This window comes from Perissodus microlepis, chromosome 20 (genome assembly GCF_051167445.1).
Source record: "Perissodus microlepis isolate ML-2025 ecotype Zambia chromosome 20, ASM5116744v1, whole genome shotgun sequence".
In the NCBI taxonomy this organism is placed as follows: Eukaryota; Metazoa; Chordata; class Actinopteri; order Cichliformes; family Cichlidae; genus Perissodus; species Perissodus microlepis.
The window spans coordinates 11,267,883-11,412,061 of NC_140480.1; the positions used below are offsets into that span (position 1 = coordinate 11,267,883).

General features: G+C 40.6%; 3 protein-coding genes across 9 annotated transcripts in view; 2 read left to right on the forward strand and 1 right to left on the reverse strand.

The window, feature by feature from the left end:
• Positions 1-25,816: 25,816 nt before the first annotated feature.
• mtor (mechanistic target of rapamycin kinase) lies at positions 25,817-102,412 on the reverse strand. 2 transcript variants are annotated; one of them, XM_084918356.1, is made up of 58 exons: positions 102,273-102,412; positions 101,683-101,825; positions 101,291-101,399; positions 100,944-101,176; positions 99,241-99,441; positions 98,995-99,129; positions 98,645-98,920; positions 97,986-98,094; positions 97,540-97,723; positions 97,200-97,328; positions 96,843-97,087; positions 95,482-95,691; positions 95,127-95,332; positions 94,601-94,723; positions 94,314-94,397; positions 93,512-93,604; positions 93,288-93,422; positions 92,630-92,759; positions 89,155-89,405; positions 88,948-89,034; positions 87,166-87,333; positions 82,508-82,620; positions 82,010-82,172; positions 81,496-81,588; positions 81,010-81,156; positions 80,412-80,554; positions 79,919-80,081; positions 77,284-77,429; positions 58,466-58,541; positions 55,752-55,891; positions 52,819-52,919; positions 51,977-52,092; positions 49,370-49,447; positions 48,784-48,891; positions 45,631-45,756; positions 44,878-45,009; positions 42,763-42,878; positions 40,529-40,646; positions 39,826-40,023; positions 39,178-39,278; positions 38,916-39,012; positions 38,685-38,783; positions 38,443-38,565; positions 37,588-37,770; positions 36,951-37,085; positions 35,319-35,493; positions 32,482-32,617; positions 32,210-32,357; positions 31,015-31,137; positions 30,389-30,471; positions 30,206-30,278; positions 30,040-30,114; positions 28,599-28,734; positions 27,694-27,759; positions 27,509-27,589; positions 27,161-27,241; positions 26,639-26,744; positions 25,817-26,414 (listed from the first exon to the last, which is right to left on the reverse strand). In XM_084918356.1, the coding sequence occupies exons 2-58, from the start codon at positions 101,809-101,811 to the stop codon at positions 26,399-26,401; spliced, it is 7,551 nt and encodes a 2,516-aa protein (XP_084774482.1). In that variant the 5' UTR covers positions 101,812-101,825; positions 102,273-102,412; the 3' UTR covers positions 25,817-26,398. The 2 variants fall into 2 exon arrangements, with proteins under 2 accessions (XP_084774482.1, XP_084774481.1); XM_084918355.1 differs by having other exon boundaries at positions 102,243-102,412.
• Positions 70,021-73,309, forward strand: angptl7 (angiopoietin-like 7). Its single transcript, XM_084918357.1, has 5 exons — positions 70,021-70,592; positions 71,597-71,697; positions 71,841-72,035; positions 72,255-72,450; positions 72,549-73,309. Exons 1-5 carry the CDS (start codon positions 70,232-70,234, stop codon positions 72,722-72,724), a joined length of 1,029 nt encoding a protein of 342 aa, XP_084774483.1. The 5' UTR covers positions 70,021-70,231; the 3' UTR covers positions 72,725-73,309.
• A 12,742-nt stretch (positions 102,413-115,154) lies between the features above and the next one.
• The window catches only part of agrn (agrin), a 259,295-nt gene continuing 230,270 nt past the window's right edge, over positions 115,155-144,179 (forward strand). For 4 of the 6 annotated variants that reach the window (XM_084918149.1, XM_084918152.1, XM_084918151.1 and 1 more), the window contains exons 1-2: positions 115,155-115,773; positions 117,074-117,335. In XM_084918149.1, coding sequence (XP_084774275.1) covers positions 115,573-115,773; positions 117,074-117,335 — 463 coding nt within the window. In that variant the 5' untranslated portion in view covers positions 115,155-115,572. The remainder of the gene's footprint in view (positions 115,774-117,073; positions 117,336-144,179) is intronic. The other 2 variants (XM_084918153.1, XM_084918156.1) reach the window with 1 other exon arrangement.

Sequence of the window (144,179 nt, forward strand, 5' to 3'; positions counted from 1 at the left end):
AAGACATGTGTGACAGGGCTTACTGTCACAGCCGAGAAAAGCATCAGGGACAATAAAGAGTGCAACATTACAGTAACAAAGTATCTCAGGCTTGTTTTTTCCCCCGCTCTCTCTCTCGGTTCTGTCTATCTTTCAGCTCCTTTGATGCGTTTCCATGAGAACAGCGAGACAGAGCAGGTAGGTGTTGTTGCCCCTGGTGTATGGACAACCAGATTGAACAGAGAGGAAGCAATGCTAAAAGATTTTTGCTATCTGAGCCTCTCCAGCCCAAGCACCGCAAGGCAATTCAACACACGGTATAAACTGTAGTATTGCACATGTACATGTACTGACAGATAAATCAGCATGATGCAAATCTGTTGCTCTTAATTATCATATCCTTCTCTGAAAGATTTTAAAAGTCTGGAGTGTGCATGCAAACGTGGGCTCGCATTTCCTGCATTTTGTTGAAGCAACAGTACCCACAAGAGACTTTATATCTCTTGAGAGTATTTGCAGCAGGCAACTTTAAAATTCAGCCTGTTTTGTACATACAAGGTTACACAGGGCTGCAGAGATCCCATTTGTGAGAGCCTGAGAGTCTCTCAATGCCATTTAGAGCCTTCTTGGACACCATGACAAAGTAGAGGGGTGCAGCAACATTCATCTTCCAGCTGTGGCCAGGAGCCTCTGACATCCCAGTAGACAGAGGGAAATGAAAAGAGGGTGCAGCAGCCAATGGCACCATACTTTATCTGCTGAGAGACTTGGCTTATCCTCCAGCTGTGTGGGCACTGCCTTTGAATGCAAACAATATGGCTGCAGAATGTAGGGCAGAAGAGAAAAGAGGCTTGCATAGTTAAGTTGTGGCTCCAGTGATAGGTTTTGCAAACAAACTTTCTTTGCTGAGGATTTAGAAGTTGGGACATCTTAATTTGGTAGTTTTTGCTCAACAGCAAACTTGTGTTGGAATGAAAGTATTGGAATGCTACAGAGTAAATCTGGTTCTTTACATCTTGACAGGTTTTGGCTGTTATTCCCATGGACTACATAGTATGTTTGTTTAACATTTACTACTAATGCACCAGTTATACTAAGGAAAACACTAGAGATTGTGACATGACCAAAATTATTGGAACCATCTGCAACGAACTTGCAGTCTCATTGTGTTTGAAACAGTTGCTTCAAAGACTCCAAGATCCAAGTTTCGTTGTTGGCAAAGTGAACTAAAGTGCCAACAGTTGCATTTCCTTCAGTACCACAAACATGCCTGGTCCATGTTAACATGTAAATATATTTACAGCCTAGTTCAAGAAACATCTAGCTACTCATAATTCAAATCATGAGTAGTGGCATGACCACTTGTTGGAAGCAAACACTGGTGGCTATACTTTGGATGCTAGCTATAGCTAGAACGAGAGGCGTCTACTGTACTCATAGTGCTCATGCTTTGTTGACCCTTTGTAATACATTTATCCAACATATAGTGCGGTTTATATGATAGATAACTGTACTTGTCACGGGGTGGAAATGGACAAGTTAACTAGGTTTTTATCTTGCATGAGTTGCTGTGTTTTATTATTATTAATATTTTACTATTGTATAGTGTTTTATTCTTGTTTTATTGTATGCTTTTAATGCATTTATTGTTGACTTGTCCTGGAGAGACTCCGCCCCTCACTGATTACTAACTTGGCACACCTGGGAGGTCACAGAGGCCCAATAAGCGGGCCTGGCCGGTTAGGAGAAGCAGAGCGTCGTAGATGGTGGCAGGAGGCAGCGGCGTTGGCGCGGTTTGGTGTAGCAGTACGTGGCGCGGCAGAGGGAGCTGTGCTGTTGCTGGGATAGCTTGAGGCCAGAGGACGCTACGGTGGGGGATTAGTTGGCAGCGGGACAGCGGCCTACCTCCTACGGCCAGACCATAGTGCTGGCGTGACACAAAAAAGCGGCGGGCAGAGTTAGGAGCTCTGCCCATCCGGGGTAAGTCCCGCGACATATCGTGCTGCAATAACCCGAGCCACCGGAAAGAACAGTGACTGTCGCTTCCCCTCTCTTTTCCAGTACTCCGGAGCGGAGACACTGACAGGACGGCCGGGGACGCCGCCGGGCTTTCGTTGCCCGCTCCGATTTTGCCAGTGTTCTGGGAATCCATCCTACCTCAAAAAACATCCTACCCAATGTTTCTAATGCCCAATGCACAACACCAAACCCAAATTAACTTATTTTTCTCTCACCCATCTGGAATACTTCTTAAGGTTAGAGGTAGGGTTATGGTTAGGTTTAGTCACAAGTCACCGTCAAATTATAATACGGGTAGGACGACTTGTCAGAGTAGGATGGTTTCTCAGAACACTGGATTTTAACGCTGTGGCTGACGGCACTGGACTTTTAGTGTGTTTATGTTTTATTGGTTTTTATTGTGCGTTCTCCCTGGCCAGGGTTGTTTTAATTGCTTTTAAACTTTTAACTTTTTGTATAATAAATTATATTTTTGTCATAGTTTTATTATCGTTTTATTCCCTTGGCTGCGCCACTGCTCCGTCCGTTTTTGGTTTTTTTTTTGGAGGGTTTCCCTCCTGGTAATCCACTTTACATACTAATAACTCATAGAAAATATTCATGCTTGAGTTTTTGGTGAAGGAAATTCTAGTGTTCTGTACGGTCTACAGATGCTCCTTGCAAACCAAGCTAGGTAGCATTATCTAATAAATTAGCATTCCACACTCTCCATGCAAATTTGGTCACTTCGGGCTTCAAAGTATGAAGATGGCAAAGGCTACAAACACGAGACTCGAGGTCTCAGAATGGTAGTGTACAAACCAGATATCATCGTGCTCAAGGCCAGCTTTGTAAATACCTTACATGTGGCAAGAACAGCAGAACCACTAATTTAAACTAAACTGTGAGCAGTGTTTACAATCAAATAACTTTGCACTTTTTTTTTAAATTTATTTTTGTTTGTTCAAAGTAACTTTGAACAAAACTTAACACTGAAGAGGCAACATGCCAAAAAACAGTATTTTCCTTTAAGATGGCTGCATGGTACGAAAAAGTCACCACCATATTGCATGTCATCACTGTTCCACAAGTCACTCAGCAAGTCGCCTCTGTCACACCAAAATTTATTTTAAATGTCCCTGAGCCAAGACCATATTTCCTCCACAGTGGGAGTAGCCAGTAGGTAAGCGCTCATTGCTACAGACTTGATATAACAAGTCAAATTTACTGGCTACACTAAATTATCTCTTCAGTAAAAGCATAAATTACAAGGAATGCTTTTTGATGATCTTTCAGATTCTCTTCAGCAAGTTAAAAGCTGTCTGTCCATGTAAGAGCTGCTGGAACGATAGGGAATAATTTAATCTGTGATACTGAAATTGCACTTCGAGAGCAACAGAAAAAGAAGCATACCACAGTGTCTCATGGGTAATACTTTTGGGTTCACACGCCCTAAATTAAAGCTGTCTTATAATGTACTCATATACTCATATTCATCTTATAATGTAAAGAAATGTAGGAACCAGTGCAGTGCTGTTCAACACCTCACAGCACTGAAAGCAATACCTCAGACAACAGTGAAAAGTGGCTGAAAAAAAAACATGGTATAAACTATTTTATCTGTTATATGGCTTGTAAAGTACAGGGTGGGCCATTTATATAGATACACCGTAATAACATGGGAATGGTTGGTGATATTAAAGTCCTGTTTGTGGCACATTAGTATATGTGAGGGGGCAAACCCCTCAAGATGGGTGGTGACCATGGTGGCCATTTAGAAGTCGGCCATCTTGGATACAACTTTTGTTTTTTCAATAGGAAGAGGGCCATGTGACACATCAAACTTATTGGTAATGTCACAAGAAAAACAATGGTGTGCTTGGTTTAAGCGTAACTTTATTCTTTCATGAGTTATTTACAAGTTTCTGACCACTTATAAAATGTGTTCAATGTGCTGCCCATTGTGTTGGATTATCAATGCAACCCTCTTCTCCCACTCTTCACACACTGATAGCAAGAGTTAATGCATGAATTCAACCCACTTATAACATCAATTCAATTTAATTCAATTACATTTTATTTGTATAGTACCAACAACCAAATGACCTCCAAGCACTTGGCAACAGCGGGGGGGGAGAACTCCCTTTTAACAGGAAGAAACCTCCAGTAGAACTAGGCAAGGGCAGCCATCTGCCACAAACATTTGGGTGGTAAGTTAAGGGGGTAATGCACTACCTATTTCACTTTGTCTTTCCATGGCTGATAAGTTACCAGAATTCCCAAGTTTTGTTAACATATCAGCTGCATACTGAAGCCACTGTATACTACCCTTCATCAAGGGTGGTATACAGTGGCTTCAGGGGTTCAAAGCAGAACTCAGCCTACATATCAGATCAGATGAAACCATTTTAAACTACTATGTCAAAGCAAGGAAAGCGCCTTGTCTTTACAGCCAGATGAACAGTTATAGCCATGGCCAAAGGAAAACAATGTCATATTAACAGCTAGAGCCTGTCGTCATCAGCCTCTGCAGCAGTCAGTAAGAGATTAAGGTAAGTTACTTAAACGACAAACAGTAGCTAAAACTTTTTAAGCATCCCCACTGTACTGGTGTGGAGGCAGACATTTCAGAAGCATCACCTCAAACTTGAGCATCTCAAATTATATTAATTGGTTATAAACTGTAAGAGCAAAATATATGTAGTGTCATACAGAGAATGTAAGGAGGGTTATGTTATTAAAACACACATCTTGCTTTAGACGTGCCCAATGTAATTACTTTGTTTATTTTGAGGCACAGACTTAAACTGTAATGTGGCAGCCAGCCAGGCACACAGCCACAGCAGGAAGTTTGTGTTTGCTTGTCAAGCAGTCGGAGGCAAAGTGACTCAACGGTCCTGAAACAGCAGTCTTGTCTCTGCAGCTTCCCCTCATGTTGTCTTGCTTTCAGCGGTGCACATTAACATTTTATGGAGAAGCAGTCAATGCATCTACCCAAAAAAAAGCCCTAATTGGAATTTGTGGTGGAAAATTTCACCACCCTGACATTTGCCGTTCATGTTCATTTCACCTCCCGCAGGAGCTCGTGCTCTATTGTTACTGGAAACACAGCGCTGTCCGCTTAAATGTCGAACGGCTGCTTCTTTTACTTTGCATAGTGATTATAATGACTCATCCTCTTACAGAAGAGCTAATCTTAGCATCCATTTAGCAAAGAAGTGTTCCACCATTATGACAAGTGACCCCTATTTCTTTTCATGGATACGACTGCTTCCTGCCTGAATCAGAGAATGGCCGGCAGGCACATAATTCAAATACTGTCCAGAAAAGTGCTGTGGCTGCAGATTACAAAGGAGGCCTTGAACTGCATGAAATATTAAAGCATTAGGACCAGATGAGGAAGTAAGCTACAAGATCTCACCAGTATCTAGATGAGAGGATGAAAACAGGTGACAATGTGAGAAATGCCTGACCTTCCCCACCTGCCGCCACTCAGAAGCAATAAATAAACTCCAGAAAGTATATATATTCCATTCAGATATTTGGAAGCTTATGGCAGGGCACCCTGCATCCTGCACTCTGCACAAATGTAGGGAGGAGTGTTCGTGACTAAGACATAATATTGCCAGTTATTTCAGTCTCAATAATCTGTCACGTTTGAACGGGAGTATTTTTAAGATAGAAAATGAGAACAGCTTATAACACGGTGATACAAATACACAGAGACAAATGAGCAAACACTTGAGCTAGAAGAAGAGGAAAAGACCAAATGAAAGGAGGCACAAAGTGCAGCAATGAAATAGAACAAGCAAAATCTCAGATTAAGGATAATCAAGCGTGAGGCAGTTGTGCAAAATTTACAGCTGTAATTTGGAATCCCACAATCCTGGCATCTGGATGAAGAGGGAACAGATTCTCATTTGCAGGAAACGCTCCATGGTTGGTGGGCATTTCTGTCACTGCTTCCCTCTCGCTCATCCTTTTTCTGTCTCTGAAGTACTTCTTTGTCCTGCACAGTGTTCAAATGAAACCTGCGTCACATAACAGGCACAATATCACCACTATACCTGAGCAGTCAGCCTTGAAGACAACGCCATGAGGGATCATTTCAATTGTGGAGGGTAAAAAGGAAAATGTGAATTGATAGACTCGGCAGACAGAAGACACCTTTTTCTAGGGCATGTTGAGTCGTTTCCAAACGTCTGTGCTATTTGGGTTTTCTTTAAAGTTGTGATTCACATCTTTATATCTAACACATAAATATCCTCCAGGGAATGTTTTTCCACATTTTCAGGGGCCCTACATGAGGTAGGGTTTGCCAGGAATTATGGATATGCACTATTTCAGGGCCCCAAGAGAGCGGTTTCCATGGGGCTCAGTCTTCCTTGAGACTGAGCCTCCCTTGAGGGAGACACCACAAAGCAGAGAAAGGCAGAGACCACAGAGCTAATTTATTCCTCTGTTTAATTTCCCAAGGTGTTGCAGAACCCAGAAGAGATAAAGCCCACTTACTATACACAAATTTAGAAATTTCACTGGCTAATAAACTCAGAGCCCTGTAACAGGCAGGTGACCTGGCCAGGGGGTATCCTGCTTCTTGCCCCATGGTATCTGGGATAGGCTCCAGCTCCCCCACTACCCTGAAATGGATGGATATTCACATAAGTCAGAAGTTCCTTAGGGATACCCTGAAGAGTTTCCAGATCAGAGGGGACGCAGATTCCTTCAGCAAGATCTGTTTGTGCTAGGACTTACCTCAAAGGTGGACATTCCTACAATGCCTTCAGTGAGAGGTAACCCAGGAAGCAACCTTTAAATGTTTAAAAGTTATGCTGGAAACAAATAGTTCTTTTGCAGCTTTGTTGGTTACCAAGATCTGTGGCCACACATAAAAGTCATGCATCATAAAAAAAAGAACACATTCTAATCATAACTGTGACACTGTGACATAAAAATTGAAATTTCTATTTTGAAATGTCACAGAGAATGGCGATCACAAGTCCCCCAAGGATATAAAAAAATGTGTTTGTGTTCTTTTTGGCATAAAGGAAAAGCTTTTGTTTCATTTCCTCTAATAAGTGTGTAGCACTATGTTAGCCATTTCACGATTACCTGTGTTCAGCACAATAAATAGTCATAACAGTTCCTAACTTTTATTTCCTGTTGAAAATCAAGTTTTGGCTCATTGGCTGGGGCTGGCACTTCTGAAACAGTAATTGTTCATCTATAATACATATTACATAATACAATATTTTATTAGTAAATGCAATGTGAGTACATTGCAGGTCATATTTTAAGAAATTGTACACAACACAATATTTGAGATTACGTGCATTTCTGTTTTTGTCTTTTTGTTTGTTTGGGGCTTTTTGTGTGTGTGTGTGTGTGTGTGTGTGTGTGTGTGTGTGTGTGTGTGTGTGTGTGTGTGTGTGTAGGGGTGAATGATGTCACAATTTTTCAGCTCATCACTGTAGATCTTTTTTTCCTTCAAATTCACATCAACCGATTCTGAAGTCCAAGCACTGTTCACAGATAGAGCATAAGAGAACACACAAGTGTTGACATCGGCAGTCTTGTCGTTTAACCCTGCAGTTGTTGCCGTTCCCCTCATGGACTCTTCTAAAGATTCTAGGAAGGCCTTGGTTCGAGTAAAAGCCGTCACCTTGGGAAAAAAAATGTCTCTGGAGTGAAAGGTGCTGACCTGTTCACAACCTGATGAGACCAGAAAAATTCCACCATCAGCAGAAACCACAGATTAAATCCAAGGGTCAAAAATCTGGATTCTTTCCAATTCCTGTGAAATTCTGTTTGCACACTTCAACTATATTGATGGACCAGTGGACTAGATGACACCGTGTACATGCAATGCAACTGACCCTGTAATATCAAAAGATACAAAGCAAATATTCAGTTCAAATTAAAAATAAAAAAAATAAAAATATGCAACAGATTTTTACATTTCAGTCAAGAAAAATCAGTCACCGTTCCTTTTTTTTTTTTACAGCTGCAATAAGCAAATGACATGAAAAGACAATGCGCTGCACAACAATAAAAGTTATATGCCAACAAAGTTTCTCTTGCATCTCACAACACCGTGTCTCACTGAGCGAATTTTTGGAATGGACAATGCAGCAATCTCCTAATGCTTTTACTTCAAATTGTCTGAGCACTTGATCATGGCTCATTACTTTAAAGGTACTTTTTGTACTTCATGAATATAAGAGCTAGACAATTAGTGAAATACAACAATCTACAACGATCTAAAATCCTCTGTCGATAATCTTTTTTTCAAAAATAAAAAAAATGGATGCATATTTTACCACCACATCAGTGTTATTCATTTGTATTAATGGCCAAGTCCTGCATATTCACTTCACAGCTTTCAAACGCTGGTTACACAGAAAGAACAGCCTGCGGTTTAATTAGAAAGATCTTGGCTCCATTGGGAGGAAGGGGAGGGTGGAAAGGGACGAAGGAGGAGGAGGCGGTAGTAGTCACTGATTGAGCACTCTGTCTTCAAGCCCATTTACTAGACGAGAGCTCGGGAAAAATCCAGAGGAGTAGGTTAAAGAAAGGCGTAGGATGGGAAGGTGAGAAAGTAGGGGATGGTGTGATTGCATCAGAATCCTAATAAGGGGATAAGGCGAGAAGCCTTCTGAAGCAAGATTTAGCAAAGTGTCATCCAGCCAGGTGATTTCACATATTTACTCACCTGGCCTTAGTTCTCAGTCTTCAGGTGAATTCAAAAGATACAACTCTGCACCAGTTCTCCTTTGTGCAGGCTGGCCTAAGAGCACGATGTCCCGGTTTGATCACAGCTTCCTAAACAAACTAAATGCACTGACAGTTCAGTATGTGAATGTGTAGCCCAGTGGATAACAAGCCTGCCAATGGCACCGGTGCCAGCACCGACCTGACTGGACCTGCAGAGGTATCGAGTAAATGCCATAATGCTCCCATGATGTCTTCCTATGGAGGGTGTGGACCACCACTGCTTGCTCGCCTGTGGTTTTGCTGTGTAATGAAATATGTCTCCCTTGATGTATGGCTGCAGGAGAAGCCCAAATCGAAAATTGAATCACACTAACTTAATTTGTGGTTGGGGCAATCAAATTACTTGTTTTGGCTGCAGTGCTGACGATGAATTCATCTTTGTGACAAAGCTGTCACAGCAGCGTAAAGGGGGCAGAGGAGACAGAGTGTATATGTGTGTGTATGTACTGTATTGGGTAATAGTAAAAAGAGGTTAGCAGCAGAATTTGTCATTGCTGTTGTTGCATACTTTATTGTGGGGAACATTCTGTCAGTAAAAAGCGTGAAGTTCTCAGGAGTTTTATAATACCAACAATAACATTTTTTTTCTTTTATAGGAGCCAATAAACAGCTACAAATGTAAGCAGCTTACACAGGCTTGAGTTGCCCTCTGGAGCACTTTGTTGTGTGTCTGCATCTTCAGGAGATCCTCATTTCTACTGCAGCTGAACAGCTTGTATTAAGAGCCTTAAGAGCTAAAGTTTTAGATTGCAAAGGTAGACCTGAATTGTTCATTGGAGGATCAGATCATGCGAAAGGTTTCTGGCCCATAGACAGTACAGATGCTGTATAAAAACATTGCAGCTTTCCAAATATGTAAAATAGAATGAAACAGGAGTGACACTTGATTGGAGAACACAGCTAAAGCATAAATAATTAGCTTCAGACCACTACAGCAATGTGATCAGAATGATAGATAATGACAATATTATTTTAATATATAAGTATTTCATGAGAGAAGCTGATACTTTTCTGAATGGATTACAAGAGATTTTGGAACTAGCACCCTTGGGACCTTCAGTGGTATTATCTTTTAAGGTGCACCGGCTTCATTTTAAAGCTATAGGTGGTTATTTACCAATATTTGAACTTTAATGCTTCCCTTGTAATACCCTTGAATGCCTACCAGGGGTAACCCTTGTTTCTCTTTTCTGGAGTGAGCAGTTTCTGTCATATTTCAGGCCTGCTTCCAGAACAAAATGACTGGGTGTGCTTTAGATGTTAATGAGGGTGAGTATACAGTTTACTAGGGCTACCCTTAGAAAAACCCGGAACCTCAGTATGTATCAATAAAGACACCAAACCACATCACTTTATTGATGAACCCCCATTTTAATTCCTTAAAGGTTCCTGGCCCTTAAAGCTACAGATAGGCATATTTAAATACCAGCAATGCTGAGGTGCTTACAGCGAAAACATCAACATAGCTATGTTTTGCAGGAAGCTATAATTTGTTTACCATAGACAGCTTAGCATTGCATTAGCATATTAGTTAACATAAAAATTGAGCAGAGACTAATGAGAATGTTAACAATTTACCAAAGTCTTGCAGAGTTTGACATTATGATCTGTAAGAACACCACCCACATTCTTAGATAATGGCTGGAAAAGATTCAATAAATGTTCCAGTACACTGGAATCCATGTAGCTGTTGAGATAAAAGTCAGAGGGAGAAAACCCATTCTCTGTTAGTCACGAATGCCTTTTACTTTCTGTGTTACCCAAATAACTGATGAGATGTTTCAGCTCTGATGAAAGTAGCAATTCTTAAAGCATCACTGCTAGCATGCATGCATACAGTTGTTTTGCAGGGAAAAGTTGTTTAAATGTGTAAATGCTGACTGTGAGTGGGGTAAGTGATAAATGTGTTCTTATATAAACAGTATTTGATAAATTAAAATAAAAACAGAGGGGAAAAAACTAGATGTCACAGTAATGGTGATGTAATTGTACCTTTAGCAGGTCATTTTATGTGCCTCTTTGGAGGAGGAAGGGTGACAGGGTCAAATTCGACGGTGGATGTCCATGAAGTGAGGCTGATAAAAGGAGACAGACAGGGTAGGGGCAGCGTTTGTGTGTCACTCCTTCTTCTTTCCATTTACTTCACACATTGTGATAACCGATGCCCCGGGCATGGAATAGTTATGTGCTAAATAACTCCCATAAAAGCAGAAATAACAGAGTTTTTATTCAGCGAGGTGAACATGCCAAGCAGAGTTAACAAGTTACAAGATTTGTTCCTTGTTCAACCAATTTCACCAATTGGGAATAAGTGTGTGATGGGCCATCGCAAATAAAGCCTGCCCATGCATACATGTATACTTTTCACATCCACTGATGTCTCCCACTAACTGATGCAACACAAATAAAGAACATTTAAAAGGGGGAATAGACTTTTTTAACTCTAGTGATGGAACTGCAGCCGAGCAGAAACTCACAGTTTGATCTAGACAGTTTTAGTAGCTCAAACATACACACCAACAAAACACATTTGCTACACGGTGCATTACTGTGATGGGGTTGTATAGCAAGGTCAACAGATATTTTTAAAAGGGTGCACATTGCTTTTGTTTTAAATTCCAGTGTTACTTAGTATGTCACTTGTAAACAACTACGACAAAATTAGAATTTATCTGGTTTTCCTGCTGCCTAATGACTGGAGGGCGAGCACAATGTTAAGCTAGCTGTTTAAGGTTTAGATGGAAGGTTTCTCGATAGCTAAGTACAATGACTGCTTTCTTTTAGCTGTGATCTTTACCAGTGGCGTGCGGTGACTTTCCACACAGACTGCAGATGGGAAACAGTGAAACCCGAGTTGGTTGTGTTTCATCAATTTCCATCAACAAACAGATGTTTATCCTGCTGGCCTCTCACTTTGACAAGCTCAAGCCATTGTTAACAGGGTATGTACAACCCATGAAAACTCTGGCACTATACTGAGTCCAGTGGGTCCCAATTCAAGCAGAGTTAAGCCTACTTCCAGAGACATTACTTAGGGGCCGCCACAAGATGGCAGCATTTCACAGGCTGTATGGAAATAGTCAAGAAGCTTAAGAACAGAAGCAGGGAGAGAGATCACTTTCACTTTGGTAGATTTTAATTGATGTCTATTTTTAGATTTTACTGGACAAGCACTGCTTGCCTTGCTTGCCCTGAAGGTACGCCATCGGTCTGCATCTAATCTTTAAATCTACTTAAGTTGCAGATCCTCTGTTATGTACGCCAGCTAGTCAGCTGTTTAGTACAGAGCCTGAACCTTAATACTACTTCTAGAGATGGGATATTTTAATAAGCAAAATTCCCTTTATGTACACCACTGAGCGTGAGTGTAATTTAATATACTCAAAATGTTTTTTTGATTGCCTAGGATAAGTGATTTTTAGTATTCATTAGCTTAATAGCCGAATGTCAATGGTTATCATGTTTCTTCCGTTGGTGGTCTTAGCACCTGACATTTACACATAATGAAAATGGTTTCCAGACTCTGTCCCATGGCTCTTAAACAACCCCAGCATAACAACTCTGGCTCTTCGATATCTTGATTTTATAAGCACACTGCTTTTGGCTTAAGGACAGGCCACAGCAGCCTAAAAATAGTCCCTGTTTACTCTCCTGTGTTTTGTTGGGCCTGTGTCCTGCTGTGACTCTGTGCCAGCTCACTGTTTTTGCATTGCCGGTGTCACCTTCGACCGCCTTAAGAAGAGAGTGAGCCCAAGAGGTGTAGCTGGAGGAAAAATGTGGACAAAAAACAAAGACTTGAGGTGGGTTATATATTCAAAGCTAGAAAGATATTTTGAAAAGGTGAAGACTAGAGGTATGGAGAGGAAGCTGTGACAGAGTCCAAGATGAAAGAAATGAATTTTGGAGGGGCGAGGGGAGGACTTTGGAGCTTTAGAAAGAGACAGCTTTTAAGAAAGTGAGGGGGATGGAGGAAGAGACCGAGAAGGAAAAAAGCTCCGGGGAGAGGACAGAGATGGAGTTTGAAAAAAAAAAAAGAAGGCAGAAAGAGAGAGACTAGGCATGAAAACAGCTGGAGAGAGAGGAGCACAGATACGGGGGGATAAAAAGTGTGTCAAAGAAAGCAAGTGCTCTTTTGAGAGCTCTCTTCATGTCGTGGCGGGGCACCACTCTCCTGTCAGGTCCACCTTTACCGGACAAGAACTGCTTGTCACACTAATGGCCTGGAAGGAAAACCATGTCACTTTATCACCTCGCCACGACGCCAACATGGTCGTGGCTTTTGTCTCCTCAGCTCCCTCTCCGCTCCACAACTCCCTGGAAGTGACTAATTGATCCTAGGAGACGTGCTTTTGTTGTGTCTCGGGGGCTGATGAACAATGTAAGAAAAAGCAGCTGATAAAGGGAGAGGGAGGGGAAAGAGAGCAGGATGTGCGCCCAGCCCGGGATAATGTAGCCTACTGTCTACTGCAGTGCTATCTCATTTCCCCACACAAAAGTAACATCGCCACTTTGTAAATGAAAGTCAGTCAGGCGAAAGATGCCCCCTCACGCTCTAGCAGCCCCTTCTTGAGATAATGGGCGCATGCACATTATTTCTGTAGACACAAGATTGACTAAAAAAAAAAGCAGTGTGTGGGTAGTAAATGAAATTCAGTCAAGTGTGTGTGTATGTGTGTGTGTGTGGCTCCTGTTACCAACACTCCTACCATTCATAAGTATTCACCCAGGAATGCAGAGAACAAATGGTGGGCTTATATCTGTAACATTCATCCAATTCCTAGCTTTACTCATCTCTGCAGGATTCGAGTCCTTCTTAACTGAAGCTACTGGAGGACCTATTGTTTACTCATCTCCCTGTTGATGCTAAACACGCCGGGACGCAAACAACGGGGGTAAAAAGAAACGGTTTAGCAAACAGTATTAAGACCCCCAAAAAATCAGCTACGTTTCAAGAAGGACGAGAAGGAGGTGGTTTGGGCCACAGAGTACCCTTGGAAATCAGCCAGGAGAACAGAAGGGTGGAAAGCTATCAAAAGGAGGCGATATTCCCCTCCACACCAGCCCACACACCCCTACACCCCTCTCCTTCAATAGCTCTGGCCTTGTCAGATATGGTTATGCTTATTGTAGACACAGGCGAGGGGGGTCACTGCACCAGCATGCCTCAGAACATCACCGCGCCGGGGCTATGATAAGAATAGTCCACTGAATCATGGCTTACCGTGCAGTTATGTGTATGGATGATGCATGGTGAATGAATTGAAGATAAGGCCAGGAAGCTAGATGGAGTGGACACAGCTACACTTCTGTTGCAAACGCAGGGTGTGGGAGTGTGTGCGCATGTGTGTTCGTCTTGTGAATCATAATTTTCCAGGCTCAAAGATCCTTGAAAGGCTGAATTATACATAACAGTGCTTTAAGTTTTCTTTCTTTGCCTCCACTCCTCAGTTCTTCTGTTTGAGGTGCAGTGTCTTCTGGTGAGTCAAACCTTTCTGGGCTAAGGGAGGCAAACAGATGCTAACTCTACAAATGTGTCAGAAAAAATCCTATTACTTATTTTCTATGCCTATGGCTGTTTCCTTGACACTCATGTAAAGACATTGAGATCAGACTTTACGATGAAGTTAGGATTTTAATCAATTTACAAACGGCTGAGGCAAAGGAGATTGAAAGCACCTGCTAACTATCTTCCTCGCAAACTTTTCCTGATATCTGGCCATCCCCAAGAAGCATTTTGGTTATCAAAACTCATTTCTTAATGTACCAGCTGATGGATCATTTTTAAGCTCTAACCACTAGACTTACCCTGGTGAGGGAACGTTTCTTTGTATCTAGATTCTAGAACAACCAACAAGAGCCACAAACACTGCACAGATCACAGAAGAGAGTGCCGACACTTTAAAGAAACATTTTATCTAATAAATAAGGTTAATAAAACCCTAGCTATCATTTTATGGACCCCAGTGAGACAACTTGAAATTCCTCGCACTCTGCATTAAAGTCAAAATACCCAAAGCATTCAAGTTAGAATTCAATTTATTATACAATATAAGTTTAGTCATTTTGGGGTTGGTGCTAGCAGACGGACATAACAAGTAGGGCACCTTCATACACAGTGGAGAGCCCTTTGTGAGCATGAATTAATTGTGTTCTGTCTGCGTGCACACAGTGTCATAAAACTATTCGCAGTGCAAAGAAAGAAGTGTCCATGTCAACAATTGACGAAAACAGTGTCAAAAAATTTCAATTATACGCTTTCTATAAGGTTAATTATGAGGTTAATTATAATGTACAGTACTGTGTGGAAAAGTGAGTGAGTAAATGAAGGAAGGGATTACAGATGGTGGAAAACGAACGTGTTTGTCTGTCTCAATACATTCCAGGGTCTGTATATCAAACAAAAACTCTTAAATTCATAACTGATACTTTAAACAGGCCTGAACTAAGCTTTTGTCGGGAACTACGTTTGGCCACCCATGAATACACATTTGTCGTACATGTATTTAAAATAACCGTATGTGTCTGCAAAAGGTGCTTGTGTTGTTGATAATGAAGGAGAATTTCATTCAGTGGAAACCTATTGTATTTTTAATGCTTTTTGTAAAACAGAGCTGCAAGGCGCAAAAGAGCTAAAAGATTGACAGGCTTGGTTCATTGCTGGTTCTTACTCTTTTCGAGGAGAACTGGACAGGAATATCAGACTGCTACAATAACGGCTGCACCAGATTTTCAGTCAATCAACAAGCAGTATAAATATTTCTTGTTGAATACCCTACAGCCTGGCATTCTCCTTTACCATGGCAGGAAAATTATAAGTGGAACTGGATGCTTCCAGTAAGTTATGACAGTGAGGCATTGCGTACTAAACCAGGGTCCTAGAAATGGAGCACCTCGCCGGACTGCGGCTTTTGTTATGGTTGTTAATTACACCAGTGCTCTTCCTGCTAGAACATAAAAATGTCCGCAGTGAAAAAGGTTTATTCGTCGACTTCGATCTTTGTTACTGAATGCTTTAGTTCGCATTTCAAGCTGAGCTGGAAGTTCTGCCCTTTGCTGTTTGGGACAGGTGCAGAAACCCCTCAGAGCAAGGCCGAGAATGATTGAAGCTTTAAGAACAAAACAAAACAAAAAACAATCAACAGTTGAAAACATTAGCTTCCTCTCCATTTTCTTACAGCGTCCCCAGCCCATCTCATCCCGTCATCCCCATTCCACCTTCACTCCCTTTTTTCACACCCTAATCGTTGAGACTTACAGAAAAATCAATTTCCACTACCCAGCGGAGAGGCCCAATGTTTCACCACTGTGTCTGATTGATGACGTGCAGACGCCATCTCACACACCGCTGCTTTTTATAGCACCTCAGAGTTGGTCGCCATTCAGCGCATTTTTATGGCAAATAATAACAGGAGATGTAATAGCTATTCCCTGTGGAGAGTAAATCTGAGCAGGGAGACAAGAGGATGGCCCGCCCAGACAGCTGGAGGACAGTCCCACGTCAACAAGTTACTTAGGCTGAATGATTGGGTACACAGCTGCGAAGGGCTCGGGGCAATTCAACAATCAGACATGAAGGCTGTTTCTAAGATCACTGGCATCCAGTCTGGGCTTTTAGTTCTTTAGGTGACAACTATGCCTGCTCCTTTAATGCTGCACAGTGGCTAATCTAAAGTGGCTCAGGGCCCACTTTATCAGGTGCTTCCACAAAGGCAATCACATGACTTAAAGCTCGATACATACCAGACAGCATGCAGGTGCTTTCTGTGTCAGTGAAGTGCATTCACCCGGGCAATACGAGAGAGTCACGCTACCCTCCTGAGATTTTCACACATCCTTAAAAAATAGTGTGGAAACAAAAGCATCCCTATGCTGGCAGCTCTGAATGACCAGACAACAGACAGGCCAAATTACATACCAGCACGGCGGTGGGATGCAGTGGGGTATCTAACCAGCTAAAGTGAACGAAATGATGAGAGTACAGTGGATTCACGATGAACAAAGTGCTGAACATCACTTTGTTTTAAGTGGAAACAATCTGATCGATAGATTCTCTTTCTAAGGCTCAGTAAATTTATATCGAGTTCAACATCTGATGTGAATTTGTACCACGGATCTGTTGCGAGCTGCCACAAAAGCGCTGACCTCAGCTCAGTGCTGACCTAAACTCAATTTAAAATGATTCTACTTGTATTTTATCATCTTGTCTCGTACATTCATTCTCTGCTGAATGGGAAGTAATAGTAATCACCACAGGATCAACAGAACTAGGTTCAGTCCCACATGCAGGAAATGCAGGAAAATTAGATAACACTGCACTATATTATAATACAGGTCGCAGCTAAGCTTGTAATTTCTCTGTAATTAAATTTAATTTGACTGTATTTTATTTGAAATTACAGTGTGTTTGTATTTACCTGCAAATACTTAAAGAGATGTACACTAGAATAAATAATATTTACAGGAAACAAAGAAATAATTATCCTGTAAAGGAACTATATTTCCCCATATTACATAATAAATACACTGCACTTTTTGGGGTGAGGCCTGTATTATGTGGTGGTTTCATCTTGCCTTTTATTTTATCAGTATAAGTCTGCATGTTTTTTCATCTTTATTTAATGTGTGATTTCTATATTTCATTTAATGCATTATGTTAATGTTTATAATGGATGTTCTATTTTTCAATTGTTCTTTTATTTTACTAATATAAAGATGATACAGATTGATTTACCAACTTACAAGAAAAAATAACACACTGACCTGTGTGACCTTATGATGATGGATCCAAGTGTAACTATTTTATTTTTTTCTTTCACAGTCACTATTCAAACATAACTTTCAAAAAGAGTATCCCCTTCCTGTAAAATACACAAAAGTTAGGCAAGGTTAAGCCACTTCATAATTAAAAAAAAATAGCATGTATTTACACTTGACTCATGCAGTATTGTTTGTCTCTTTCCTGCAAAATATCTGAAGTTATGCAACACTTAAAATTAATCATGCATTAATTAAAATGACTTACAGCATAAAAATTTCCTTGTTTCCTGTAAAAACCAACTTCTTACCTTTTCATTCTAGTGTACCTAAATTCCATTTAATTACAGGGACATTGCCCCCTTTGTCACAGGCTGTATTATAAAGTGTTTCTGAAAACATCAAGGAGATTTCCAATACTGAAGAGGACGAGAGGAGACAAAGAATTTTGTGATTTAAATTTTCGTTGAAGCCCAGAGCTTCAATGAACTCACAAAGACATTACCCTGCAGAGATGGATGTGAGAATGCAGAGTTATGACTCAGTCATCTGAAAGTGTTTAACCTGCCACTCTCCTCATATAAACTCTTAGTAATGTCTCATTGCACCCATGTGAGAAGGTACTGGTCCATGAGAATTCACAGGGAGTGAGTGGTTGTCATGCATCCTGCACTCCCAGGCAGCTCCCTCATCTAAAGATCAGAGAATCTTCTGGTGTTTACTAACTGGCAGAAAGGGCAACTACAGTATAGACAATTTCGGCGAGTCAACAGACAAAAATAATAGAGCACGATGGAAACTTTCTTCCTATTAAAAATCCCCTTTTACACATTTTTCCACAATGTGGTAATAGGTAAGTGGCAACAGAGTGAATAATTAGCACCACTGTTTATCTCAGTTTGGCAAAATGTTAACACAGCAATGGTAGAAACTGGCATTCAGGTGCATTTTCTATTTGCCAGTGTTCTGGAAATGTAGTAAAAATTTGCTTTTAAATTCAGATGGAAACTTGTCTGTTGGCAGTATTGAAAACAGGGCCTTGTTACATGGTGTTACCACTGTGTTTTGTGGTTCTTTCACAGACTTGGGAACTATGTTGTGATGGAGTAAGCATTTGTGCTGCTGCATTTTCATGGATACAGTCGCTTTTTCTGAGCACACAAATGAATCATTGTTAAGATGACAAAAGTTTCATCTCCTAATATCAGGTGCTGCAGATGTCTTTGAATATGAAACGCAAGCCTGGGGAAGCAGTTTTGTCATCTCAGAATGAAAGTCTCATTTTGCCACAAACTAATCTTGCCGCAGTCAAAGGACACTGTCCCACTCACAAGCAGTTACATCACCACCGAGCATATAACTCCACCTGTTTGGCAGGGATGGGCATTGAGGTGCTTCGGGTTTATTACGTTTAAGGAGTGCGATAAATTTGCACTTGGAGTGTGGAAAAGCAGCGTTTGCTTGTTCTTCCTTAAATCTACTCAAATGCCAATGAGCAAGGCACTTAATCTGAGGTGCTGCTGCTTCTCCATGGGGGGGAAAATAGTCTTGGCCTCAGTTAAACTGTAATTTAAAACTGGAAGAGGAAAAAGGCGAAGGTTTGGCTTGGCCCACCAGAGTTAAAAGCATGCTGCAGCAAGCTGGTGGCTCAGTATCAGAGATACAAGCTGGTAGACAGAGTGTAATGGCGAGGGCAGTGATTCCTTGGCACACATTATGGCCATTAATAGCATCACTGGGATGCCAGCGAGTGGCTGAGCCACGCTGCTGCTCAGGTGCAGCCACTTCTGTCCAACAATCCTCTCTTTCTGAAATGAACCTTTGCAGCAGATTAAAAAACATCAGGAAGCACTTTTGATCACAGCGTTCCTCTAGAGGTGAGACAGCAACTCCACCTACATGCACAGTCTCCTAATATGAATTCTTGTGATGACATGAAATAAGACAACTCTGCAAGCTCTCACAAGGCCGGCCCTCAGATGTTAAGCGTAAATGAAAAATAAAACGATTGGAATCTTGCCAAATTTTCACAGACATTAAGAATTAAAATATATATATATATGAATATATAGCATTATATTAAAATCAATAATCATTTAAGGTTTAAATGTGCAGTGACAGCATGTGTAAATGCAGCTTCCATTGTGAGAGCTTTTCGATGCACTCCGAGTCTCAGCTGCTGACTTTTACTTTTCACACTGCATGTGAAAATGTGTTTGAAAAGTGCAAGTTGAGACATCTCTCCGCTATCTCTTTCTGCAATCCAATAAACCTGAAACGCAATTGAAATGTCAAATTGAATAGCGTCAGTGGCTGCGACTGGTGCCCGCAACTGCATCTACAGTAAGTACTGAGACAAACAACACTCTAACAATCTTTATTTATCTTGGGAAGGATTTTGCTGAGTGCGCAGCTTCTCTGAACACATTCATACAGCCCTGTGCTCTCACACCTGGGAGCTGTCACACACATCTGCAGACGGCCGCTCGCACTGTGCTGCAATCTGTCGAGCGGCTCGGCAAGTACAATGTTAAGGTCACTTTTGGTCAGACAGTCCAATAACTGCATCAAGATTGGAATAATATTATCAGCCTCCACAGCGCTGTCCTTTAGCTTCTGAACAATAACACAGCCTGCTGCTTGTGCCTCTCTGTCTTACACTGTGTTGGACAGAGGCTTGCAGGCTAATGAAGCCTTTTAAACCGCTGGGGAGATTTGCCTTTATTTCAACCTCCAAATTAGCACTGTGGCCCATTTGAGTCTGTGAATACTTTAGATGCTGTTGGACTCTAGGAACAACTCTGTGTATTCAGATCTCAGCAGTAGTGTCATGATAAATGAGACAAATAATGTCCAACACTCAGAGATCTGACTTTTTGAGTCGGGTTGCTGCAAGATGCTGGATTCAAAGACATCTCTGCTTCCATGGGAGCCATTCAAAAAGTGCCAGCTATTCACTACAACAAAGAAACAACATAGAATCTAAGAGTAGGTCCTTGTTTGTAACGTTCATATGCACAAGAATGCACATGCATGCACACAGGGACAATGAGCTGCCCACTCCTGCAGCTGCTTCAATGCCAGTCAGATGATTTACACTGCATCAAGAAATGGGCCGATGTTCCTGCAAATTCTGAGCAAGAGCCGGCGCATGATTTGTTAGCTGGACCTCACGAACAAAGATGTTCAGGGGCACTTTTTTTATTTAGGAGAAAATTGCAAAAAAGCCAGGCTGTGCTCGCTGAAACCTCATTCACCTCTGAACCAACATCCAAGGTGAAAGATGAGCACTGTGGCATATCGGTGATGCACATCATGACAGAAGGATCAGAACATAACTACTGAAGGTTAGGGAACACAAGATGGAGAAGTTTGACCATGTGACTATAGGTCAAGACCATCAGCACAGCTAATGGACCGAGCTGATCTAGTCTGTATGTAGATTTTCAAGCTTTTATTACATCACCAACACTACGCTGGAGATATTTTAGGGTTATCCGCTGATCTGTCTGTCTGTCCACTTCTCATGAATCTCAGTCACATTCTTGAGATTTATCTTAGACGGGTATTTTGACCATTAATCCAGAATTCATTCATCATTACGATCAAATGTAATCTTAATTTTTGAATTGAGGTCTTTTTCAGTCCCATTGCCAGAGGTGTAGGAAAACAAGCCATGCATGTATCTTCACAAAGGTTTGTGAAACAGTGAGTCAGAGTAGAGCTCACTGACTTCTTTAATCCTAGATATTCTCTGATAAACTGTAAATTGCATTATTAAAGCATTTAAGAACTGCAGCTTTAGAGCTAGAGAGAGTATTTGCAAAAGTCTTTTTTTCTGTAAGTATTGATTAAATGCTTTGATAACTGAATAAGTGTGTTCCAAGTCTCCTGTGGCACAAAAACTGTACGCCGGGAGCTTCATGGGATAGGTTTCTACAGCTCAGCAGCTCCTGTAGGTGTAACATGTAGGTGGCCTAATTCTTTTGTCCATATAATGCATCTCCAAAAGGTTAAAGGTCAACTTCACTGTGATATTTATAGTTTCCTGCAATAATACTCCCTGCACCTTATATAATAATCATAACTTAGCCGATTTTAGAAGGACATTGTGAGCCTGTTTCATATTATATAAACTAACCTTGGATCCGATGCTTGTGGTAATTGTGTCGCTATCTGAAAGCACTTGTGTTTTAAAAACTGTGGCTGCTGTCTAGTAACATCCATAGGTAAAGCATCCTCCTCTGTCGCGGCCAGAGTGCTGTGTCCTATCAGAATCAACATTGTTGCCAAATAGAAATAATAATACTTTTTATTAAATTCCTTTAAAGTCTTCACTACATGTGCAGGATTAATCTGGACACATGTGGTTGCATCCTTGACTGGCTTGGAGACGCGTGCAGACAACAGTAACGGAAAATAAATCTAATGCTGAATTTATAAACTCGATCCCCCAAAGACAAACCTCAACAGTTGTCGTTGCAGATATTTTCAAGCAAAAAAAAAGATCAACGGTGAAAAGAATCAACGGTAAGGTCTCTGTAAGAAATCAGGCTTTGTTTATGGAATGAGATGTTGCATATCTCCATCTCAGCATGTACCCAAAATCAACTTCATATGTAGAAAAATGACAAAGAAACACGATTTAAAGCTGTACTACCATCATTTTGTGCGCATGAATTCACTATTATTTCAGCAAAGGTAATTTCTACCTGTAATAAAAGCAGGTAGAGCAGTGTGTAGTCTTATAATTCTGGTGTCATGTTTGCCTTGTTCTGATGTAAGTGGTTAAAGGAGGAGGACGGGGAAGGTGTACTCACCAGTTAGAAGTGTTCCCCTCCATCCTTTGTTAAAAAGCATCACAGTCCAGCAGAGTCGGTCGACACAAAAATGAGCATACTGTGTGCCATTTGCTGATGTCGCTGTGCATTACACTTGTAATTTTTCAAATAGTTAACTACTGCACTGTGCCATTTGGAGCCGCCGACATGCAAAATGCGCAGTGCAGGCTTAAAAAGCCCAACTGGCCCAATTTTTCATCTTGCCTCTCCTTGGCCTGCTTTCTATATTTGTGTTTACAGTAACAACAACAAATGTATCTTTTTCCACGCCTAACTTTCTTTCAGTAATTCATCCCAATAAGCCACAGATGCTGGATTTGTGGACCACTTCAGCGCCGTTTGAATCGCCCTACTCTTTGCTGCTACTAATCGACAAACAGATGATTAGAGAAACAGAAAATTTTTAAGGTCCCTGCTCTGAGGAACATGAATGGGCAGGGTAAAGTAGGCTAAAGATGGCAGGAGAATGTGTCTGAAGTGTCCTTAGAGAGCAGCAGATCTCAGGCGGGCTAAACTGCTGTCAAGTTCATCGATACTGGCTTTACACCACAGCGCACAAAGACAGCCAGAGTCCTAGCTCCAGGCTCCCACTTTAAACAACTCCAGAGCCTGCTATCGAACTGCTCTGGTCGGCCGTCAATATCGCTTCTGTCTCCATCTCTCTCTTCACAGCTTTTATCCATGGCAGTGTGTTTGAGTTCAGGGGGCTTGCGTGGTATGAGTGAGAAAGCATTCTCATGACTGCAGAGAGGCACAGGAGTGTGTCGTTCCTTTGTGGTACAGTCAGAAAGGGTATCCAGCCAGCTCCCTTGTGCTGGACTCTAACTGGATTTAGGTCCTGAAAGTTTCTCCTCCAGCTCTACTCTTTCACACCTGATTGACACACCTTTAAAAAAGGGCTGTACATTTTCGTGACACCTTAATTAGATCTGGCGTGAAGCAAAAACCTGCACTTCGACCCACATCACCTGCCATCCCTGAAGAGAAAATGAATCACGTCTCACATTCAGCCAGTTGACTTCACAGCTCTCACTTAATTCATTTGTTGGGGTTTTCTAAAGCCCTCCGTCTTACAAGTGAATGTTAAGATCAGCTCATATGTGTGGTTTCACAACAAACTTCTTAGACTAGAGCACATTTTTAATTTTAGGACTCTACAGGACTAAACTTTGTATGATTCACAGATTAAAATAATACTTACTTATCTTACACTAGGGCTTGGAGCAGTACCTCAAGTTGTACCACCTTTCTTCTGCATGGCTGACCTTTGCAAACATGCTTGGACATCAGGTGTGTAGGGCTTCTGCAAGTCGGAGATGACCATATTAGGGATATCCCTTCTCTCTGACATCACAGAGAGCCACGAGTTAAAAAAAAAAAAAAAAAAAAAACTGTCCTAAATTGTGTGTTTGTGTGTGAAGTTTGAGCTTTTGGCTCAGAGTTTACGCACAGACACTGACCTCGTTATTTTTGCAGATGAGCATCGACCATTTTAACAAGACTCACTGAGGCTTACAATTCACTACAAGTAGAGTTACACACATTTGTAAAATTAAGGTTGCATAAGCATTCATACTTCTTTGTTTTTGCTCCTTCCTCTCTTCAAACTTAAATCTCACTCATAGAAAATGATGCTAACTGCTGAAAACAGAAATATAGAATTTAAAAAGAGAAACAATACTGGAGTACGGTGATGTTCCAGCTTAGATTTTTAGTTACTCATGTCATTGCAGATACAGAACAAGGTTTTACAGTTGGGCTTGTAATGCGTTTTATTCATGAGCTGTTACACACATATTAGCAAATTAAAGCAAATTAGAAGCTTTCACTGAGAAACGAGAAACACCCATGCTCTATCCTGTGAGCATGCTTGGGTGTATGTGACTACACTCCAGCCACAGCAAGAGTTGTGAAGAGCACTTATGAAATCTCTAAGGGTCATGAGATGCTAAAGAGGATGCATGGATGTGGAATAAACCTGCAGGGGAGCTCTTGCGGGGAAATACATGCTCAAGGATGGGGGAACAGGCTCGAGTCCCAGAGGGGGAGCGAATGTATTGCTACATTTCCCATCACTCCTAATGTGTCAGGCCTGTTTCGGCTTCATGTGACAGCCTTAAAGGCTGATGGAGCGTGGCCTCCAGCATCAGCAGCTTCTACCGCCAAGCCTCTCACCTTCCCTCATTTAGGGGCATTGTCTCTCGATGAGTATCATTTGTCACCATTGACTTGCAGACACCTGTGCCGGGTGTCTTTTTTTTTTCCCGCAGCCCTAGCCCATTTCCACAGTTGGTAAACAGCTAAATCCCTCTCCCAATCAATGCAGCCTATTTAACTTGAGCTATTGACTCGGCTGCCTCTCAACAGACTTGAGAGGCTGAAAAAAATACAAACAAATTAGACGGGTGAGAAAGAACAACAGAAATGGTGGCACAGACTATGAAAAGTCACATTTTCAATAATGAGCTTTTGGCAGCAGGAGGGAACAAAGTGACAGAGTGGAGGCGAAGGAAGCGAAGGAGAGTAAGAAGCGAGGAAAAACAGAGGCGGAATCGATCGATACGAACAGATAATCACCAGGCTTTTGTCCCAATGTGTAAAGAGTGTGACATTGCAGTGGTGGGCACGGCAGGGAAGAGATCAATGGGCTGCTTTCTGTTGATCCGTAATCCTTAACTATCTATAAGTAATTAACCTTCAGAGGAGAATGCAGGGAAGAAATAAATGGAGAAATTAGAGGGGGAATAGCAATGAGCAGAAGTAAAAAACAGAAGCTACCTTGCACTCACCAGATAACAGCACAGGAAACCAAATTAATAGTTGTCTCCAGTGCTGCCTCTGCAGTTTGCAGCATCTGATTCGGTTTTGTTTTTGTCAGACTGCATTGGCTGCAAGTGACTGCGTCTCCCTGTGGTCTTCAGACAATGATAGAAAAAAACAATGGCTGCTTTTAGAAAAGGGGAATCTAATCTCGATTTGAAAGCACATGCTTGAAATCTAGTATTTTTTTCCTGTTTTGTTCTGGTTTTAGGGAAGGATCTAGTGTGGTCTTATCCTCTCCGGCCTGATGAGTGAATCCTCTGCCAAAGCCTGTCTCCTAAAGAAGATGGAGGGGAGTGATCCTATTAGGAGTCAGAGTGCCCTCTGTCGGTGCTAGAAAAACAAAGACAGTGGCACCTCTTCTGAAATAAATAAATAAATATCTACGACACATTTTCATTTGGAGACAGAACATACTATTTTCCCATCATTTCTGCTCTACTTGATAGCAGGAAATGGGAAAGGCATGCAGCAAAGTGTCTGGAAGGCTGGATTCAAACCCCAGACTCTGCAATACGTCTCAGCGCTGATACATGGCACGCTCTCTACCGGGACGCCCTTACCCCTAGCTATTTTTAAACTGCTGTAGGTGTGACAATCTCAGTTTCATGAGCAATCGGTACAGTTCAATGAACACAGCACAGTCACAGTGGTATCTATACAGGGTTTAATGGCACACGAATGCCCACTCAGTACATCGCAGTCCACTCAAATCAAATGAAATCAAATTCTTACTGATCTCTGCTCATCAGAAACCCATTAAGAATGTTTAAGTTAGTAAAAGGCATATCATGTTGCTGAAATTTGTCACATTCATACACAATGATACAACAGACTGGTGGCTTTATGAGAAGAAAGCAGTATGTGGAGTAATAGATGTCATTAGTGATTACAATATGGCCACTGTAGAAAGCTTTTAGCGAGTAAATATAATGGTAAAAATTACAAATTACAAGGTCATTATAAGCAATGACTGCAAAATGGTAAATTATGATAATCAGGTAAAAACAAAGCACTAAAGGTACTTTCTAATAAACGTAAATGGCAATCCATACAATTATACAACAACAAAGAAATCAAAACAGAAAAAAAAGAGGAAAAACTTTGTTTAGGCTCTGCAGTGTGGCTTGAGGACACATTCCAGTGGATACCAATCTGAGCTGAGAGCTCCTACTTCATCTATCAGTGTGCGAGAGAGTCAAGGGTAAATCCTGGCTGGAGGAAATGCTTCTTCACCAAAAGGGACACCTGAACATTTGGAGGAGAAAAGAAAATGTCAAATTAAAAGAAGAGAAAGAAAAAGAGATCAACCTGTGGCACAGTAATTGCATTTAAAACTGCCCAAGATAACTTTTCTGCAACAATCTTCACACATTCAAAGTCATGACTTCAGTTTGATTTAAGGTGGATTCCTGCAGCCAGGCAACACTGCTCTGACTAACCCTGAAGCTGAAAATGTAAGGCATACTGACCATCCGATGTAGCACTGGCACAGATTTTCATGTGAGGTGGCTTGTTTGATGAGGAGCTCTACTTGTGTCGGCACATCCAGCGTCTCTTCGTTAGAGAAGTCACGACCTATAGGGAACAAACTCTTTTCACAGATCTGCTCCGGCAAAATCAATCTGCAAACACGGCTCGACTTTGTTCAGACAACACAAAGGTGCTTTTAGGATAGTGCAAGATCTGAAAAGACCTCTCGTCTCTGTTATGTTCCCTTTTGTTATTAAAGCTCTGCTGAGCTCATTTTTGATCAGACATTAAATTGGAAATGTATGCGAGGGACTTGGGACTGGTTTGGTTTCAGGAGGATGCTGATGGACTGCAAGTCCCTGCTTATCCAAGAAATTTAACTTTAAGTATGTTTTGTACTTCCAGTACAATGTGTTTAAATTAAAAATATTATTCATAAATCTTTATCATTTACTTATTTAAAAAAAGAGGGTACTTTATAGACGGGAGAGTGAAATGTGCAGTAAAAATGTTCCACTTACCCGTAAGTTTGTCTCGCACTCTGTTAATAATCTGAATAGCCTTCTTGTTGAGTGCCTCAGGTTGTACCAAGCCATCTCCAACTAAAAACACACACACACAAAAATACTAGCATCAACAACTATTGGCAGCTTTAAAAAACAAATGATGCTGTGTCTATACCGAACCTTTTCGCAGCTAAAGGAAATCAAAGCAGATTTGTGTCCTGCCTTACCATAGCGCAGTGACTTGCAGCCATCATTATGACAGCGAGTGCTCAGTATTTTGATGGCAAAATAAGCAGAGCAGACCTAAAAAGCTGTAATACAACAAAATAAAATCACTTAAGTCTGAATAAGCAGGTAACTCACTGAAGGAGTGAATCGACTCGGGCACAGTGGTCCCTGCTTTCTTGTGCGTGGTCTCTCCGAGGTCAATTCCCTCAAGAGCCTCTGTAGATGACGCCACATAGTCAGAGATTAAAAAAAACCTATTTTTCCTTTATTAAATAGAAAATGAAACATAGTTATGGTTACAGCTTGTGTTGGAAACTGACCCACTGACTGCCCGGCGGTGTACGAGTCGGTCCTGGTGCGGGAGCGTTTGGTTCCTTTTGTGTTTGCTGTGGGCGACCCGGGAAAAGTGTGCATTTAAAAACATACACAAACTCCTCTGGAGCATATTTCATTTACCTCATTTACCAGGAAGGATCACCACCTCTCTGACTGCTTTAAAGACAGAAACTCGGGTTTCTTCCACAGTTATGTGCACTATTCATTAAAAGTGGTCAGATTATAGGAAAGGCCTCTCTCTTTATGTTGTCCCCCAGATTTATTCTACCCATCTGTGACCTGAAAGTCGTGTTTCCTGCTCCTTTGCATTAAATGGGTCCGGTTTGCGCTGGTGGCTATTCAGTAAATGGCTATAGTAACACACACTGTAGAGAATACACTAATGAGCGTTTAACTAATGCAGCTGTAAGTCCCTGTAAGGAGAAAGTGGTTTTATGCACAGATCCCTGGCTGCTTCTTATTTCTTAAACATACTAACCCCAAAATGCTGAACTCCTTTATAATCAAAGTGACATATTCCACTTTTTTTGATTAAATGTCTTACTAAAGGCAACCATAACAGTATTAGTAGAGAAGGTGCCACAGAGATTTATTCACTGTGTACACTTGAGTTTAACCAGCGACCTTTAGATGTCTGAAGCACTTCATTAACCGTTTCTCTCGAAAACACAAGCTAAGCAGAAGTCCAGTGCAGCTTGATGCGAGTAGATTTAACGCTCCCCACTCTTCACCGCCACAAAAAGAAGTCTTTCAGCTTGAACAAGTGTAATCTGCTCTGACTTTAACCAAACTGTTACCGGTCTGAGCTGGTATGCTGCTGTGGTTATGTGAGGCTGTAATATGTTGATCTAACATCTGTACTCAATTTAAACAGCTGGCATTTCCTTACTGTCCATAAGCCTCCAGTTGAGCAGGGGGTCGTAGACGAAGGCCTCCAGCACAGCCATGACGCTGTCCCGGTGCTCCCTGAGCACCTCCATCACTGTGTGGCACGTGATCCTGTAGTTACCATCCAAGCCCGTCACCTGACGCACATGACATTTGGGAATTAGGTTTCCATTCTGCGTGTGCACGTTACAGAAATATCAGTATACTTATAAACAATGATCCAATAACATGTTCTGAGTTTAGTAGTAGAACAGCCTCTCTGTTTGTATTTAGAAGGCTGAAAATATGTTTTAAGAAGATTTCATATGTCTAAAAAAAAAAAAAAAAAAAAAAAACGTCCAAAAAACTTAAAACTTAAAAGGCAAAACTTAAACCTCTTACAATGCAGAATTTTATTTCTTGATGCTTTCATTTTTAATTCCTTTTCTTCCTTTGCTCATTAAATTCAAGGCACAGTGAGTCACAGCTTCTGATAAAACTCTGCACAGTCACAGAAGACTAATTATTATTTGGAATGAAATAAAGAAGACAAAGAAGAAGCAGCTCAGGCAGGATTCACTTCAGTAGAGGAATACTTGTCGTGTTTAAGGGTGGGGGCCTTTGACACCAGAATAAAATGAATGTACTAGAAAGACTTTTCTGTTGCAGAGTCTCCGACTGTCTAACCTAATTAAACGGGACTATAACTGCTTTAAGCTAGGCCATAGGGAGGAGTGAAAGAGGCATTTAGCAGGTGGGGAAACCCTAAGATCTGCCATAGCGGTGCAGCAGAGAAAAATGACTTGCCTTAAAATAACTCTGACATTGATTTGAACTGTGAGCTCCGGCAGATTTTTCTTTGTGCCCACAAAAGCTTTGATCAGCTGACCAAAGCCAATTCTCTTGGCTCTCAGGCTTAAGTCTTTGTGTTTAAGTCAACTACATGATTTTGCATCACGACTGTTTTCAAACCCCTGGCCACAATGAAGCTAGTATAAAGGTGGATGTTGCTAAGTGAAACGAACGAGCATCATCATCCTAAATTCAAACTGAGAATGTAATCAATGACCTAACCTAACTGTGATAATGGACAAAACAGCAGCACCAGGCCAACACGGTCTGTGGCTAAAATTTACCACAAATACAGAATTACATTTTTTGTGGTCGTTCCTCCGCGAGCAGGAAAGATACTTAACCAGCTTTATTAATATCTGCCTGTGCGAACAAATGACAAGGAAAAGGTAAGAGCACGGGTGACGCTGCTCTACACTGTTGAGCAAATATCTCCATGACACCAGGCACAAGAAATGCCAATCTGTAGTACCTGGAAAATGAACTTTCTTCATAATATTAAGTATTGAACTACCTATCAGATTGAATGACTCATGACCACACATGGTGTTACCGTGAGCACACTTTACCACACTTCATAGAGTTTGTCACACGCCAGCATAGTCGTATACCTCCATAGCATTGGTTAGCATCCTAGTCAATCGGAAGGGAATCTTTTCAGGGAACTTTTCTCTGGTCATGGCCACCTGTTAGAAATGTATACGAGGGTAAGTTTAAAAAAAATATATATATATATCATAAAAGTTTGTAGTATATTTAATACAAATCTCCTCCCACCTCAAAACAGTCTCCAAAGTCGATGTGTAGGATCTTGCCGCTTAACCGGTCTAACATCAAATTGGATGGATGCCTGGAGAACAGAAACATCATCTCCTCAATAATTTTTTACCATTTTTTTTGTGGCCATTCTAACACTTTACATTAATATAGGGTTTTTAGTGTTTTGTTTGAGAAGCTCACCTGTCACCCAGTCCGAGGATGTAGCCCACCATGGACATCACAGCCAGGGATCGAGTGTAGTTCGTCCTCCTGTCGAACCACACCTGAAGGAGAAATAACATTTGTGTTCTGAGTGCTCCTCTAGGTCATAATCAAAAAATATTGTGGGAAATGAAACAGAAATCTCTGGCAGGCTGCTGAACACATCTTTCCAGACACTTAAACACATGGAGCATCAGGTACACGGGGTACTAAAACTGATTCAATTTGATGGTCTCTTAGTGAAATCCTGCAGAGTCAGTGCTTTAAAAGTAGGACAGATAACCCAGAAAACCCATTCTTTAGGGGAAACAACAATTTTATTTCACTACACCTGTATCCCCGCAGTAATCAGAAAAATGAGAAACTACAAAGACCTACTTTGATCGGTCTGCATCCAATGAAAGCCTTTCCCAAAGGAAGACCAGTTTTGAGGTGATGTGGTATTTTATTGAGGAAGAGATGTTAATTCAAGAAGTTATTGGATCTATAAATTAGACTCTCTTGACATTTTATCCAAGGACCACTGAATACATAAAGATAGACAGTGAAAAGATCAAGTCCCCTGCTCTGCACTGCTGACAAAGTATAGAAGTGAAGCACTTTACCTCAGAGCTGGGGCTCTTGAGCCACAAGAGCTTGGCCAGGTCGTCTCCGGCTGTGTTATTGACAGCATGTTCAAACACCTCCACCTTCTCCATCAGCGTCAGGTGGTCATAGTCTGGAGCCATCTGGAGTGAGAGTTGAAAGTCTTTAAAGTCTTTTGCTATTCAGTATTTACAAATTCAAACAATTAGCAAGAAGCACAGGTGATCAACAGAACATAGACATTCATAAAACTTGAGTTTTCACCCCCATGGTGTTCGATTGTGTTCAAAATGTAACTGCTCACCAGTATAAGAAAAGACATTTACAAATGTTAATCAAATACTTTTGGAAATAAACTGCTGTTCTTCAATATCTGATATTTGGTTTCTTTCTGTTTTTATTCAGACCACCGACAGACTGGGGGCCTGCAAGAGGCAGCAAGGATAGGCTATTAATATGTTTAAAAGGGAAAAAAAAGTCAGATTAATCTGATTGAAAATCATAAACTGGATACAAATTGTGCAAATCTTTTTCTGGTTTTAAGGCCTTGTAAACGTCACACTATAAGCCACATTCACCCATTTGCTGTTTCTATCACAGCTGAAGTGAAGTGTTTGTCCTTCATGATTTTTCCCCAACGACATTTTGGCATGAAGACTGAAGGAGCCAGGCATCAAACCACTGACTTTCCCCCCTGATCCTGGTATTGGGTCAAGAGCTTTTACTTTCTGCAGTGATGTTTTAGCAAAGAAAATTATGTATTTTGTTGTTCTCCTTTGACTAATTAGGAATTCCGGGGAGGATATGCAGTTAATTTGTGACAATTAAAAATCTGTAAATGTGTTTTCACAAAGAGTGATTGGTATTCATCAATATAATCACTGGAAACAGATGCTTCCTCAGCTCTGATGAATCTATTTAGTGTGTAGTTTTATATGAAAATGACAATTTTATAAACGAATGGGACCAGCTTGTTGGCACGAAACATAAACAACATGTGAGTACGTTCAGCCAATAACACATTAAAATGTATTTAGTAAGACAGGAAGTTAATTCATCATGTGAATGTGTTTTTTGTGACATGCTGAAGTTCCAAAGGAAGCTAACTGGCTGAAAAAGTAACTAATGGGATCAAACAATGTAAATAAGCACATAGACAACATCCTGAAACTGTTGTCACTTATTCAGACAGTGGAAATAGAAGCAGTTCCTCACCCGGAGCATGATGCGATGTTCAATGTTGAGCAAAATCTTTTTCTTCTCTCTGTAGTCTCTGATGAGGGCATGCAGGGTGTCACAGTGGGGCACCCAGCCAATCAGGCCCGAGTTGGTGGACAGGGGGATCACTGCGTAGCGCTGAATGCTGATGAACACAACACACAGCCGGGATGAGCACAAACAACTTTGTCAGGTATGTGCGAGGTGAGTAAAACACAACTGTCTCTTGGAATTTGTGCGTGTGTGGTGACGCCAGAGTGTGTGTCTACCTGAGGTTCTTGCGCAAGGACGCAGGGTCGTTTGCCAGAAGCGTGTTAACCAGACCGAACAGCTGCATGACTCTCTCATCCTGCCTCAAGTCCTCATGGCCCTTCAACAGGAACATGAACTCGTGGCCATTACTACCTGCAGATGGGGCAATAAAATACAACAATGATGGACTGCTTGAACAATGGAAAGAAATGCATAAATAAACTCTTAATGGTTGGAAATGGCAGTGCTCGGTATTTTTGCCAGGGTCAACTCATACTCCTCTGAGTATGAGAACAAATGAGAACAAAATGATCAGCTCACCCCCCATAACATTTGAAGCTAAATTCCCCAAGTGCTTTTCAACAGAGCGAGAAATTTTCAACACAGGATTTCTAAATATACTAGTTTTCTATACTGACCTTTACCCTGAGCCATAGCACAAAGTACTGCTGTGCAATTAGGTGTTTTAACTTTGCAATGCTAAAAGTTTGTAAAATTAAGCTTAAACTGAGGTTTATCTTCCAATTTACACACAGTATAAAAACTTCGGCGAGTGTTTGAGCTGTCACTTCAGAAATCATCATGCCACGAACTAAAGAAATCTGTTTAGGCTTGAGAAAAAGATTTGTTGATGCTCACAAAGCAGGAGATGGATACACAAAGTTATCAAAGTGTTTCCAAAGTGTCAAGAACTGGAGTGAGAAGTATCGTCAAGAATTTTAAAGTGAGCCTAACAGTACAGAACAAGCCTGGCAGAGGTTTGAAGTTATGGAGAGAAATTTACCTCAAAAGGGTTCCAAATGCCTACGATAACATCCACAGGCCTTTCCTAACATGCAAAATGATTTGTGTGTAACTTTTGAGGACTCACGCGGTCATACTTGTTTTAAAACCACGATCTAAAACATACGTTGCTCGTGGTGAAGAACTACCTCCGGGATATCAGAGTGACTGTTACTGTCTGGCCTGCACAAAGCCCTGACTTGAATCCCTTTGAAAATCTGTGGAGTGAACTAAAGACCAAGGTCCATGCAAGAAGACCATCAAATCAGCAGACGTGTGAGGGACTTGTTGAAAACCACAACAAATTCCAGCAAAAAGGATTCGCAACTGACTATTAGCATCAGGACGCGAATAATTTTGACCAAATAAACAGCAGATATGCAATAAAGGATTAAAAAAACTCTACATAAATAAAGCCTATGATGCTTATGAAGTACCACGATACTGCTGGATGAACTATGATATTGACTCAGTCCTCTTGAGCAGAATGAAGTTTTCAGCATGACAGACAGGAAAACATATTTCACTTATCTGAATTACAGACGATGACACTTATCTAATTGCTCCACTATTTCACCAACACTGTACTACCTTTAATGGAGTAAACTGAAGCTTCCAGTGGAAAATAATGCCCCTGTTCTATCCCGAGTCTGCTTCTAATGACAACCCCAGTAAGTACATTGTACCAGAAAAAGGAGCATCGAAAGTAAATCTAGGTTGCCTGCAGTGGCTGACAGGTCTTAATCTGAAGTCTTGCTCCAGAGGTCAGTTGATTTATTAGCCATCATCTTTTACAGAGTGTGTTATATAACACTGATGGAATACATCAGAACAAAGCACAGTATTGTCCAGAGAAGTTCTGCAGTTGTAACCTCTCCCCAGCAGTAAAGCTGCAGCTGTCTGTGCAGACTTTGAAGGAATTAAACTTGGTCAATAACGCTGATTCTGAAGAAACACAAAGTCCTGTGATGACGGTTCAAACAGGGATATTGCCCTGCGCTACAAATTCTAAATCATGTATGCTTCACACACACTATCAGCCCTGCAGCACAAAAAAAAAATCTATCACTGTAGTTTCAAGGTGGAAACCGCACCTCAGTGTCACCAATTCAATATCCGACTACACGTGAAATATGGTCACAATCTCCCCTTGTGCTTCTGAGGTATGGTGTTGAATAACGGCCAGAAAAGTTTCTTTTGCAGAAAATTATGTCGTCACACTGAAGTCAAACTTTGACCTTTTGCCTACATTATCTCATCAATTTAGCATTTTTGACTTATTAGGCACGTATTATTATTAATATTATATCTTATATTATAGCTTATTAATTCAGTCCACTGAGACCTAGTGGATGTTTGTGGCAAAATGTCCCTGAAGGGCAATGAATCCCTAAGATATCGTGAGAATCAGATTTACCGACAGTGGGGTAGGACAACGAAAAAACATATTGCCTCCGGTCACGGCTGGCGCTGGTACAGGGGCATAAAATGTGTGAAGCAGAGTGAACAGTTTATGATTGATAATGTGTGGATTTGGCTTCAAGACGATGTGATATTACAGTGCTTTGCCATTTTAGAAGCACTTCGCTGTCATATTTCATATCACACAACGGAGCAGAGGGAAGCATGTCAAAGTTATTTATTTCAGTATTCAATTTAATAACAAAGAACAGTGTTGGGAGGGTTTGCGACAAACCGTGGTGTGCCCCCGTATGTTCAATCGGAAGAGACTGGGAAAAAAGCAAGACTCTTTTGGTAGAAAGTTAAATAACCATCGAGTCTGGTCCACGTGTGGTGAGTGGAATTCATATTTGCTTATCACTTGTTTGATCTTGCTTCTGGTGGTATGAACGTTTTCTACGGTCATATTCTAGCCACACCACATGCCATGACCGATGAATTCAAAATAAACTGTGCCCTGTTTATTGTTGGATTCGATTAATATTGAATTTTCTCTAATGTCACGGCCCATGCCTGCTGAAGGCATATGACTAGAAATATTCTTTAATCCATTTTCCTAATATAATGGGTTCAGAGCCACAAGGGCTGTGCAATTTTCTCCTAATCTTACCCATGATGGTGAGTTTGCGTGGGCGCTGCTTGGAGGTGATGACCTGCAGGGAGGGGGCGATGGACTGGATGCGAATGATAGGCTGGTTGGGGTCATAAGTGCCGGGTACAGCAAGCTCCAGGTCTCGACACATCAGCAGCTTCGGAGAAACATATTGCAGCTCCAGGGAGGTCAGCTGTGAGGAAAGTTGATGAGGTGGGGGTGTAGCACAGGAAGAGACAATTAGTTTTAAGTCTTGTGTACAAAAACTTCACTGACAAAGCAGCGCCTGCCAAGCCAACAGTGCCTAAAGCAATATGCATATTGTAGCAGACACTGGCTCATATCCAAGTTAAAAGGCTTTATCCAGAGAAACTTGTTTATACGCAGCTTTTTATAAATCATCTGGAACATTTCACTTTCTTAATGCATTTGCTGCTTGTCTGCAACCATCAGTCATTTACACTGCATCAAATCTGAATGTGGCACACTATTTAAAGGCCTTGATGGTTCATTTCTGAATGCTGATGTATGGTTACTGTCCCGCCCTGCGCTGGAACTGCCGTTTGGATGCATTCTGGGAAGGGTTTATCTCTATGTTAATGCCCTGTGGGGGAATATTTGCACTGCTCCCAGCATGTCGTAATGCTGCAGTGTATTTCATGCTGCGTACTGTAATGTCACAGCAGGGTGCATCCTTGAGAGCAGGGCCATGCTACAGTGTCAAATAGCATCGCCATCTTCATTTTTTTATGTGCAGTACAAGCTGCTGACAGAACTATTTTTAATGTCACTCTTCAACAATGTGATGATAGCTGCTAGGAATGGCATCTATCAATTCAATTTCATCTCTTCTCCTATAGCAACAAGCCCTGCTTTCTATTGAAGCATCTACCCATTATGTTGTACCAAAGTGGCTACAACAATCTGACAGATGCTGATAGTTAAAACCAAACAATTGACCACAGAAAATAAACTACCTGCAACTTGTAAAATATATCTCGAAAAATATTCTGCCTCTTGTGAAATTTTACATTAGGATATTATGCCATAATTTAATAGACAGAGTGGCGCCTGAGGGCGTGACAATAAAATGAGCAATGCTATCCACTGATGCTGTGCCATTCCTCTTCCTACATCATCACTCTCATCACCATCCTGCCATCTTTCAACATCTTGCAACATTAGTTTTTTTCTTCCTGCTCAATGACTTTAAACAGAGATGGGGGAATGAAAGAAGTCGCTATCATTAGCTCCCATTCAGTGTTGTTTCTAATGTTGGTATGCTGGCAAAAAACACACAGTAGCCATTAGTCTTTTATGTCATATTACACGACTAAGAGACATTTACCATCTTAAGATCAAAGAATGAGTCGGGGCATGAAATGCAAAATCTATAATCTGATGAAACGCTGGAATGAACACAGACGTGGTGAGATGTCAGCTCAGATTTTTCCAGGAGGCACAAAAGACGTACTCTGACGTACCATATGACACAGTACGTGCACAAAAATGCTAATACTGTACATACACTGCATATACTGTTGAATATTACTACATGAGGCACACTGCAGTGATCATTAGGATGGTGATTTATATATTATTAACAAAAAAAGTAGTGTAACTGACTGTAGGCTTCATATTTTCAATCACCTGTGGCAGCTGCTTGGAGATGCGTCTGAACACGTGGTAGTAGAGGTCCCAGGCCTGAGTCAGGTCTTTAACATTTCCAGAGCGCATGTACTTCCTGCACCAGTCTTGTGCCTCCATCAGGTCCCTCCCATAAGCCTGTAGCATGAAGTAAGAGAAACACAAGTGCTTTCTTTTTATGTCCAATTTCTTTTCTCTCCTGAAAGCTATTCAATTTTTAATTTGGCTTATGATAAATTTATATTGTGCGGGATGGTATACATTTTAGATTTGTGGAAGCTTGGAAATATTTCTACCACTGCTGTTGCTGATGAGGATCCAAATAAAAAGTATATATATAATATGCACAGGCCACCAAGGCCCCTCTATAAGGTAGAATGATTTAACATCAATTTTCTATCTTCCAGCCTCCATATCAGAACACATTTTGTTTTCAACAGTTTAGATGAAGCATGGATAGAATGTTTAATCATTAATCTTTAAGCCTTTTTTGACAGAAATGTAATAAAATAATGTGAAAGTCATCATTTACATTTAGGAATAGAATCAGAAGCTAGTGCACACATGCTTGAGTACAGTTTCCAGTCCATGTCATCATTGCTTGCACCGTGACAACAAATCAAACCGAGAAGATTCAAACCTGATTGAAAGAGGTCTCTTTGAGGGTCTGTGGTCCCCTCTCCATCATGGCATGTAGGGGTTCCAGTACAGCAAACATGCCCTTGACGTTGCGCTCACCGAAGTACAGACGTGATGCCTCTTCAAGGCCCTCGTGCCACATCTCATGCCACAAGATGGCCACTCGGATGAGCTCCTCACTCACCTGGATGAAGGAAAACAAAAGGAAAAGGTCAGTCTGTAGCGTAATGATGACCTGTTTTCACAGGTAAAATCTGGACAATTTAAAATTGTTTTATACAGAAAATATAAATTGCAAATATTTTAAAGAAAAAAGGAAATGCAAAGTTCACCTTCATCAAGCTTTTTCCTTTTACAGGATGATGTACATTACAATTCAATTACGATTAGAAATGTTCACAATCACAACAAAAAAGGCTGAATTTCCTCCTCTGCTGCTAATTAGCCTTTCCCATTTAATTTTAAATGATACAACAAGTCATAACAAGAACCAGAAAACCATATCTACATTTCTATAACTCATGTTTGGAAATTAAATATTTTGTTAATTATATATATAAAGAAGAAGCTACTGTCAGCTCTGCTCCCTCATTAATATGGAATTGCCACAGCAGTTAGCTCTATTTGACTTGGCAGGTTTAGTCTTAATTCATTTATTGCTGGATGTCCTTACGCAACCCCATAAAAACCATGTGTCTTCTCCCGGGTTCAAACCAGGGATCATCCACTTGTTAGCCAAATGTTTAGACCACTAGACTATAAAGTTCACATTTAACCCAATGGAACAAACCCACAACTTTTTACTATGCCATTTATAGAGATGTTTTAATTCAGTAGTGCAACAGAGATGTTTTACCATCATAGCTTGCTGAACTAAGGTGTTGCAGTGTTCACACATGTTCTTCAGGATCTTGTTGGCAGCATTGTGGCGGGCGGTAGTGGTGGACTTTGAAGCCACAGTCAGTGGGTAGATCAAAGCCTGCATGTGAACACAGAACAACCGCTGATCACTGAGGGTACAGCTTTTAACTTTTCATAAAAGAAATGTGGCTGTTCTGTGTTCTAAAATATAGCCTCCAGTAGAATAAGCAGACTTACCTGGGGATGATATCGTCCAATGTCAGTTAGCAGCTGGTGGATCAGACGGCCCACCAGGGCTCGAGGGGTGTCGATTCGAGCTATAAGCTGCGGGATGACCTGCAAATATAAAAACATTGCACTATAAGTATGCACTCAAATCAGCCTTTTCTCCCACCCAAAAAAATATTTTTCATATGATTTTATTTCTAGGCTAAAGCCTCTTTAAATTTGTATCTCTACATATATTACCTGCAGCCAGGTGTCTATTTGAATGGTCTTGATGCCTTCCACCAGAGCTTCATTCACTTCGGGCCAATGACCATAATCAAACCACAGAGTCAAAACCCTGAGCAGTAGAAAACAAAATAAAACTAGACTCTCTCTTTCTTTTTGACCATTGTGAATCAATCACAGTCAGCCACTAGAGGGCCTCCTGTACTCACGTAGCACGTATGGGTGCTCTTTGGGCTACTTGTCCAGTGTGTGTGTGTTACAGTCGGACACAACTCACCTAAGTGTGTCCTGTAAGTTATTTCCTCTGGACAGGGAAATGGAGCGGAAAAAACCTTGCACAGCAGGAACTGTGTACAGGAGCAACGTCTTTGAGAGGTCCTAAAGCGAGAGAGTATAAAAAAATATGCTTTTCATGATTAAAAAACAAACAGTCAGATGACAACCTGAACAAGTCAAGCTGCAGTTTTCAGCCATGTCAGTCTTGACTTTTGACCATTTTGTTGTAAAATATTGCAGTTTTAGATTTATGTGGTGTGTTTTAGATGACAGTGAGACATTAAAAGATTCTATGTAAGCACATACTGAACTATAGATGATGCCTCTTTGTAGTCATGCTAAGATATGGAGAGCCACTGCAGTTGAGAGTTTAGAAAAAGCTCTGTATAAACAGAGTGCAATAAGAAGATCATTTTAGGTTTTTGAGATGATTTTGGATAGGAAACAAAAATGCCCAAAAAACATGCTTTTTGAGCAAGTATGTGCAGAGGGATCTCTGACTGATGAGCAGTTTTGAACATTTGGCGAAAATATGTGTATAATGGCTTACACACCAAGTCAGGTATGTTAAGTATCATAAAGCACTAGCTGAATTTAGAGCGCTTGGACAAGAGGACACCGAATGCTCAGTGTCATTTCTGTAACTCACCTCATTGACCTTCTTCTGACCTGGTGAGGGCACAGGACTGGGATCAGTGCTGTCAACCTCACTGTCGCTGTTGCTGGCTTCACTATTAGCACTGGCACCACTGGCGTGCCGCAGCTTCTTCTTTTCATCTCGCCCTTGGTTTTGGTGTTTGTAGTGCAGCACTGCCTCAAAATTCATCACAGCCCAGGCGTGCCAAGCCTGCCGAAAGATGGTTCAAACTGAGTGAAACTGGTGTTCAGAGCTATTTACTGGAAATAACTTCCACGTTTGTTCATGATGTCATTTTCCAGTTTGCTATGGGACAGATATCTCCCAGGGCGCTGTAATTTCTCTCATACAAACATATGAGTTTGATGTTTGCACTGTTATGCAACCTGCTATTAAAGGTTGAAGCTGAAGCGAGTTGGTGAAGATGGATGGGAAGAGAGTCTGTAGAGACATCTCTGTAGCCTGCAGCACAGGCAGAAAAAGCAGAGATGCTTTCAGCTCTTCCATCACCACATATCTTTGATGTGATGGAGCGCAGAAAACAATTGGAGAGTATCTACTGAGCAAAATAATAAGCGGGCAGGAATGGAGGTCTAAGGTTTTCGTAGTGGCATAACAGGGCTGAGACGTTTACTTACTGACACAGCTGGGATTTTATTGCAGCCAGAGAGAGAAGTTAAATGTTAAAGGTCAGAGTTAAAAGAGAGGAGCTGACCTTGTACCAGTTGCGGTCATGCTCAGTTGAATTGCTGTAATACTGCAGAACTTTGGGGATGGTGCTCTCATTGATGCCCTGCAGACTGAGCTGCCACTCCCCCAGCTTCAAGAAACATCTAAATGGAGAAAGAGAGAAGAGGGAAATTCACTCTAACATTAGTACTTAAATCACATGTAAATATACCATTTTGACTGGCAGAAAGAAGTTATTTGGTGCACCATATATTATAAGTCAGATTTAAGACCTTGATATTTCTGGCATTAAGAATAAAAACCTCTTTTAGACCACGAGAAGGTAATAAAGATCAGCACCATTAAGAGAAGCTCTGCAGAAGAAGATAATTCAGTGACTACATTAGTGACAAGGAAACAAATGTAGTCCAGGGACAAGCCAAAAAGAAATATCTTCATGAGTTTATAAGCATGCTTATGTTGTCATTGCTTATAAAGACTTGGCAGTCACATTCAGGAAATCCAAGGGCAGTTTATATAAAAAGGTCCGATAATGATGCACAGCTTGGAAGTCTCATAGGCATATATCAAAAGTAGTAATACGTGAGGCAACAGTTCATTTATCTACTGAAAGGCTGGAGATTTTCAATTATGCAAACCAATTTTCCCCTAATTTAACCCAACGGTGAGCTTTGTGGCATCCCAGGAGGACTTTGCTCAATCCATCATCCAAAAAAACACAGATGCTTATAGGCAAAAGTCAAACTAGTTGTGCTTGGCAGGGCCAAGACACATAATTCAGATTACACTACTCTAAACTGAGAAACTGGCAAGCACTGCTTTGTCAAACCATCTATCAGTACTGTGGATATGTCAGAGCCGCTCCAATAAATTGCCTTTTGGATTACGTAATTTCGTACGAGTGCTTTTCCATGCAGATGTACAGCTCAAGATCAGCATCTGTGCGGAACTGTGTCCGTAAACTGTTGACAGGTTCAACTTTTACTGAAGGAAGGAGTTAAGACGAGGCATCTGGTGACATTGGAACATGTTTCTTCCGGCTGCAGACCCCAGAGTTATTGATTAGTATCAGTGGAATTATACAGGATAGTTTGGGGGTGGAGGTGTCTGTATGACTGTGTATATGTGAGTGTCTGAGCAGTCCAGGTGTTCTCCATACCATGTAGTCAGGCTGTATTAAAGAAAGTGTGTCAGAATGTCTAGAGAGAACCCGTCCTTACTGACAGCGTACAGGTGTTTTTCCCTGTCATGCATTTTTTTTTTTTTTACACAACCATTCTGTGGAAGATGCAAAAGTGAGTGGAAAAAGCCCCTTCTACCCACGTTCACACTTATGTGTTGTCACGTTTGATTTATGAGATGGGAGGGTACACATGACTGCTCTGTGCACATGGCCAAATGACACTGTGTGATTTACTGTACATGGGATTATACCTGTTCCCATGCAACACCTCTTGCTTATTTTGACTTATTTGAGAGACAATGCAGCACATCCAAATTCTTTAAAAAGTAATCAGTCTCTTCTGCACAAAGAAAAGCAGCTAAACCATAAAAGAAGGAAGTCTTAGATATCTTTCTCAAATATTTTGATGAGCCCACAAGAGCGTGCATCTTTTTCAACAGTCGGAAGTCTTTCCCAGTCATTTTTGGGAACATGAAACCTTCCATTTTCTCGGCCAAAAAAGAAAAAAAAAAATCACAATCTAAAACCACACAACAGCTACTGGAATGTCGAGTTTTCAAAAGACTTTACTGCATCTTTCTTCCACTGTGAGGTGAGGTGATGATAGGGTAAAGGTGCAAACCAATGTGCCAGGACTATCAAATGAACAGCACAGCGCCTACTGGAAAAGGTGCAAACTAACAGCACTGTGGTGGTGATACCCATCAGCATGGTGCCACATTTCCTGCCAAAAGGATTTGTTTATTGAAAGCTTTGAGCCTTGGAAGAACAGAAAAAACTAAAATCACACAGGAGGAGTGGATTTGTAAAAGGTGCTATGCCAGAATGGGTCACGCTCGTGGAAATAAAACTGCACTGGACATGACCCTACGTGTTTACAGCATGAGGGAGGAAATACATGAGGTTACTTTTTCCTTGCCTCAGCATGTTGCTTTGGGTTTTCTCTGCCATGCCAGAGGCTGGCAAAGGGGAATAAATTCTCAGCTTCTTAAATGATTTCTTTAAAACTAAAGCTACAACATTGCAGTTCTGAAAGTCCACTTCTATTTTTCCATCTTTAAAGAAAAAGGTCAGACCTGGCCATCAGCTTGTAGAGCTCCTGCTTCCGCTGATGGTCCTCAGCTGCAACGGCGTGTTGAGCTTGCTGTTGCACTCCTTGCACAAAATGCTGCATGTGCTGGAAAGCATCGATCTGGAGAGATGCAAATAGCAATAGCAAATAAACTTTAGCATGACTTTAAAATATATTTGCGTACGGTTTGCATCCTAACCAAATCAGTTAAGTCAAACTACACAAACTGCACATTTATGATTAGTTTTTTATTTCTGGTTTGACAGGTTTGTGAGCGTTTTATCAACGCTGATCACTTTTTTAATTCGTGCATTCACGACAACCAACAGCAAACACTGTTTTCTGAACATATCAGTGTCGGCTTACTGTTGGTTCTACAGGGGAAAGCCTGCTACTCTGTTTTGCTAGCACACCTCTGCAGTCAAGGTTTTTGTTAATCAAGCTGGTTAAGACCTCTATGATGTGATCTTAAAGCAAAGAAAAGTGTCCTATACACTATTCATCATCCCCAGATTTGCAATGCTGACCAGTAATCTGCATCTTTTTCACCTGATCATCTGCATGAATGCATATATATGAATGACTTTAAGATCACAGTTTGAAACATGAGAAAACAGATAAAGCCATCATTTCCAAAAGCATTGCCTTTAATGCTAATTTGACTATTACTGGTAGATGCCTTACTACTGTGTGATTCAGTCATCAGTGACAGGGCTAATCTCCCTGAACATTTTAAAACCCAGAAACAGTAGGGTCCTGCCCCTGCTCTTGCTCTCTGTTTTTATATTATTTGTCAGTTGAGCAGAGCAGCTGGTCCTGGCAACAGCAGTGCTCATGCTCACACTCACACTTACCTAAGTCCCCTAATGAGAATGCAGCCTGGAGACACATATGCTATTTAACACCTAGAAATAAATCTGGACATGTTTAAGTGCGTTTGGGGGGGTGTATACTGTTTGCGAATGGGTGCAAGTGTGCTTGCGTGTGTAAAATGGCACAGGGCAGGGCAGTTCAATCCCATGCTGCTCGGGTGACACACACATTGAAACCTTGAGTCACTGCCGCCAGTAGTTGGCAGTTTGACCTGTGTTACTGTGCTGAATGCTGGAACACAGAAAGAACAAGTGTTTCTGAAGAAAGTGTTTCTGAAGAAGTACTAACATTTATTAGCACTTTTTCCATTGTTGCCATGGATATTTAAGATTAATAACAACATTCATGTAAATGTAACAGCTGGGTTGTTTTACTGATCAATTCAGAGGCTCTGCTCTTTAAAAAATATATGAGACTGAGCTCCATTAGTCACTCGCTACAGGAACTGTAATTATTAAGGCCAATCCAATCAAACTCTTTAATATTTTCCATTTTCTGAAATATTGTAATTCTGTCAAATCTGCCACTTATCACAGCACTCTGCAAAATTATATATTTCCATCCACAGTTGCTGCTGGAAGCCCAAATTAAGTAAAAACTGAATAAAACTTCATTCGCAATTGAACAATATTGCATTGCAAATATGTTAACAATGGCTTTTTTTTAATCCCCCAAAATGCTCTTCCAAATTGTATTTCAGGAAAAAAAAATCCCCTACCTCATACCTGTGATTATAATTATGGAGCCTGTTGAGGAAAGATTTACAGACGTATCTGAAGACAAGATTGCATAACAGATTTTTCCTCTGGCTGTCACTGACTGCCTGCACTGACTATTAGTGATACATGCCAATTAATGTAAGAACCAGTGCTCACTACATTGTTTAAACTTGTGGGCAGCAGACACAAGCACTAATGTCTCATCATGTTTTAATTTAAAATGGTGAGTCTTCTGTCAGAATTACATATCCAGCAATAAATAAACAAGCAATTAACATTTTTCACATTATTTATGTTATTTCTGGCTCATTTAAACCTTTCAAATGAATAAATCGTCTGTTTATGAAATTACTGTATGGTGACTAATATAAGCACTCCCTTTCTAGCCTCCACAAAACTTTGATCATTACTTCATTTATTCTCAAAACACGCATACAAGAGTGATAATTAGATCTCTAGTCATGCTGCCCTCTGCTTTTTAGGAAACATTCATTTTGAACCTACAAAAACATTGTTGATGGTCCTACCTTGCGGCTGCTCTTCCACATGTACTTCATGTAAGCATAGGTAACGTGAGGGTGGGTTGTAGGCAATGGGTGATCGAGTTGCTTGGAGGGGTCAACACCTAGGAGGAGGACCAGGGTCTTATGGGCCAGTGCCTAGAGGGAGAAAGCAGCCAAGAAAAAGTACCCGAGTCAGAAGACTCACAGTTCAAAAAGAATTTGGAAGATGAAATCACAGATACTGACTTTTAGGGACTCGCAAAAGCACAGAAACATCAACCTGTATTTGTCTTTAGTTGAAAACAGGTTTTCAGAAAAGAGGAAGACAGATTAAGACATTAAGATGGCCGTTCTCGTCTACTTTTAATGTTACAGTGAGTTATTGGAGATTCTGCTATCTTTTGTGTGCACTTAAATATAATAAGAGCAGATATGGAAAAAATAGCCAACCATCTACCATCAATTATAAAAACGTTGAGATCAAGGACAGAAAATTGCACAAATTTAATAGAGAAGATATGAACGATCAGGTTTCTAAATAGTGCTGATTGAAGGTGTGCAGCTGTTCTACTTTCATCAGTGCCAGCTAAAAACATTTCAAATAATATATCATTTTCATTTCAGGAGTTCATAGTTGCACTTTACTTTGTTAGAAATGACCTTCCTTTTTTCCTCCTGGAAAAACTGATCAGAATCAGCTCTGATTTTGTTGTGAGTGCTGTGTGACTAGAATTCTGTAGAATCCCTTCCCTTGTACAAACATGTCACTGTACTCACCAGGCGTCCGCTCTTGCCACAAAGACTGGCATATTTCAACCAGGTCCTCATGTCTTCGTGGGGGCTGATGACCAGAGATCTGACCATTAGGATCCTCTGCCAATCCTCTACAATGCGCTGACAGCCCTGAAGGAAAACACATATTGTTGTTACGTTACATCGTTCAGAGAGAGAGAGGTACCTACTAGTGAACCTTGAGAGAACAAACACACGGGAGGGAGATGTATGCTTCAATGACTTCACTATTATTTGTTTAAAATGCCCACAGTGCGTACAGGCTGACATGGCAGAAAAAGATACATATACAGGTCTCATATTTATATTTGCAAGACCACTGCCTCTATTAAACAAACATTTAACCTTTAGCAGTACAACAAATCATCTACAAAGATAATCGTATCTTGAAGGAATTCTTTAATTTAATGTTTATGTTAACTGTATTTCCTTAAATGGTAAAACTATAATGGGACCTTTCAGTAAGCTGAAATGTTAGGGTAAAGTTCAACACTACATTTTTTGAAGTAAGCTTAACATGATGGGATAAAGAGCTACGTGCAGGTCACATCTGTCTTGAACTATACTCAGTAACTATAAAAGCTAACACAGTTTAGTTTGGATTAAACCACAAAAAATCATTGGCATTGTGCTTATGAGGTATGAAGCCACATTATCCAATTCATCCACGTTGACTGAAGGGAACAAATGCACCTGAATGTGCATCATGGTGGACAGATGGTCTTAAACGACATCACTGCAGTGATGTAGCTGTCCTTCCAGACACAAGAATAAACCCATTTCATTTAATTAAACAGAATAAAAATTTCCAATATGTTTTAAAATATTATGGTTTTGATTGAAAATGAACTGTGAGCTGAAACAGCTGAAGAACGCAAGTAAACAACAAAGAGCTTTTATTAAGAGGTATCTGCCTGAATTTGCCAAAAGAATCTGTTATATAAACGAGTAGGAAAAAGGCTTAAAATATCCCCTACAAAGACTGGAGGGGTGAGCTGTTTTAAAATATGTGCACAGAAGTACAGAGAAATACACAAAAGCCCTGAAATCCTCAACCTTTTCTTAGAGGAATATTAAAATGTTTCACGACTTGCATTTGTTTGAGAAACAGAACACAAAAAAGGGGGAAAAAAGGACTGATCCTTTAACAGACACTTGGCCTTAGTCCACGATTGAAACTGGGGTTTAAATGGACAGAAGTGCAAGAAATCAATCTGATACACCGATGAACAAACATCAGGGGGCTGTGTTTTCTTGCACCTTTACCATACCTGCAAAACTTTGATGAGGGATAAGCTGTTTAAGGGAAAAAGCACTTAACAGCAGGACACTAACTCGTGGACAGATGTGTGGACTCTGTCAAATGACAAATACACAGTTTGATCCCCAACACAAGGTAAGATGACCGGGAAATATTATTTTATAAACTCGTGTGCAATGTTGAGTAGAAAAAGAGTCACAAGTGTTCTGTAATCGAGGGGGGAAATCTCCGAAACATAAAGCCAACTGGAAGTAGAGGAAACTGCCGTTACTCTACTTCCCAGTTGAGGCTGCTCCAACAGAGAGTCAATCTCCAGAGACTTCAACATTAAAATCAACACATTTAGAACATTCAGAAGCATATTCACAGCGTGGTACAAAAACAGTTTCAACCTCTGTCCAGAAACCCACTGTGAGTGGGGTCAGTTTGTTTTTTTGTTATAACCTGGATAACTGAGTTAAACGCATTGCTGTGCTAAAGACAACTGCTGTGTGTTAGGCCTCGCTTCTATTTCTTCATGTCATTAACTTGGACCTCTTCACTGTTTGTGTGTGCTGTTGGTTGCCTTTTTCAGCAACTTTAATGGATTAACTACGGTGATACAGACAAACTGGCTGTGATTCACTTGTGTCGTGAACCAATAACTAACTAACTAACTAACTAACCCCCCCATGCTAACACTGAAACTTCAAAATGCAGAGTCCAGAACCAGTGTGTGACGATAGCAGCTTTTATACTGTCTGTGGATCTGATACTTTGGTTTAACAAAAGTGCTGGGGGTGGGGGGGGTGTGGGGGGGGAGAATTACAGTTAAAAATACAACAATCCAAAAATCACATACCACCCATATTGTTCATACACTCCACATATTTCGGTTTTTGTTTTTGTTCAATCAAAGCCACTGTCCTTTGTTGTATCTCGGGACACTACTGTGACCTTCTGGAGTGGGAGGAAAGTGATCCAATTGCATTAAGTGCGCTGGCATTTCCACGTCAGACTGTCCAAAAAAACCTAAAAAAAACAACATACTAAAAAAATCTGGGCAGGGACACACGGTTCCTGGCACGTGGTAAAGGTGAAGGATGACACAGGTTTTTGCATTTCAATTCCGAAAATGTTCCAGAGCAGTGTCCGTAACATCTGAGCAGGAGAAGAGAAGCAGGAACTCCAAAAAGGGCTGATCTTAAGCCATATAATTAATGCTGTATTAGAACAACTAGACTGATATGATTTAAAGTGTCAGGAATGGTGCATCACAGATCAAAATTTTAACAGTCTTTCTCTCTGACTTAATATTCCTCCCCTCAGCATGCACATAAAAGGGCGAAACACAGTTAATTAAGATGTCATGCAAAATGGAAAAGATGTACTTGAACTTCATTATTTTACACTGGATGACATTCGTCTCAAATACCAAAGACTTGGCAGGCTGTAAATATTTCTCAACCGCTTGTGGAGTCAAGGTTGTTCCAAACATCCTTGTATTTCATTTAACAACATATACAACACTGAAATTCACAATTAATAATGATATAATCAGTCAAATGAGGAGTTTACAGTGTGGATTACATCAAACGAGCCACCCTTTTCATTCTGAAAATAAACTTTTTTTTTCATGACACTAATGGTACGCAAAGTCACTATATGATTAAAATTAATCTTCTTTTCTTTATTAGTCTGTGCACATGTTTGAGGAGGTTAATTTACTCTAAAAAAAATTTACGACTTATATCTGTGAATTGTTCCTTTAGGGCACGGGTAGGCATTTGGAACTGGAATACTACAGAGTAGGCACTGCGCTACAGTATCATATTTATTAAATAAACATCATAAAATAATATTGTTTGTGTTTGTGTCCACATATCGTGTGCTATTACCTGAAGCCTCTCCCACCATGTTTCCCTGATGATTTCCCTTCTCTCTGGCACCAGCTTATACTGGATTACCTCCTCTAGTTCTGACAACATCTGGCAAGACACCATGGCCTGAGAAAGAAAAAAACATACTCATTTATTCTTACACAGATACTGAGTATAACAGTTGATTATAGCAGTTATATTGCTAAGATGGAGCTTCTGCGAATCATTAAAAGATCATAACAGCTTTTAAAATGATCAGAAATTGCAAACAAATGCATTCATTAACCCACTGGACCCAACTGTGCAGCTTCAGTAAACATTGGTTATACCGATATCAATTGGGTTTTTTTTTCCATATCTCTACCATGTTTACTGCTGCACTATGGATCAAAATCTACTATGATCAGATTTCATATTAACAGCTGTTTTCTAGTTTCAGCTGTTAATATGTTTGGATAATACCCTTTATATACACAATGAAACAGACACAGCTGTGGCATGACATTTAGGGTTTGAAACTTGGAAGTCAAATGAAAATTCAATTTTATAGCTGTTACACAAGCTCACTTCATATGAATGCTATGAAAAAGATGGTAACATTTACCCCGTAGGCTCGACTGTAGCTCTCTCCCGCCATGGCAGTCAGCTCGGCATCCAGGAGGTCTCTTGCTTTGTCAATGCACTGCATTAAAAGCACAAAAAAAGTATAGTGTTACATTTGAAACATCCATAGTTTATCACCACACATAAATGTAAATATGCTACATCCCCCCCATCGTTTTCAAAAAACTTTCCTGAATGCTCCAACTATTAGTTAGCAAACGGGGCCTTGAATTCTCTCTGAGTACACCACTGGTACTACTGGTTGCAGAGGGCATTTCCTCAAGCTTGGCCCCTGAATGTACCATAGCACAATGTCACACTCTCCTAAAAACTCCCTGCGTCAGGACTGGCTAGGTTTGGGTAACACTAGGAAATAAAAACACTTGGTATAAAAGCACAAAGTCATGCTACAGCCTCCTGTTCAAACCTTTCTTACTTAAGAGCTGCCAACAGTGACACATTAATGCAATTAGGACTAGAATGCCTGCTTGTATAGGAAAATGATCTGATGCACTGCTGAGTGCCAAACATTTTATAAGGACAAGTAAATGAACTGTTGAGAGCAACAGTACAAAAGTTACGTAACCACGCTTAAGGCTGTCAAATGTGTCTTAAAAATAACGTCAATTTTTACACAATTACAGACACAGAGAGGGGAAATGCAGGCTGACAAAGAACTCACAATGGAAGCTCTTAGTCAAGGTTCTTGCTATGAACAGAATACAAAAATCTTTTCTTTTCCATTCACTCTCCTCCCTCCTCCACTACATTTGGAGTTTTGGAGTGTATCACACACTCAGCAAGTCTCCAACTTTCCCTGTGAGACTTCTCCAAATTCAAGGATGCTGCAAACATTCCATTACCGGTGAATGCGTACCCCGAGGGGCAGAAATACCGTAACTGAGACAAAGACCCGATCCAGAGTAGCTAAAGGGACAAACAAGGACACACGTATTCTAGCTGGAAGTCTGCTGATTTTTGAGCTTGTACAGTCAATGTTTTTGGGAACTGTTATTAGAGGGAAGGTAAAATGAGAGGATTACTGAGGAAGGACCAGGACACACAGCTGTTTCAGACCAACTCCCATCAATTATTTTTTGTGGGGAGGGAAAGGAGCAACTGCATGCCAAAACAACTCCTCAGGCACGCACAACAAGATGGTGGTGGGGATGAGGTGACAATGAGGCTGCTTCTTTATAGTCTTCACTCTGTTATGGTCCTGTTTACTCCTGAATTACCACGCTGGGGCCTCATTGGAAATGTTCAGTCCAGACGACTCCTGATAAATGCAGTGTCTGGCTCCTGGCAGCACAACCAACCATCACCCAATGATTCTGTTCTTTTATGACAAGGTTGCATTTACGGTTTAAGTTCAGTGATATTAGCTTATGATTGCAGTGTAGTATAACAGCCTGTGTATGACTGTTTAGGCCCAAATCAGCCACTGCAGAAGAAAAAACAAACAAAAACATAACTAGGCCTTGAAACAAAACTGAGATGTCAAAAAGAGGGATGTGACTTGCAAAACCCACAAGAAAATGTACAAATCAAACGCATTCAGAGAGCAGACGTATCATAAATCTTGTGCAAGGAGCATGACTAGTGTCTACACATCATCAGTTCAACAGACCAAACAGTAGGCTTTATAAAGCAAAGCAACTTGAAACCATTCACACAGATGCCGTCCAAGTCTCACGGAGCACATGTCTGGTTGTTGGGGGTATAGAGGAAAGAAAGCGTCAGCCAGCCTCTCAAGTGCGAGGATTACCAACGGCATCCGGAAAACTAGACTGAGCTCATGTCGATGTTCGAGCTTTCTCCCTCTCTCCATCTGCTTCTCATTCCTCCTCTTTCATTGTGAGTGGCTTCTTGTCAGCAAAAAGTCAAAACTTCCCTTATTCTGAAGAATCCTGTGGGCCACACCTGGACCCAATCTCTAAATTGTGTGTGGTGTGGGAGGGCTGTGAAGGGAAAGACAGGTCAGAGGAAGCAAGTCTCCAGGGCTTTTGATGGTGAGAAGGGGACACGGAGGATGAGTGGAAGGTAGCTGAAGAAGCAGGTGAGGCATGTGTGCGTGAGACGTTCCTCCATCCAGTTTGAACAAATGCATCTCCAGGGACCATGAACTCATCTACAATCCTCAAACGTGATCAGATGAGGAAAACACAACCCACCTGACCTCCACCAGACCTTGTCGACATGCAGACAGGAGGACTAATAGGCTCTTTATTTGTTTGAGGATAAATGCCGTAATGATTTCCAATTTGGGGAGTTACATAACATTTCCACACCAAGGAGGTACCACATCATAAAAGAAAAGAAAATACTCAAACCTTGTGTATTTTACTACTTTTAATGAACAGCCGCAGCTGATGGGAGGAATTTGATCCCTTTTGGAGCTGTAAAACAATTTTATGTTTCTTTACAATGTTTGGTTTTTGGTGATTTGAACATCTCATGCTTTGCTATAAAGACTAGGGAAAATTCCAGACGACATAAGACGGGGTAATTTCAAGTGAAGCATGTCTTTATGAGAGCGTATCTAAAAATACACTCTTTAGTGTATTTGTATGAGCCGGGCCCATTTGTGAATGATGACTTAACCCACCTGTTGGGCCAATGAGAAGAGGTCCTGATGAAGGGCTAGCACTGCTCTATAAAAAGCCCCATCGTGCGTGTCTCTAGGGATCATACACGTGTACTCTTCCATGCTGTCCCAGTGTCCTGGACAACAATAATGCCACAAAAAAAAAAAAAGAACAAAGACAGGAGTTACGCAAGAACTTTGTCATAATGAGTAAATATTTAAATGTGGTATCTACATATTACTGTGTGTAGTCACAGCTACTTTGATCAACGCTCCACCGCAGCGTAAATAACGATAACCTCAACATTATGTTTTTCAACATCATCTTCAGAAAGACAAGCCTGCCAGTTGGGTGTCACATCTGGTTTTACCACTTAGTTAGGAAAGTCAAAGCAACAGACCAGAAACCTCTGGGGTTGCTTTAGCAGTGTGTTCCCTGCTTTTCTCCACTATTGCACATTACGATATGTCAATGTTATGACTGGATACTATTCCCATCTGGTTATGCGAGCAGGACTTGGCAAGAGCTGGTACTGTTTTCACTGCTGCATTGTTTCACTGAGTCAGGCAGACAGTGGCTTAAGTGCCCAGCGATGGTATTTTCTGTAACCTGACTGCTATATGTATATATATATGTATATATATATATATATATGTATATGTATATATATATATATGTATATGTATATATGTATATGTATATATATATATATATATGTATATATATATATATATATATGTATATATATATGTATATATATATATATATATATATATATATATATATATATGTTCACATTTTCACCCCAATGACTATTTTGAATGAATATTTGCAGTCTCATATTAAGTATTTGAGCGATTACCTAGACCCCAGGCAGCAGCAGCAGCCATGCGCGCCATCTTGGCCTGCGTTTCTTCACTGACAAGTGTCCATTCTTCACAACACTGCTGGTGCAACTGGCCCCTGGAAAACATTAACAAAACAAATTTCTCTATACTTACAATACATAGCTTTTTGTTAAATATTGATAATTTAATAATAAGGAATCTACCCTCTGGATCTATAACTGTATCGAGTACTGTAAAATTAACATTTTTATGTATTAAAATTGCTACTCCCATTTGTCTAGAATTATAACAGGCTGCAAACACATTAGGAAACTCAGGTGTTTTAAGTTCGTTTAAACCTGTGACAGGCCTGTGAGTTTCTTGTAATAAAACAACATCTGCCTGTAGTTTTTTAAGCCGGTTAAATATCTTTAACCTTTTTTCTCTGGTGCCAGCTCCATTTACATTCCATGTGACAAACCTTAGTGTGCCCATAATTGTGTGTGTATGTCTAATGATGTACGCTGGGTGTTTCGTTTAGACGGGTGAAGAGAATGTGGAAACATCACTTGTTTGTAAATAGAAAGAGAGAAAAAATGTGTGGTGAGAGGCTCCATAAGTCTGACTATGTGTGTGTATATTCACTAATATGAACAAGCGTGGCTTGTGTGTGTGTCCTATAAGTCTGTGTGTGCTGTGAGGCTGTTGTAAATGTGCTGCCGTTGAGCGCATGTGTTTGCGTGATCGTGGTGTGTGAATATGCAGAAATAGAGGGTGTTGTTTGTAGGTGAGTGGGGAAGTAGGTGATCACAGCAGTGAAAGAAAAGAGAAAGAAAAAAACCATGAGAACGGTGAGCAACAACAAAAAAAAAGAAGAAAAGAAACGGAAACATTCCAATTAAAGAAAACAAATTTAAAGTACTGGAGTGAGATCAACCCCACAGTATGTACAGCATTGAGGGGAAAAAACTGAACTTAACATGTCTTGTTAATCAGGTAACAAATAGAACTGAATACTGGAACGTTAAATAGAGGGCCAAGATGACACTGAACTACAAAAGTCAAAGTAAGATGATGCACGGGAATGTTTTTTCATTGAACAGATACTGATTTGCATATCAGAGGTGTCTAATGGGGAAATTATGGTCCAAAAGTGGTAGCGTGATTGCTTCTGACTGCTTATCTACCTTTAGACAGTATCTGTTGTCAAAGGGAGCAGTGTGGTACAACTGGTCTGTGGGTACTCTTCCTTGTGCTGCTGCTGGTCAATCAGCCAGTGGCAGATAAGACAGAAATTACAACGTACAAACTTAGATGAAACTCAGTGTTAAAAACAGTGACAAGTGTCCACTGTAGTCACAGCCTGTATTTTCCATACTGTATATTGTTTAGTCTTTAATGGGTTTTTTCATATTTGTCTTATCTTAACAGGTTTGAGATTCAAAAACATTCAAATTAACTACGAGAAACTGTTTTAACTGGTACTTTTAAAGTATTGTAATATTATACTGGTCTTTCCTCACCACATATCAAAAGGATCTTCTCATTCTAATGACATTTCATACAAAATTACTTTCCTGCCAAGCACATCTGGACAAAATGAAAAGGAAACTGACAAAAGATAATGTTTCTGTGACATCTGCAATTATTTATACATTCATTTGTTCTTACAGATGAACATCATCAGTGTACTGTTCCATAACAATCAGATAACAGCGAGTATCCCACCAAACAGATGGAGGTTCCTGTTGGGGTCAGGTGCATCCAACCAAGACTGATTCTGCATTAACAACAATCAAAGAAATGTCCAGAAGGAAGTCAAACCAACTGCAGGTGCTTTAATGGCAGGGTGTTGGAAGAAGCTTAGATGAGAAAGAGAGGAAGGATAGGCAGAGAAAATGAGAGAGACAGGGCTGGATGGGGGTCAGTGAAATGAAGTTGTTTTCCATCTGCCTGGATATCACATAACAATGAAGGCAACAGGTACAACCTCAAGTAAACTAGCACATGTGTCTACAGCAGACAAATAGAAGTATATTTTGGCACTGTAAAATACTTTTAAAGGTGAAAGCCAAATGAAATGAAAATGTGCACATGAAAAGTATGCCTAAAATTTGATAACTGGCTTTATTAGACAGGCAGACCTCTCCAAGAGGAACACATTCAGTGCCTTATATAGCTTTAAGTTCCAATTAACAATGAAAGCCACCTTAAAGCAGAGAAACAACATGCTAAAATGACTCTATATACACAGATTATTTGCTCGTGTTGCATTCAGTCATCCTGAAATAACAGACTTTCGCAAAACTGACTAATGTCTATAGAACACAGAAGGACTCATTACTGCAGAATTATGGCAGCAAGACTTTCCTAATTCTAAAGGCTCCTTCCTTCAAACTTTCTAGACTAAACATTTGCTTAAAAGGTGTCCAACTCTCTAATAAGACTGTCAAAAGCATCAACTGCACAATCTTAAATCACTTTTTGATTAGTACTGAGACCTTCACAATGTCATTGTGTAACAAAACCTAACATTAGTCAACTGTTATATCATCTCTAAGCCCTACCCTGCCACACACAAACACAAAGCTCTATTTCAGCTGAATCATTCTCTTGTGGAAAGAATCATAGTGTGCACCATAATGAAAGCAGGTTATATAAGCTAATTAACATCTGCTTTGCTTTTTGAGCTCTGTGATGATCAACATATTTCTATCCATCTTGTGATTTTTTCCCCTAAGTATGCTCTATCAAAGTGGGCGGCTATTATGGCGCTGAGGCTTTGCTTCAATGGTGTAGCAGCACCTCTGGCTTGTCCTGGGTGACTGTTCATGTGTTTTCTCGTAAAATGTCTTTAGTCAACTCAGAGGTATCAAATGAGAGACCTAATGTCAGGTCTCATTAGGAATATGGCTTCCTATGTACGTATGTGACCCAAGATTAAAAAAAACAAAGACTAATAACATACCATTCTCCCAGAGCCTCTAAGCAGCGCATTCGCCCCAGGATGAGCTCTGGATCCTCTTTGTTCATGTCGATCTTCTTGTCATATGCTACCAAGGCATCTTCCCACTCATGTAGCTTCTCATACCAGGTGGCTTGGATTTCCTAAAAGATGAAAAAATACAGTAGGATAGCGATTACAGAAGACATATCAAACTATAACACTGTATCATAATGTTTTGGGGTTATGTGGGTTTTTTCGTGACCATTGGACAATGTAATAAAGAGTTTTGGAAGAGCAATCCTTTTTCCATCTACAGTACCTTACTGTGCTGTATGGCTGACATTTTCTACTTCAACAAGCAATCCTGGACCTGTTACATCTACCAATGACTTCCAGGACTTCTTTAGGGAGCCATGCATGAATGATTAAGCACACACTTTACTGTGAGGGTTCCTGAAGTGTATACTAATCAAGAAAACATTGCATTCTCCCACGGTAAAGCTTTCCACATGGTCAGCACATTAACAAAGGTCCAGAGTGAAACCCTTCTCACTGAGTCTTTACCAAGTTTTCACAGAGAAACAGAAAATCTGCTCTCTAAGGCAAGGAAAAGTCATTTTATATACAAATCAGGGAGGGCTGGTATCTAGTGAGTGTGTTGATTAGTTATAAAATCAGGTGTGAATTCTTACAGGAGAGAAGACATCGAAGCTGGGAGAAAGCGCAGTGAGAGGAAACGCACTCAGTGATCTCAAGTCAGAGTCTATCCCTAACCTCTGCATTAGCCTATGGTTCACCTGCTTAACCCACTGAGCTATATCGGCTGCCATTGTAATTTTAAATTTATACCAATATACATTGAAGTGACAGTTGTATGAATATAGGCTTAAAGCCCAGACTCTAAAATATTGCATTAATGACTGAGCAATGGCAATACTTATATATAGATCAAATTTGATCAGTCTTGTCTTCATGTCCAAGTTAGTTTATTTTAGCGTAATTAATTATTGAAGTTTCTATTGTTTTCTCTTGGTGTGGAGATACTCATTCCCATTTATGATTTATGATGCTGCAAATATCCAATGACCTCAAAGGAAATATGATTTTGGGGACAGCCGATGCCAAGAAACTAATGTTAAATTACTCTAATAGGAAAAAAAGGCTTATTATAAATTTTTGGTTATTTTGGAGACAGTTTCAGACTCTGTCCATGTTCACAACTGTTGCAATTAGTATAAATGAATCAGTAAATCATATCCCTCCAAAAAATAAATAAATAAATCCAAAATAAAAACAGAATAACACCACTCTACTCAACTGATTGTCATTGTACCTCAAGTGCCTGTCTGGCACATTCATTCGAGGAAAAAGGAAAAACCACAGTTAGTTAATGACGTAACTTTGGTAAAAGGGAGGGAGACCAATCCAAATAACCAAATGCTCTTTTCCTGTTATGTAACTTGTGTGGAAAATCAGTATAATCATAGCCAAAGCATGTCCACTCTGACAGTTATTTCATATGTGGATCGGGTCCATGTACGGAGAACATGAAACAACCGAGTTTCTAGTAACATTTAGGAGGTGTGGTGCTCTATGTGAACAGAAAAAAATCTGAAAAACAAAACCAATATTTTTCTACAATGGTAGAGTGAAAACAAAAGAATACAAAGCAGTTCATTTAACTTTTATAATGACTCATCCCACACAGGAAAAGCTTGTCATTAAGAGAGAAATATTGCTCCTTTTTTTTTTTTAGATGAAAAATGACATTATTTTGCATCATAAAAAGGGCCCAGTGGGCTCAAGAGTCATGTACAGCAGACAGACAAAGCAAGTAAAAATTTAAGAACATGCAAACCTCATCTTAATTAGACAAATGAGTCCATAATTCTGTCTCTTGCTGTAAACCCCTGAGAAGTATAGCAGATGGCTTTTCCATATGCAGCACATTAAGATCATGGTGTTCTGGGGATATCTGCCTCAAACAACCATCACCCCATTAAAATAAGGAAAGGAAGACGTGCAGAAAGAATTCCTAATACAATGTAACTCACTAAAGACATATTCAGTCCAAAACTGCTTGAAGAAATAAAAGGGTCTGAGTGTATGTGAATACTGGCCAGTATAATTTCAACCTGTCGCAGCAGATGGCCGCCCCTCCCTGAGCCTGGTTCTGCCGGAGGTTTCTTCCTGTTAAAAGGGAGTTTTTCCTTCCCACTGTCGCCAAAGTGTTTGCTTATAGGGGGTCATATGATTGTTGGGTTTTTCTCTGTATCTATGAAGCGCCTTGAGGCGACTTTTGTTGTGATTTGGCGCTATATAAATAAAATTGAATTGAATTGAATATGGTCTAATTGATTAGCCAAGAACTCTTTAGACTTACCAGATGTAAAGAAAGCAGTGGAGTTTATAGCAAATCAAGGCATGGGTTTACATCTCTTATTATCGGAATCATATTTTTAAATGTGTAATGTAACATTAACACCATGCTACACCTACATACTATGAGGTATTTTACTTGGACCAAATGCTCACATCTTTCTAAACCAGGAAATGCAATTTTTTTACCTAATTAAATTGAATTAAGTTGTGAACTGAGCCAAATTTAACAGATTGGATAACATTTTTACAAGGTTTGCAACAACAACAGTTGTCCAAGTGTCAATCTGAAAGAAAACCTGGGACACGTTTTTCCTTCTTTTTTTTTCTGGTTTGAAAATGGAAAAAGTACTCACCAGCTCACCAAAATGTTTCATGGCATATTCCAGAACCCCAGATGCTGCTTCTGGCTGCTGCAGTTTATTGTTGATGCTGAAAGAAATGACAAAACAATGGCAAACTGTTAGGGGAAATCTGAACACAAAACAGGGGCTTTCAGAGCTTTACTGTTAAGCATGAGGACAACGTGTAGATGCAGGTATTATCTAAAAAGAAAGACAAGGCAAAGGGACACCGTTTGGAAAACATGACATGGATGTATAAATCCCAATCACAGGAAGTGCCAGCAAAGACTTCTATGCTGCTTAATGAAGCTAATCAACACACTACCTCTCACTAAATCCCAGCTATCCTTAACAGTAAGAAAAGTGCTTCATCCATGATCCTAGAAGAAAAGCAGCTCACACAATGATGAGGTATTCTTATCCCAGCCAGCCATAAATGCATCCTTTCTCAATGCATTTTGGAAACGTTAAATAAATGTTTGACACTTTAATCAAAGTTGTTTATTGGGAAAACTAAAGGCACCTATTGACATGTGTCATGCTTGTTTGACAAAGGATGATTTCCTGTCAAGACGTCACAATTCCCGTTTGTGCGCCCACTGCTGACCCGCACTGCCATCACATCTGGAAACACTCATATGAACCACGAGTCTATTATACTTCCTCAACTGTGAAACCTGTGTGCAGTCACAGCCAATACATCTGTAAAATGTAGCTTTCAAAAAGTGCTGGTATGCAGCGAAATTCCTGAGGACAGCAAGAAAAAGCTGATGACAGGCATTATAGCATGCATGTCAGAAATCTGGTTAGACAAAGGGTAAAGGCCAGAAACTGTGATGAAACCGCACTGCGAGGGGTCATGCTAAAGCTTGAAAAGACCCGTTAGTGCAGACCTGTGTGATGATGGGTACAATTTTTAAAAAAATAAATGAATAAATGTAGTAATCTGTTGCAGAAAATTACATTGATTGGATTTTAATGCACAACATTAATAAAACATTTAACTAAAAATGTTCATAAACATACCATAAGCATGGCATTATTAGATGATAAAGACCTGGCATTTATATGAAACGTGTACAACAAGAACTGTAGTTTTAGCAAGTACTCGTCCTGTGTGATTCCACTTTATATTTTTTTTCCTGACACTTGCAGCTGGGTTTGCAGTGAAACAGTGAAGGTCTCCCTTAGCATTAGTGCCTGCGCGGCAGTGATGAAGGCTGAGAGGTAACAGTTCTCTTTTATATAGCAAGCCTGCTGTAGGTTGAAGAACTGCCACAAGACTAAAGCACGAGTTTGTCAGTCATGAGACTGCTGCTTATATCACTTCTAGGAGCTTTGTACGCTATTCACTTTGACTTTAAGGTACCAAAAAAACCACTTGGATAACCCTGCACAATGAAAAATTATGCCTATCCTGTACATTTAAATGCATCACCAAGGGCATCTTCACAAGTGTCCATATTTCAAGGAATCAAGACCACAGGATAATTTATCCATATTTGTGACAAGCCAGGAACTTTGAGCAAACATCAGTTAAATCCCCCAGTAAATGAGAACAGGCTGGATTTAGAGAGGTAGGCCTATCACGAATCAAACCAAGCAATCCCATCGATCTTGCAGAACAGTGATTATTGTTCTTTGACAGACATTAGCATTTTGGTGGTGTAATCAGATGACACAGGGAAGAAGAGTTAATGACCTCAAGAAAATCCCATTAGACTATGATTGCATAATATGAAAATAAGCTTCTTTTAAGTAAATAACCGTTTGTCTGTGACTCTCACGGAGCTTGATAGGGTGCCAGGCACTGTTGCAGTATCCCACACTCTTAATTAGGCACAACTACCACCCAGTATTCTGAAGAATCCTGACATTATCACACAGGTATGTTGTATATACTTGTTGATTTTAAACCAAAACAAAAAATTACTTCTTCTGTTGTTTGTAATTTACTCTCAAACTCAAAATGAACAAAAAACCTCAAGTCTCCATGTCCTACCTAACAGAAACAGATATGTTAAAACTGGCCAGATGTGCCTTTATCTGGGATGGCAAATCAGAAGGAGGGCTTTCACTCCTGCAGACCCTGGAGATTTCACTGTCCCTCAGTTAAAGCCATCTGGCTACCAGCTCCAAGCACATGCAGTCTAAATACATCCAGATGACAATGCTCACATAACATTCCTCTCAAGTAAAAAAAAAACAAAACTTATTATCAAGCAGAAAATGTACTGATATCACTGTCAAACCCTCTCATGTGTGCAGGGCCCCAAGTACCACTTCCTAACTTTTTACACATTGCACCTTTGGTATATAGAGAGGTCACCAAAAAGTGCATGTGCTGAGGTTTGAGACTGTAAAGCTGTCAATATTATTACATCTCACCAAGAAATTTTACCAATCTGGTGTGTAAAAATGAACAAGAAAGAAAGCTGATTGAAACTGTTGTTGTGTTGCTCTTCCACAAAAATGTACAAAGACATGCACAACTAAGAATATACACCTACATCAAAGCCAAAAAGAGGTGCAAGTAATGAAAAAGATATTTTAAAAGAATCAAAGGATTATCATACAATCACTAAACACCAAGTAGTCCCATCTTAAATCACATGAAATACAGTTTTATTTTTGTCCAATCACAGATTCACTCATTTATGTTGGTACAATAACAAACATGTAAAAACGGTGGAGCCTGGCAGTTTGCAAGATGATAATGATTCTCTTCTTTCATATATCAGGACTGAAGAAAAACAGTACCAACAGTTCTGCCATTACGCCCACATGATGATTAGGAATTTTCAAAGCCACTTGACTGTAAACAACAGCACTGTACCACCGCTAGAACTCTGGATAGCTAATATTAAAAATAAAGTGGCTCATGGTTTGGCTGATATGCTGACCAGATCTTTTCTTGGAGTTCATTTCATAAGTTAATCCAGTTATTAAAAACAATCTTTCTGATTATTAAAATTGTCCAATTATTATTGAGCCTACAGTGGCTTGCAAAAGTATTCGGCCCCCTTGAACTTTCCCACATTTTGTCACATTACAGCCACAAACATGAATCAATTTTATTGGAATTCCACGTGAAAGACCAACACAAAGTGGTGCACACGTGAGACGTGGAACGAAAATCATACATGATTCCAAACATTTTTTACAAATAAATAACTGAAAAGTGGGGTGTGTGTAATTACTCAGCCCCCTGAGTCAATACTTTGTAGAACCACCTTTTGCTGCAGTTACAGCTGCCAGTCTTTTAGGGTATGTCTCTACCAGCTTTGCACATTTAGAGACTGAAATCCTTGCCCATTCTTCTTTGCAAAACAGCTCCAGCTCAGTCAGATTAGATGGACAGCGTTTGTGAACAGCAGTTTTCAGATCTTGCCACAGATTCTCGATTGGATTTAGATCTGGACTTTGACTGGGCCATTCTAACACATGGATATGTTTTGTTTTAAACCATTCAATTGTTGCCCTGGCTTTATGTTTAGGGTTGTTGTCCTGCTGGAAGGTGAACCGCTGCCCCAGTCTCAAGTCTTTTGCAGACTCCAAGAGGTTTTCTTCCAAGACTGCCCTGTATTTGGCTCCATCCATCTTCCCATCAACTCTGACCAGCTTCCCTGTAGCTTCCCTTTTAGTATTCAAATTGTATCAATTTAAAAGTCCTAGGTGACTTCCTTCTCGAGTTATCGCATTCACAAAGCTGGCCTGTTCAGGCTGCCACCCATCCAGCAGGGTGACGACAATATCCTATCAGCCTTTTTGGCTGAGGGGTAACAAAAAAAAACAAAAATTAAACTCTAAAGTGGCCTGGCTTTTTGGTGATGATAGAGAGCATGATCCTTGAATAAATTGTAGACATTTTCCTCCTCAGAGGTTAATTTGTACGCAAACCTCGCGGAGGAAAAGAAATCAGACTTTATTACCGGACTCAATCAAATCTAATTAGGAAGCTATCCATTTAAGCCTTCCTGATTTTCATCCCTTTACTTGCCAGGTGCTCGATCTAATTCCTTCGTCTAAAAATACTGAAAACAAAGAGGACATTATTATGTAGTATTTGATTTAAAAATACTTTGTCTTTTACTTCTCTATTTAAAAAGTCTAACACATTCAGAACATTCAGCTTGGCTTGTTTGTTTGCTCATTTTCATTTTGACTACCACGTCTTCAAACAAGAGTCTTTGTCAAGAGAATAACAATTAAATAGGCCATTAAAGAGGACATAGAATTAGACCACCAACCAGTTTTGGTTGGGTTTAAAATGTTGAAGCGTATTAAATATGAATCCTTCATGTGACTGATGCTAGCCAAACCAACAACTGCTACCACGACATGCACTGATGGAAAATGACACTGACTGACGGAGACTTTTGTCTTGCCTTGCGTCCAAACAACTGTTCGTTTGTGGGGCAGCCAAAATGCAATCAATGCTCCCTGAAAGAAAGACCCTAACTATCGAGCATTATTGGTTGTGTTTTGGGGGGTTTCTCCATTGTGCAGATGAGAACACTACTTAAAAATAAACATTTCCCGTACAAAGGACATTTGAAAAATTAAATGGATATAAACAACCAAGATGAGCTAATTTCATGGGAAAATGTGTCAGACAGTAGGCGATGCTGCGTAAAGCCTAAACTGAAAACTGGAAACAAAAGTAATTTCTGTATTAAGATGTACTAAGAAAGAAAAATATGAATATAAAGCACTTGCAAATGGCACAGTAGTTAACACTTGAAACCATAAAAGTTTGGAATTCAAGCAACACCTACAATGTTTATTGTCAGATCAAATACCTGCCCTTTATAAAAGTAGAATATTTAACAGGGCCATCCTAATAGTAGAAAATACTATTAACATGGCCAAATTTTGGACCATGAACTAATTTGTTTGTTTTGTCTTTCTACAAACCAACAGTCCCATTCACAGACCAGCCACAGGAAAACATGAAATGATTGACACTGAAAGCTATTTTTACAACTCTACATTTTTTATAGCAACATGATTGAATGTCAGAACAAAACCTAACATTGTACTACTGAATCTTGACATCAGATGTTGACAAAGACAAGGGAAGAGGGTTTGTCTGAATAGCCACTTAGAAAAAGAACGACCCGTTACAAATGAAATATTCAAATAAACAGCGGGGAGGGAAAAAAGGGATTTGAAGGACTGCGTAGACATCATTAGTCTGACTTCAAAGCCAAACAATAACACTACTATTGATAATATTTTGATAGACAATATAGAAACTGAAAGTCAAACTTGTAATACATACAGAATATAAATCTTTCAGCATTGCACAATGGAAGTGATGACCAGCATGGCAAAATTAAACAAAGGTCTTCTCATTCTGTGTGTTTGTTAAGCACCAGTGGTTGAGGTAAGCAAGGACGCAAACAAAGTGATTACATCATTCACCAGTTTTGTTCCAGACTGTCCCGAGACATGTATACTTCAACTCATCCTTGACACCATCTGACTAGCCTATTGTCTCTGTTGTTTCTCCAAAAACATCAGGACAAAAGGGCGGTTGTTCCATCACCAAGCAGATGTTGCACCATAGGGAAACACTTAGTGTCCCTTGACTTTGAAACAATTTATCTGAAAAGACAAAATTCTGCTCTATCGCTGTAAAGCTGAGGAGAAAGTTCAGTGCTCTGGAATGCAGCACTTAAAAAGAGGAAAGAAATATTTAATACTGGTTATTTAACAAATGCATAACTTTAGATGACATTTGAATGTTGTTTTTCTCTCTCCCAAAGCAAGTTAGGCGTGTGAGGGGGTTACTGAGGCATCGCCCAGAGAAACCATTGCGCATATGTTTACGCCACATTATCACTACATTGGGACAATGATGCAGTATGCCTTCTCCTGGGTTTCTCACCTTCAGGTCAAAAGGCCAACAGAACGAGGCGTCTCCGGTGGCCCAAAACAGGCAAAAAAAAGCCTGACAGTTACCTCATTGCAATGCTGCTGTTGCTATGTAGACAAAGAGATTTGTAAACATTGATTTCTGCTGAACTACAAATTCAATTTTAATATATTTCCAATTAAATACGCCAGGTCTTCTTCTACTTTTTTCTGTTCTGTTCAACTGAAACCAACTCATGCTGTAATTGATTTTTGTCCTAAACAATGGAAACAAGCATCGGGGGACAGTGATCTCATTTAAAGAGAAGGATTACACAACTTCTAAACAGCTAACTATTTATATACTTCATATGTACGCAAGTATGTACACAAAATCAGTATACGTTTAAGTAAGGAATCTATTATGAATGACAGCTATGGTATTAATTATAGGCTAAATAGCAAGTGACATTTTTAGCTTTTTTTTTTACTCACTTGTATACCCAAAAGCCAAAAACACATAATAATTGGAGAAAGATGAAAGAAAGGAATCTCTATACATTGGCACAAGTGGTTTTTGTTTTCTAACCTGCGCCACAACTGTTTTACATTCCAGTGTCATGAAATGCTTCTCTGAAGCAATGCCACAAGGCCAACTGTGCATACACAAAGTACTATTCTTCCTAATCCAGCTTCGATCCCTCCAGTACTGTTTATCCTAGCTACTGGTTTTTGGGGTGGGTGAGCAGACAGCCACTGCCTGGCCTGCATCCGCTGTATGACAACAGACGCCACCTGGTAGCCATCACTGGCTTAAGGCAAAGACCTCTTGATGGTCTGCCAGGGAATGAAGTCTGCCACTCTCGGAGCTGGAGGATACCCTGGTGCATACAGTGCCGCTCATTATGGAAAATATGGAAGAGTTTATTTTACTCCTATACGTGACCGGAGTTGGAGATCATTATCCACTGCATTATTTTGAAATTCAAATCTAGCTATAGCTCAGCTGCTTGCATTAGGTGTCCAGACATACCATTCATCTCATGATTTTATAGCAGCTGCACTGTCAGAGTTGTCATTTCAATTTCTTTGCCATTTTTAGATTGTACTACTAATTAAAGTAGACTGTAAGGAAACACTAAGAAGTACTAAATATTAATAAAAGAGTGAAGAAAAAGTACTATTAAAGCAAATTGAACCTGCACTGGTGGATCTTAAAAGCTAAGATCAGAAATTATTTTTAGGGCATGTCTGATGATTGTTTTGTTAAAGACAACCTAGAGTGTGGAGCATACCCTGACTCGTATGATTTTCTCGACTCTCTGTGTTAACCTCCTAATCTATGCTTTCAGCTGTATACCAAGGCCTCAGCTATGGAGCATCAATATGAAGTCTGTTTTCAAATCTATAAATTTGGTCACAGACCCTACATTGATTAAACTTTTGTAGGGTTAAAACAAAGATATGATCCACTACAATATTTCAAAATAATAAAAAAAATAAAATAAAGTTTTTAAAAACTGATTTGCTTGAGTATCTCAAGCAAATCAAATACTTTCAAAATGGGCCAAACTCAAATCAAAATGTGGAGCTTCTGTGCTGACAGAGCTGACAAGTGGAAGGGGTTACTGTTCGTAAAGATTATGCAATTCAAGGTTTTGAGATAGACGCTCTGGAATCCACTGGCTCGTGCTTTCACCTCCTGCCTTTCCTGTAACTGAACACAGAGTGCGCTGCTGACAGCTTGGACCCTCTGGTCAACGTTTAACTGCAAACTGTTCTTCCAGTGTATGTAGGGACACAAAAAGCATCTGTGAGCATGTTATGACACCCACGTACTTCTCACTCATCAAAGTCAGATCACTGCTGCAATTAGCACAGCAGGGTGTCCAACTCTTCTTAAACACCAAAGGGAAAATATCTGCTTGACGGAATAGACGGGCTTCCCACAGTAGTTATATAAAGTGAACAGCTCTAATAGAGTAGAGGCTAAGAGGCTTGCATTTTTTACATAGACCCTAGAGAGACATGGTTAAAAGTGTTAGAAAAGGGTAAATGTTAAAAAGAAAAAGAAAAAAAGAAAGAAACAAAAGCCTCCAGCTGGATTTTCATTACTAACCCTGAATGACAGAGTCCAGGACCGAAGGAAAGTGATGCACTGCTGGAGTGAGAAATGACTCATGGAGCAGTTAGGGCAATTAGAAAATACAGGGAGGCAAATTATCCTAATTTTTCCAAAAGAGACTGATGCACATAAGTGTCTTAAGGTTAAAATTTACATGGAGGTCAAGAGGCACTATGCATAATCAAATGCCATACTAGAAAGAAAAACAGAAACAGAAACAGAGCCACAGTGTTGCATTTAAAACAAATTGAATTTAACTATATAACTACAGCACAAGTATGTGGTAGCTCAACTTAACTACAATGTTCTAATCTATAACTATGTTGACCATTTTATACTGAAAGCAATCAGTGACACAAGTGACTGATATACAAAAAATCTGGGCTGACTACAAAAATAATAGTTACAGAAAGTCGTTATTATTTATAAATGGGTGAAATTAAGAGAAAGATCATGTCTAGCATCTAATGAGTTCAGAATTTATGCAAAATTTTAAAACGTGCAGCAACTAAACATGAAGGCAGTCTAATATCTCATTACTCTTCTATAAAGTGCCTTATTGCTCCCACGTGTTCCTTAAAAATCAAAGAAAGGCAGCAAACTAAAAGCACAAATCGATATTCAACAGCAACATTGGGAGAATAGAAAAGAACAACCTAAAGAGAAAAATGCAAAGTTTTCTAAATAGCAGACAAAAAATACTGAGGTAAGAGAATGCCTGGGAAAAATAGTCAAAAAACATACATACATCACACGTGAGAGCAACAGATGATCACCTGACAATTATATCATATTTTGGAATTTGAAGAAAGGTTTTTAAAAAAATTTATTTGTGGTCCAAACCACAGTCCCACGTGATAACAAAGTTGACGATGAGCAGAACGAGCTAAACTGTTTCCTTATTTGATCGTCTGACCAAATGAGAACTGGGAAAGGACACACGCCAAACATTTGGAGGATTTCTGTGTCCCTCCTGAAGCAAGAAACGTTTTCAGTGTGGTGGTGCGAGATTATGTAATAAAACCTGAAACGCCACAAAGTGTCACTTCTCATTTTAGCTCCATGTTTGTAATATTCCATTCACTCTATCGGCACCACAATTTGCAGCTTTATGCTTCCAGACTTTACAATTTATAAAATATGAATTGGTCTTTGGTATCAAGTAAATCTTCTGCCTGTCTGCGCTCTGTTTGCAATGCTAACGTCCAGACATGGAGACGGCATTAAGTTTGGGATCCCTAAACTTTGCTTTCCCCAATATATAGGTATGTTCTTCATTTACATGAAAATTAAAATAAAATCAACAGACCATCATTCTTAAGCATCATTGAGTCAAATAGTAGCACTTCAGCATTGATTTATTGCAGCACTCTACTTAGAGGTAGATGCCCAGATAATAAAATTATAATTTCCCTTTATAATTAAATTTAAGGCAAACACAAGGGTCCTTAGATGTACAAAAATTGTACTTTAACATTGGTAAAGTATGATTATTAGCTGATGAACTTGTATGCCTTTTCCAGACAGTTCACTCCAGTCCATGTGGGGAAGGAAAAAGCCATAAAGTTCAAAGTAAGAACTCTCAGAAATGTCTCAGTTATCACAGCTCCTTCTATTTCAGCATAAAACACTTAATTTCTTTTGCCTGGTAATTATCATACATAACTATCACAGAAGGCATGCCTCATATACTATCTTAATGCCCATAAGCACGATCTGGCACCTCAAGAAACCCCACAAATACCCTTGAGGCTGCTTCCCAACACCTGTGTGTCCTGTAGGTTGGCAGGGATGGCAGCACATCAGGGAAGAAAGAGAAATTCCACAGAAACGGGACATAAAAGCACCTCCCTGAGAGGCATTATTTTCAGCCCCATCCAGTGACTGGAATGTTAGAAATTTTAAAAGACAAACCAGAAGCAGGAGTTTTGCAAACACTGTTATTAAGTCAGGCAAACACACCTCATTCAGCAGCAGGCTGTATCTAGTGGTTCAACCCGCAAAGCACGGGCAAGACTCGCTGGGTAAAGAGTTTGTACCCTCCACAAATGCACTGAAAATCCAACTCCCAACTGTAACGCTCATGTTAAGGTGTGTAATACTGTGACATCATCACAACCCAAAACTCGTTATACTCACGCATGATGCATTCAACTTGTTGTCTTCAACAACAGGTATCAAAGAAAAAAAATCAAAAGGAAAAAAAGAAATAAATCACTCTTTCCTGAAGAACTGATAACGACAAGCATAAACTGTAATCCTCCACTCATCCCTGGCAAGTCGCAACACATGGCTGCCTCTCCTTAAGCCCTGTTCTACCAGAGGTTTCTTCCTGTTAAAAGGAGGTTTTTCCCTCCCACTGTTGCCAAGTGCTTATTCTTAGAGGCTCATCTTATTGTCTGGGTTTTCTCTCTATTATTATAAAGATAAAGCACCTTGAGGCGACCATCGTAGTGATTTGGCGCTACATAAATAAAATTTAATTCAACTAAATTAATCCCTTAGGTAATTAACCCACATGCTACACTGTATGCATCTACTTGACACCAGACTTTAACTGAGCTGAAATATGCTTTTAATTATTGTTTCTAATTTAATACAGAAACCTAATCCAGACTGCATGTTTGACTGATTGTAATGTTTCCTGTACTTTCTAATGCTTGATGAGTTTCCATATCTACAAGTTGAAAACATACTTAAAGGCATGGAATTGATTAGTGAAGTGAAAACACAAGCACGCTGCCCCTTCTGCTGATAATAAAAGCCATAACAGTATGACTTCATTTTTTTGTTCTGTTGTTCTTTGATGGGTACACCATCTAAACTTATTTAAGAAATACGCTGCATATGTGATGGCAAAATGTTAAGCATTTACACATGTAGACAAAATACTCCCACTATTCCACCTGCCTTATCCTAAACATTTCTTCCAGCTTTTACTACAAACTGTATTTGATCAGATTTTATCCTGAAGGTTTTCCCCTGTATCAACACGCCTTTGAAATCTGACACTGAAACCCGCTTGGCATTAACATCTGCCATGTGCCAAAAAGGGTAGCATGAACAGAACACTTAACCTACAATTAAGAATGCTTAGTGACTTCAACCCTCAAGGATATCGTAAAAACTGTCATTAACGTAAAGTGTTTTAAATGTGGGGAAGAAATTACCTACAGATGTACTAACGTTTAAAACAAGTATTCAAATGTTTTAATCTCATTAGTGTATATAGCTGAATAAATTAAAATCAAATGTAGTTAAATCTTTTAAACAGTCTGCATTTCCAGTTAAGCGCCGCAGGTTCAGACAGTAGCGTTGTTTATTTGCCCAGGTCCTTATGTGGTTCTTCCAGGCAAAGGGAATAAAAAAAATGACTTCCCAGAAACATTTAACACCTGACAAAGCAAGTAAAAATGTGGCAAAGCTTCCCCAGTATGAGTGAAAGTAAGATGAGGGGTGAAGTAGAGGGGTGCAGGGGGGAGGAGGAACGTGAAAGGTCCTCCACCCTGAAGGTTGGAGAGGGTCAGTGGAAGGGGGGAGAGGGGGAGGACCCATACAATATTTAAGATGCTCAAGCAGAGGAGGGCTTCACTGAGGTAATAAGACAGCCTGAGTGAGCAAGTGGTCAAAGGAGAGCTCCAACTCAACTGGACAAAACTTCAGATAGCTGCAGTGAGCTTGCATCTTTTTCGTATTCCAAGAGAGAACCATCTACAGAGAGAGATTCCTTTTTAGCAGCAACCAATCAAAACAGCCAGAGGCTGCGAGAAGATCCAGAACTTTGACTTTTAAAAATGGCAAAAATCAACTTGAGTATAGTTGTTTTAGAGGTTGCACTGCTCTTGCTTGCAGAGACATGGGCTCAAAATCTCAGGAAGAGACAGGCGCTTCCAAAGCCTTCCAAGGGTCAGTGCTGCGACGAGGTACGCTCTCTCAAAGTTCAAGTGGCCAATCTCACCAGCCTCTTTGAGGAGCTGAGTCGCAAGCAGGAGACAGACATGAAGAAACTTGTGAAGCAAATACTAGATCTGGACCAGCAGAGTCGACAGCAAGACGTCCGAGTCACAGAGGCAGAGAGCAAGTACTCTGAGATCAACAACCGTGTGGAGATCATGCAGCTGCAAACTGCACAGTCTGCTCCTAAGACTTCATCAGGTGAGTATTAACACTCCATCATCTGGAGAGTTTGACCATACTGTCTCTATACCCTAAAACAGATGCTATGAAAACGCTCATTCTTGCTCTTATTTCTTGTTTCAAACACCAAATTTTAAACAGACCCATTTCACCTCTCAACATTTCCAGACGGTATAAGTTTGGTTTTGAATAGTTTAGTATCATTTTAATATATCATAAAAGCTTCTTTTTATTGGGAAGGGTGCTCATATTTAAAAGTAGACAAAACAAAGTCACTTCACTATAAACTATTCTGCACACATTATCATCATGTATTTATTTTTGCTGCAAAACACTATAATCAGCCTTTCAGGATCTGAGACACCTGCTGTGAATTAGTCGTGAGGGAAATTACAGTGCCGCACTTCTCTGAGCTGCCCCACAGTACTAAAAACCAGTCATTTAGAGCTGCACAATCCCATCTGCAGGGTTGTCAGTAATGAGCTCCATCAAAGCCACATCATATCCACCGTTCAATTCGACTTCAACACACCACTAATCAGCACTGGCTGCCGCGGAGTGGTTATCCAGGCATTACGTTGTTTATTATTTCACGTTTTACTGTGTGGTCTAAAGGGACCGCATTCATGTCATTGGCAGAGAGAACACACAGACCTTTGTAAAGTAAATCAGAAACAAGAGAACAGAACAGGAAAGGCTGCAGTGATTAGAAGTGGAAGGTTTCCATATCTTTAAGTTTTGGCTTCTTTGCTCCACCGTAATCTTAAAGGCATCACTATACTGGGACAGGAGTAAAAGGTGCAGCTATGAAAAACTCTCAGCATGCTGTGCATGTCTCATTCTTCTTTGATCTATTTTTCTTTTGGGGCATGGGGCGAAAAAGAAAAGTCTCTTTTTTTCTCTGTCCAATTCCTCAGATACCCTGAAAACTGTAATTTATAGGTATCACATGTTTTAAAAACGATGAAAGCTCATGGATCTGCATATGGTTTTAGCATAACTTGGGATATTCCTTTTTCCAGAAGCCATATATGACTGTGCATCACTCTACAGCAAGAACTACAAGATCTCTGGCGAGTACAAGCTGCCTAAAGATGAGTTTCTGGGAACACCCGAATTCACCGTAAGTTTCAGCACTCTTGCATGTGGGTTGTTTTTTCTTTTTTTTTCTTTTTTTTTTTTTTGGAGGGGGGGGGGGGGAGTTATCAGAGGCTTTTTTCAGCTTTTTGAAAAGCCAGCTAAATTACAGGCTTTGTTTTTTCCCAGCTCTTCTGTGATATGGAGACAAATGGAGGTGGCTGGACTGTGATTCAGAGGCGAAGTGTTGGCCTCACATCCTTTAACCGTGACTGGAAGCAGTACAAACAAGGATTTGGATCCATCCGTGGAGACTTCTGGCTGGGCAATGACAACATCTTCCGCCTAACAAGGCAGCCAAGTACACTTAGGATTGATATGGAGGTAAGTGTTGGGACCATCACACAGGAGAGCAAGAATACATAAACCATGTAAAAGCCACTTCATGGCTAAAAGCAAGAGGGCATAAAAATCACTTTACACCATACTTGAACTAGCAATAAATCAAACTGATTCGAAAAGACATTAGGCAGACCACAAAAGCAAATATTCTGTTTCTGTCACTGTCATTCTCTAAATCGTGTTATATGTTTTCCAATGCAGGACTGGGAAGGAGTAAAACGCTATGCCGAGTATGGCTTTTTCACAGTCAGTAATGAGCTCAACAGCTACAAGCTCTTCCTTGCCAACTACAGTGGAAATGCTGGAGACTCTCTGCGGTACCACAACAACACCAACTTCAGCACCATGAACAAAGACAATGACAAATGTTTGGACGACTGTGCAGCCCGGCGCAAAGGTAAGACATATGAGAAAATCTTACAAAACCAATCCAGTCGTCTACAGCAGATAAGAAAGGCTGTTATGTGCTGCCATTAATCCAATTCTTACTTCCAGGTGGGTACTGGTACAACTGCTGCACTGACTCAAATTTGAACGGTGTTTATTATCGCTACGGTAACCACATAAAGAACCAAGATAAGAACCAAGATGGGATAACTTGGTACAGCTGGCATGGACCCACCTACTCCCTCAAGAAGGTGGAGATGAAGGTCCGACCAGTTAATTTTTAGTCATAAGTGTTTCGGCTGTTTTTTCTGGATCGAGATCATACGCATGAATAAAGAGAGTTCTCAATAATACCCGTTTAACTGTTCTACCAAACTGTGGCTTTTCCTGGACTGCGAACGAAGTGATAAGGTTGTTTGTAATGGTTTGGCTCGATTTCAGTCAGATGAATGTGTAATGTTTTTCTCATGTTTTGATTGTAAATTGTAGTTAATTGTGTGTATTTATCAGATATAAGATATTTTATTTTTTAAAAGCTTTCCTAGATGCCTTTTCAACACTCTCCCCTGTGGGTAACTGGAATTTTATTCTTTCAGTCATTTGTCTTGAATGCACTTGGGATGTATTTTCAGTTATAACAAGCAAGGACCATTGGAAACTTCTAATTCATCTATAAATCTATAGAGACTGCCAGACTACCATTTCTTTGTGAGCTGTTGTGAGGGATCGGTCCTATCAATGATGCTCCATTTCTTTTTCTTCATTCACTTCAAACAATAAACCTTCATGAGGAAAATGTGTGATTTGTAAAATGTGTACAGTTCTGTAATTATGTTCTTTTATGTGGTAGAAAATAAAAAATATTTTTTAAACATAGAATTCCATGTCAGCCTATTCATTCCTTCACTCAGCAAACAGCATAGGTATTCTGACAAACTCGAAGAAGTCTCGGAACGAGTCAAGGTCTTATGTCCACTCGTGTCCAATAATGGCTACATATTTGCCTTGAGCCACTGACCTCTGACTTCTGACATCCCAGCCAGAGGTCCCATGCCACCTAACCCAAACAGATGAAAGAAGACTACACAACTACACAACCACACACCCACGCTCTATTTACTTAAATGCCTTTAGCTTTGTTACCATGACAACAATAACATCATTTGGTTAGGATAACAAAGATTTTTTTAGATTATACCGACTGAGAGCTAGCACGGCCTACACAGGCTCAGTCTTGTGATTACTCAGAATCATAACAATGGCATGACAGATTCCTTTAGCAAGGTGAAATATTCGTCAGGGTAAACATCTAATTAAACCTGGACATTTATCTTTTCCCTTCGAATGAAATGGCCATACCAGAATAAAGGTCGCTTAAAACAAACAAGGTCTATCTATTTTAAGGGTTAGAATGTGTTTAAGCATGTGGCTCCACCACAAAAGATGACCTTAAACGGTGGTGAACTATACCACAATAAGAGGCCAGTTACTATTGACATAAACATTGTTGCTCTTGGAGGAATTCTAATGTTTAGCACGTTCTATTTAAGAAAGTCGCTTCAATAAATAGATTTTTTTTTTCCTATTTTCCTAGGGGATTTAAACTTCAGTGACAGGTCTGCCAAAAGTGTTGTTTAATATTTAATGAAGACAGCTCCTTCAGCAAGATTTTTTTTTTTTTTTTACCTGAAATGCAGATTTTATGTTAAGGTAGAACTACAGGCATTTCATTGTGTACTTCTCAATTGAAATATAGGGATTGTGCAATAAACACTACCTTTGGAAAAGCTGTGTTTTCATCTTTTGAATGTGATGGCAGTAAAACGTCTCAAAAGTTGGGGCACAGCTATGTTTACCACTGTGTAAAATCCCTCTTCTTTTAACCAGTCAAGTTTCTGGACTCTTAGGCGAGACATGTAGTCTCACTCATGTCCGATATAGGACTCAAGCTGCTCAACGGTCCTGGATCTTCTTTGGGGGATTTTTTTTAAATATCATGACGCTCCAAACTGTTTTCAATTGGTGAAAGGTGTGGACTGCAGTCAGGCCAGTTCAGCACTTGGACTCTTCAACTATGAAGCCATATTATAGTAGGATCTCCTGTATGTGGTTCAGCATTGTCTTGCTGAAATATATAAGGTCCTCCCTGAAAAATCTGTTGTCTGGATGGGAGCATATGTTGCTCTAAATCCTGTATGCACCTCTCAGTGTTGATTTGCCTTTCCAAATGTGCAAGTTGCCAGTTTCCTAAACATTACTGCGCTCCCATATCATCAGAGATGCAGGCTTTTGAATTCTAAATGAGCTTTGACCCAGAGCAGACATAGTTTCTGGATCATGTTCACATATGGTTTCTTTTCTTCACTATTGCATCTTTAACCTGCATTTGTGGATGAGGTGAACTGTGATCACAGAGAATGATTTCTGGAAGTGTTCCTGAGCCCATACAGTGATTTCCATCACAGAATATTGATTTTCAGTTTTGTCCCTTGTGCACAGTTTTCTCCATGTTCTCTGGATCATTTCTACAGGAAATGATGAGATTGGTCTTTACAATTTCACATCAAGGAAGACAAATCTCAAATTGTTCTATAATTCGTAGAAACTGTTTGTTTTTTGCAGATTGTTAAACCTCTCCCCATCTTTAATTCTGAGGAACTTTGCCTCTCCAAGATTCATGCTACTGACCTGTTACCAATTAAACTCATTAGCTGCAAAATATTCCCCCAGCTCTTTTGCTCTAGTAACTCTTACTTTTCCAGCCTGTTGTTGCTCCCATCACAACTTTGAGACATGTTTATTAAATTAAAAACAAGCTAAGATTTTTAATCAAACAGTAAAATGTCTCAAAAGATTTGATATGTTTTCTATGTTCCATTACAAATAAAATAAGGGTTTGTGAGATTTGCAACTCACAGCATTCTGTTTTCGTGAGACTTTACGTAGCATCCCGACATTCTGGAATTGGGGTTGTGCATTATACTCCATACTTTTATTACTATCGCCTTGGTTGGACCAGAACCCAAGAGGGTGAAAGCACAGGGAGAGACAAGACAGGTAGATTAAAAGTTACCAACCTGAGATGATGACGACATCTCTTTATCCTAATCCAAGTCCATCAAAACTTCCCAGTGGAAGAAAAAAAAAAAAAACTAGACCATCTTGCAGGGGGATCAAATGCATTATCCCTGTCAATATTCCTGACTCAGGAATGTAATGCAGTACCATCTACAATATGACAATTATTTAAGAATTACTTCATTGTTACATGAGTACTTATTGCTCAAGAGTCAGCCCAAATGTATTTGTAAACTCTAACTATTATGCTGACACAATCTGTCTACAGAAATCTGGACAGACAAACATACCATATAAACACCTGTCAAAGTACTCTAAACCAGTGTCATGGTTGTACCCCCTATAAGACACACGATACGCACGCAGACTCACAAGGTAAAAACAAACCCAGCTAAGCTAAGCTACTGCAGCTGGTATTAACAAACAAAAGCCACACTGGCTGGGTAGCATAAGATGATATTTTACCCAACATCGTGCAGTCTTTTGTGCATCTCAACAACATGCTACGTTTTATTCAAGACTCAATTTCCAAGCATTTCCATGGTACCCATAACACTAAGGCTACAGAAAAATTACCAACACATGGTTTAGATGCAACAATGCCTGGCCTCTACTGTTACAACTATGACAGATCAACCACATTTATATGTATTAGCACTTATTAAGCACTTATCTCCAAGATACCTTTACGATACCCATCACACAGCTTTCTTTTACCCCATTCTCCCAAATAATGACAAATTCAATATTTTTTAATACATAATATTAACAAATCCGAACCAAAGACTATCACATGATTCACATATATTAACACTGCATGATAGACTTCTACAAATAAATGCAAATTGCTAAATTAGCAGCATTCCTCTCTTGTTAGGAATAAAGGGGAAAATGTGACAAGTTTCCTGGCTATATTCGATACTTCTGTGCCTACTAAGAACATAGTCAAACCACAAATTAATTCGGTGGATTTTCTAAAAATCCCTCACACATCATTTGTAGCGGTCACAGATGTATTACCATAAACTAACTATTTTAACTGAATATCCATATGAAAGAATGAAATGATCAGTTCCAATGTCACTTACAAACACAATGACTCAGGCACCGAAACGGCTATGACAAAACTCCTTGTCATCAAAAAGTATGCATCAGATATGAAACATATTTTTCCCCTAATACAGCCGCGACTCAGTAAAAAGAGGTTTTCGCAGTGCTTTCTGCACACTGGCGTCTAGATCTTTTATGGGAAATCCTGGAGAGGTGAGAACCAGATGGGGATATTGAAAACACCAGAGTGCCGGCTTCCATCATTCATCATGATCAAGGCTTCCGAGAAATTGAAAACAGGCCTCAGAGAAACACAAGTCCAGACACTCACAGATGAAAAGGAGGCAAGCTTCCAATTAGATGCCTGCAAAACAGATTTTTCCATGCAATGCCAAAGGCGTAGAAATAAAGAAAGATGAGAAAAGGGGATGGAAAAGTTGACAGAAGATATCAAAGGCTTGTGGGAGAGGAGGATATGCTTAATATATTTTTTCTTTATTTATTAGATTGAAAAACTGACTCCTCAGGGGTGGTGTAATGTTTGTTCTAAGCGATAACCTACACTGCAGTAACTGGGCTGAGGTCCTGTTAAATTACACAAACAAAAAAGTTAAGTGGACCACGACATGCTTTTTTAATTACCCTATTCAGGTAAGCTGTGGCTGTTATTCATAAAAATAACACATTCACTTCTGAGCTTCTTCACACCTCCTACCTGATAAGAGACTCCAGGATAAGGGGGGTTGGTCCCTTCTGAAACTCCAGCTCTTTGTAATGCAGTGCCTTGGCATAGGCACGGCATTTGGCAGCTCTCTCACCGAGCAGCACAATGCCGTTATCGTCTCTGAGGGGCAGAGGGCCCTGGAAAAGGAAATTGTATATAATAAATAACTCTAAATGACAATCATTCCACTGGCTCTGATTATCCAACTATGAAGAATACATCATTCTTCGACGGTGGGCTCGTTGCCGAGGAGCATATTGAAACTGAAATCACAGCCCAACCACAACATTCACAGTCCTTAATGTAACAGCATCATTATTATTATGCCAAGTCTAAAGTTCTTATTTTATCAAAAGGTTAACACGTTTCTGTGTTTCTGGAGTTAATCTTTTTCTTACTGTTAATATAATGCTGCATGCGACTGTGCAAATAAGTAGACGAACAAATAACAGCAAATGAGTATCATGTCTCCACATCTATATCTGCTGTAGTGCTTGTCTTTTCTGGAAGAGACATAAACTGATAAAAAGTGAATTAAATTTTGTGATGTTGATGGCAGAAATAATTAAGTGAACCGAATAAAATATCTGTATTATTTTCACAATGAAAATTAAGTTCTAAAATGCTGTGAGAAGAATATTATCTCAACATCATAAACACATGTGCAGTGGGGCTGCAAAGGCATTTATTTTTCACACTTTGTGTTGTGGATTAATTTAAAACAGATGAATTTCCAATTATACTTCTCAATTTAGACCGACATACACTGACGCTATAAACTTTTAAAATCAAATTAAGAATATGACTAATTACAGGGAGTGCAGAATTATTAGGCAAGTTGTATTTTTGAGGAATAATTTTATTATTGAACAACAACCATGTTCTCAATGAACCCACAAAACTCATTAATATCAAAGCTGAATGTTTTTGGAAGTAGTTTTTAGTTTTTTTAGTTTTAGCTATTTTAGGGGGATATCTGTGTGTGCAGGTGACTATTACTGTGCATAATTATTAGGCAACTTAACAAAAAACAAATATATACCCATTTCAATTAGTTATTTTTACCAGTGAAACCAATATAACATCTCCACATTCACAAATATACATTTCTGACATTCAAAAACAAAACAAAAACAAATCAGCGACCAATATAGCCACCTTTCTTTGCAAGGACACTCAAAAGCCTGCCATCCATGGATTCTGTCAGTGTTTTGATCTGTTCACCATCAACATTGCGTGCAGCAGTAACCACAGCCTCCCAGACACTGTTCAGAGAGGTGTACTGTTTTCCCTCCTTGTAAATCTCACATTTGATGATGGACCACAGGTTCTCAATGGGGTTCAGATCAGGTGAACAAGGAGGCCATGTCATTAGTTTTTCTTCTTTTATACCCTTTCTTGCCAGCCACGCTGTGGAGTACTTGGACGCGTGTGATGGAGCATTGTCCTGCATGAAAATCATGTTTTTCTTGAAGGATGCAGACTTCTTCCTGTACCACTGCTTGAAGAAGGTGTCTTCCAGAAACTGGCAGTAGGACTGGGAGTTGAGCTTGACTCCATCCTCAACCCGAAAAGGCCCCACAAGCTCATCTTTGATGATACCAGCCCAAACCAGTACTCCACCTCCACCTTGCTGGCGTCTGAGTCGGACTGGAGCTCTCTGCCCTTTACCAATCCAGCCACGGGCCCATCCATCTGGCCCATCAAGACTCACTCTCATTTCATCAGTCCATAAAACCTTAGAAAAATCAGTCTTGAGATATTTCTTGGCCCAGTCTTGACGTTTCAGCTTGTGTGTCTTGTTCAGTGGTGGTCGTCTTTCAGCCTTTCTTACCTTGGCCATGTCTCTGAGTATTGCACACCTTGTGCTTTTGGGCACTCCAGTGATGTTGCAGCTCTGAAATATGGCCAAACTGGTGGCAAGTGGCATCTTGGCAGCTGCACGCTTGACTTTTCTCAGTTCATGGGCAGTTATTTTGCGCCTTGGTTTTTCCACACGCTTCTTGCGACCCTGTTGGCTATTTTGAATGAAACGCTTGATTGTTCGATGATCACGCTTCAGAAGCTTTGCAATTTTGAGACTGCTGCATCCCTCTGCAAGATATCTCACTATTTTTGACTTTTCTGAGCCTGTCAAGTCCTTCTTTTGACCCATTTTGCCAAAGGAAAGGACGTTGCCTAATAATTATGCACACCTGATATAGGGTGTTGATGTCATTAGACCACACCCCTTCTCATTACAGAGATGCACATCACCTAATATGCTTAATTGGTAGTAGGCTTTCGAGTCTATACAGCTTGGAGTAAGACAACATGCATGAAGAGGATGATGTGGACAAAATACTCATTTGCCTAATAATTCTGCACTCCCTGTATTTGAGCAAGAGTTAAAAACATTAAACCTACTTTGATTTTTGAGAGACATTTTTATTACAATCTTTAACGAAGCAAAACCTGATTGATGTAGAAAAAAATACTCTGGCTAATATAAAAATTTTGAGGATTAGAATTTAATTTTGAAAATGCTGTTTGAGAGTCTGTTCACATCTGCAAGGACCCTAAAAACATGTATGTCTAAACAATAGCACAGCTATTAGTTTAATTAGGTTATCAGGTCACTGCTAACCTTATCGCTGTGCTCCATGAACTCTGCCAAGTTGAGCAAAGTCTGTGTGACCTCAGCAATGTCTTGAGATGTGAGCGCTAACTCAATGCTGCGGATCAGCTCATCCTGCTGGTCCTCACTCAGCTCAGACCAACATGAGAGGAAAGCTGCATTGAACAAGTCTCTGGGGTCAACAAAAACAACATATTGTCATTAAAACAACATTAAAATATTCAAGTATTTTGCAGTAGCAAGATCATTCTAAAAGTTGTAAAAATGATCACAGAATAAACAGGTGTTTGTGCTTTTACACGGTTTTTTTTTTTTTTTTTTTTTTTTTTTAGCATTTTAGTAACTCTGCTTTTCATACAGCTACATACAGTCACCTTTGACATTGTCAAGTTTGACCAGTTTTGCACTACTGATAGCTGAGAATCTTTTGGCAGTAGTGACTGCAAAGACAGAGCTTCAGATTTTATGTACATGCTTCATAAGGAATTATGTTTGCATTTACCTGGCAAGAGGGATGTAGGTCTGAGCCAGTGACCAGCACGAGCGCAGAGCTGGGGAGGATGACTCTTTGAGCAGGACAACACTCAAGCGCCTCAGCCACTCCAGCCAATCATCTTTGGACACCTTCCTGGCAGCTCCCCAAGCCTTTCCAGTGTCAGAAATCATCAATTTCAGAACAAATATGTGGACGCAAAGTTTTCACATTTAATGTGTATGGGATAATCTGACTATAATGTAAGCTGTGAGATTTTTTTTATTATTATCTTGATGATGGTAGTGAAGAGCGCTGTGTAATTTATCGGTCCACAGGCCAGTCTGCCACCACTCTGTAAACTATCATCAAATCAGCGGGTAATCCTTTGTTTTCTGCAGTCAAATATACACACTGATTGTGGTGTTCTGCTCATATGACGACGTTGTTCCGTTAATTTATCACCAGTTTGTTGACTCATACATCCTCACCACAATTGAACTACGGCTTTCAGCACTGCTTGCTGTACACAAATGAAACACCTGCAACACTGCCACCGATATAAACATTGGACGTGTGCATGTCTTTAATCATGGGGGGAAAAAAAATGCCAACTGTTCCTTCCAACCTTCTGGAGTGCAGTAGTGCTGACGTGGAGCTTCTTCATAGGCCCCGCCTCTACTGGTCCGCTGACCAAAGCGTCACCTTGGTTACCACGAACCTGGCGATGCTGGAAAATTAGAGGGTCTTCTTCCTCCTCTGCCAGAGTATAGCCCTGATAGGCACAAAAACAAACATAAACAAACACATGCAGGCCACACACATGCAGGCCACACACATTCAAACTGTTGAGCCGGGCCCCAAAACACGTTTTATGAAAGTGGAAGTGCATTTCCTTCCTGAGGGACTGTTGATAAACAAGACATGGTAATGACTCGCTTATGGTGCACTGAATATGAAATGTTTATTTATACTTATGTAATTTTTTGCCTGACCATGTGAGGCCACCTTGTGCCATGTGAGGTTATGAAATAAAAGACTGGCAGCTCACAGATAATCTACGAGACGTGTGAAAAATGTGTAGTAATAATCTGGATTTACTGGCGAGCCATACCTTAACAATCCGACATATGAGTATGTCGTAACGCTGGTGGTTGATCCTGTGCTTTAGCATCACTTTATTCACCATGGGGATGAAGATCTGATACTGAAAATAAGAGGAGAGAGGAAGGATAAACATAAGAGTGTATGTGTGTCTGGAGACCGCTTTCCCTTCACCATAAAGTAAATAACTGGGTGTCCTGCACTTGTTTCTAACCTCCATGAACCTCAGATCAAAAGCTTCCCCTACACATTAACGACACGGGGTTTGAGGGATAAGGGAGGGGAAGGCTTGAGAGGACAGGCAGGGGTAAATGTGACCTCATCCGCTCCTGTAAACACCACCCCATGCTGCGTAATGGTCAATGACATCAGCAGTCTGGCAGGAAGTAATAAAACTAGGGGGGGGGGGGGGGGGGGGGGGGGGGGGGGGGGTAGTGCATGTGAAGCCAACAGTAGGAAGACTGGAAAAGTACAGTTAATAGTATCTACATCTAAAAGACAGCCCGAGGGACAGCTCTGGTTACCTTCTTGCCCAACTGGAATACGAGTGAGGACAGGGTGTCCATGGAAGTGGAACGCAGCTCTGGAGTGGTGTCAAGTGTCCGAACGATCGGGTGGATAATGCGTGAAGCGTAGTCTGTGAAGTCCAGGGACTCTGTCAGTCGGTCCAGTGTCTCCAAGGCAACCCTGAGCCACAGAGGAAAAACAAAGGATGCTCAGCTTTACTGAAATGTTTGTAGGACACAGACTTAGAGACACAGCCTGCTCCGATAGCCAAGAAGTCATGTGAAAAATCTGACATCGCTGCCAGATGGATTCTTTAATAAAAAACATACACATAAAAATGTTTAGCTTTGTTCTTTTTTCCCCTCTTTTAACCACAGTGATGGTCTAATTTTAATTTCCCATTTCTGTGGTGACATCAGATAGATGCTAAATACATTTTTATTTGCAAAATTAAGTGAGAATGACTTTTATTATCACACTAGATTCCTCACTAAAACTACGGGTGTAGCGCTTACTTGCGCGCCTGCAGGGGCACATCAGGGGCATCAAAGAGCTTGACAATGGGAGGCAGCAACAAGTGGAGGTAGTCATCTAGGTTGGCACCAAACAGCTGGATGGCATTGAGTAGCTGAAAAGGACAGCACACATTCCTTAATTCCACATACTGCAGCACTTAAACATGAGCGGCTTTAATGAGCTTGTAAATGGTTTTCTTCAGGAGCTCTGAAGGGAAAGCCGAATGGCATTTTATTTCAGCAAGGTGCTGGCACACGAGCCAGCCATCCAGGAAATCTGTGTATAGCTGTTAGCGATTGAGTGAGCATGAATCTGTGCTTTCACAGGATGCAAATCATAAAGTAAAATACGAACATTACATTAGTGGGTTTTGGGGGTTTTTTTTAAACATCAATTTTACCTTCCTTAAAATTGATGTTAGTTTCATGACGTACCTCTGCTTGGGGCTTTTTGTCGATTTTAGATTATTAATCTACATATCACCAATGACTGTATATCTTCTATTATTAGTGAGTACAGCCATGTTTACTGCATACAAATTCCAACATTAACTAAATGGCATTTTTTGAGAAAGCCTCACAGTGCCTTAAGGTAACAGTAAACGTGGTGTTGTGTGGCGCATGTGCACACAGGCTTGGTGGCTACATGGTGGTCTTAAAGGATGACGTCTATTGAAAGCATCAAAATTACCCCAGCCCCCCAATACATACCATGACTGCCTCTGCTTTTTCCCCACTCTCCAACCCCATGTCTAAAGTGCACACGGCGAGACAGCAGGAAGTTGAGTTGGAGGTGTACAAGTGTGTGCATGTGTGAGCCTAGAAGGGTGGGGGTGGAGCTCAGGGGAGAAGGCTTCTTGAAATGATGGAAGTATGTTTTTCTTCACCTCTCCTGTAGACAAGCGAGAAATCTGATTCCCACTCCCCTCATTTCATGACCCCCATGCTGCGCTAAAGGGTCAGGCTCCAGACACAGACCTGAGTTACAGACAATCCAGATTGTGGGCTGCTGAAGTATACTATACTACAGACTTTGAAACTAAACAGCACCAGAGGAGAGAAGACTAGATGACTGTGCTCCGCATGATTCTGTGTTTGTGGTCTCCCCGTAAATCGTGATTTAGGGTTTGAGGGAAAACCCTGACAACTACTGGCTGCCGCTGCTGAAACAGGAGAGTGTGTTACTTATAGGTCCGTGCTGTCTTTGAACTGCTGTATTACGAGCAAGTGGCTTAGACCTCAAAAGGTCCTGATGGATATTGATGGAAGCCACAAACATAAAACACCACCCCAATAAATCAACTGAAGGTTGAGCTCCTGTACTTTCAGTATGAGTGTAGAGTGATGTGAGCTTAAATTATTAAACCTAAACTAATGCTAGCAAAATAAAGTCATCTCGTCATTCTGACACAGGCCCTTTTCAGTCTAGTTAATATAGTTTCTCCACTAGATTTATGACAAGTTTTACTTTGACTCAGTGCAACTCGCAAAGAAATCTATTACAAAACACAGATTCAGGGTCATGCTACACTGAGACATTCATAATGGAGGTTTTTTTTGTGGCCATTGCTAACTTTCATTATTCTGTCTTACAGGATCCTTATATCTTCATGTTTTCAGATCCATTTTTTTAAGGACACAGCATGTGTTGAGTACAACTTTTAACCAGGCCATCATTATACATTTTCTATGGTTTGAGCTGCTGGTAGACGTCAGCTTGAAATCTAAAAGTTAGTGTGTCGCTAAAAGGAGAGAAAACTGCAAACAGCCTGTTCAGACTGTTATTACCAAGGTATTATCTATTTCTTGTAACATTACAAGGAATGTAATGGTAAATTACTAGTTAGTGTTTCCCTGAGAGTATGAATGTGTATCAGGGCGTCTATGAAAGAAAGCTTTCTGCACTGCACTAAAATGTTATTATTAATGAAGATTTTAGGGCTTTGATAATTATGAATATACAATAAGTGAAACAACATAATTATTCTGTCTTAATATTTCTCTCGTGTTGTCTTATGCTATAAATTCTGCACAACACTTTCCTTCACTGTGGCACTCTTTTCCTATCTGATAGCAGTATAAATCACCAGAGATGCTGAAATTCATTTGGAGAAAGGTGAAGGGATCCCAAAGCCTGCTGCTGTATTTCTTCCCTGCCCCCAAGTTAAGAGAACCCTCAGCATGGAATTCCACACAGGGTTCAAATCGTGCGTGGGAGGGTGTCAGACACAAAAATGAATAGGGCCAAAGAGGGCCCTTTGTCTGTGACGGTTCTCCCTGCTGGTTTGCGTGGCTGCTCTTTAAAGCACTTGAGGGGAAGTGTGGCTGATGATAATCAGCAGCACTGGCAAAACTTTGGCCCGGTGTGCCAGTCCTCCTCCAAAAAAAAGTTTCCTGAAGATCAGTTGCTGGCGCGCTATCCTCTAGACATCCATTTTGCTTTTGGTTGGCATTTGGTTTTTATTACTGACTACATCACTCGTGCAATCACGCACTTCTCAAGTTTCTTTCTTCTGAAAGAAAATTTATTATGCGCTTTTGTTTATAACAAAAAACACCAATTATTTAGAAAATGTCATTTCTCAAGGAGTCCAAAGGGACAAGAAATACAAATACAATGTCTTTCCAACAAATGCATGATATCTCAAGAGTTTACTTAATCATTCTGTTTACTAATTACATCACAATATCTCGCATAATACCAAACTAATCATGATCAACCAGTTAGTCTTAATAAGCAGCTGGCTTTAACCACTGATTTTATTCAGTTACAGAGTTTAACTTTAAATCTTTTGACTTACTTCAGTTAAACTAAGTATGATCATACTTTTATATATTAAAACATATTTCCAGCACCCTTTTTGCTTTAATATAACTGAGATTTATTAGGGTACTTTCCTGTTCTACATAAAAAGCTCACAAAGTTTATCCTCATCTGTGCTGGGCAAGTTACCCAGAACTGCATTAGTAACTACAGCCTTCAGAAATGGCTCTTTCGGACATTACAAAAGTCACTACAGGAGAAAGTAATAATGTTACAATGATGTTACTAAAAATTGAATAATTTGTTACTGCTCAGCAGTAATCCTCAGGAATCAAAAGCCTGCTAATAACTGATACAATAATGAGCACAATGGTGAAACAGACACTTAGCAAAGTGTGGGATTAATCAACTCTGTTATATAATTAACAAGAAAAGCAGTACTTCATAAGTATGACAAACATTATATTGTGATATAAAAGACCAATAGTAGTATGTAGTGATAAAACGTTTGTTTTTTTGTTTTTTTAAGAATTTACTGTCACATTCTCAAGATGAGATCATGGTAGAGAGAAACATTCTTAAAACATAACAGCCCTAAAGGGAGTACGTGAGACTTTTCAGAATCTTTTGAGCTTCTTAAGCAGACGAGAAAATGGCAGACATTAAGGTAGGAGAAATATTCTCCAAATACTGAGTTAGAAACGCAGTGAAGCACTACAAATTAGATTTCCCAGGAGAATGTCTCTGGTTGACATCATCATATCTTCCAGTTTACACAAAAATGTTATTCCCCCTGTAAGCATCAAAAAGCTTCATTGGCATTGTAAATAAATATATGCAAATACAGCTACCAGTGTCTGCATTCTGTGAGTTGGCCTTTCAATTTCACTGTAGACTTGTTTTTCTTACATATGTATTTTTGAATAAACAATCACCAATCAGAATACATACATCCTGTTGATCATCTGGGTCACCCACAGTTTACTTTCTATTCGACGGTCAGTAGGTTCGTGAATACATTCCCACATTTGCAAACGGAAAAAAATATGTATGACAAAATACTTAATAAACTGTTACAGATTTTCTAATCACCTGTAGTTTAGAGTGTAGATGAAACTGGGATAGAATACAAAACTGCTTTCATTTAAACAAAAAAAAAAAGAAGAAAAAAAAGGAAAGCGACAGCGACAGCGCTGGAAATAAGCTCTGGACTGCCAGTTAGAGAATGCAGAGCTCCAATGGAGGGATTAACAAGTACACAAACCACCATTTCTCTGATAACGATGCCCAAGGCACCACAGCAGGCATTTTGGTCTGTTTTTATAATTAAGGGTACTCAATTTAATTTTTATTTCCCCAACAGCTCTGCACTCTGCAGAGCAAGCATTCATGGCAACATTAACATAAGAAAACAGTACATTCTCTTGCTCCAACTACTAAATCATAATCCCTCGTACCAAAATGTAATCTCAACTACAGCTCTGACATTTTAAACATCTATGGGTCACGGGCAATGCCGCGGCCTATAATTCTGGCACGGTAAGCTGCACGTGATTTCAGACACAAACCTGAAAAATGTTCTCGAAGATGCCAAGAAAAGCAAAAACAATATATTGGTTTGTGATCCAGAATCTAAACAACTTTTGCAGAATTGGAAAAGTAGTTAAAAGCTTTTTGTGAAATAAAAACACTGAAAATCTATCTCCAGCTGACTTTTTTCTCTTCTGTGTTATTAATTCCAGCTGTTGGACACTCCGCTACCCTTCAGTGTATGCACAGTAACTGTAAGCTCATAAAAATATGAGACTCAATGAACTACACAGCTTTAGTCTATTGCTGGCAAATCAGATACTGACATCGCATGTCGTCTGCAATTGCACCGCAGTGAACTCACCTTGATGGTAACACTGCGCCCGGTGCTGTTGTCGTGCATGAAGACACGTAGCATGTGTGGAATGAGCTGAGGGAGATAGAGCTTGAACTCTCCACCCAGCGCCACCACAATCTGCTCAATCAGGAGGATGATGGTGTTCTGCATGGGGTTGTTTGGTGTCCAGTATTCCTAAGGCACAGATAATGAAATGTTGGTATTCATTACATTAACTTGACACCCATTTTTGCTCATTATTATCAAAGCCAACATAAGTTAAAAGATTGTACATTCTGATAAAGCCCTAATGGAGAGTATATTCAAACACACATTATAGAATTCAAATTACTCTTAGACAATCAAATGCCAACGCTTTCTAATACTAATAGTATGTAATAACAATATAAATTAAAGAAATACTGTACTACAGTACTAAACATCCACCTAAAAGAAGTTTTGATGCTTTGTAAAATGTAAATAAAAACAAAAACACAAGTCAAATATTTTATAACTCATTTAGATGAACACAGTGCAAAGACCACTGTGTGTTTGATTTGGTTGGCTCTTTTTGCAATTTAATGACAGCAAAATATTACCAAAAAATTGGGACAGGAGGAGCAACAGTGTGGAAAAAAAGGAAAAATGCTGTATTGTAATGCTAAAGTTTTTGTGTAGGTATACAGAAGTAGGTCAAAATGTGCTTTATCAATAAGCTGAGTGGGAGACAAATGTCTGGATCAGCGTTCCCTCTGGAAATGCAAAACGTTCACGTGCTAGAGACACAAAGCGGGGGTCACAATACTGGATGGCAAGGAATGGAGACAGTTTCCTGTCAGCTGGGACTTGCATCATGCCTCTGCGTGGATTTTGACAGTGTTTTGGAAAATCTAGGTTTGACCACTGTGTACATTAAAAATATTAATAGCTGGAGTACAGAAGAACACACAATATATCAATCAGTCAATGGGCTTCAGCTGTGAGATTTGGCAAAGGCGTTTTGTCAGGGACGAGAGGTCTCAAGCAACCCCCAACTTCCTGCTCTCCCTGCCTGTGGCTGCTAACTAGAGAGGAAGTGAGAGTACGTCCTGAATGGCTATTCCAGCCCCCTCATCTGGATGCAAGAGCAGAACTGGAGCAAAAATGAATAGATTCTTTGTTTTACTTGCCATTTATTAACTCATAGGGACTGGAGGCGCAGTGCTCTACTTCTCTCAATTACTTTCCACCAGGTGGAGTTGCGGCCATTGCAAAAGTTTCGGTAACAGTGTTACCAAGATTCCGACGCAAGGACAGTCATATGATATTTTGTGACTCGTTAAATGATTATGTGCTTGACATTGTGTTTGTGCAAGTGCAGGCAGGGGCTATGGCTTTAGCAGTTGTTCCACATCATGGGATAAGTGTGAGCGTCATGAGTCATCGGCAGTTTTTCTCCTAAATATTATTTGAATAACGTGAGTGGAAACGTACATCGGAGCCACATGCAGTGCTACAGTTAGAAGGTGAACAGTGAGTGACAATAAAAGGAAGAGTAAAAAGAACATCTCTAAATATACATAACTTCTTATTTTCTCTGACTCACAGTTTCTTTAATCTTGTTAAGTACCTCACTACACACAATGCATACTGCTGTGTGACATGGGGCAAGACTTCATGCAGAGGCCTTAAACACATTACTTCTAATGAGGAAAGTAGAAAGCACAACTGAGTGCAATTAAGAGTTCTTAGCTGTCAGCCTAACTCAAAGGAAAATAAAGAAGGGCTGCATAACGAGTGTTTAGAGATTGGGTTGAAACAGTTACTCACTCTGATGAGGGTGAAGATGTCATCCATATAGGGACGGATGTGAATCTTCACAAAGCACACGACCATTCCCATCTGCTGAAAGAGGAACTGGAGGAAGACAGAAGACAGAGTCTAAGATTTGCTTTGTGAACAGCTGACAAAATAAGAGAAATGCCATAATGAATCTGTCAGGCAGTCTCTTTCCTCTTAATCCACACAACAGCTTACCTCTCGGATACTGGCATCACACACCCGGATGACATTGAGAAAAGTGGGCATGACCTGAGGCAGGAACTGGACGCACTTTAGGCCCAAAGATTTGAAGATGAAGGTGACTGCCTGGACTACCATAGTGTGGTGGTTGGAGAGTGATGGGTCTCTCAGGATGCGCATCAAAGTGACGATTGCCACAGCAGGGTAAAACTCATCCAGGGGCAGGTTACCCATGTTCACCAGCATTTCACTGGTGCTATAGTCAGCTACAAAAAGAGGAGAGTGAGGTTGGTTAGTTTGAATGATGCTGTCATATAAACTATAAAATAAAATAAAAATTATGCAAGAATCTTTCTCACGTTCTGTGCCATCTCTCCTTCAGTCATACTGATGGAGCAGTTGATAAATGTGACAGTTGTGAGTGGCCATGCTTAAACCCTAGAAATATTTAGTAATTTGCCAAATATAAATCTGATGAGGACATTCTTTCGTCGTAATCACATAATATGATTTCAGCCTGTTGTACAACTTTCAGTCAGATGCAATAAATTGCTCAAATTAACCGCAGTGACTGCATGATCTAGTTAGCGCTTTAGTCAAGGTTTTACCATTAAGGTAAAAGAAAAAGATGGAATCTCTTCAGCATTTAGTAAGTCCCCTCATTCAGCTTAATGAGATCTTAGATTTGCTGGAGACAGTAGGAAACCTAATACTTCCAAAAAATAATCAAAATTTTGTCACAACATAAAGTAACATTCAGCACCTAGGCACTGCCATCACCAGTAAAATATGTACCAGTTTCCATTCCTAATAGACCCAAGAGCACAAGGAGCTGTGTGAGGGTTGCTGAGAATAAAAGATCACGGGGTTTGGGGGTTTTATTAGTGCATTAGTTCCATTAATATTTTTGTAATAGGGAATACAAAGCAGCTCTCATCGTCCATTTATCTTTGCAGGGCTATTAAATTTTACAAGGCACCTGAGAATACAAATGTGTGGTATTCAGCCTTTTACTACAGTTTCAGCTGCTTGAATGTCTCCCCTTAGATGCCGAGGACTAAAAGTTAGTTTTTTAATATTTCAGTATTCACCAAGTCAAGATTCACGATGGTAATAAATGATAACAATCTGTATTTTAACGGCAAACAAACAGGCATTAGTGTAGCCAAGTGAAGCAAGAGTAATGTAATAATTCAGGTGAATGGGACGAATAGGAACTGTTAACTATTCCTAATAGCATGTAAAAAATATAGCAACTCCCAAGGGGACATGAAGCGTTTCATCACTTTTATGACTGTTGTGTTCTGTAATGATCTGACTGGTCTAATTTAAAGTCAGGTGAGGAGATGAAACTAGACAGTCAACTCCCAGAAACCTACAAGGAAAAAAAAAAAAAAAAAAAAAAAAGAAGTGGTCCGAGATACTAGTGTTTCAGACAGTGACCCTAACAAATCAAATTCGCCAACAGATATACGACCTCCAGTTCTGGTCACAGTCTATTTAGCTGGAGAACAAACTGGTAAAACCATTACCATACTGTCCAAGGTCATTCTGAGACACATGACTGGATCAGACGAGCGGAGATCTGCATTTTCCACACACGAGGCGTGTGACCGAAGACAGATGTGCATTATTAGAGAAATTCACAATACCCAGACCGTTTATGACGCACAACCACCAAGTCGTGTTCTGAGAGTTTTATCATACTCGGAGAAATAATCCAAGAGTTTAAAGTAAAACCCACTACAAGCAAGAAAAACATTTTTACATCTTTTGTTACTTCTAACAGATAACATAGGGTATATTAAGATCCACCCACATTGTGTTTAGCACTGTTATTCAAAAATCTGTCAACTGGGTCAAGATCAACACAGGGGGGAAAAAAACAACATACAAGCCAGATGTGAACCCTATTATAACACAGGAACCGTACTACTTTAACATATGACAACATGTCATTAATCCTGTTTTGGACATATTGTTTATTACAACAAACATATTGACCAAAAAGCCTTTTAACAGGCAATGCTGAGTTATTCAGCTGATATGGTAATACGTTTACGCAAATTCAGACTGCATCAGTAATCCGTTCAGCCCGTAAAGAAAAAGAGTGACGCATATCACTGATATTCTATTAAACAGATGCTTGAAATCTGTCTAAAGTGGGTCACATTAAATTTAATATCAGCACTTCAAAAAGTCCTACTCCAGTTGTGGTGCTTATATTTCCCTCTAAACTGGCAGACTCTTGTTCTGAAGGATTTTTAGTTGGGTTTAGATCAGACAGCAGCCAGAAATAAGATCCCAAAGAATGAAAACTCCCACAAAAGGCAAACCCAAAGCCGCTGATGCTGTTGACTTTTCAAATGCAAGGGTAAGACCTTAAAAGATTGTGTTTTGTCTTGTCGGCGTAGACATATCTCCTCCCTGCACTCCATTTTGAATGATTTGTAGATTTATTAAATGTAAAACAGCCAATGAGTAAAACATAATCTTCAATGTTTTTTCAAAAGCCACAGTTTCACTGGCTTTATGTGGGCCCCAGGGCAGCTGTGGCTACAACTGTAGCTTGCCTCCACCAGTGTGTGTATGTGAGAGTGAATGAATAGTGGAATTGTAAAGCGCTTTGAGGGTTCCCGAAAAGCGCTATATAAATGCAATCCATGATTATTATTATTATTATTATTATTATTTATGGGAGCCAGATTCGGCAATTCCTAAAACTGAAGATGAAATCGGTTCCTCACTCGAGGGATCACATTCTGACCTAAGAAAAACTGCTGCATGGCGTATTTAACTCACGGCAATTTCTGGAGCACTGACCTATAACTACATCGAGATGATGATTTTACGTGCACACATGATTGCATGGTGTCACCTCCCAGCAAGAAGGTGCCTGACTGGGGCCTTTCTGTTTTAATTCAAAGTCATCATCAACTTGGTACTGTGAGGTAAAGATCCTACAAAATTAGAAAGAAAAAGCCAACCATCAGACAATCCCATATGAGCACAGAGTTGGTGATGATGGAAAGAAAGGGGGTTGTCTAACACAACCAGCTGTGATGCAAAGGGCACAACACCAACAATGAGAGAGAGCCCACAAATAAAGATCATAATGTCTCTGCGATTAAAAGTAAATGACTAGAGCGCAATCTGGAAGAAAATACCCTAAACTCTCACTGAAGAGTCAAACAACATTATGATAAATGCAGTAAACGCAGCACAAAGCTACAATAACATCAAGTCTATATACAAACTCTTGACAACATTATTCATCAGGCTCATAATGCAGACTCACTAAAATTACAGCAACAGTCCCAAGTTCCACTGTGAGATGTGAAAAGGGGTTCGTGCTCATTTAGAGACTTTCCAGCTGTTGCACTGAAAATACTGCTGTAAGTCTGAGGAATGCAAATAAAAAGTTAATCTAATCCACACTGTGACTCTTGGTGAAAAAAACTGTCTATATTAACAGTAATCCGAGACCTACCCGAGTCCTGACTGGACTTGGACTCTGAGAGACTGACAGCAGAGGCATCTCGGGACTGGTCAATCATGCCGATATTCACCTTGTGTTTGTAGGGATCCAGGGCTCCAAGAAGCCCCAGAACACGTATAGCCTGTTGGAAAGACAGAGTTAGTGGTCCTTCACAGGAACACAAAATTGAGTATATACCTGGTCATTTTACATAATCTATGTCAAAAGTTCACCAAATTTGGTACCTTAGCTGAGTTTCAAAGATATAAGGAAGCTATAGAAAACAAAGTATTTATGGAAAATGGACACTAACAAAAAGTGCTACAGCCAAACAGTAAGAGTGGTTTGAGAAGCTTCTCACCATATAAAGTGAGGGAAGTGCATTCCCTGCACTTTTAACAATATCGTATGTAAGAAATTAAACAATGACAATTTCCACTCAAACTTTTCACATCAAAATTTCCATATATTTATGGAAAAGGTGCTTTTCTTCATGCTACATGTCCATATCATTGTAATTCACCAAATCCAATGCATCTACAGAGATCTACACATTAACTCAATGCATGCTGTAAATTGGTTTCAAGCCTTGCTGGCCTATGAGGTTCCCATTACTACGGTGGGGGAAACGTAGGGTGATCGGCCCAGATGGCACGACATTTATTCATACCTCTCTCCTGATGCCCTGGTTTTGTTCAGTCTTGAGGAAGTTAAGCAGCACCTCTAGAAGGGACGGGTACTTGCGGTAGGGCTCCACCACATAGCCTGTACTAGCTACTTGCTGGCCCAGTGTCCACAGAGCCACCTGGTGGAAAGTCAGAGACAGTCATTAACTAATCATCAACAAGAAAAGAGTATACGTCTGTATTTATTTGTAAGTTGTTCCTTGTGTACCTGTCGCTTGGCCAGTGATGATGAGTCCTGCAGCATGTCCATAATAATTGGGAAAAGCTCATCCATCCACTTCCTCATCTCTAGGCCACTCACCTGACAGGGCAGAGAAAGAATCCATCAAAACTACAGAAATTTTATAAATTAGCCATTTTCTGTAGAATCACCCAAAGCCAAAAGGGCACTGTTATAAGAACTCGTAACATTTTATAGATAAACTGAAGTGCACAAAACTCAAGGAAGCTACAGTGAAAAATAATAGAAGCTAATATTAAAGCTATTAAATAAATTATTTGTCAGAGAATCCATGTGAATTTCTCAAGTCCATGTATATTAGGAACCACCATCACTTACCAAATTTACAATTTTTTTTTTAAATGTGCTTTCAGGCTGCAGACAGATTGTTTTCAACATTTAGTTTCTGTTATCTGTACTCCCTACATTCTCATGCATCTTTGCTTTGTCTGGGTTCCCGAACAGCTGGGCTTCTGTCTCATCCTGCACTGAGTCTCCCTGAGCATCTCCCGCACTCTGTCTGAACTTCAAAGGCCCTTTAACTGTGACTCCCTGACTGCTTTCAGGGGACCATTCAAGCACCTGGTCAGGGTAGAGCAAGGCAAACATCTAAGGGTAAGAGCCTGCAATTACCTTCAACCTCAAGACAAGCTTGGATTTACATTAAAACTATCCAGATTAAAGATGTACTTTTTTTTTATATAATTAATTGTGTACAATGGACAATAAATTCTGCTAAGATTCATCTAGTTGCAGTAAACAGCCGATTTATAATTACAAACAGCCTTACCTGAGCCAACTCGCCAATGGTTGCAAGGACACTAATGACTACTCCAGGGTTAGGGTCTGGGTCTTTAAGCTTGAGGATGAGAGCCTAGAAAAATTAAAAGCAATGTGGTCATTTCCTCATATACTTTGAAATCATTACTTATTTGAAGGCCCATGGAAATGAGGATGTAATGGACCTCAGCTTTACTTATTAGCATAGGCCTACTGGGAACATGAAGCCCCTTTCAGTCTGGTTTAGATTCATACACACTTATCCACTATTACAACGGAGAATTTGCAAAGCAGTACCTTGAGGATGGGTTCCATATAAGGACGTATAAGTCGGGGCGCATTGGAGACCAGGTGACCAAGCATACGAGCACTCTGCTCTTTGTTCCTGCCGACACCGCTGTGCTCCAATTCTGTTAAGATCTGCAGAAAAATGATAATGTTAGCACAGCACATGCGCTCATCTTCATCTGGAATACATTTAATAAGCTTAAGTTGTGGAAAACACAAAGGCATTTAGACAAAAATCAATTGTGACTTTGTACTACAGGTGTGTGTGTGTTTTAAGTTTTCAGCTTAGCATAATATCATGGCCTTTGCTGCCCCCTAAAGGTATCCAACTGAAACGCAAGCAGGTAATCGTCACAAGAAAAATAATGAATGTAGAAGCCAAGCGTTTGCAAAACTGTTGAATACTTGCATGCCATCTTTGGCACATGAACCTAAGGAATCCTAATGAACAAATTTAATGGTTTAAATAAATCAAAACATGATGTCTAATGCAATAAATAAAACTCGTATTGAGCCATTACTGTGCCTCTCATACCTGGATGAGCATCTTGCGAAGGAAGGGCATAACAAAGGCAGGGTTCATGCTGCTCAGGCGCCCGATCGTGCAGATTGCCAGCTCTCTGATCTCAAACACCTCATCATTTAGAGCAACAAACAACGCCTGCAAGTTTTCAGCCTGGGCGAGGTGAGCATCAAAGCGTTCATCAAGAGACGCCAGCACGCAGTATCGGATATCTGGATCTACAGGAAATCAGGGACAAAAATCAGACTGGCTTGCCATAATGGATCACTGTAGCTGTTAACAGTTCTGAAGCCTCACACCATAAAAGCAACAAAACAAAATAAATCTGCATAGTAATGCCGTTTTCCTTTTCTGTGCATTTTGTTACCTGGATCAGTGATGCCAACAACTAGCAGCTTGCTGAGAACATCTGCAACAACCTGCACAGCGGTCTGGCTGACAACATGGCCGCTGATCAGGTGGATGGAGGGAGTAAGCAGGCGTGAGCAAGTCCGAGCTGCCTCCATTCGGATTTCTTTGTGTTCGCTGTTCAAGAAGTGATCAGCACAGTGGCGCACAAACTGGGTGAGGGAATGTCCTGGGGAAAGACGTTCATGTAGAATAATCACAATACAACTGCTTTTATTTTATTTTTTTTAGTAGCATTAATATCCTGGTAGATAATAACAGCATTTTTGTTGCTTATTTTGTGTAAAACAAACAACACTGGCTTGATTTATCCTATAATGGCGTTTCTTCTTTATTTGTCTATTTGGGATTCTAAAACTCAATACCAAGGAAGTCGGGTGGTTTGTTTCAGTGGAGACTGAATTACTTAACTAAATATCCAATGTTACCCCAGCTTTTGCACTAAAATGCAAACCCATCCAGCAGTCTGCTGAGGAATGACACCAAAGACTGATCATTTTTCTCCCCAGTTTCTCTGCTGGAGAACAAAAAACTAGTCATCTCGGTGACAGACTGAAGAGATGCTATTTATATCGACCACTGAAAGATGGGCACAGTCATCAGCACAACTGCCCCGGCCATTTCTGCAGTTCACATAATCATTTCTTTTGGTCCACATTTTTGTCACCGCTGGCGGCTCCAATGACTTACGAGTGACAGTTTAAGCCTAGTTTAAAAACATATTTCATTTTCAACTTCACTGCATGTGATATAGAGTGCATAGACAGCAAAACTGCACCACTTATTTCTTATGATCATTCAGGACAGTAATGCCACTACTCTTTAAATAATTTCTTCAGCAAGCCCAACTTATCACTGCGCCCTTGTCCATTAGAACAGTATAATAAAAAAAATGGCTAGCTACAAAATGCAAAGGATTGTTGGGTGAGGAGAGCAACAGCCATTCGGTATCGAGTTCAAATTCTTAACCTCTGTCTTTTGTTGTTGTTTTAATTTATATACCATTTCTAATTCCACTGTGTTTTCGTGTTGTTCCTTTGGATTCACCGTTTTTTACATTTTTGTGTTGCTTTAAATTCCATTGCTCTATTGTGCTTCTTCTAATTCTACCCTGGTTTTAATCCCATTGTTGTAAAGCACTTTGTAATTCTGTTATAAGTGCTAACTAAAAAACATTTGCTTGCTTGCTTGTGTATTACAATGCAACACTGTGCTGTGAAACACTGGGTGCTGGACTTTGACACATGCTACTGACCTAAAATTTTATGCAGGAAAAGAATCCATCACACAGATGTACGCTTTTTTTTTTAAGGTTCTTACCTTCAAATTCAAAGCTTCCCAGGGTTCGCAGGGCCAGGGTGATGCTGCCAACGTCACTAGCCTCTGGAATGTTAGTGAGGCTTGGTGAGGCTAGCTGGTGAGCCAGGCCTTTGGGCATGCCAGGGTGACGCAATGGCTTGTGCATCAATACCAAAGAGAGCATCTTCAGCAAACCATCCTGTATATCTTTCTTCAGCTGGGGGATTTGACGGCTCAGATCGTACAGCACTGCAGTAAGTGCAGGACTAGACCAGAACAACAGACAAACAATCCAATCAAACCCAAGCATTAATTTGAAAATTACATGATTCAGATCAGAAACTGAACTGCTAAAAAAGTTCTTTGAAGATGTCCTACCTGAGGCCCACAGCAAGCATAGGCTCAAGCAGTTCTTTGATGTCTGGCTGGATGCTGGGACCCATGGCTCTAGAAAGCATGCTAATACACGTAAACACTGTAGCATCCACCTGCATGGTCTTCTGCCTCCTGCACAGATGAAAGATCAGTTAGTGAAACTGTGCATAGACAGCAACATGTTTTTTTTTAATTCACAACACCACTGAGCAAATTCTACCCATAATATAATTTTAGACTTTTTCAGCCTTTAGGTTTAAGGGACACTGTAATGTAACGTGTAATATGTCACTATTTAATAAATGATACATTTTTTTAAAAATTGTTAGAAACAATAACTGACTTGTGTGCAAAGTCCTTGGGTGGCAGGGCAGCCTTGATGATCTCAAGGATCTTGGAGAGGTACGGCTGGATTTCTGTCCTCACAGCCACAACCAGCAGCCCCAAAGCCTGGAAAGCTGCCGTCCTCTCCTTCTCCTTCTTCAGGCAGCCCAGCAGGTAGCCCATAGTGTCTGACAAATACTGGTCTGCACAGCAAATGAACATCCACATGGCACATAATCTTTTTTTCCTATTAGCTACAACACATTCATTTGAGCAAGCGGTAGAAACCCTGGTAGTGATATTTCAAAAGGTAGCCTGAAAAGTACTAACCATGACCTACTTACATCGCAATAGTAACCATATATAGACCAAATGTGCATAGTGATTGAAAACAATACATGGTTTCAAGTTCTCACATAAAATTTGCACCAAACTGATAATCACATGTATGTTAATTAAACCCACCTGTAAAGGTATGCGGCTGGAAGGCAGCCAAGCGTGGAAGCAGGTTGAGGATGGTCATCTGGATCAGAGGATTTTTGCTGGTCCTGTATTTCAGCACCCACCGACACACCTGGATATTTACACAAAAGCTTCCTCAATTATTCAGTCAGATGACTACCACAGGTATGACTTCAACTGCCTAACCTCAAGCAAACTCACAAACACATTTTCCAACACACTATCCAAGTTAGTGCATGGAGAAAACATCAAAGACTGATACCAGCACTCTAACTGTCAAAAAAAAACGTGAAAATTTTCGTATTTTGCAAAACGCTTAACTCTTTCCCCCATAAAGACAACATTTGATGAAATCCCCTGTACCCTTAATGATGACTTTTGACATCAGTATGTATGAAGAAAGCCATGATTTGACAACAATTACAATAGTTTCCATGTTTTTTCCAAAGGGGAGCTGCATATGCAGAGGCCACCCTCACTAACATCTGATTCCAAACTCAGTCAACAGTATGCACGAAACTATATGTCTAAACACTGTTCAGTGCATTTATCATGGCAGCTAAAGTCCTTGAGTGCCAAGGATTTTAGTCCAAGGTATTTTCACATTACATTAATATACAATTACACTTTTACAATGCATTTTGTCTGTAGTTAAAACCTACCTGGTCAAATCGCTCCTCCATCAACTCACGGCAGTAGCGACTCTCCACCAGAGAGCTCTTGGCGGGTGCCGGTGTGGCCCCAAAGCTGGGGAAGCCTTGAGGTGTGCTGTAGCCCAACAAGCCCAGGAGGGCGTTGGACTGCTGCGGCTGCACCGACTGGAAGCTGGTGAAGGGTGTGATGTGGCGGGGCTTTGTTCCAAACCCCATCAGTTCCTTGCAGTACTTATCGTGGACCAGCTGCTGCTGTGTGATCTCCTCCATCTCCTCACGCATACGCTGGTTGGAAATAAGACTGTGAGCGGACTGGATTTTACCACTGATAATGTTTCCAAGCTGATATCCGACCTCACCTCTCCCTCCATGCTGCTGATCCGAACCAGCTCATTCAGGATCAGAAGAGCGCCGTGGACCCTGTCGTCGCGATTCATCCCTTTCTCTTTGGCCAAAGTCTCATCAAAGCCTTTTTCTGCCTCTTCAAAGGTTTGCTGTCACAGAAAAAAACCCCACTCATGTCACCGCTTTAAAAAACAAACAAACTCTCCAATACTTTAATTAGAATAACACATGATTTGCCGGTGTACAGTTACATGTCTTACTTTGTACCACTGTGGTTTCTGCATTTCCTTTGTCTCTCTCTGAGTGGTGAGGATGAGACAGGCTCGCAGGGCAGACACAGCACCTTCTCGGATGGCCTGCTTAGGATCCCATACTGCGTAAAAGATGTTGTCAAAGAACGGCTGGACTTGCTGGAAGAAGAAGGTGGGTGCACTCACAGCCAGCTCCCTCAACACCAAAACCTGGAAGAGATTGCAAACGAAAGTAATGCAGGCGTGCACTGCTCCACATTTTTTATTTTACCAAAATACACCTGAGAAACCTGAAATCTTCTTTTTCAACGATCTGTTCACCAAAACAAAATCCACATATGATCCTGAAATAGCTTGACATAAAATTTTGACTGTCGCTGTTTGAATTCTGAAGCAACTATGAGCTGGGAATGCCCTTATGTAGTTATGTTACATTGCTTGTTTAAATGTGTAGGTGTGCCCTGCTTTCTCTCCTTGTTTTAGGTACTGTCCCTTTCATTTGAATCCACTGCAGTGATTATGGTGCGTACCATTTGAAGCTGCAAATCGAAATTTCAGATTTCCCAAATGGTGTTTTCAACTGGAATGCCCTCTGAAGCTGGACTTCCAACTCAGCTGTAGCCAGACGGGCGGGGCTGAGATAGATTTTGGTCGCCCGACCGGAGATATCGCTAGCCCCGGGACGTCGGGCTAGCGATTTTGCGAGCCCTGGAAAGTCTGCACAGCCTCACCAACCCCGACTTCACAATCCAGGATAGCAACAGTGCATGTAAATAATAGTAAAACTGTAAATCTTGTCAGCTGTACTGCCACTGCAATGTATTTGTGACTCGTTAGATAAGCGGAGCACTGACCACGCTGTGTTGCTACTGATATATGGATGGCTCCATCTTGCTAAGGAGCTAAACAGATCCCGTTTTTCCTTACTTTTTCAATTTTACTGCTGGAACACATTCCACTTGGGAGTGAAATCACTGATCTCTTTACACAACCAATCCTATGTGTGTTCTTCTGACCATTTACTCCTGCTTAGTGCCTTTTGATCACTTAATTTTTTTAGCTTGTAGGATTTGTTGTTTTTTTCTTTCGTTTTGGCACAGCTCAACTATGAATTTTAGTTTTTTTATTGCCAATTTGGTTTTCATCTCCCCGTACTCTTTTACAGTTATTTCCCAACAACATCATGTGGACATTCTGGGGAAAGTAACAAGGCTTAATATTCTACAGCCACTAGAAATGGGAAAATGGTAATTGCATAATAAGCTAAATAAAACATAGAAAAAGGCAAGCACATTCTCTCATTTTCTAATTTTGCAGCGTTCAGGATTTTTCTGGACTATGAGTGTGATGCCCCAGCCAATAATAAAAACATAGTGACCGGGTTGCATCAACATCTTGTCAAGCTTCTCTGCTTGGAGATTTTGCTGATGCCACAGCTGGGCGGCACCCACCCACACGCACACAGAACAGAGCAAAGAGGAAATCAGAACAAGATTGATTGATACTTGGGGTATGAGAGTGCATATGAAGTAGTACTTGTACCTTCAACCCAAAACACACTAGAGGAACTTTCAACACTGCCTTCACTACAGCAATAGATAAAGTTATTACAGCTCCCAACGTGCCCACATTTCCAGCAAATGTAAACACCACCAATATGTGGTTTTATTTGAACAGCAAACACCAGTGACTGTTGTCTGCTAGTGACTTACAGCAGCATGGCGTCTCCCTTCATTTCTGTCGGCACCCAACCACTCCAGGGCTCTCTTCACTTCAAACTCCACATACTCAGCCGTAAAGGTGTCCCCCGCCATAGAAAGGTGGCCCATAGCTTTAGAGGCCATCTCCATCACAACGGGGTCGCTGGAAGGGAGCAGGTTGCGGAGGTAGTTGGCGAATCGACTGATCCTGGTGGCATTGCCTCCTTCAACTCCAATTAGACTCACTGATGAAAACAATAATCATTTTATACTGATAGAAACTAAGAGATCTTAAATAAGTCCAAAATTGACAGCACTTAAAAACATAACAATTTTAACAACGTTTTATTAATGCTTACCTATGGCAAGAATCCCTCCTTTCTTTTCATTCACATCAGAGCTGGACACCAGCTCAAATATGTGGTGGTTCAACTCATCGTAGAACGTAGTAGCTTCATCTTGGCTTAACTGTGGGACAAGACCAGTGTCAAAAAGTATGGAAAAAGGAAGGAATTGATGACATGAATTTGTACCATGATATGACAAAGAGGGGGAAAAAGGAGAGGAAAATGCTTCCTAATATTGTTTCATAAGTCACTACATAACATTTACAACTGAACTGATTTGGGGATTCATGTCTACTTGTGAAACTCTCCAACTAGTGGGCAACAATCTTGATTAAGTATCCAGTATACTAAGTGGTTTTCCAATGACAGTTTTCAATTATGCACATACAGCTTATTGCTGTTACCTCTCTGAGTTCTGTAGTCACATAGTGCTGCAGGTCTTTGGCAGATTTTGCTCGAGTGTCTTCATTTCGACTCTTCAGACCACTGACAAACTGCTGCAGCACAGTGGCTGTGCCTGATATGATCACCATTTGGACGGCCTAATCTGCATGGGGGAGGGCGACATATGTGGTTTCAATGCAACATTCTGGGTTATTAAACAACCAGCATCTAAAAACAACAACAAGGTAAACAGTACACATGGAAAGAAGGAATGCAAGCACTAAACTGATAAAACACCAGGTTAATGTTGTTAACTGACATTGGTCCCAGCTAGCTAACGTGCCTGGTTAGCTAATAAAACAAGCTGCAAGGCTTGCTAGTTATTAGGAAATATACATCAGACTTCTTTACACAACTAATACAAAACCGGAGACGCCCGAGTAGTTGCAGTGTAATAGGTGAAATCAGAGCCTCATGAGTGTTTCGTGCTTGTTTTGATTAGCTCGAGCTAGTGCTAATGTTAAGCTATTTCCCGTGACAACCCAATAGCAAGGAGACAAAGTCGCTTTGTATCACTTACATGTTTGTATTACAATGCCGAACACTTAACTGCTATTCGATTTATCCGGAATATCTCTCATTGTACGTCTACCTGGCCAACACTGCGCAAGGTTGGCTAGCTGAGGTATCTGTGATGAATTAGCTCGAGTTAGCGATATACACGGAACTTCACAAGCGTCAAGTTGCGCAGTCTGCGCTGAGCTGAGCGCAACTCACACGTCCTTGAGTGTAGTTTCCAGAGCCTGTCGTTTTTTTATGTTGATGTTTTTTTAGGCCCAGTACTCTAGTTACCTCAACATTTTTACTCCAGTATACTTTTAAAATTATGGTGGACGAATGTTACTTATAATTTTACAGTCTACACTTATAGTTTGTGCTCTTCCCCTGACTAAATGTAATTAATCTGGTGTACTACAGGCAGACATAATCTCATGGTGTAGCTACTTAATAACATTAATGATAGTCGTACGCTTTGGTTCACCATGAGTACAAAGCAGCCTTGTAAGAACATTTATGGCTCCATAACGGAGGCCTTTCATACATTTGTTCTTCATATATGAAGAACTGTGTGGCTGTTTTTTATTTTGCTGTTCAACTTACAACCTCTTGGGGGAGACATTGACCATGCATACAGACACCTTGCAGTATTTAAGAAACATCTGACTCTACGTGGTTCTACATGAGCGGTGACATTTACCATAGTGCAGCACACCAATTAAGCGAGTACCCTCTTATTTCCCACTCGTAGGAAATTGGAGCCTAAATGTCAAATGAATTTTCCTCATCAAAATGAACCACAGCTACTGTCTTTCTCCCCATGAGATCATAATAGGAGATAATTTCTCACTAGCAAACAATGTACTGTATGCCCATTGTTCCCACCCTGGGGTTTTGGGGCCCAAGAGTGTTCCTTTAGAAGTGTCAGGAGGTCCCACCATCCAACACAACCACAAATTCTTCTAACTTATCGATGAATTTTACTCCTGCAAAACAAAAAAGGACTAAGCCTGGAGTTTTTATTTTATGTATTTCATCATACACGTGTGCAGCTATTGCACACCTGGCATTAAAACATGCAAGGAGACACCTACATTTTTTCAAGTTCAGAAAAACACCAGTAGCAAGTTTGTGTAATGACAAGAAAAACACACATTTTATAAAACCCACAAATTTATAATGGATTATAACAGTAGAACTGAGAGCACTGGATAAGTAGTCAATATCACTGTGAGCCATCCTGTCATTTTGAAATGCTGAATTAATTTCAGTCATTACTGACAGTGAACCTTTCATTTAGAATTACAACTATAGTTGAAAGGTTTCTCTTTAACAGCTTTAAAAGAAAAAACTTCTGTGAGCATGCGTGCATCATGTATGTGCAAATGTGTGGTGCAAATACAAATGTGCGTGTTAATGTGTAAATGCTGTGTAAATGCAGCTATGGGTTTGTGGTTTTGCAGAGGGAGGAGAACCAGAAAGAAAGCTTTTACAGCCTTAAAGCACTTTACGTGGAGAAAATGAAGCGTATAACAACACAGGAAAGAGGAATGGATTCCTAATTTTGTACCCAAGGCCCTCCTCCTTCCCTATCTTAGGTCTAGCTGGGCCAGACATATTTCACCCATGTGACACCAACTCATTCAATCTGGAAGACTCACCTTTCTGTCAAACATGTGCTTTCACTGAAAAGTTCTTGTGCGCGAGACAGAGAAGAAAAAAAAGACTTTTGGATGGTGCTTAAATGGTATTAAAAAAAACACATACATGCAGTCACTTGACTTCAACACGCACATATAAAGCCACTTGAGCGCCGCAAATGTATGTACACTCACAGCTGCAGAGGCTCTTGTCCTAACAAGCAGCCGGCCTCCTCTGCTAAGTGACAGACAGGATATTGGGTGCACTTTCATCAGTCCAAGGCTTTGATTCGCCTGCCATCCGTCCTGTTTATTTTCTGCTTTGCCTCTTCACTCAGCCGTGCTTTTGAAATATTTCCCCCACGATGAAGCCTGTCATTCCATTTACACTGAAGGATGGAGAGAGTCAGGAGGGGAAGGGGGGGGGGAAAGCACTCGCTTTTGCACTAGCTCCTCCACCTACCTTATTCATCTGCCATCTATCCATCTGTTAATCCTTCCCACCTTCATCCTTCCCTCCCCCTGTCAAAATTCTTCATGATTTATCCCCCACCACTTCTCCATATTCTTTCCCTTTTCTTTTTGCAGTATCCACAAGTTCTCTGGTGGGGGGGGGTTGTTGCGGGCTTTTTTTTTTTTTTTTGTGGCTGGGTGGTGTAGTATGAGTCACAGATTCCTGGACAAGAATTCATGAGGTAACATCTGGTTCTAAATGCTAGAGGCAGCTCTTATCCCCTACCTGGCTGCAGCCCAACAGTGTATGCTGGTCTGAATGTGTTGGAGTCTTACCCACCTGCCTGGGCAACACATCTTTTGATACCTTCACTACCTACTATGCCTGTGTTAGAGGGAGACACCTGGGTAACCACAAAGCATTATTTCCAACATAGGGATAGGGGTTTAGCTCTTCCCATTGTGTGTAAAAGCACTGTAAAGCCCAGCAAAGCTATGATGGAGTAATATGGCAGTCAAGCAAAAACAATACAAACAGCACTCTGTGCTGATAGACTTAACTTCTTACTAGGAAAGCAAAGAATTAGAGATCTCTAAATCTTTAGATCAGTATCTTTCATGTCCTTTTGATGAATACAGGTAAGTCTAAATTTAGTCACTGCAGGAGATTTAAATGATTCTGAAGTGAATCAGCAAAGCTGATTAGATGGAAAAAAAAAAGTGCAAAGTAGCTCAGAGACAATGTAGAGGGCAATTACCTAATGAAACCTGACAGGCATTTTAGATCAAATAGAGTCTGCAGAGGAGGAATCCATGATGATGCTGCACTTTCTTGTCACAGTGCTTAGTTTGTCTTCTGGCACACTGCTCAGCTCCCTGAAGGGCAGCTACACATACACCCACAGAGTCAGTCTATTGATCAAGTTTCCTTCCCCTGGCAAGTCATATAGATCAAACACTATTGCTAATCCATGAATTACATTGCAGGGGAAACCTAAGACCAGCTTATGGAAACGAGGATCCTCTTTGACATTGAGTTCCTGTACATCAGAAAGTCCTTAATCAGGAGGTATAACAGTGTTTGCTGGTGCCGTTGGCTGAAAATAGTATTAGTGTTTACATAAAGGCATTACTCATCATATCCACTACAGGCCTGTGTCTTGTTCTTTGGTAATCATTTTATTATGGTGGGATTCAATATGTCAAACAGAGGGAAGATGGCACAGTTCTCTAATAGTGAATCCGAGTAGCCAATTTCACATCAAAATGGTGCCATTACCGATCAAGCAACTGAAGTATAGCCGACAGACACCGAATACAAAATCAGCTCTATGACAGTGACTCAATCACCGGGAGTCAGACAGGTTTTGATCTTGCCGTTCATCTTCAATGGCGTCCGCGTTCGCAGTGGACTAATTTCCTAATGGACTCTGGTGAGCGCCTGCCAAAGAGCACACTGGGAATGAATGAATGGTATCCATTAGACAAAATGGCCTTCTGTAAATTGTGGCCACTCTGCATAAATGAGCGGGATCTGGGCGGGAGCAGGAGCAGATGGATGGAGAGGTCCCGTAACAAACTAATGGAAGCAGTTTGTTACGGGACAAACTGCGATCATTCACTGCTGCCCTGCTGTCAGCATGGTCAGTGAACAGTTTACAGCTGGTTTTAAACATAATGACTTGCAGAAACTTAGACTGCCTTGCATGTCGCTTTTTCAAGTTGGCGTTTACTGACCCTACTTTGAGAGAATTTGTCAACTAAGGTCCATATCACCTTGGTACTGATGTCTATCAAGTTTGTGTGGAGACGTCACAGATAAAATCCGCCCTAAGTAGTTAATACAGTAGGTATGTGTGACATGACTTATTCGACATGAGGAAGTAGGGGGATTTTATCTGGCTGGCTATCTATGAGGTGGATAGACAGTCTACATGGTGTTCCTCACTGACACTCTTTTCTCTTGTCCCCACTTAGCCTTATCTCAGATAAGACAGATGATAATGGTGGTGGAAAACCTCAAGGAGCACAAGGTTATCATTTATATTTAAAATTAGAATTAGAATTAGCTCACGGGCACGTCACTGCAACCCCCTCTGGCTTCTGCTCCACGGCTGCTGAGTGACCCCTCGTCTGGGGCTCTCCTCAGCTCTTTCCGGGAGGGTTGCACAGTTGCCCCTCCGTTAGTCTTCTTTGGACTCTTGTGCTCTTGGGGTCTCTGGATGTCTGGAGCCTGGATCTCCTCCATACCTGCTTCATGCCATGGGGGATGGGGCTATTGCTCCCCACACCTTCTAGCAGATCGTTACACGAAGGAACCTTTTGAATACAAGCGCGCTCATGCTGACAGGTGTACACACGGGTGCTCACAGACACAAACTACACCTTTCTTGGCTGCTACCTCAAAGCAAACTGTGCGTTGTCAATCTTACGTGCTGCACAATAATATTCAATATTTAGTATTTACTGTTATATACACATAGATTATCGCGATGATGTTATTTATTATATTGCTCTTTTTTTCTCAACAGGTGATCCAGGTGATATTAATATGTATATGTATGTATATATATATGTGTGTATGTATGTATATCTATAGTGTGGTGGGGCGTGGTCAATAACGCCCGCCGTGTTAAAACACGGGGACTCAGGGGTTGGTGTGGGGTTGTGGTGGTGTGATGCAAATGTTAAATAAAGATGGCTCAAAACATGGATCTGTGGTCCCGTCATGCCTTAATTCCACCACAGATAGATAGATAGATAGATAGATAGATAGATAGATAGATAGATAGATAGATAGATAGATAGATAGATAGATAGATAGATAGATAGATAGATAGATAGACAGTCATGTCTCGCCCATATGTAACAACTGAAAATAAAATAAAAATAAATAAATAATAAAAACAAAGGTCAATCAAATGGACCAATACGGCTAGGCCGAGACGGTCCACTTGGTATAGTAAATCCGTTGGGCATCTTTCCTCGCCTTTAGACAATGATTCTGATGGCAAAAGAACCAAACGGGACAGGCAAAAAAAAAAAGAATTAGAAGATGCTTGCTTGTTTGGGTGTGCATAGGTCCACAATAATGTACCCAGATTATAGTTGACATTTCTGTGTGACTAATTTGTAGACACCAACAAAAAACACGTCACTTTTGACCAAGTAAAACCGAAAGAGCTAGAACAGGCTTCACGGGTCAATGAACTATCTGGCATTCCAGCTACATACCCAGGGATGAAACCAGGTGTGAAACCACCATTCCTGTTTTGACTTGAAGCTGCAAAGCAGAGGGCCATCTGGCAAACTGTCAGACAGAATAACAAAATGTTTTTTGCTACAGCTCTTGGAAAATTGGAAATGCTTGGGAATGGACGTAAGGTTTGCATCGTTTGCAAGCTGATAGGGTGAAAGAAATATCATTCAGAGATTAAAAGTTTGATAATTTCAGTCCTTTCGAATGATGCAGACATCAACAAACCAGCAAAGTCTAACTGCAACAATACCTAATTTACACCATAAACGGGTCTGCAGTGAAGAGGTGTAATAAACAATTTGCATTGCAGAAAACAAAGCAATTTAATGCTGTCGGCGACATGCTACACATTTTTGGGAAACCAATTATCTGTGAATGAACCTTGTACCGGATGGTGTAATGACTCAGATAGATTTAAACTGTGCAGAAATGCAAAATTGAAAAAGCAATTTTCTTATGGAAATGCAATCAGCCACTATAGGCATTTCATATATGATGGTTCAACAAGTACTCGATGAAACTGCCTCAGTTTTGAGGTCCCCTTACTAAATCTAAATGTCTACCCTAATGGCAAAAATTATATGTAAAAAAACAGATGTAAAAACTAACAATTGTCTCTTGCTGCAAAATAATTGGTATGGAAATCAACCAGTACAGACTTTGTAGCCTCTGTGTATGCACGCTATTCAAATAGAACCCTTATTGCTCCATTTCAGAAAAACTGAGCAGGGCTTCAGGCACATTTTGCATATTCATATTTTTTGTTCTTGCTCTTCTTTTTATAGAACTTCTCTCATACAAACTCTGTGCATAATGAATAACAATGGAAATGCCAGAGTGTAGTTCCACACACAGTCCTTGTAAGCCATCATAAAGGATTATCTCCTGTAGGTCTGTCAATCATGTTGTTTTACATTCAACATGATAGACAATTCAATAGTTATGCTTTTTTTTTTATCAGCATGACAATTATCATCACCACACTGAGACTCCGCCTCTCAGTTCTAATCATTTAGTTATTTCAGTGGGATTCAGTGTTCATGAGCCTTAGTTTTATTTACGCGGCATTACCTGTTGTAGCTTCGCCTCTTCACCAGTCAACCAGCCCTTTGTCTAGGTCAACCTGGCCTCCTTATGGGCACACTGTGAGAAAATTGGCTTTTTACCCCTAATCCACACAGGGTTGATGGGGTATTGTTGTCACCTTGCTGGGCAGTGAGGCAGCTTGGAACACATAAGTTTGTGAATGTGATAACTTGAGAATGAGTAAACATAGGAGTTTGAAACTGATACCATATGTGTGTCTGCTAAAAATCTCAGAGTTTGACTCCCGGTGACCTTGACCTAAAGGTCAGAGGTCAAGTTTTCTCAGAATTTTGTGAATGTGATAACTCAGGTAGCTTTTGTGACATGGTGAGTTATCCTACTGGAAGTAGCCAATAAAGGATGGGTATATAAAGGGATGGACAGGGACAGCAACAATACTCAGGTTGGCTGTGATGTTTAAACAATTCTCAGTTGGTACTAAGAGGTCCAAAGTGCAAAAAAACAGGGAATCTTTTCCTTCTTTTGTCTAATTTGAATAAATTGTATCCCCAATTTCATTATTTTAGCTTTTTAATCGCCTTCTGCTGCTGTATGCAATCTGCTAGAAGATCCAGTGTGTTGTACATCGGATGGTTGTTTGAATTACCATTGTTTTTATATCAGCTCGAAGCAGTCTGGCTAGTCTCTTCTGACCTCTGGCATCAGCTAAGCACTTTAACCCAGAGAACTGCTGCTAGCTGAATATTTTCTCTTATCAGACCATTCTCGGTCAACACTAGCGATGATTGCATTGGAAAATCCCACTATCTCAGCAGTTTCTGAAATAGTCAGACCAAATTGTCGTTTTACTGACACCAAAAATTAAAATACTATATTTTTGCATCCTTACAAAATGACAAGTCCATCCATAAGACATGAATGGTAAACACATCATTAGAGCATTTCTCTGCTTTTGACTGTTGCACCATTAGACAGCAGAAAGAGGGCAGGCTGCACTGTAGGAAACTGAACACCTTATCTGTAGTCTGAGTCAGATAGATGCCAGGAAGCTGAGCCTCGCTCCTCTGTTGTCATGCACATACCTGATAATGGCGAGTGGGCCTGTCCTCTAGAAAAACAAAAGAGCTACAGTAGCCTCATTTGATAACACTGGAATGTGTGAGTGTGTGAGATTATATGTGTGATGCATACTGGTGAATGCTAAGTGGGACTGCACCCACACATTATCTATAAAAGCAACATACAACATGACACAGTCAGCAGAGGAAACAAGTGCACAATCACTATAAAGGATGGTGAAACTGAGCACAAAGCAAATGCCGAGACATAGAGAATAACTTCAGCAGGGGTGGTGCATTATTTATGTGACACACAATATAAGATATCGCTTACACGACTAGAACACAAGCCCAAAGGTTGGATTGGTTTTCAGCGCTGCATTGCACTGTGATTGTCCGACTGACCGTGATGCAGTGATACAGCAACTCCTCAGCAAATTTCAGTCCCTGGGCTTCGCATATAATTTGGCTGCTAATGTTGCTTCTCGGGTTACACTTCTTTCTTTCCAGTGACACACGCCTGACACGGTCAACTCTTTCCAGCAGCGGCGGTTCTTCTGTGTAAGCCATCAACATAAGTACAACTTATCAAAATAGACTGTAATAAAAGCCTTCATCTGTGTCTATACTCGTCACAACTGTGAAAAAATACATATTGACGGCAATGTGTTTTTATAAAAAGGTTTAAGGCCAGGCATGCATCATTCTCAAATATGAGTCCTCTCTCGCTAAAGTCATTTTAACCGGACCCGCTAGTTTTGCAAAACTGTAAAAAAGTACTGCAAAAAAGGTGCCACTTACTGTGCCAGACTGCAAAGTAAGTGGCTTTGTGCTATAAATACTGTTTTCTGCATCTGTATAAAACTGACATATGTGGCTACGGGAAAATAACACACCAATTTTTTCCTATACAGTCTCCTCACGCCGGCTGGTAGTGCCACTCTGAGGGAATAGAGCTCGCCTTTATCTGCTGCAACTGCATCTGCCTACAATTTTATTCACAAAAGATCCTATTAAAAGTCTTCCTTCAGTAAGATGCTTGTTAAAGCTTGTTTACTTTCCAGGGCTTTTGTGTTGAAATATTTGTGGGAGGATGAAGGCTGTCAGGACGTAAGTGGAGAGGAGGGATGAAGTGGGGGATGCTCTGTTAAGTTTCACCATGAGGGATGTTGTGTTCTGTGTCCACAGACAAAGGATTAATAATCGACAGCAGCTCTGATTGTTTTTTTTCCCAGATACAGAAATTTATTAAATGCTTAAACTTTTAAAGTTTTCACAAAATACACGCTGAAGTTTAAACTGAGCATCAGGATGAAGAAGAAAGGTCATTTAAGTGACTTTGAATGTGGCAAGGTTGTTGGTGCCAGATGGGCTGGTCTGAGTATTCCAGAAACTCTTGATCTACATGCATTTTCCCTAAAATACAATTTCTGGGGTTCACAATGATATCCAAATATCCAATGAGAGACAAAATGTATTGTTTTGCCTTCCTATCGCCTTCTTCGAGGTGATAGGAAGGCTACAGAGACTCAAATAGGTGTGTGTTACAACCAAGGTACACAGAAGACAGCACAATTTGGGCCTCTTAGCACCAAATGAGCATTATTTAAATGCCACAGCCTATCTGAGTATTGTTGCTGTCCGTGTCCCTTGATGACCATGTTGTACCCATCGTTTATAGGATAATGCTCCATAACACAAAACTCAATCTGAATCTCAAGCAGGTTTCTTGAACCTGACAATGACTTCCCTTCACTACACTCAAATGGCCTCCACAGTCTCCAGATCTCATTCCAACAGAGCACCTTTGAGATGTGGTCAAACTGCAGATTCACATCTTGAATGTTTAAGTGAGAAATCTGCAGCAACTGTGTGATGTGGGCCAAAATCTCAGAGGAATGTTTCCAGCACCTTGTTAAATCTGTGCTAGAAGGAACAAGGCAGTTTTAAAGGCAGAAGGGGGTCCAGTCTAGTGCTAGCAAGGTGTACCTAATGAAGTGGCTGGCAAGTGAATATTTTGTCCATTGCCACTGCGACGCAGGAGGCCAAACTGTAAACAAACGTCTGACATAGAGTTTTTACAGTTGGAGACACATTTCTCTTTGTGTAGCATCCTGTAATCTTGAGCAGGAAATACCACTGCACAGCACTTTTAATTTACACTTATTACTGTTTACTAAAACCAGAAAACAAAGAGAGAATATTTTTGTCTCCAAATTATAGCGATGATTGCTGTCTGACACTAACTTAAAGCTACATTAGGAATAATTTATAATGCATAATAACCTGCAGAGGAGATGTTTTTGTATTTGCATAGGCTTTCTGGTTAAAACCGGTCATTAGTGCTATAAAATGAAACTCATTTCCATGTGGAAGCCAATGAAAATGTTCTTTAAGACCACAAAGTCAGTCTGCCATTTACTCTGGAGTAAGTGGAGCGGCCCTGGTATTTCTGTTCAGATGAAATTATGCATTATGTGATTTGTGGATTTTGGAAGATTATTTGCATTTTAAAATTGCTGAATCAAATTCAGCTTGGTAGATAATGTGATAATAGTGTATTGTTTCATTTCTGGTTCTTATTTTTGATTTTCTTTATTTTTATTTTGTTTACATTCGTCATTCAACAAACAGTTGTGTTTCCTTCATCTAACTGTCACATTTGAGACCTGCTTGAACAAATTTCTGCAAATATCCTCTCAAGCAACTGTGCATAACCAAGCCTGTCATTTTCCCAGGAATAGAAGGGTAGTTAAAATTACAGCTTTTGAGGAGTGGAAATTTACGCACTGTCTGTTCTGAAAAAGGACCTCTAACAAAATAGCCATATGGTTGCATTTACAGATTTAATCATGGGAAGTTTTAAGATATAAGGGGAATCTTTAATGATACATGACACGGAGTGATCCGCCTATTTTGTGGTAGGGTCCAACTTCACGTGGATGTTCAGTCACTGAGGTAGCTTTTCGGCGGGAGTTCATAATATTTATGGTTCTACAGTCTATCATTTCCATATCTTCCTAAGAGTTAACGCCTAAACGAAACACGATTACAGTTTTAAGGCTGTGGGCCAGGGTATGTCCAGTCATTCTGTACCATTTCTGTTCTCTATATAGCTTCTATCTCTTTGTTGGCATCCACCTCTTTTTAGAAAATAAATGCCTCTCTAGCTTTTAGCTGCTCTATTGTGACTGTCAGCTGGCTGCTAACATTGTCTGCTGGCCACTCAGACGTCTGACAAAGGCTACCTGTTAGACATGGGAAACAAGTGAACAGTAAAGTTATGGTCTGTCAAACCGAATAAGTGAATTAGTTGCTACAAAGTGAACTAAGAGTTTGACTTGAATTAAAACAAAACTGAATATATGTAACAATATATATAACAACACACTTACCTGCTATGTTGTTAGGTAAATAGAGATATCTGATAAGCTCATTTCATTTAAGCACATAAACATGGTAAAGATGTCCTGCTAAATGGTGAAGAAAGGTGATTTAAGTGACTCTGAAGTGTTTGTGGGTGCTTGAGTGTTTTAAAAAATCGCTGATGTACTGTGGGTTTATGGCAAATGGATTGAAAAAGATAAAATTGTCCATCAGCACCTCTGTGGGCGAAAAAGCCTTTTTGAAGTCAGCAATCAGAGAGACTGGGCAGACTGCTTTGAGATGATATGAAGGCAAAAGGAGTTCAACAAAATACAATCAAGGTTTGCAGAAGAGCATCTCTTAATGCACAGCAGCAGTAGACCATACTGTGTGCCAATCCTGCCAACTAGTAACAGCAAATTGAGACTATAATTCACATGGGCTCATCAAAATTGGTCAGTAGAAGGTTACCTTGCCTCGTCTGATGAGTCTTGATTTATGCTGTGACTTTTAGATGAACTTGGCGTAAACAAGGGTCCAGGCTAGTGTTGAGGAGTGTGGGGGATGTGGCACACTTTATGGTCCCTAAGTACCAAATGATCATCATTCAACAGCCACAGCCTACCAGTGTCCATCCATTTATAACCACAATGTATTTATCTTCTGATGGCTTCATCCAACATCTCAAACTGGCCTCATCAAGTCTCCATTTACCAAAATGAACCATGAACCAAAATTTCTTAGCAATGTTTCCAGCACCTGATTGAATTTATACCAACTATAATTAAGGCAGTTCTGAAGGCAAAAGGAGGTCGAAGGTTTGCCTAAAAGTGGCCAGTGATTGTATTATTAAAAAAAAAACAAGTATTAATTCTACAATTATTTTATATAATCACTGAATCACTGAAAGTTTAAAACCTTAAGTTTAAACCCGAGTGGGAGTTAAGGCTTAAAAATTTGACCAAAATGCTGAGTGCTGAAAACTGGGATTGGTTCAATTTTTTAACTCACCATTTAAATTCAATGGAGATTTAAAGTTGTGGTAAGGACAGCTGCTGTGACTGAGTGAATGCAGCAGACATACCACAGCAGAGCTATCTGGAAGCTCCATGTCAGCGAATTCAGGTCAGTGAACTGGACCTCGTCAATTTGTTAGGTGTTGACACTTTTTTAAAAATATAATTCTGAAAATATCTGATTAATAACGTGGCTTTACTTCTGTGTAGCTACTATAAATGAAGTCTTTGCTACAGTATGTGAGTTATTTAGCAGAAATTAGCAAGTGTCTGTGCTCAGGCTAGTGTTAGCTAATGTGCTATATTATTATTAATAGTAGTAGTAATAATAACTTTGTCTAAAAATAGTAATTTGCTTAAATGTCATTCATAACTGTTGTGTCAGTTTCATCTATACGACACATTTGTGCCATATAAATATAAGAAACTATGTTGGCCTGCCATGACGCACCCCCCCCCCCCCCAAACAAAACAAAAACAAACCAACCAATGCAAAGCAATGGGTGATGTCTAGTTTGTCTAGTTTTAAATGCAGTCTGAGTTGAACCAGATAACTTAGAAGTCACTTCTAGTGTGCTGTAAAAGTCAAATTTAACTTATTTCACTGGTAAAAATGGCTCCTAGAACCTTTGAGATAAACGAAAATCTCCTTTAGTTTCCTTACACGTCTGTGCGCCATCAAAACCAGTCACCCAGATAATCACTTTGAACAAACCAAGCCCCTCTGCGTGGAACACTATATCATACAATGACAATAAACAGGGTCATGTTATCAGTTATGGAACAAGAGAAGTTACTACTTAATTACCTATGTTATATAAATTTGACTTATTTATGGTTAGTTATGAAAATCTGCGAAACTGTAGCCTATAAGTTTCCCATTTTGCTGGTGGGGATTCAGCGTGTCATCCCTGGTTGCTCCTGCTTTGCAATGCAGGGTTTGCGGGGCTGCTGGGGGGCACCAGCGGTAGAGACACTGTCTGTCCGACTGGGGGCGGCGTTGGACAATCACTTTCTACATGCGTCCCAGCGTGCAAACCTCCTGCCACCCTTCACCACCTACTCCATCCTCACTTGTGGGATCAGCAATTCAGATTGCATGCAAATCCGGGAGCGTCACTGTGGACGTGTGTGTGTGTCTGTGTGTGTGTGTGTGTGTGTGAGTGTGAGTGAGTGAGTGAGCGAGAGAGAGAGAGAGAGAGAGGAAAAGAGAGGGGGAGAGGAGAGAAGTGTGGTTGCATTCCTGGAGAGAGATCCCTGCCCCTTCCTCCTTCTTCCTCCTAGTTCCTCTCTTCCCTCCTGGTCTCCCAGCCGGCGGCGGCAGAGAGGGATTTTGAACCCGGGCTGCAGATGCGAAGAGCAGGGCTGCATGGTTAAAGCGTAGAGAAGTTGTGGCAAAGGCGGCTGGAGCAACCTTTAGCGCACTCGAGAGAGTTTGGAGTTTGCATTTGGACGCACCGTGCGGTCAAATCCAATAAGAGAAAAGTTTACTTTTCGGGTTACATCCGTGGTCATGGGCTCCCAGCGGACACTCAGGGCCGGCCGGACGGGGCTGCTCCTGGCGGGGCTGCTCGTGGCTGTGTGGCAGCTTTGCGCCGCAAATTGCCCGGAGAAAGAGTTGGAGGACAGAGAAGAGGAAGCCAACATAGTTCTAACCGGTACCGTGGACGAGATAATTAACAAAGACCCGGTGCATAACAACTATTCCTGCAAGGTAGGACTTTTCATGTACTTTCCGAAACGACTGCGCCCGAGCGCATGTACACCTGCTGATGGGCTTTAATAATATCTAATAGGCTATCTTTACCCTTTTGTAGCTGATGGAAGCCATTACCTTCCAGTTCCAACTCTCTAAAAGGCATCATCAGCTTGCCTGAAAAACATTTTACAAACTCATTCATTCAGAAGCATTTGGCAGCGGTTACATGGACAGTGCGAGTGAATCCACATTGCTTTCAGAAATAGATGGATGGTGTTTTTTTCTCTCTCTCTCCCCTCTTGCCAATTACATAGCCATAAAGCAGGCCTAACCGACCATGTAATCATCCCAAACATGTTGTAGCAGGAAACCTGACAGGTAGCGCGTACTTGATGTCCCCTCATAAATGCTGAAAACATGCAACATGCCATTTCCAGTGGATGCAAGGAATCTTGTATTTTATAGTTTTTCTGACAATTGGCATCCTAAACTAGGGCTTTGTGACTTGTGGATAACAGGTCATATAAAAAGATCACACACACACACACACACACACACACACACACACACACACACACACACACACACAAACAAACAACTTCAAGTCACTGCTATGTATAGTTATTCAGTACATTGTCACCATTCATCAATGAGCAACCTGGAGCTGTAATATTTTCAGCAACATAGACATATGATCTACAATTAATTGCCTTTATTTAATGATTTATTTAATTTAAATTATAGCCTAAAGCACTAAAAGGAAAAATTTCAGTCACCCTTCCTCCATCTCTGACTTGTGGTAGACCACTCTATAATCTGTGAAAACTAAACAAGTTTTATTTGGTCAGCTTTCCCGCTGCGCTTTCCCTCGGCGCCCACTTGCTTCCCGTTTCCCCGTGAATGAATGGAGTAGATTAGAGGCGCACAGCTCTCCTTCTTGAAGCAGAAACCACCACCAAATTCTGAAATGAGACAAGAGAGCACACACGTAAGAAAGGAGTGAGCTTTCCCATGACGTATGAAGCAGCGTTTGCTGCACTTGATGGGCACAGTGCACACTGGTGCGTGCAGTATCGTAGGCAACTTTTCCAGCGGCTGGGCAAATTCTGCATCTGGAAGAGTTGGCTGGGTTTTATGTAAGTTGCAAGAATCTGTTTAGGATTTGAAAATTGGGGTTAGAGAAACAGGTTGACATCACAGAAGCATGCCCTTGGGTGTTTCAGGGAAACCTTGATTATGTTTGAGTTCAAAATTTCCCACATGCACCCCTGTGCGTATGCATAAATGCAAATCTCTCTTTTGTCGTTCTGTAAAGGTCAGAGTTTGGCGTTACTTGAAAGGGAAGTCCAGCGTGAACCGTGAAATTCTCCTGGATGGCGGCAACAAGGTGATGATCGGCGGCTTCGGCAACCCCGGGATCTGTGACAATCAGGTGTCCGTGGGCGACACTCGCATATTCTTCCTCAACCCTGCCCCTGACTACATGAGGCCGGAACACAGGAACGAACTTATGCTCAACTCAAGTCTGATGAGGATTACCCTGCGTAACCTGGAGGCTGTGGAGCACTGTGTGGAAGGTAAGCAGCCAGTTTGAAGGGAATAAAATCTGGACTCTACCTTATGTAGTAATTCTTATAATGATAAACACACAGGAGCTCCTGATAAGTTTATCAGTACGTATCCTTGCTGTTTTGTAAGTCAATTTGCTGTGACGGTGTTTCCATAAAGTGTGTGACATATAAGGAATTTAGTGCAGGATCTATGCTGTGGTTTGAGGGCTCACAGCAGTTGTAAATCACTTAAAGCAGGCAGGATTTCATACTCCTGTGGCTTCTGAAATTCTACAGCCCCAGGCTCAGAGTGTCGAAGTTTCCCTGAACTCCATGAAACAAGGACACCTGAGTCATTGTAGGAGCTGTGTTGCTATGGTGAGGCTCCGGTCTTTCCCAGCAAAGCCTTGAGGTGGGTGTGTCTGATAAACACCTTAAGGACAGAAGTCGAGGGATGATCCCCGACCTTTGCACCTTGAAGCTGGGCAGTTTTATTAAGTCTGAGGTGAAACTCTTGAACTCTTACATACACATAATGCATGACGTGGGAGCATTCCGGAGCAATGCACATTCCCACCGCTTAATGGCGGGAGAAGGGGAAAATGACTCTCAGCTCACACGCGTTCTCAAAAAAGTAGAAATAGGTGACGTGTTTTAAATATTGTTGTTTATTCAACTGATTTGCTTCAGCCCACAACAAGCCGATTAAAAACCGTTCCTCTTCGTCCGAGAAGTAATTTGTCAGGCTCTTATGAGATAAACTGTGCAGCCATGACTAATAAATCTCAGCATCTACCATGACTGTAAGACTGCAGCACCCTGTGTCCCCCCCCCCCCCCCCCCAACTCATGCCAGTGAGCTGTGAGCTTGCTGCTGTTTAACTTTTACTGGTGCTTGACAATGTTGGCAGCGGTTCAAAGTTTGACTGTAACACTTACACAAGCCGGGAGCAAAAGAGCGAGGAAATGAATCAGAGCACGAATCACCTTGCTGAAGGCATTCTGGGGCAATCACTAGTTCCGAGTTGCAGGGGTCTATATTCTGGGTACTTTCCTCTAAGCAGTTCTGGGTGGCAGGATGTTCCAGTGGATGGAGCTTGTTTGCAGTGTTAAGTTGCATTTGGCACTCACATAAAACTTCTTCTGTTTGTCTGTCTAGGCACGAAACACTGCACTGCTAACCTTTTTTATTCAGCCCCCTTTTCTTCTCTTCGGACTCCTGTTGTGGAAAGGGGAGTTTCTTGGCTCTGACAAACTGTCTAGAATGTGCCCTTTTTGTTACGGGGCTTTGTGTTTGAAGAGGGTTTACGTCGCATTACCTGGTTTTCTCATATCGATTTACAGCTGAAGGAATAGCAGTAAGGAAATACTAGTCATTATGAAAAAGTCGGTTTATTAAGCACTTTGCTGGGAAGCTTCTGGAGCTTCTCATGCAATGATCATCCTGTAAGTAACAGCCTGCAGGACAACTGTCAGGTGCAGCCCCGCCGTGAAATCTTTATTTTGTTTTCGGGCCCTGATAATTAGCTTGAATGCCTTCATCCAGAAGAGAATGAGCTGTGAGGCTTGTTCCAGTGAAGGGTTTTAATTAAGAGAGTCAAGTCAGATCCCATCCATTCTTATGCAGCCAGTACCCCTGGAGACTGTGGGATGTTAGCACAGCGGGACAAGACTGTACCTGCCGCAGCAACTCATTGTACCCTCCTCTGCTCTCTCCTCATTCTTGACATTTTCGATAGCTAGGATAGACTCAGGAATGCCTGGCAGAGTGCTGGGTGGGGAGGTGCATTGTCTGAGGCGGAAGAAAAAAGGCTTTGTGTGTGCTCCTTGCCACCAGAGTTTTTTTTTTCTTTTTTCTTTTTGGACACAGTCATAAAAGAAATAGGATGAGTGATGTAGAATGAAGGCAAAACAGAGGATTATTATTTTTCTTCCTTGTTGTTGTTGCACATGTGAGGACGTGGTTTGTGAGGGATGTTTTGTTTGCCGTGGCTTATTTGTTGGATCGGGGCCCCGCGAGAAGCTAGATACCCTCAGGCTTTATGTTTCACCGTTTTTCTTCGCACTGGGTGGTGCCACTTTAGTGCCGCTTAGTCCATGCATGCGCTCACTTGGCTGCAGGCTCTAATACAAGATTTAGCAAACATTTGCAATGTCAGTTATGTCTTAAAACGCTGTCCGCCACATTTAAGATGAATAAGCAAGGCCTTCTCGGTGTTCTTTTCTGCCCCGCTTTTGTATGTTGAGGTCTTATCGCCACCTACCGAAGCCCTTGCAGGCATTTCTATTACTTAAAGGAAGAAACTGAAAATCCAGCTCTTTAATACAAATGCAGCTCCTCTCCCACATAGTTGAATTTGCACCCTGTCAGGGCAGATAAGCAGAAGGCCCTGAGGACACGCAGAATGTCTTCCTCTGTTCAACCCTCTAGCTACCAGTTAAATGTTAGCCCTGTCATTTGTGCTGTGCAGAGAGTTGACAGATAATGCGTCAAGCAGGATCCAGCAGTCATTTGCTGTGTCTTTGGAAACAAATTGAGTTGTGGATTGCAAGAGCGGATAAAGAAGGCAATTTTAGGGCTCAACTGAACTCTTTCTCCAGATATTGCGAAGAGTTTAGAAGATAAAAATAAATAAATGCTTGTGCTGTATTTGCTATGTTCCCCCCCCCCCCCCCCCCACACACACACACACACACACACACACATAATGACGTAACAAAAACAGAAGGCAAACTGAAGACAAAAGTGTTTGGCGCGGGGGGGGGATGTTGGAAGAGAGGAAGCTGCTTGATGGAGAAGTGTTGAGTATGCAGGGAGATTGTATCTGTCTTGCTCTGTTTATCAGCTGCTTTTGCTTCAGCTCTTGATGACTTGATGCCAAAGTCTTTCCCTTAAGGCCCTGACAAAGACAAAGAGCTGTTTCTTCCTTCTGTCTTGATCTTTTCCTCTCTCTCCTCCCCCCTCCCGTCTTCTTTATTTTGTTTCTCTCTTTTTAGGGGAGGGGGAACGAGCCAGTCAGAACTCAGCGCATAGTCATGCAACAGCTGCATCAAAGATCATTTCTTTGCCCCTTTGTGTTGCATCTATTTCAATCCATAATGCTGACTGCAGCTAGTGTGCATGCTGTCCTTCTGGGGTGATAATGAGCAGCATTTTACCACTCGACTTCCTACTGATGCTTTATGATCTGTGTGTACAGCAATCCAGAGGCTTGCAGGTTAGCCGGGCTTGTTGAGAACATGATGGGGGTTCTGGTGTGCCAGCAGGTGGTCTTGCTTAATGATGGTCGAGCAGACAGTCTTGCGGGGTGGGTGGGATGTGGGATGACTGTGTAAGCCCCCCCCCCCCTTCTCCTCAAGGGGCTGCTTGGAGTGAATGAAGCTGGGTCTTGCGAAAAGCTTTTTTTCCCTCCACTGTTTGTGCAAGGAGGAGGTTTGGAATGGACTGGAATTCCTAACCTGGCTGCCCTCTCCCTCCTCCTTCTTTATTGATATGTGAGGAGATAATGATGAAATGGGGAGGAGTGAACATTTCAGTTTTTACCTGCAGCTCTTCATAACGCACATGCCAATCATATGGATCCCCAGACGAGTTAAAGACTTTCCAAAAAAGGACCAGTCAGTTAACCAGTTACTAAAGGCCGTGGAAAATACTCATGCTTCAGCAGCTCAGGTTTTCAGGAATTTTAGGGCATTTTATGTGAGGTTCAAGTCCTAATTATGTTAAATTTTGACACTACATGTTGTGTACACAGGATACTCTTGCATTAAATGACTTCTGTGTGTTTTCCCTGAAGGTTCATTTCACTTCAGGTGTAATAATCGCCTCTAAGCTTAGTGGAGTCTGCCTTTAGTTCTGGTAAAAAGGCCAGTCTCTGCTATTAAACACTCTGGGAAAACTTGCACCAAGTTTGCTGCCTTATAATTAAAATATTAGGCTCCGTTTCCACCTGTTCCTGTGCAAGGAACTGTATGGGTAGATTAAAACATCACAGTTGCACAGTGAAACATGACAACCTACCAGTTTCCCAGGTAGAAAAACATATGGCTTATGGGTAATTCCAAAGGGGGAGATGGAATTTATTTCGTTGTAAAGTGTGTGAGAACACTACACAGCCGCACCCAGATGACTGAACTAAAGCACCGGGGTCTTTACCCAGTCCATGTCTACACAAGCAGCCTTTTGTCTTCAGGGAGTCATGGGAAGTCAAAAAGAGTGACTTTGAGGATTGGATTTTTCTCAGGGGCCTTGAATGGATTAGGGTAAGAGTGAGACTTCATTCGTTTGCTGTAGAGTTTTTCCACAAAGGTGTACCCTTGATAAATCTGTGTACCCTGTGTGGCTTATGTCAAAGCATTTATGCAGTGAAGTGAACTGAATTGGACAAATGGAAAAGGCTAGATGGATGGCTTTGATGAAATAAGCAACAAAGGCAAGGAGGGAGTGACAAGACCAGTGGACCTGTGTGCCATCTAGCCCAGAGTCTCCGGGGTTATTGCGCATTTTACATTTTAATTAAAAATGCAGGAGTGGAGTGCCTGCTTGGCATAGCGATAAAGGGGGCTGAAAATGAAAAAGCCATGAAAGACGGGAGCGAGCAAAGGAGGAACGGACCACTTAACCGCAGTCTGCTCATCTTGGCTTGTTTCCCGGCGAGTGTATCACTCCGCTGCTGATTAGAATCACAGATGGCAGTATGTGATAGCGATAGTAAGCAAAAACACCTACATGTAGTGACATGCCTGTCACTACCTGTGAGATGTTGACATGCTCAAAGTGTACACACAGACATACTGTGTAACATCAGGGCTGTCCTGATATACTACGTTTGTGTAAAAAAGCCGTCAGAGCCTGGCTTCATGCAACAACACGCGATTGCATCTTCTCATATGTAAAGTTCGTCATCTTTCTTCAAATGTGACAAAGCGAAAGACATTTAAAAGATCTCAGCACTCGATGTAGGACTTCATTCCAGTCACGGCTCTCTTTGGCTAACTACAACATGATCAAATGATTTAGTAAGTCTTTTGATAGTAAAGATGACGGTTTTTACCATACAGCGATTGTTTTAAGGCTAATGGAACTGAAAAGGAGATGTAAAGTTAGCTCGTGTCAAAGTCCCAGTTAAGCTCTTCTTTAGTCCAGGACCAGGCAAGTGAAATTGACTCCGGAGGCTCTGAGCAGGGCCTTGGATGTACAGTGACCCGGAAACTTTTCTCTTCTGTCCTCAACATAAAGAGTTCAGAGCAGCAGTCTGCATGAGATCTGGGCTCCCTCCAAGGAACTGGATCCGTGACAAAATTCCTGCTACCAAGGCCACATTTCTGGAGCCGGGCAGCTGCTGTGGCAAGTGCTGCTACTTACTGTCATGCCAAAAACATCAGGTTTAGAGAAAAGAGTTTCGGTGAGACACGGGGAGGGAAGGGGGGATAGCAGGAGCCATAATGTGATTTGTATTTAGGTCAGGTCAGCTGTCACTCCAAAACTTCTTAGATCAAGAAAAACGGAGAAGAAAAAGGTTTTTTTAACCCTGTGAATTCTTTTTGTTTGAAGCTACAGAGGCTTTGTTTCCTAATGTTTCTTCCAGAGAAAAAGTTTGACATGGAGAGATCTCTGGGGTGAGAAATAAAGCCTTACTTCACTTGTGGCAGATGTACAGAATAAGTAGGGGTGGGGGAAAAAATCGATACTGTATAGTATCGTGATATTTTGTTTGCTAATAATGTATCGATACAGGGACAGCAGAAATCGATATTTTGTTACAAAAAAAGTTTTTGTGAACTGGAACATGCTCTGACTTCAGAGCATGTTGATCCTTTTTCTGAGCAAGAATCCTGACATTCCTTCACTGTCCAAATGTGTTTAACTTGTTTTTTGGCAGCAATAAACATGACGGTTTACTTATTTTAATTTAAGACATGTTTTATTTTAATTAAGTTTAAAACTTTTTTATTTAATGTAAAATTATATTTTGTTTTAATTTACTTTCAAATTCTTCAGTTGCTGAAGGGGCTGCATAGTTTTCATAAATTGCATAGTTCAGAATAGCTATAATTGTACCAGATGGTTGCATTCAGTTAAGTTGGACTAGACTGTAATACAAACCGTTCAGTTTGTCAACAATAAAACTGACTGAAATGAGAGAAAGACTGAGTGCGAGACTTTGATATTAGATAAAATGAATATTGATAAAGTTTACCTTTATGTACAGAATCTGAATATCGCAAAATATTTTAAAAAATTGCAATAATATCGTATCGTGCGTTAAGTATTGTGATAATATCGTATCGTGGGATGTATGGTGATTCCCACCTCTAAGAATAAGTGGGGGATTTTTCATCTGACTTACACCACGGCTGGATTAAAGCAGGAAGAAACGAGTTCAGGGTTTAATTAGATTTCGGCCCCTCTGGATGTCTGATGCAGATGCACTGACCCAGTGCTTTTAATTACAACTATCATGCTCCTTGTCGTTTCGTGGTGCACACCTGCTATATACTGTCATCCATATATCTGCCAAGTGCAGCTAGTTTTGTGTTATCTTTGTGGGCTTCTCTTTAGTGCCAAAGCAGCTTCCTGTCTTTGGGGAAACCTCCCTCAACTTTTTGAGGAAGGTTTTTGTGTCTAATCCTATGCATCTCTGAACTGAACACCGACTTCCTTAGGACGATACACTTACAGGAAGCAGGGTAGACTTGACAATATGGGGCCCACTGTTCACAAAACAAATCTTAGGATTTACACAAGCTTATCCCAGTGTTGTCTTGCTCCTCAGACAACAGTTTAGTCTGCTTTACTTCCTTTCTTCCCCTTCATCCATCTCTCTGTGGAAGGATAGTCAGGGTGAACACCTCTCTTCCCTTGTGACTTGACCTTCACAGTTTCCTTCTGTGTTTGCCATCATGTTTATTTTGCTTCCAACTTTCAGTTCGCATCTTCAATCATGTTCTCAATTCCGGATGACGACCTGTACGTGTGTCTGTCTGTCACTGTGTGTGTGCGTTTGTGCCTTTGTCATACCTTTGTGGCTGGTTTATACATTTGAGCTTGCTGACCAACCACAATTTGGATTTTATGCCTCTGCTCTTACCTTTAACACATGTTAAAGTATTTTGTTGCCTGATCTCACTCTTCTGTACTCCCACAGTCATCATCTTCCTCCTCCCAGTGTTGCCATATTACTGCACTTCCACCTGTAATTAGACTGGAATCCCATGCCCCGTAAAGCTGTCAGTCCTAACAACCTGGTGCCTCTGACCTAATTCTGTATGCTTCTCTCAGCGTGTCTCTCTGCCAGTTTACTCACAAAAAGTCAGTTAAATTATAACCCTGGACAATCAGAAATTGTTTACAGGCGTAGAAAAGTACTATTGCATACGTGTGATAAAAGTTTGCTGTGAGGCCTTCTCTCACATCTGTGAAATTGCCTCAAGCTATGACATTGGAGGCACTAATGGCTGGAACTCAATGCTGTAAACTGGAAAGAGAAAAACAGGTCTAGAGTCCGAAAGAAGTGAGCTCCCCTTTTGTGCATGCACTGGAGTAACCCACTTCTTACTGTTGATGGATGAGTTTCATCGTGCGTAATTTTAGCACCATGTTTTGACAAAAAATATCAAATAAATATCTGCTGTATCAGTGTTGATGTGTGACATATTTGAACTTGCTGCTATCAAACACATGAACAGTGTTGCTGCATGTATTGATGAAGAAACTTGATACTGGCTGTAGGTAACAATGTCATGATGGATGAGAGATTAGACTTTTCAAGTCAGTGCCATCAAAGATGCTCAAGTTTCCTTTATTTTTACTGAGTTATGGAATTTATGATATGTATTATCTTGACAAACCACTTGAGATTACTCCCCTGAGGAGTAAAACCTCTTGGGACACCCACACCTCCTCTTTCCTTTTTGCTTTGCCCTTCAGGCTTACAGATTTGTCTGGCTGGAAGGAGGCACCGGTCTGCCCCTATTGTTTCAGCCAACAATGACAAGGACGTGATGGTTTTCAGAGACATCTGGGATATATCTGGCAGAGGATGTCTCACTAGCTTAAGCTTGTATCTGTATACACACATTCACATAAACACAGACACAGACTTTACTGTCTCCAAATCTGAATGAAACATAAACATAATCCAGCGCGTTTGTGACACAGCCTGTGCACTGTGATTATTTTCAACAATTTTTCAAAGAAATGCACGACCGACTATGTCGTGACGTGGTGAGTACACACAGATAAGACGGGTCCACTTGAGTTTTAGGGTTGTTAAAGTTATATGTCTGCATATAAAGGATACTGTGACAAAGTGGAGGAGCAGTTGTCTATTTGTCCCATATGTGTTTACCTTTTTTTTTTGCACATTGTACACATTATTCTGTTTCTATGTATTTGCTATGATTTGCTATTTGTCAAGTAACATTGCTTCACTCACTATCCCGGGTTTGTTTGTGGAAGCGTTTTGTTGCCGGCAAATCAAACATTCTGCAAATTAAGACAAATACTAAGTTATGTTTCTTTATACTTTATTATGTTACAGATTAAGTCATTTGTTCATACTTACTTTGTTTGTCTTTTCAGTCATCATGAGGGTCAGGTGTGGGGAAACGCCCGCCTGGCATTTCCTCATTTTAAAGTCCTGATCATGTCACACATGACATCATCAGGTCAAACCAAGTGGAGGGGTTTCTTTTTCCAGAGAGATGCTTCCTTTTGTTTGTGTTAAGGTTTAAAGGGATTTGTTGAATGTTTTTCCTTTTGTTAATACTGCCATTTAGTTGTGTAAATGTGCATATTAGAAGTGTGTAGAGGTTTTGTGTTTTTAGATAATCTGTGTAGAGTTTTAGATCCCTCAGTTGAGTGAGTGGTACTGGCTGGGCAATTGGAGGGAAATTGATGGCCCTATTTAAAGCCAGTCTCTACCAGACCAGGAGAGAGGAGAGGTGAGCTGTGTCACCAGAGCCAATTGAATTGAATTGAATTGAATTGAATTGAATTGAATTGAATTGAATTGAATTGAATTGAATTGAATTGAATTGAATTGAATTGAATTGAATTGAATTGAATTGAATTGAATTGAATTGGGGGAAGTTTTGTTAAGTTACATTAAATTAAGTTCACTGTAAATAAATTGCTCACCTTGGAAACCTAAAATGTCTGCATAGTCTGCTTCACTACCACCTTCTTTGACGTTCGAGTCTGACTACTTCACAGATACACATATAGAAAAAAAGATTTTCAACACTGAAAAGAAAACAACACCAAAATTGACCATATAACTAAGAACATAGTACTTTAAAACTTTTGCAATCCAATAGTAAAACGTGTCTCTCGTAAATGAAACATTGAATTTCAGTGGGATTGCCTGCATAACTAAAAGTTCTGTAAAATAAAAAATAAATAAATACAGTTCATTTTATTTTTTTATGTTGTTTTATTCTATTTCCAGTCTGATCTTATTTCTGTTTTGATTTTCTTTTACATATTTCCAGTATTGCTGGCCCCATTGGTGCACTTTGGTCAGTCGTGTTTTTGAGTGTGTTTTCAGCTGTTAGTGGAAAATCAATCACAATAGCTTGTGAGCCTAAAAATGTAAAAGTATACAACACAATTAGGAGGTTGGACGCGTGAGGAGAATCTTCCCCTGGATAGAAGCAAATATTTAAATGCAAATAAGCAATTTGAAACCTGATTGCAATTGAATGAAATTCTGATTTAATGCAGTTCTTTACTACAGCAGTGTGTGTTAAAGGTGTTGTGTATGCAACAGTTCTGCACAACATGTCTACAAGAGAGAAAATGTGACTGGTAATCTAGAACAGAAAGGAAGAAGTGAAGTCCAAGATTAAAGAGCACGAGTGATGGGGAGAGACAGCAGATGGAGAAGGGCAAACAGAACAAGAATGGGAATGAAGGGAAGGGATAAAAAGAACAAATAGTACAGGGAATGCAGAAGAGAAGAAGAAAGAAACGCAAAGTCAGCTCAAAGTTAGAGCTATTGAACTGCGAAGAAAAGGATGAAGACAGACATTATTGATTAGGTTTCTCAAAGATTTAGCACATACAGCAGAATTTATGGCATTTTAGTCCAAATTTAGCCATTAGGACTATTGGCTGCTGAACACAGCCTTTAACAGATAGCTTCCCTCTGAAATCCCTTAAAACCCATCTTAAAAAATAATAATTAAGATGCTTACAATATCATCCGCATCGTCTCTTCCACTTCTACTGCTGCCACTTTGTTAGCTGTTCTTGAACCCACACAAAAAAAGAAGAAGCCTTGAAGTCATTGCCAAGAGGCAGCTTTTGGCGTTTTCCAGCAGAAGCATAGTGCCTGAGAGAGGCTTGGCCTGAGGTAACAAGTTCTATCACAGACTGCAAGTTGTTGCCAGAATATGCCTGGATCAGCCTCTCCAAATCTCTCCTTGTTGTCACTCTGAAGCCCCTTGTGCTGCATAACCCAGCCATTTTTAACGTCCCTAGATCCTCTCGTGACCATGAGAGCTAGAGAACATACAAAAAAAGTTTGTAAAGCCATCTTTCTCAGTGATGATTTTCCTACTCTGTGAGTGGGTAGAGGCATGCTCTGGAAGAGCACTTGAAACAGACATGTTCGAGAGGGCTCTTAGAGAAATATATTAGCATTGAGATGGATGGAGGCGTTGAGTGCGGCGAGTTTGGGTTTGCAGTGTTCTAGTCTTCAGCAGGCTACGTGGCCAGCTTGGACAAGTTGTCAGAAAGAGAGGATTGTCTGTAAATCACACTTTCCTTTTTAGGCTGTGCTCCACAGGACAAACATCTACCTGCCTGCAGTGTTCAGTGCAAAAATTATTAGGAGGAAGCTGGGGCGGATGGTTAGGCAGGTAAAGCACAAGATTGTCCCTAGCTAAAAGACAAAGTCTTCACCAGCTGATAACTGATAGGTCTGGTTGTATTTCAGGTTGCATTTCAGCAAATGTGTTCCATTACTTGTAGTTCACATGGACCGTTTACCTACATGGAACCAAAGTGTAGTCATGTTATATGTCATAGCTACTCAGACTACAGACACAAACCAGAAAGCCTATCTCTTGTCTAAAGATTTCAGAATGTAATGCACATGTAAAACAATAAAAATTGCTCTGCAGGAAGGGAAATGGTTGTGACCCAAATTCAAGCAACATGTAACCGAACAGCTTTCTAAAGTATAGTTGTTGTAGTTGGGATATTTACTCCCCTGCACTCACAGAGTCCTTGCTGCAGGATTCAGTTAGCTCCTGCTATAGTATAAAGATTAAAAAAAAGTGGAGCGTCTGGTTATAGTAAGGTAAATACATTTGCATAGCACCTTTCAACAACAAGACAAGTGTGCTACATGAGACATAAAAGGAATTGATTGTTGAGGGATACAGAGGAACATATAATAAAATGAGGAGAAATTGAAAATACTTTTTTTTCATCAGTGCAGCATTGCTCATCAGGAACAGGACAAGTTTGAGCCTGTCAGCTGAGTGTATTCAGCAAATGAGAAGATATAACACGCCATGTCTTTTACCGGCTGCCTTAAATCTTATGCTTTATCTTCAGTCAATATTAAATTAAGTCCTTTAATTGCTGTTTAACTGCGAAGTGCTTTATGTGCAGGTTCAGGTAATTTTGCCAACACAGTATTCTCCTTCCTCATCTGCACATCAGCGACCTTGATCTAGCACTTGATACAAAGTTCCCACTGGAATTTCCCCGAGGTCCTTTTTAACTTCCAGGGTCTTGTTTCGGCTCAGAGCGTTGTAGCCTCCACACATCCTGTTCCATTTAAACAAGGGAAGAGTTAAAGGCATCAGGTCATCCTCCAGTTAACCTTTACCTGAGGCCAAAAGGGACTTTGAATTGGTTATGGGATGAGAGGTTAAAACAGGGTCAGGCGTCTTCACAGCGCCAATGTGACACATTCCCAGGACGAGCATGAGGTTGAACTATGCATTGTTTGAACTAAGTGACTGCTGCACAGAGTTTTTTGATAAAAATGTCTTCACCTTACTTTATTTATGATGATGTGACATTGAAACTCTTACTTTTAAAGGAAATCTGATCACTTGGCTTCCTGAATGAACTAGACCCAGCTGGCTGTACAGAATGTATATTGCTCTTGCTCTAAAGACCATCCACCCCCTTCCTCTTCTTTTCAGTGCATTATTTGTTCTAAAGCAGTGCATTTGTTGCACACCACTGAAGCCGATCTCTCCCTTTGTCCCCGTATGTGTTTCTGCATGTCTGTCTGTATGTGAGTCACTCTGCTGTTCCCTATCTATGTACCTCTCTCTCTCTCTCTCTGTGTGTCTCTTGGTCTGGCTCTCTCTTCTTCGGTTGGGTCTGTGCAGATTGAATTTGCTGGTTAGGATGCTTCTGGAATCTTGATCAGCTCTAATTTACATCTAGACAATGGTACGAGTTGAGAGGCAATTTCTCTCCTCCTCTTCTTCCTCTGTGTTCCCCTCCTTGAACCTCCTATTCCTCCTTTTTGTCCTCCCTTTCGCTTCTGTGTCTTTGCCAGCGGCCCCCATCCCTCCTCCTTCATTGTGTTTTTCGGAAGATGGGAACTAAAGGACAGAGAGGGAGTCACCTCAGCAGTAGACTAAACTGAATGCTTCTGGAGTTCATCTGGGCTTCTAGAGAACACTGCTCTCCTGATAATGAACTCTACACACTTGTCAGAGCACAAACGTGCACAAACACACACACAAACCCCTTCTGTTAGCTTTAAGCAAGCTTTGAACAGCACAGTCAGCCTTATGTTGTACTGTGTGCCCTTAATATCTGAATGATATTATGCATACATGACATGACACCGCACAGTACTGTCAATTAGCGTACGCTTCATTTGGCATCAGCTCTGGTGTCATTGTCAATGATTGCAATTCAAATACTGATCCCCTTTGACAGAATTCACCATCACAAATAACAGGCCACGCTGTGCAGAAGCATAAAGCATCTCCAATTTTGACTAAGTGCTCTAAACTAAAACTGACTTGGCATAATAATTGCTGTTTAGACTAATTTTGTGTAAGCAGACAGCTAGGTGGAGAAGCCTGTCAGGTTGCACTTAGAGGGAAAACTACTCTATACTCCACGTCAGTTTAGTTTATATCTTTAAATATGATTTTGTTAAAACAAAAGTCATGGATACTCTTTTTAGTATAAGGTGTAAGGGTTGAGATTTGAAATGTAGTTGTTATCTAAAAGTTGCTGAACTTGTAGCTGTCATTTTAAAGGCCACGCACCCTATGACTCTCTTTTCTAGCTTCATTTTTTATTCTCGGACTCTACTAGAGTTGCTTTGCATTTTCAGTCTGTGTTTATATCATACTGGACTGTGGTGCAGCCCCTTTAGGTCCAATTTATTCCGAAACAAACACGTTAAGCTCCTCTCCCGAGCCAGAGCCTGGAGTTTCAAACAAAGCATTTAGAAAGTGTTTTAGCTCACAGAAATTACTTGCACGTATGCTGACCTCAGGATTTGGAGGAAAAAAATGTCCATGTTTAATATAAGCAACCACCCTATTAACAGTACATATGATTAAAAAAAAACAAAAAACAAGCAGTTCACAAAGCAGTATATTTTACAGTCATAACATCCACTTAACATCCACTTTAGCATTTTGTGATTTGTTTACTATCTCACCAGGACATGGCTACGGGCTAAATATGAGTTTTGTCTCCTGTGTACAGAGAATGGTTTTGAATGTGTTAGTTTGGCATAAGAAATGGAAGTCGCTTTAGTCTGTGCTCAGAGAGGAGCCATAGCCTAGAATCGCTCAATCTGTTTCAATGGAGCGATAGAGCTTCTGCTGAACAATTGTGTGCAGTATGTTGGGCCAAGTCACAATCTTTCAGCTGGCAATTATCAGTCCTACAACCACCTGTTCACAACGTATTTGCAAATATACACACATGCATACTAATTTACTGCAAAAATGAGTAAGAGTATTTGAGATAGATAACTTTTTTTGCACAGGTGATTTGAGGGAACTAAAGGAAGCTTTGACACAAAGGACGCCTTGCAGCTTCAAAACGCCCGAGGTGTACATGATGTACCGTGTCGTTCATGGTGTCATCTAGTTTATCTACCATGAGCTTTTTGATAGTTTGTTAACCTGGGATTGATTGTTTGGTTCCCCATCTCCGAGGCACTGGTATATAACTCTTCATTCTCGCTTACGACAGCTTAACAGAGTTGCGCTGTTTGCAAGTTAATTAGTTCATGGTGTGAATACTCAAGAATGCAGACTACTGATTTTAGCAAAGTCCCTAATGTTATGATCATCGACACTATAACATGATCGAGGGGCGTTTCTCTTCTTTACTTTTTAAGTTTTCATATCTAGGCTGTTATAAACGTAGATACCAACAGATTTGCGAATAGCTAATGTCACCCCACCGATAAATCAGTTGTGCTCTGTGTAGCAATCAAAAAGACAAAAATAAGACATAAATTAACCACCCCTCCACCGATCCACCCAAACAAACAAGAAGCACCTGTGCAGTGGCCGATCATTGATAGCTGATAAGTTCATCTCCTCACTCGACCTGTGAAGTTAGCTGTCGAGAGTCTAAAGCAATTTCCAAACAGTTCTGTCTCTACTTGTTAAATACAAATTAAAGTAACAAATGACTTCTGCTGTCACATAATATATAGAACAAAGAAAGTAGATTTTTTTTCAGTGAGTAATAAGAAAGGAGTGATTGATTACATTTTTCAGGACTCTGCTGAATGATCGAATGATTAACTATAGGTGTTATGCACAGCTTTTGGGCCTGTTGAAACTGATACAATGCTCAGGAGTCACTTAGCAAATTGCAGCTGAATTCCAAAATAAATGTCTTATGAAGGACTGTCCAGTATATTACCATTCAAACCACTAAGAAAACAGATTTGGTTTGGTATTTGCTTTATTTGGCTTCAGAATGAGACATTTCAGCTGCTCATTTTGAAATATTTGGTCCCCAGGATAGAAAGTGATCCATTAAAATTACTGCATCCACCTTACTAATGAACACCAACAGTTGTTCTACATACTTTCCCTGGTGTAGTTTTGCCTTGGGAGACTCAGGTTCATACTGATTGCACCTGAATTAACAAATGAAGCAATGGCAATGATCATTCTACTTAATTCAGCACAGTATTAGTTGTTTTGAAAGCAGGATATATTCCAAATCCTTGCTGCCTTTACCTGATCTTCTCACTGTGACATTTATAAAAGAACTGATGCATACCCAATCTTATCCCCCCTGCAGTTGAAAATCACAACAAATAGGAAGGGTGGACATGAAATCATGGGGGGGGCTGTCTGTCTGCCAAGATATGTTCCTCCAAAGGTTTAAAGTTGGTGGATTACCTGCAGTCAGTCATGGCTGCAGTGTTTTGGATTCGCTCGCTTTAGCCCTGCCATCATTCCTTTGAAGAAGCCGAAATGAGATCCCCCTCCATGCAAATCACTTGGCTGGTTTGAGATGAAGCGCCGACAGTCCTGATAAAGGGCGACGCTCCATCACCTCCACTCTCAGAAAACCGATAGCGTATGAAGTTTATTAAAAAAGTCCCTTTCCCAAGAGCACCCCCTTTCCTCCCCATTTTTAGCTTTAATAGTAGAGATTTTTTTGAGTGTGATAATGCTGAAAGTTTGGTGCACCGCATCATCCTAGTTTTATGTGCAAATGTCTTTACATTGTGCGTACATTTACATTTCTGTGTGTATTTGCATACGCGCATGGATGGAGGGGAGCGGCAGCTTTTTTCTCGATATGCAGAATATGAAACCTACTGAGAGCAAACTTTTTAATTTCATTCCTCTCCGCCGCCAGTCTGTCAAATTAAGGGGGATTGAAATGTGTTTTTTTCATCAACAGCAGACTTTAAGACCAAACTGTTATCAGCTTATTCATTTACTGAGCCCTGAAAGGGAGTTTGAGCTCAGCTAGTTAGGGGAGGGATGGGAACTTAATTATTGTGTGTGCGGGTATGGTGAGAGACCAGAGGGATACACGCTCAGCGTTGGAGCAGATTGTAAATGATCACCCTCGGGCTACCACCAGAGCTTCTCCTCTTTAGATCTGTGTTGACAAAGGCTTGGAGGCCAGCTTTTGGTAGGGTGTGGAGGCTTGGAGGGGGGGTAGCCTTTGTTGTTGACTTCTTGTCTTTTTGAACCCTCTCCTCCCAACCACCTGTCTCCCATCATGTCTGATTATCAAAGCTCTAAAGCTGAAAAGAGTGCATACTTCAGACTTTGAATATCATATTTGCCGTTCTCCCCTTGGGGAACAAAAATAAAGCTTTTTGGTGGGAGGGGTTTGGTGAAATAGCCTGAATCATGGTCATAGACCATCTTAGGGCTACAAACTCAAGTTCACAGAACGAGGAATTGTTGGAAGCAGAAGGGATTAAGGAGAAGGGTCCGTGGTTGCTCTAAAGAATCAGGGTATTGTTGCAGCCTGCTCATCAAAGCGTAAAGATTTTTGAAAGAACGAATGGGGCTTTTATGGAGATACACTGCTGACCTCCCGCTCGATCGCACGCACACAGAGAAATATCATTACATTTGAACTAAACATTTTGCTCCCCTGAACTTTTCCCCACAGTTTTTTCCACAGTTTTCTTCTGCTCTGTGTTTACATCCGACAGAACGCTTATAAATAATTAACAGATTTAATGCGTTAACTCTGAAGTAATGAACTGTAACCCTCTTATCTTTGTGACATTAGCGGTAACAATTTGGTTTCTTTGTTTTCAGAGCCAACTGTTTCGTCAATTTCTCCTGCGCTTTTCTTAGATTGTTTGCCAGTAAAGCATGATGGGCAGTGTTTCGGTCATTTGATTTGCAGCTTTTAATTCACACGCTGCGCCTGTGCTGATATAACCATTGAGATCCTAAAAAGTCATCAGCCCTGCTACGTTTGTTGAGGATACACACACACGCACGCACTCAAGCAAACTTTATCCTGCCCATTTCTGGTTAGGCGCGCAGGTTCTTATGTCTGCAGATTATTCACGGGGATTTCATTCTAAATGAGGTGAAATTATTGCTCTCTGTGAACCGGGTCTTTCAGAAGTCACTGCCAGAGCTTGAGCTACTCTTTTTTTTTTTTGTTCTGCTTCCCTTTTGTTGGTGTGCATGGCAGAGTAACCTGACCCTGGATGTGACAGGCGCTCAGCTGAAAGAAAAAGCCATTTTTAGCAGTGATTTTAAAGTGCATGTGTGTGTATGTGTGTTAATGATTGTCACAGACTTGGTTTAAGGTAGAAAATCTGCATATGTTCTTATTCTGGATTCTTTTTGCAAACACTTGGCTTCCTTATGGATGTTTCATATTGACAAAACGAGAGCCAGACTGATTCTGGATTTTAGAGGCCATTGTCGATGATTAGACTAATAAATTTCGACATTAATATATTGATTGATTGTCTTTGTGTACAACACAGTAAGGCCTATTATGGGTTAACTTTCTTTAAACTATTCCAAACAGCCACTTTTAGTCCAATACTTCCTGCAAGACATAAAAGAAAATCAGCTATTTGAATGAAGCAATCAGATGACGATCACCTCACTGCCTCTAATTTAGCAGGTGAGAGCACAAATGTAACAGGTGGTTATGCTGCTGTAAAACTAGCAACACAAGTTCCTGGATAGCTTGTTAGTTAATTTGCTGTCGCTAATTATACCCGTACCGATAGCCACATGTTAATTTACAGCAGTGTCTCTCACAGTCATAGTTTACAGTGCAGGACTCACTTTCTACAGCCTCTGAGGAAGAGTTTGCATGCTCCTGTTGTGTAACTCTGCATATTTGTGCTTTCCAGGCCTGGCTTTCTCCCTTGCTGTGAGTGTGTGAAAGTATTTTGTGTGGTCACTCAATAGTGCTGTAAATGCCTGCATGCACAAACACCAACACACTTTGATGTCTTTGACCACAAGTTTATTCAGCATTTGAAGACAGTCAAGTGAGACAGGACTCTGCTGTGTGTGCGTGTATATGTGCAGGACTTTGTGTACATGTGCTGCATGTCAATGAGAAATGCACATAAACTCAGCTCCGGGTCCGCTCCTTTCAAACACTCCTACTCGGTTGTCCTTCTCGGTCCTCTCCTGGCCTCAGAGTCATCTGCAAACATCGTTAACATACTTGGTGTGATGACTGTCAGCCTCTCCCAGATGGCAGTGGTGGATGTTTGCGCAGGACTATTATCAGCTTCAGCACACGCTCAGTCATTCAGATCACTTCAGCTGAACAACAGCCAAATTCAAACATCCCAGTTCATTTTTTCCATTCCAGATTTATCCTCTCTCTTCAGTCCTTTCCGACTTGGGAGTGTCCTGTTCTGCTCTGTCGCTTGCAGAAGACTGAAGTGTGATGAAAAATTATGGTGAGATGAGTGCTTGTGGGGCAGAGAGGGGCTACATTTGGAGTTTCTCTGATGTTGGGGGAAAGGGAGCGTGTAGCTGGTGGCTGGGGAGAGTGTACTCCTGCTGTTTGGGCAGCCCTTTTGTCTCCTTAATGACCCGGCCACGTAAAGTTAGCTGCTCTATTCAGAAGGCATTAAGGGTCATTTTACCTGATGACGGCTGTTTCCCCAGTCACTTGCCTGGGGGAGGGGAGAAGCGTGTGGGAGATTTGTGTCCACTGGGAAACCATGATGCATTTTGGAGGTGGTTGTTCGCCATTTTTGCAACATTTTACTTTGTAGTTAAAGAAAAATTGCTTACTACTCCGTATTTGCTCAGTTAATGTGATGATGTTGTACTTTACCGAACATTTGGAGAATTTTCTTTTCACTTGCCTTCCCCCTCTACACAAAGGTCAGAGGTCAGGGTTTAGTTGCGCCACAGAAATCCAGAATCTGGTAGGGATTTATTTCACTTAATCTTGCTGAAATGAATGCTTGAACCTGGATTCTTCTGTTGAACGCCGACCTCGTATAAGTTGCTTCCAAGTTCAGAAGCATACATTGCTGTAGTTCCTGCACAGATTCACTTAAAGCATCTGTTGTTTCACTGTGTCCTTCATCAATCATGCTAAATCAAGTTACAGAGACATTTATAGGACAAAGGGACAGGAATAGGAAAAACTAAGCTTTCAAAGTTGTGGCAGAAGCCCAGAAAGACATTACATTTGTTTAAGTGGGCTACTTAGACATTGATTCACCCTCCATAAAATGTCCCAGATACTTTTTGAAGTTACACACATTAAACTAGAAAGCAGAGGTCCAGTCTTGTAAAGCAAGTAATGTCAAGTAAAACCTCACTGAGAGAGCTGTTTCTTTAGTTGTCTTGTTTAAATTACTGTAGTATGTTGTGTTTTGATGCTATGCAAGTACCAGATGGGCCGCAAAGTCTGAGAACATACAAGTGCAAATGCATGGTTGGCACACTTGTTCAGTTTGACATCTCTCAGTTTTTCATGCTCAGACCTCACGAGCATCATGTGAGTCCAGGCAGAGTTTAGGCACAGTTTCAGAACTCATCCGTGTCTTCCCTAGTAACATGATCACATGACCGTTCAGATACACTGGGCATGGCTGTGTTAGTCGTGTCAGAGTAAACAGGAAGCAGAGGGTAGGTTTCTCAGTTGTGATTAATCAGGAAAGGACCCGCAGTGGCTAATGAAACCCAATCACTTTAGCGATTTTCAGTTTCTACCTGTCAAAAGTGCAAATTGACCTAAAACTGCTTTGCATGCTGACTGAAGGCCAAAACAGCGTCGAAAAAAACTTTGTTTAAAAACCACCCATTTAAGTGTCGACAAGTCCTATTTTATACAATAAATAAATAAACCGAAATAAAACTGCTTTAACCTGGGTATTTCTGGGGAGCATTTTGTACACCTCACATGGATGTGGTAAGTAAGGCACGATGAGCCTTCTCATTAGCATTCAGATTCCAGCTTGTGGTTAAGTGCTCCACTACCTGCTCCGTTGCTGAGAAATTGGCACTTAGGTAATGAAATGCCCATCGCTGACGGGGGTACTTGATTGTGCTGAGACTGCGAGAGGGGGGCCAAGTGAGAGGGGAATGGGAACTAGCGCGGGGGGCAGAGCTGGGGATGAGCCCAAGTGAACATTAAGCACACAGCAGAGAGTTGGAGGAGAATAAGTTGCGAGGCTGCTGCTGCTGGCACAGATACATCACCAGAGGAAGGGTCTGACAAGTCTACTTACAAAGTATGCTCTCTCAAGGATGAAACTGGGTGTAGGTTGGAAGCTCTGCACAACGCCAGGAGCTGGATCTGTGAAGCAGATGTTATATTTATTTATTGCTAAATTGCTGACAGCAAACTCATTCCCAGCTTTGATATTTTTTTTTTCATCTGTTAACGACTAGCAGTGCTAGGTTCAGTTGATAATTGCAAATAACACAGCAGTGCAGGTGCTAGAATGGTGTAGGAAGACTTTACAGGGGTTTAGTTCATCAAGGCCAAATAGATGCAGTCCAAGAATGTGGGTGTCACGGCTGGTGTGATCCTATTACAACACGGTCATGTTTTTTACCGCCTACTACTCATCGTCTGCCTATTTGTTATTTCTTTCTCCTTCACCTACGGATGACCCAACCCCTTCCTCAACTTCCAAACCAAACACAGTTACCTGAGTATGAAAAGCAGCACATTCATTATCTTTACAGCTTCTGCACTACTTTGGTTCCAGTTCCAAAAGGTATTGGAAACTGTGACCTTTGCTCCTGCTTTTGTCCGTCAGTTCTCCCCAGCATTGTCTGCCTCTGTTACATTCATGCTTCAAAAACTAAGCAGGCATTTCTGTAAGTAAAATGACAGTTGATTTATTACTAATCGCTTCAGTGGATAGTGAAGGGCAATCTTTGATTGAAGTCCCTCTAATAAGTAACAGCTCAAGTTAACAATGAAACCTCAGTTGGCCCATTTAGTTGGGTATTTGCACTTCTGCAGTCATGTCGTCATGTGTTGGTGCATCACATCTTAGTTTTGAATAAAACAATGCCGAATACTCGGCAATCAGTTTTAAGTGGGATTGCAGATGAAAATTCTTGGAATTCATTCATATTGTTTTTGTGACCAAGTGTCTCAAATTATCAAAAGTATCAAATATATCAAAAGGCAAATGAGAAAAAGTCTCACTAGAAAAAGCCTAAAACAGATGGTGTCTGACGTATTTGGGGTTTTTTTTGTTAATCAGCTGCTGCCATATGAGCAGGCTGAGGATCTTTATTGTTGTGCAGTTAGCCAAAATTGTAATTAATATTTTGAAGCTGCCACAGATTTATAAAGCTCCATTTCTCCAAAATGCCATTGCTTGATTTAGGTTAATTTCTTTCTTTAAGTCCTAGATTCTCTAAACTACAGCTGCTGTAATCTTGACTTTGACTGTTAGTATTACTTTTTGTTCTCTGGTACTGCAACGTTAGCCCTCATGGCCAGTGCGCTATTGTTCTCCCAATTTCAAACGCCAGGGGTGAAATTGATTGAAGCAAGCATTCGACTCACTAAATTGCTACCTGCAGGGTGGCGGTTTAAAAATCCTGTGTTTTGGACACAGGTGTTTTCTTAGCAACGGATGGGAGAGGGACATCACGGAGCCTGGAGATCACTGAGAACAAGGTTGTGTTTCCAGGCCATCGTGTTCAGGAAAAAGAAACTCCCTTAGCTCTTCCGTGTGGAATAACACATACGGTTTGAAGGGATGTGTCGCACAACAGCCGAGGATGAATCTCAAGGATATTTCACAAACTATACTGGAAATACAGAATAAACTCATCCCTTAAAGGCCACTTGATGCTATTTGCTTTGCCTATGCAAAATATGTGGACATGCCTCAAACCGCACATGTACCTTAAATATCCTTGTATTTTGCAGCATTTTGAAGATGATTTGAAGTAGAGCTGATGAAGCTCTGAAACTGCTACACATGTGTTGGAAACTTAAGAAAATGCAGTGTTAAGTTTGACTTTGTTTGGATGAGCCAACATCTTTGCTGATGCCAGCATGTTTGTGATAGTGCACTGGTTAAACCGATACAGCAATACAGATTTACTGTCTGCGTAAGGTCCAGATATCTGCTGTCAATGAACCATGCGCTCAGGCTTAATGGCAGGAGCTCTCGGCTCATTTGTTTCCTCTCATGCTTGCTCACTGCTTGCAGTGGGAGCATTTGAACTGAGACTTGGCGATAAGTCGCCATGATTGAAGGGCGGAAACACAGGTGCAGTGACTCAGTGTTTGTTCATTTGGATTTGTCAGTCGGTTGCGATAAGAAGCAAGGAGGGTTGGCGCGAGAGAGAAGGAGAGAGGCAGAGAGGTGAACAACATGTTCATTAAAGCAGCTTGCTAATGATTTACAGACACTTGAGAAATGCAGTCAGTGGAGTTAGTGAGCCAAAAAAAGGAACAGAGGGTGAATCAGAACGGCTCTGTTTGTCTTGATTCCTGGATCTCCATCCACTGTACCAATTAGTGTAATTAAACGTCCAGAATTTCAAACAGCCATTATGGCTCTAAAAACTGTGCATTGTTATTATTTCTGCAGCTCAACATCAAACAGAGGTACCGCGAGGTGCCATACTTTTAAAGTAAAACATCAAAAGTAGTCTCATTATAGTCATGCATTCGCCCTTTCATGGAGAAGTTCAGGAGGGTGGTGCATGTGTGAAAATGGCTTATGTAACAACAGCTAGAACAAAGATTGCACAGGCAGAATTCAAATTTAAGGCCAAAATTAACTTACGATTAACTTTCAATCTTGACTGACCATTTAACTTCAATATTTAAACAGCAGGTCCAAATATACTATTGGGTAGTTGCATTGCAATATCTGTGACCATAACACAAATAGACTAGAATGTAAAGCATCTGCAACACATGTTGTTGAGACACACCCTAGTATTCGCAAAGTACTGGACATGTTAACATTCTCATATTCCCAGTATTGATAGAAGGTATTAAATTCTTGCTATTTTTTTTTTATTTAAACAAAAGAGCGTAGTGGGATTGGAGAAATTTAATGGAGCGGTATTATTTCTCAATATTTTCTTTCTGTCATTTATTAATTCAGGAAATATAATGCAATGCATATCCCCCAAAAGGATATTTTATACACTGAAAACTTTTAAAATGAATGTTCCTGATTTTCAACTCAAATTTTTAATAACTGAGTACCTTTGCAGCTTCACACAGATAACTATCTCTATGTGTAATGAAAAATCACTTGTGGAATTATTGTCTTGGAACTGCAGAAAGCTCATAACCCCAACAGGTTAATTCAGTCAGACCACTTGGGAGGATAGGTCTCATTTCTAATGTCTTCCATAACCTCCTTTGGTGTGCTGCCCACTGGACTGTAAGGCAGAAACATGAGCCTTTGACATCTGGTTATCATTTCTCAACATTTTAAATTGGATATTGGGATTAGCCTGGGCTAGCCATGTGTCCCTGGGCTCACAACTGATGTAACTGGATTGCTTAGCTTGTAGTGGGCAGAGAATCCCTCCTGACTCCTCCAGGGCTTATAAAGCAATCCCTGCACTTTCACTGCACAATAATGAGCAGCTGCAAGGCTCAGGTTCAACCATGGGGGTTAAAGCCCAAAGCTGAAGCATCCACAACCACCACCAGCCTGGACTGTTGCCCAGACAGTAGAGCGGACTGCTGTCCAGTAAGCCCCTGGGCTACAAACACAAATGGTTCAGAAGAATAAAAGACAAAAACCAACACAATTAAACCTCAAAAACCCCTTCAGTATCCCTCGGGTTTAGTCTTGCTTTTTATGAAAGCGAGGCATCTCATTTGCTGTCAGATTAGCCATCCCAGTTATAGATCATTCCACATGAATTTCTTTACAGAACCAGAAGGAGCGCCTCAGCACGAGCGTCATTATTTCATTGCAGTCTTCATCTTCTTGCTAAAACAATCTCTTTTTGGCATGTTTTTCTCAAAGCTCTATTTCTTTACAAACTGTTTTCGGCAGTTTGCAGATAATCTCTGAGCTTGAAGGATCTGTTGTACTGAGTCACAATACACAACGCTCAAAGATAGCGAGGCAGAGACTCTGCTTTTATTCTTTTTCAACAGGCTGTAAAGCTCCGTGAAAGACTAAAATCTGCTTCTGATGTTAGTTTGTGTTGAAGTGTTCTAATTTGCTTTACATGTTTACCATTTTTCCCTTAAATTGCTTTATCTTCCGCGTCTTCATTTCAGTAAAGGCCTTACCTCATCTGTCAAAAGAAAATGTACTTGAATTTACAGCATTCGGCTTCGGAAAAGATTGATCGTGGCAACGGCAAGAGCAAGAGTTTCTCAGATGAGATGAGGGTAAATCGCAGCAATGGTGATACGGAGACTAAATGCAAACAAGCCTTCTCTGTTTTGACTGTAATAGTCTATCATCAGTGTTGATGTAAAACATTTCTTCTACTGAACTCCCTTATCACCATGCAGCATGTGACATTATGACATTATGTTGTTTAGTCATCCAGAAAAAACAGACAACTTCATACAAATGATCTAACTTGTTTTCCAAACCCTGGCTCCTAGAATTATGTAAAATATGAAAGAAATATGTGAAGTAATTTGCAACAGCAAACAGTATTTGAAAGAACTCTAAAAAAAAACAAACAAACAAAAAATAAAGTTTGCATGTTAAAGTTTGCCATCCATATCTTCCCCTAATCCAAGTCAGCATTGGAGGGGGTTGGATGCTATTCCAGCTGCAGAGGGCGAGAGGTGGGGTACACCCTGGACAGGTCACCGTTCTGTTGCAGGGTTAAAACAGAGAGACATTTATGAGCAGCTAACCCCAATAACTGCAGTTCTTTGGACTGTGGGAGGAAACCGGATTAACCAGAGAGATCCCAGGCAAACACGGGGAAACATGCAAACTCCACACAGAAAGACCCCATGATGGATGATGGATTTGTGAGGCCGCAGTGCTAGCATCACATTGCTGCCCCTGTATAGCTACATTTCTACCAAAAATGTCCACACTGAACATATCAGCAGTGTATAAGTGTTAACAGCATACCTGTGTACACTACAGTGGTTCAATAAAATATGCCCTTGTACTTCTGCATATTAAACACTTTTATGGTTTTGTTAAGGTAACTGCAGCATTTAGTTAAAGCTGGTCTAACATGGGAAGAGTTTGCAGGCACGTATTTAAAAAGGGAAGGTCATTTGGAAGAATTAAACTTGATTTATTGAGATCTGACGATTAGACTCCAATGACCAATCATGGAAGAACAAAATCCCACCAGAGTCTAGACCAGGAGCGGGCAACTCCAGACCTTGATGGTCGGTGTCCTGCAGGTTTTAGATGTGTCCTTGATCCAACACAGCTGATTTAAATGTCTAAATGACAGTAACAAATAGACAAGCAGCCAAACTCAGCTGATGAGTAATTACAGATCTTTATTCGTAAATGTAATTTAATCTCACTAAAACCTTGAATTTAACCTGCCTTAGGTTAACCTTAGGTCCTTAGTATGCTCACCATCAACCCTGCTGCTGTTAACAATGACAGTGTCTTATTCATACAGAAAAAAAAATGTTCCCACTGATTATGTTTGGCACCCAAACATAATTGGAAAAAACAGTTTGGTAATATAGGGGCATAATTTCTCAGAGACAGTCAGGTTATTGTTGGTTTTTGTTGTGTAAATAGGAATCTACAAATCCTACATGACCGAAGAATGAGCTGCGCTTTCATAAATACACGTGTACTTCTAGATTGTGACTCTTCATTCAAGTTCCCTTAGAGTGAAACATTTCCACCCTGTGCCAACTTGAAAATGCCACAGTCACCTTTTCTATGATTAACCCTTGTTAGTAGTGTTGTGCTGCTTTTGCTCCTTCAACTGCGGGTATCTATCACCACAGCTCCTCATAGGGTAAACTTTAATTTTGTTTTCTGTAGTTGAAATATTGCCCCACGGCTCAGCAGCACCAGATCATAAAGACTGCTGAAGCCCTCCACAGTAGCAAGGATCTAATTGCCTGTAAAGTTTATGACGTCTCTTAGTCCATCGGTCTTACCTTCTCTTCATCATCTCCCATGATCCATTTGTCAATCTCCCCTGCAGAGAACCCTTAGCTGAGGCCTTGGGTAACCATAAGAACACTGCTGTCAAACTTTATTAACCCCCGGCTGGTCACGATCCTGTTCTTAACAGCTGCTGCATAGTGAGTCACTCCCACTACATCCTTTCCAGCTGACCCTTTCTGGTGGTGACCTAAAAAGGTTTCTTCTGAACATCCCATCCAGTGTTTCCATAACTTTTAAACTTCTTTACAACTGGTTCACTTGCAAAACTAGGAAAGAAAAACCAAAAAGAATAAGATTTGGATTGTTGTTGCAAAGGGCCAGAGAGTAGTGCTGTAGCTCAGCTGGTATCAACTTAAATAGCCTATGGCATTTACTTCCCCTGTGTACTTCAACCATCCAGTATCTGGAAACACTACAAACCAGAGCCAAGTATAGGCTGGCAACACTGTTACCTAATACGATGCAGATTCGGAAAACATATGGTCCCACTGGGTAAAACCTCCAGAGCTCAGAGAGGAAATCTTTTATTTTCAACTCACGAAAGTGGTCTAACAGCACCTGTTAGCTTGTTAGTTTTCCATTTCAACTGCTGTTATTACATTACACTGAAGTTCTGTGAAGACGGACAGCTGTTTAGATTGCACTTCAATCTGTTTGCTTTTCCTTTACCTTTTAATGCTGCCATATGTTTCTAATCATGTGGAGGTAACCTACATGCATGAAATCATGTAACTCCCATGTGATCTTAATCACAGCGCTCCCAGTGAGCTTAAGCCAATGAGATTTTGTCTAACCGTGTTGAAATGAGGAATAAAAACTATAATTTTCAAACT

What these genes read in the sequence shown, in the direction of transcription:
- mtor (XM_084918356.1), bottom strand. Translation starts at nt 101,811, where the DNA reads ATGGTGATCATATCAGGCACAGCCACTGTGCTGCAGCAGTTTGTCAGT. An exon ending in TGAAACATTTTGGTGAGCTG is followed by an intron (nt 55,892 to 58,465) that starts GTGAGTACTTTT and finishes TTCATCTTTTAG; the next exon opens with GAAATCCAAGCCACCTGGTA. An exon ending in CAACTGGAGGCTTATGGACA is followed by an intron (nt 27,760 to 28,598) that starts GTAAGGAAATGC and finishes GGTCGCCCACAG; the next exon opens with CAAACACAAAAGGAACCAAA.
- angptl7 (XM_084918357.1), top strand. Translation starts at nt 70,232, where the DNA reads ATGGCAAAAATCAACTTGAGTATAGTTGTTTTAGAGGTTGCACTGCTC. An exon ending in TGCTCCTAAGACTTCATCAG is followed by an intron (nt 70,593 to 71,596) that starts GTGAGTATTAAC and finishes TCCTTTTTCCAG; the next exon opens with AAGCCATATATGACTGTGCA. An exon ending in CTGTGCAGCCCGGCGCAAAG is followed by an intron (nt 72,451 to 72,548) that starts GTAAGACATATG and finishes TCTTACTTCCAG; the next exon opens with GTGGGTACTGGTACAACTGC.